Here is a 144,179-nt window from a genome sequence, read left to right on the forward strand (position 1 = left end):
ATGACAACAAACAAGAGAATATAAGAATGAATGCATAACAGATAGGAATATAGCTGATCCTGTCTGAGAGCTTGCGAGATGAAGCGCTGAGCGACAATGAGTTGTGACGAATAATGACTCTAATGCCGATGAACAGGGGAGCATCCGAGAAAACCACAACAGACCTCACAAGAGCCCAAATGCAGAATGATAGACCCGAGAAAACCAAAGCGGATCTATGATAGTACCTCGCAAAAATGAACTCCGGCGAGATGCCTCCGTGGATCGGCCAAGGCTCTGCAATCCAATGAATGATCTCCTCTCCCTGCACACAATGAGACCTACCAACAAAGCGTTAGTGACCTAAGACCGGGATGGGAATCCCTGGCTAGACCCTCCGATGCTCAAGTTAGTCTCCGACGAGAAGAAGAAGAAGTAGTGAGGAAAAGATGAAATTAGGGTTTGTTTCTGATGCAATTGCGTATGTTTGCGTACCTGGCCGGTGGAGAGGATTCCTCTTTTTATTCCACCTCATCTAACCTCCACAGTCATGAGGTGGACCCCGGTTTGTTAAAGTTTGTTAAGAGATGACGTAAGCTAGAAATGCAATAATAGTTTAAGGAATCTTTTTCTTATCCCAGATGTACCTTCTTTGTTGTTTAGCATACCTGTGGAGACTTCTAGAAGCTATTTATCGCCAAATTAATTAAGCTGTCATATGATCACATATTGTTATGGTTCACCTGTTACATACACTTGGTTAGTCACATAAGCTCATTCTGTATATATGAGGAATATTTTCTGTTTGTACTAGTCTCGACCGGTATTCTATACTCGATCAGTTATTTATACCCGACCAGGATTTTATTATTATAAATATGCCAGAAATCGTGGAAGGTTGAAGACCTTTATGCTCGATCTACTTTTCATACTCGACCGGTCTATTAAGCCCGACCGGTCATACCTTATCGACCGAGATTAACCAGTTGGGCGTATAAAAGCACTATTGCCCGGTAGCCCTTCCTTCGGTCGGTCATATGCTAAGGATCATGTGAGACTAAATGCCTCTATACTCGGTCGGTCTACGGAACCCGGTCAACCTTTGCTTGCCAAACTTATATGCGCGGTCGGTCTATTACGTTCGATCGATCTTTTTCTGTTGTGCGCAAGGTTAAGAACTTCTACGCTCGGCCGACTCTCTATGTTCGGTCGGTTATTTATGCTCGACCGAGCACTCGTATTCGATCGGTCTTTGCTTACCACACTCATATGCTCGAGTGACCTTACCATGCCTTGGACCGCCTAAGGTTAAACTTCTTTACACTAGGTCGATCCTTTATACCCGACCGACCATACATACTCGGTCGGTCTCCATCTGCCGGTCTTATATACTCCGCAGATCCACTGTGCTCGACCGATCTTTCCCAATCGAATGCAACATGTTCTTTATTGTATGTCTAGGTACTTTTATACTTGGCCAGCTGTTATGGCTCGACCTATTTCGGCCTACGGAACTCATACTTTCGACCATTCCAGTATTCTCAATCGGTATTTACCCACCGTTCCTATGACAACATTCTGACCTAGTCAGACCTCTTTCGAGCGGCCAACCCTGCCGGACCGGTACGTAGTTCCTGAGTGCACTACTGCACTTTCCTCCTACTCTTTCTGACCCTTCCTGCCTTATCATCCTGTCTCCTCTTTGCTACCCTGGGTCCAATTATCATAACCCATATCACTAGCATCCCCTTCAAGTCTAGTCGAAGGAGGTATGGACGACTGACTAGACCTAAGTCTACTTTTGTATTCTTTACTATTTCCGGTAGTGACCCCATGATCACCTTTATAGTGATCTCGTGACCCTTTTGATAGTGATCTCATGATCCCTTCTAGTGAGTTAAATAGAGGTGTGATCCTACCTCTTGCCATACCCATCCTCATTCCTCTTTGCTCCATTTTCCTCTACAGATTTGTTGAGACTCATGGCCTCAGATCCTTCCTTCTGGGATCAAGTGTTGTGAGAGAAGGAGAAATTTTTAAGCGAGGCCATGCAAGCCCTAGATTCACATCGTTCCCCTCAACAAGAACTAGAGGTGCAGCTGCTCTCAGCTCAATCATAGGTTTAGTCAGAAGTGCCTCTGAGGAATAAAGCTTACTCGGAGTTGCAGCAAAAGACTGAGGAGCTGGATAATCTAAGATTCCAACATACCTTAGAGGTAGCCGCTCTGAACAGAAAATCCCATGTGGATGGTTTACTAATATCCCAACAGCAACGAGCTCTAGATCGACAAAAAGCTAAGGTGGATCTTCTACAAGCCGAGTTGGCTCAGATTAGGTCGGAGAGGACCTTTCAGTCACTTATTTGTGAGGGGGAACCCCACAAATGCCAGAGGACAGGGCCAACTTCTCCTCTTTGCCCAGGCTGTCATTCTATTTCCCGCTCCCATTTAGGTGCGGAAGCACAATCTGGCGTCTATAAACAGAAGTGAGATTCCGTTGGACGATAGATCTCTCTCTCCCTACCACAGTACCGGGCAAAATATTCCCCTTCCCCCTTCTTGATCTGGAATAGTTCGAGTGGGGTTGATATACTTATGACAGCCCTGGAATTATGTTTGTAAAATTACTGGCAATAATGTTAGGGTTTGATGTTTTGAGAAGGATATGTAATGTAATGTGTCTGGTCATACCCAAAATGAAAAAATGGGTGATCCCTTGTATGCGATTAAATAAATCTTTGAGGTATGTCCTGTCTACAAGACCAGGCGGGATTATGAACTATTCAGATATCCTAAAGCTTTTCCACATTATAATTTAATATTGATCCTTTCTATTTTTACACCTAGAAAACCAAATATCTTTTCAACATCTTCTACTTGTTGATTGGTCCTTCAATGGTGAGAGAACATTAGTAGTGTGAGATACTGCGGCACCAATATGAGCATGATCTGCCCTGTTATGTCTATTATAAATGTTTGCTTACGTATTCCTGACACGTGTTTACTAATTTCTCTTTCCTGACGTAAAAAGCCGCATGCTCTTGTGATAACGTATTGTCGCGTCTTTTCTTTGCGAGATCTATGGTTCCCCTCATGGGTGCTCTTTACATCCAACAGTGCTTCTTATCACTTAATATTTTCAAAAAATCCTAAACCCTTTACCCCTTCGTCTTCTTCCTCACACTCTTTGCTAATATTACTGTTCGGGTTCTTCGTATTCCTCGCTGACCTCCTTTCCCTCCCTAATTCTCCGTGTTGTTCCTCCTTCTCCAAACCTCAGTAAGTTGCTTTGATAGTATTCTTGTATTATTCTATGACTGAAGAGTCCTTCTCTGCTTGGTATGCTCAAATTCCCTCTATCTTTCACAAATCTGATAGGTCTGCTCTTCGTTCTTTATACAATATCCCCAAGACTTATCGCATTACTATTCCTAACTCTGATGCTCGCCCTCATCTTCTCCCTAAGAATCATATTACCTTTTTCAAAAATCAATTAGTGGCGGGCTTGTGTTTTCCTATTCCCCCTTTTTTGGTAGAAATTAGCCAGTATTTCGACATTCCCCTACAACAATTCGCCCCAAATGCTTTTCTCTATCTTTGTGGTCTATACATGCTTTTTCGTATTCACGACATCCCTCCAACCCCTCAAAATTTTTTCATATTTTCCTACCCAAAGAAATTAGATCTCGGTGTCTTTCTATTCCAATTAAGACCTAAGATGACCTTTTTTAGGAGATGCCTTCTTCCATTAAAGGATGGAAATCCCGCTTCTTCTTTGTGGAACTTTTGGAGCATGCCCCTTGGTCTTCTTCCTGGAAATCTTCTTTACCCGCTCTTCCTGACGTAAAAGAATTGCATAGACACCCTTCCTTTGCTACCTACTCTAAAAAGCTATCAGGTTTTCGCTTATTCATTCACAAATGGATTCGTGATGACCTCCTCTATCTCTTCGGGTTGAGTCCTGTCAAGATAGAGCTTCATGGCTCTCTTGGTAAGTCTTTATTCATCTGTCCCAATCATTTTTTACTAACTAAGATATTTTTTATTTTGTGCAGTGGACGCACTGTATGAAGCCGTGATCGATGATCAGTTGTGCCTGGTGGAGGAATTAGTTACAGCTAAGGAGTAAGAGCTCCTAAATGCATTGCGCCAGCCTCTTCCGACAGAAATTCCTGCTGACACAGAGGGTGCTTCTGGCTCTCAAAATGTAGCTCTAGAAAGGGCCTCTACTAATCTTCCTCTCGTCGATGAGCCTACTTCTTTGTCGACTTTGGAGCAATCCCCCAAAGTAGCCCCTACCAAGAAAAAACGTAAGATGACCCTCGCTTCGTCCACGAAACAGAAATCCATTTCTCCTTCTGAAGACCTTCCCCCCTCGGATGCTGCTCCTCCTTCTCCTGATCTCCCTCTCTCAGCTCTTTATCCTTCTCTTGTTTCTTCTTCATCTGCCACCCTAGCTATTCTCAGTGGTAGTTCTTCACCTCTCTTTTTTATGAATTTTTCTGAACAAATGACCTTACCTCCCCACAACTCACCCTACATTATTTACTATCCCCCTTCAATTCAGACTTTTTTGTCTTCCACTTCTTCCCTTACTGCTACTCTACCCATACTCTTGGGAGGGTCTTTCACCACAGCTGGAGAGGAGGTACACCGATCATTTGAAGGGATCAACTACTCCGAAATGGCTGATAAATTTTCTCTTGAGGAGACGAAGGTACCCTTATTTTCCTTTACGGCCCTATTTTCTTGAGTATCCTCTTAATGCTTATTGTTCTACAGCGCTGGATATACAACATGAGTGTAGCACATTTGCTACATACCTTAATCCAAGAAAATGCAGCTCTAAAGAAACAGGTCTCCGAGCTATCTCCTGACCAGGTGGATAAGAAACGAAAGGGCTTGTCTGCTCAATTAGAAGAGACCATCCAATTACTCAAGATGGAGACTGAGCAATCCCAGCAATATAGAGCTAACGCAGAGAGTCTTCAATCTCAACTACAATCAGTCAATGCTCGTGGTGTTGAGCTATCCTCTAAGTTAGAAGAACAAATGTCTGAAATTGCTCGACTGCCCTCTCAATTGCAGTCATTGAAGGATGCACATGCTGCTGAATTAACTAATCAGTTATCTGCTCTGAACCTTAAAGAGACTGCTCTAAAGGCTGCCCAGGAGGAACTAGTAGATTATAAGGTTAATGAAGACACCTACTTCGAAGAGCGCAAAAAGGCCTACCTCAAATCTCCCGATTTCGTTGTTCCGGTCTTGAACTTTTTCATAAATTCCATCAAATTTGTAACAAAGGAAGGGGTAGAGCAACTAAAGGAGTTGAAGTTATTGGTTGCAGATCCTACCCCCAGCTTTCCCGATACGAGGAGGATGGTAAAGAATCACCCTCCCAACTTCTTCCCCCAATTATTGTAATTGGGGCAAGATTATAACTTCACCCTTCTTCTAAACTCTTTTTTGGAATGTTTTTGTATAGACTCCCCCCTGATATTACTTGTGCCTCCTAAGTATTTCTTTGCTGATGAGTTGCCTTTGCATATGCCAACTAATTGACTAATTATGTGTAGGTGTGTGTGGCTTAGGTTTCCAATCAGTCCCTACTGGTCGATCGATCTTGTTCTTAACTCCTCTTCTAGCTGGACCATTTAACTTATACATATATCTTTCCCTTCCGTTAAGCTATTTTACCAACCATATGTCATTTTTTATTTATAATTATTCGTTTAGTTCAATACATGCCACTGACCTTATTTATATGTGTTTTTTCCTCTTATACAAATTATCATTTTGACTTATGAAAACCTGGACCTGAACCTTTTACCCCTCGCTCGGATCCTAGTGATAAGGTGAGCTTATTAGCTCGACCTGTCCTGCCTACGATACTTACTCATTTTATCTTCTATGTGCTTGATTAATCTTAAAATATAAAACAAAGGAATATCAAAAGATTGATCGTCACACCCCTTGGGATCTTGCAACTTCTCCCATTCGAACTTGTACCCCAGGAATGTCGCCCTCGCGGTTATCCAGGTAAGTATTCCTCTTCTTGCATACCCAATATTTTACTTAGATGCCTAATGGCTTGCTATCTGTTTACTCTTTTCTTGTTCTATTGTTTACCCTTCTCGGTAATAGTATCGAGGGTTTTAGAGACGAACCAAAGGGGTTCATCCCGTCATCTTCTTCCTTTGCTGCATTTGTTCCTTCTTTATTCCATTTAAGGTTCTCCTTCCTCCCATGATCTTTTGTCCACAATGGCCTCTTCTTCTTCCTCCTTTGAGTGGTTCGTTCATTACTCTTCCAGTGCAAGTGAGTCGGAGGTTTATGCACCGTGTCTAGATTATGGCTTCCCCTCTTATTTGGTCCTCCCTACTCCAGAGGACCGCCCACATCTTCCTCCTCCAAGGAGTGTCGCTGCCTTTTGGGAACTTGGCACTATCCGACTTTCGGCTCCCTCTCCACCCTTTCTTCGTTGCCATAAGTCAATACTTTAGCGTGCCTCTGAATTAACTCATTCCTTAATATTTCTCTATATTATCTGTCTTCGTCGTTGTTTCCCAATTACTTGACTTTCCCCCTTCTCCCCATTTGTTCCACCAATTTTTTGTTCTCCGTCAAGTAGAAGATAGCCTTTTAAGTTTCAGAATCGTCCCAAGGCTATCTTATTCAACAAAATCTTAGCACAAGCAGAATGGAGACAAAAGTTCTTCTTTTTGTGCCTTTATTCTCCTCCTCCATACTCTATCATTTGGCAACGAACTCTTCCCGCTCTTCCAAATCCCCAGGATGATACTGTCGACTTGACCTTTCATGCGTCCATGTCGAAATTGAAAGGAGCTAAATTTTATTTACCTGCACTAATTGTTGAAGGTCTGTTTTATATCTTTGGAATAAGCTCTACAGACACAGAATTGGAGGCTCCCTTTGGTAAGTTATATGCTTTTCCTCAGTGATCTTTCATCTTTTTTAAGTTTCCTCTTCCTTAAATTTATACTTTTTACCTTTTCTAGTTGATGCCGTTCTTCCAACTCTCATGTACAAAAACCCTGGGCTGAATAAATCAGCTTTACCTAAATTAGGAGTCGACTTATTGAAGAATTGTCACCTCAATCCCACCACTTCATCTCTCAGCTTGCTTCCTCCTAGCAAAGTAGCCCCAGAGGTCACCCCAGAATCCCCTGAATCTTCTGAGGAAGATAGTCCTTTCATTGCTCGACGCAAAAGGACTCACATCCTAATGAACAGTTTGACTCTAATCGTTATCTTCGAGCTTGAACAACTCCCCATTGGTCCCTCCAAGATCTCTCACGAGAGAGGTAAGGAGCTAATGCCTTATAGTCGTCTTTGTCACAATGTTGCCCTTAACATGATGCAACATGTTTTACTAACTCATACAGTTCCTCCAGTTGTTCCTTGCTTCTGGACTGACTCCGGCCTTATTAGTGTCTCCCTCGCCTTCTCAAATTTCTTCTCCTTCTTTTCCCGTAGTGAGAGCTAGAAGGACCCCTTGCAAAAGATGCTCTAGTTCTGCCTTCCAAGATGTTGTTACTGAGTCGACTATTGAGTCTGCGCCCTCTGTTTCACTTCCTACTGTGCCTATTGCTGTACCAAGACCTCCCCTTACTTTTAGCATTGGCCCTTTTTTTCTCGTCCCAATGTATTACCTTATTCTTCTACATGGCCTCTGACCCTGTTCTATTCCTCCTCAAGTCCTTTTTAGGCAAGCCCAAGACTTGCCCTCTTTACTGGGACAAAATCAGGCTCCTTCTTCTTATGGGCTCCTTCAGTTGAAAGATTCCCTGGCTATTTCTTGGTGAATTTCATGCAGGGAAAGACTATCTTTGATCAGGCCGCCAATCACAACTGTCAAGCTATTGCGGTAAGTATTTTAAATGTGTTCTTTTATTTCGTACCTACAACTTATAACTGCGTTATTTTTCTATTTAGTTCTGTGCTTTGAGCCTGTACATGAGCAACTTGGCCGCAGATTTAGAGAGGGAGAATAAGGAGTTGAAGAATCAATTAAGGGCCCTGAAGGAAATTTCCCCTACTCCGAGCAATGAGGTCACCCAACTCCAAGAGAAGATAAGTTCTCAAGCCAATCAGATGACCCTTTTGGAGAAGGATTTGTAGGATCATCGCCAAATGTTAGGGGTTAAAGAAGAAGAGAGAAAAACTTTGGAGCTGCAAATACAGAGTCTATCCTCTCAATTGAGTGTTGAAGTAGCCAAGAAAAATAAGGCTATCTCAGATGCTACTCTCAGATCTTTTATCCTAAAACAGTTTCAAACTTCAATCCCTAGGTCCCCGGACTCAGCTCAAGAATTAGCTTCTCAGAATTTTGAGCTATTACAGCTACAGGAGAAGTTAAAAGCTCAAGACTCAGAAGTAGATTTTCTCACTAAAGAGTTAGAGCATCTCAAAACTGAAAAGGCCAATTTCTAGGAGAAAACAGAACACCTTGAGTCAGAATTACAAGCATAAAAGTCCGGTGAAGAGGAAAGATGGGAAAGCTGTCGTCGAGAGTACTTGACTTCTCCTGAGTTCACGCATGAGTTTGCTAGCGGCATTGTGGGGGCTCTAGTCCATTCGGCTGATGGGGTTCTTAAACAACTACGAGAATGGGGGTTTTTAGCTCAAGAGCCTCCTCCTCTATTTATAGATCGACGACGACTCAATAAAGAGTTGCCCAAGCATCTCATCAGTAGTTTTAAGTGAGAATGGTATGGCTGAACTGGTTGTAAGACAAACTATGGGTGCTTTCTCTCCATCACTCGGTGAGCCTTGTGCCACAAAAAACATTACTGACTCGTGACTTGGTGCATATATGTATATATCTCAGACTATGGTAAATACACTTGCTAATATCTAAAGTAGGTATGTGCTAATCCTAGCATGTTAGATATATTCACAGGCTTTTAAAGCAGACATATGACAATTATGGTATCAGAAATGAATATAGAGTAGTTATTTGTATGTATGATAGGTTAATATTCAAGAGGTGATACTTGTTCACCTACCGATCTTTAAGGTTGTTAGTCTAGAGATCCGCCCTTATTTTATGGTCCATTGTCTTCTGGCACTTCTCCCTTTTCAAATTTGTTCATGTTTTACTTATAACAGACAAGAGGTAAAGAGGAGGTGTTTTAACGAAGTGGTCTCGAAACAACGCAACCCCATAGGTGGGTATGTAACGGGTCCAGTAATTAAACATAAGCATTTTTCCTTATTGTTTTCACTTGAAAATATATTGGTAGGAATCAGCACTTGCTTCTTGCGAACTTTGTGCCTTTTTAGAGTGAACCATGTTGGTATAAAGGATTCTATCCACTTTTGTACTTTAGTCAAGCTTCATATGTAAAATCAAAGGGCTATGACATCTCGGTCGGGGATATACTCCTGAACGGATCTGAAATTAATATATTTTGACCGAAAAAATATTCCTGAACGAATCTGAAATAATACTTGAAATCCAGAAGATTGATATATTTCGGTCGGGTATGTCCTCCTGAGCAGATCTGAATTTAATATGAGAAGGTCAAAATATTGATATATCTCAGTCGAGGATATACTCCTGAGTGAATATAAATTAATATGAGAAGACCAGAATATTATCACATTTCAGTCGGGAATGCCCTCCCGAGTGAATCTGAATTAATACGAGGAGGCCAGAGTATTGATATATCTTGGTCGGGCATGTACTCCCGAGCGAATATAAATTAATATGAGAAGGCCAGAATATCATCACATTTCGGTCGGGAATGCCCTCTCGAGCGAGTTGGCCGGTAATAATGATATATTAAGGAAATTTAAATATGATATGTACCAATTACAGGTTTAAGGTTTTCGCCCATCCTCAGAGAGACCCGGCCAGATTTTCCTTAAGGTTTCCTGATTGACCGGTGCCGAGCAGAGGAAGCATGATCGAACTTTAAGGGTTTAAAGTCTTCAGTTCCCCTTAAGTAAGTCAGGTCGATCATTCCTTAAGGTCCTCAATCGACTGATGCTGAGTGGAGGAGGCACGCTCAAATCTTAAGGGTTTAAAGTCTCCGGTTCCCTTTAAGGAAGCCAGGTCGGTCACTCTTTAAGGTCCCCGATCGACTTATGCTGAGTGGAAGAGGCACGCTCAAATCTTAAGGGTTTAAAGTCTCCGGTTCCCCTTAAGGAAGCAAGGCCAGTCACTCCTTAAGGCCCCCGATTGACTAATGCTGAGCGGAGGAGACACGCTCAAATTTTAAGGGTTTAAAGTCTCCAGTTCCCCTTAAGGAAGACAGGCTGGTCACTTCTTAAGGTCTCCGATAGACTAATGCTAAGCGGAGGAGGCACGCTCGAACATCACTGAGCGGAGGAAGCACACTCAACTGTCAGGGGTTTAAAGTCTCCGATTTTCCTCAAGGAAGCTAGACCGATCACTCCTTAAGGTCTCCGACAGACTATTGTCGAGCGGAGGAAGCACGCTTGAAAGGAGAATCGTTTGGTTCATTCTAGCAAATGTATGTATTGATTAAAGAGTAGATGCCTGCATTCTTTCATTATATCCAAAAATTAAATGACATATATGGATAAATTACAGACGTAGTTGTTAGGCTCTGTATGGTTGTAAGTGATTTGCACTCCAAGGCCTCTCGAGATTTCTCCCTTCTGAGTCTTGGAGGTAATAAGAACCGAAAGAAAGCTTTTGTATAACTTTGTATGGTCCTCCTCATTGGGGTGTTAATTTAGTAACATCTCCCACAGGTTTAACACGCTTCCACACTAAATCTCCTACTTGAAAGAATTGGGCGATAACTCTTTTGTTGTAGTTCTGTCTCATTCGTTGTCGATAAGATATAAGACGAGTTGCTGCCTTGTCCCGAGCTTCTTCAATAAGAATGAGTTCCATCATACGTTGACCATTATTATCTTCATCATAAAACCATCTCCGATTAGATTCTACTCCAACCTCAATGGGGACTACTGCTTCTCGCTCGTATACTAGCTAGAATGGAGTTATCCCTGTGTCCTCTCGAGGGGTGGTACGGTAAGCCTACAACACACTGGGTAACTCATCTACCCAACTACCACCAACATGATCTAATTTAGTTTTAAGTCCTCTGATGATTTCTCTATTGATCACTTCTGCTTGCCCATTACTCTATGGATATGCCACAGAGGTGAATGCCTGTGTAATGCCATATCTTGCACACCATGCTCTAATTCTCTGTTCCTGGAACTGTCTTCCATTATCAGAGATTAACTTATGGGGAGTACCGAATCTGCAAATAATGTGTTGCCACAATAATTTGATGACCGCATTCTCAGTGATTCTTGCTAATGGTTCAGCTTCCACCCATTTTGAGATGTAATCTACTGCTACCAATAGAAACCTTCTCTGAGCCGTTGCCAGGGGGAATAACCCACTGATCAAAAGGGCAAGAAACGATGGAAGTCTTCAACAGTTGAGTAGGATGATGTGAGATATTTTGATGCTTTTGACAAGGCATACATGTCCTCACGAGTTGAGCCGCATCTTCTTGTAGAGTAGGCGAAAAATACCCGATCAATAATATCTTACGAGCTAAAGATCTTCCTCCAATATGACTACCACACAAACCTTGATGAACCTCTTGTAAAGTATATTGTATATCTTCTGGTCTAATGCATTTAAGCAAGGGACTGGAAAAAGCCCTTTTGTAAAGCTGATCCCCTATCAAAGTATACCGGATGACCTTCTTCTTAAAGACTCTAGCTTGTTCTGCATCTGCTGGTAGGACACCCTGTTGTAAAAATAACATGATTAGTGCTCTCTAGTCACCCTGTATTTCTATGTCAGCTTGTCTTTCAATACAAGATACCAATACTATCTGTTCTACTGGTCGGTCTAGGTTCCAAGGTATTATTGCTGATGCAAGCTTTGCTAGTTTATCCGCCACTTGATTATCTGATCGAGGGATCTTCTGTATATTTACTTCTTGGAATGTAGCTTTCAGTTTATCAAAAGCTTCTGTATATAACTTGAGTTGGTCACTGCTAATCTCATAATTGCCCGATAATTGTTGTGCTGCCAGCTGAGAATCAGAATAAATCCATACCCGAGCAGCTCCCACATGCCGAGTTGTTTGTAAACCAACTATCAATGCTTCATATTCTGTTTCATTGTTGGTGGCTCTGTAACTTAGCCGGACAGAAAGTTGAACCTGATCCTCTCTTGGGGATATAAGAAGAATACCAATACCGCTACCTTGTCTGGTAGAAGACCCATCTACATAAATTTTCCAAGTCCCTTCTTCTTCGGGACCTTGCACTTCTATTATAAAATCTGCCAGAGTTTGTGCTTTAATTGTCGAACGAGGCTGATATTGTATATCGTATTCACTAAGCTCGGTCATCCACTTGATCAGTCGCCCGGATGCTTCTGGATGAAGGAGCACTCGACTGACAGTGCTATTAGTTAGTACTATGATTGCGTGCGATAAGAAGTAAGGACGCAATCTTCTAGATGTCAAGACCAAGGCATAAACTAATTTCTCGAGTGTAGTATACCTACACTCGGGTCCTTTCAATAGATGACTTGAAAAATACACTGGTTGTTGTTCCTTACCCTCCTGCCTCACTAGTACTGAGCCTACCGCATGCTCATTTGCTGAAAGGTAAACCCATAAAGTTTCCCCTACTACAGGCTTAGCTAACACAGGTAGGGTTGATAAGTAATCTTTTAATTCTTGAAATGCGTTATCACATTTTTCATCCCACTGAAATTTATTGGTCTTCCGAAGTATCTTGAAGAAGTGAAAACTTCGGTCGACTGATCGAGAGATGAAGCGGGATAATGCAGTGATTCGCCCGGTCAATCTTTGAGCTTCTTTCATATTACGTGGGGGCTCCATATCCTGGATTGCTCGAACTTTATTGGGATTTGCTTCTATCCCTCGCTCTGTCACCATATAGCCCAGGAACTTGCCACTTCTGACTCTAAACAAGCATTTTCCATGATTGAGATTGAGTCCATACTGTCTTAAGGTTCGACATGTCTCCTCTATATCTTTGCACAAATCAATAACCTGAGGAGATTTAATCAAAATGTCATCCACATATACTTCAATATTTCTTCCTATCTGTTTCCGAAAGACTTTATTCATAAGCCTCTGATAGGTTGCTCTTGTATTTTTTAGTCCAAAAGGCATAACCCTATAACAATAGGTACCTTCAGCTATAATAAAACTAACCTTTTCCTGATCGTCTTTAGCAAGAGGTACTTGATGATAGCCCTGGTAGGCATCCAACATACAAATGTACTCGCACCCGACGGTGGAGTCCACCACTTGGTCAATGTGCGACAGAGGATAGTAATCTTTTGGGCAAGCCTTGTTGAGGTCCCAGAAGTCAATACACGCTCTCCACTTATTTCCTAGTTTAGGTACCAGGATGACATTGACCAACCAGCTAGAAAATTGTACCTCCCGAATATATCCCGCCTCCAGTAGCTTATCCACTTCTTGGTTCTGGTCGGCTCCAAATTCTCTTTTCTTTTGTTTGACAGGTCTAGCATTAGGATAAACATGTAATGAATGTTCCATTACTAGAGGAGAAATACCTGTGACCTCCTTGGGAGTCCATGCAAATACGCCACTATTTCAGCTCAAACACTGTATCAGCTCAGTCTTGAGTGGAAGGTCTAAGTCGACCGTCACATAAGTTACAGCTTTTGGTCACCCGACCTGTATTTATACTTTCTCCTTTTCTTCGTATATCAAACCGAGAGGTTTCTCTTGGGTAGCATTAACTTCCATCCTCTAAGCTTTGCGGACGACACTAGACTCCGCCCGGATGATCTCCACATCGTGCGAGTAATTGATCTCCACGGACTTCTCCCACTTGGTCATCAACGGGGAACTTCACCTTCTGGCAAAAAGTAGAAACGACCATCCAAAACTCGTTCAAGGCTGGTCGACCCAGTATAATGTTATATGCAGAAGGTGCATCCACCACCATGAAATAGGATCTCTTGGTTCTCATTAGGGGCTCCTCCCCTAAAGAAATGGCCAGTTTTATCTGGTCGAGCCGTTGCACTTCATTGCCCGTGAAATCATAAAGGGGGGTCACCATGGGTTGGAGCTCGCTCTGATCTATCTGCAACTGGTCAAAAGTTTTTTTGAAAATAATATTGACAGAGCTACCAGTATCAATGAAAGTACGGGAAATATTGTAGTTAGTTATGACAAATTTTATTATCAGAGCATCATCATGGGGTATTTCTACCCCCTCCAGATCTTTAGGACCAAAACTAATCTATGGTCCCGTTGCTTTTTCTGTGCTGCATCCTACTGCATGGATCTACAATCGTCGAGCGTGTGACTTCCTCGCCCGATTAGAATCGCCATCAGTAGGTCTGCCCATTATCATATTAATATTTCCTCGGGTGGCATTGCTCCGGTTTTCCTCCATCGAGCAATCACTATCTCGGGCTGTGCTGGTTCGGGCGCCCGAGATGGCTCGCCTGACAATTGCAATGCCCCTTGTTGTGGCTCAGTCGCCTGATATTCCCACTTGAGTGGACTATTCTGCCTTTGGTAGGGTTGTCGGTGTTGGAATCTGGCGTGCCAAAGACGCCGAAACGCAGCGGAAAAATTACTAGATCCTCTTATCCAGCGGATCCATGTGAAGGGAAGAAACATTTTCTATTCATAATCTATACTAAGCTACATGATATGATTATACCTTTGTTGCGTGCCCTTCGCAATCCCGACAGCAACCTTTCTTCGGTGCAGATCTTAGTACGTTCAAGTGTCTGTGCCTCTACAATATCTACATTAACAAGCCTTGTCTTTGCTTGTCTCACAAACAAAGCAAGATGGAGAAGAAATCACAAGGTTGTGCTAGTAACCACAATGGTGATTTCAGCCAAGAAGAGGAAGGAAGAAGAAGAAGAATGCCAAGGGTCTCAACACCTCAAAACTCTAGAAGAATATCATCCAAAATGATATTTATAACCATCTCATGGTATACCAAGAGTCTCCACCCTTTTATCTTCTAATCTAATGGCTCAAAATCAACCATTCAATCCAATGGTTCAATTTTAACCATTCAACTTCCTTGGTGAATTCAAATTCACCCAATGAGTCCAACCCATTGATCCTCAAGCAACTCGACTCAATCCAACAATTGAATCCCTTTAAGTCTAACTCAATGAGTCAAATTCGGATTACACTTAATCCATAGATTCATCACATGAACCTATCTCCATATCAACTTGTTCTTTGTGTGTGATCCTATAGGCTCTTGTAACGTTGGCAATGTATCCAAATCAACATTTGTGATACATAAACAATGAGTGGCATCTAGCAATGCATCACTGCTACCCAAGTGACGAGAAAGTCGAGATCCGACCTAACCTGTCCATGGCTATCATCATGTATGACTTGGTCCCTCTATCCTTGATATCTAGATTGATCAATGAGGCATAGACCGTGTAATCCTCTTATCAATCTTTGTGTTTCTTGATCTCCAAGTAGACACACTTATCAAATAAGCTCAATATCTCATATTGACTCATTTACGCATTACCATACTTTCTTGTGTCCTACTAATCAAGGGGCCCACAGATATCACTTTCGTCATATGGAAGGGATAGATCCCATCTACATCACTCACATCCCTCCACATAATTCATTGCATACCCAGTGATCGACTTTATAATCCACCCTGTTACGGGTGACGTTTGACGATACCAAAGTATACAACTCCTTATGTAGGGAACCGTAGTGACTTCAGGTCTAAGGACTATTCGTACCAATAGTCACATGAGAATGTTTATGACACTCATACGACGATCCATGAAACATTCTCATGGCGGGTCATTCAGTATATATTCTCTAATATATATCCATGTGTCAACCTGATATCTCATATCCATGACTTGTGAGATCAAGTCATCCGCTGACCTACATGCTAGTCTCAATGCATTAATATTGTTCTTGTATATTAATTCTCGACTATGAATAGTTAAGAGTAGTGTTCTCTACAATATCTCACTATCAATTCAACCAATTGATTATTGTAGATAAGAACCTACTACCCAAGGACATTATTATATTTATTCAATCGACACTGAACTGCAATAAATATAATAACCCTTTAACCTTTGACTTTATTTAATAGTGATATATGATACAAAATGATGTTGGGTTATTCGAGCCGCGAAAACCGCTTTTTCGCGTCGCGGAAACCCCGAAGGACCCAAAGCTGTAGATCCGTGCAAAGATTAGTATACAAAATTCGAAAAACTATTTCTTGTACGAGTTCAAAAACTGATCTACTACTTAGATCTACGAGAAAAAAATGTTTACCCTTGTAGCGATGCCCTTCGCGTTCCCGCTCGTCCAAATGATGCCGGATCTCAAGACCGTCAAGCGCCGGTCCTCTAGAAGTATCCACACGGACACACTAGATGGAGATGACCAAAAACCAAGGTGTGCTAGCACCTATGTGGTTCGGCCAAGGGAGGAGAGGGAGAGGGAGAGCTTGAGAGGGAGAAGGAGGAAGAGGCACACAAGTGAATGAAAAATGAATTTCTTTACCCAAAAACAAAGTGGCCGGCCACTTTTCAAAATTCACATTAATTGCAATTAATATGAAACCATAAAATCACATTAATTGTATTAATTGCAATTAATATGAAACCATTAAGAGAGTGGCTTTGTAACTTCCATGAGGTGGCACCCATGATGATGTGGAACATCATTATTGGTCCACCTAATGCCAACTCACCAATGAGGTGGCAAAAGGTCAAGTCAAAATTGACCTTTGGTCTTCCTTCTCAAGTCAAGTCAAACTTGACTCAATCTCTACCATGGTGGATCTAATCCAACCATTTGATTCGAGCCAACTTAATATAATGAATCTAATTCATTAAATTAAATTGATTCAATGAGTCAAAATCTAAATTAGACTCATTTAACACATGAATCAACTTGAGTCGAACTCAAGTTAGCCCAATTAGGATTACTCTTAATCCAATTTGATTCATCAAATGAATCTAATCCTCTTGGTTCATCATATGAACCTAATCTCCACCTAATTGTCCTAAGTGTGTGACCCTATAGGTTCTTGTAACGTTGGCAATGCCCTAAACCCATTTAGGAGCATAAGTAATGAGCGGTATCTAGCAACACATCATTACTACCCAAGTTACAAGAATGTCGAGATCCGACATCACCTTGTGACTACCAATTGTGACTACTCACAAAATAATGACAAGTGTCCTTCTATCCTAGACATCTAGATTGATCAATGTGAGGCATAGACCGTGTCATCCTCTAATCAATCTAAATCTTGAACTCCAAGTAGACTCACTCGATCAAATGAGCTCAACATCTAATGTTGACTCATTTGGGCATGGCCATGCACTTAGTGGTCTCACTCTATCAAGAATACCGATGTCGCTCGCGTCATATTGGAGGGATAGATCCCATCTACATCACTCACATCCCTCTACATAATTCGTTATATACCCAGTAATCGCCTTTATAGTCCACCCAGTTACGGGTGACGTTTGACGAAACTAAAGTACATAACTCCTTATGTAGGGATCCATGGTGACTTCAGGTCTAAGGACTAATAGTTATACTAATAGCCACATGAGAAAGTATATGACACTCATATAACGATCCATGATACTTTCTCATGGCGGGTCATTCAGTATACATTCTCTAATGCATACCCATGTGTCAGCTTAATATCTCTATATCCATGACTTGTGAGATCAAGTCATCGAGCTGACCTACATGCTAGTCTTATTGTATTAACATTGTCCCTGAATGCTAATACTCGACCAGGAATGATTTAGAGTAGTGTTCCCTATAGCATCTCACTATCGATTCAACTAATCGATTGATATAGGTATGAACCTTCTACTCAAGGACGCTATTATACTTAGTCTATTTGGCAATAATATAAATAAGTATAATAACCAAACAAAAGCCTTTATTAATATACAAGAATATGATATACATGAGTCCATACAATCATCAAATGATTGGCTCTAGGGCTCTAACTAACAATCTCCCACTAGCACTAGTGCCAATCAGTATAGGCTCTAAGGCCTAAAGACCTAGTGTGACCATCATGCTTCCTCTGTGCTAAAGCCTTGGTCAAGGGATCTGCGATGTTAGCCTCTGTCGGTACTCTGCAAATCTTCACATCTCCTCTATCGATAATCTCTCGAATGAGATGGAAGCGCCGTAGTATGTGCTTGGTCCGCTGGTGTGAGCGAGGTTCCTTCGCCTGTGCTATAGCTCCATTGTTGTCACAATAGAGCTCAACTGGGTCAGCGATGCTAGGAACCACCCCAAGTTCAGTGATGAACTTGCGGATCCAAACTGCCTCCTTTGCTGCCTCTGATGCAGCAATGTACTCGGCTTCTGTTGTAGAATCAGCTACTGTATCCTGCTTTGAACTCTTCCAGCTGACAGCGCCACCATTAATGCAAAATACGAACCCCGACTGCGATCTATAGTCATCCTGGTCGGTCTGGAAGCTAGCATCACTGTAACCCTTTACAGCTAGCTCATCATTGCCTCCATATATCAAAAAATATTCTTTAGTCCTTCTTAAGTACTTAAGAATATTCTTGACCGCTATCCAGTGACTTTCACCTGGATCTGACTGGTATCTGCTCGTCATGCTCAAAGCATACGAGACATCAGGTCGAGTACATAGCATGGCGTACATGATCGATCCTATGGCTGAGGCATAAGGGATCTGATCCATGCGGTCTCTCTCCTCTCTAGAAGAGGGACCTTGAGTCTTCGAAAGACTCACGCCATGTGACATCGGCAGAAATCCCTTCTTGGAGTTCTGCATGGCAAACCGAAGGAGTACCTTGTCAATGTATGTACTTTGACTTAGGCCAAGCAATCTCTTAGATCTATCTCTATAGATCTGTATCCCTAGAATGCGGGATGCCTCACCTAAGTCCTTCATTGAGAAGCAACTCCCTAGCCAGGTCTTGACAGACTGAAGCATAGGGATGTCCTTCCCAATGAGTAGTATGTCATCCACATATAATATGAGGAAGACAACTATGTCCCCTACAACCTTCTTGTAGACACAAGGCTCATCTTCGTTCTTGATGAAACCAAACTGTTTGATCGCATCATCGAATCGAAGATTCCAGCTCCGAGAAGCTTGCTTTAGTCCATAAATGGACCTATGCAGCTTGCATACTCTGCTAGTATGCTGTGGATCTACAAAACCCTCAGGTTGTGTCATATACACATCCTCGAGTAGGTTTCCATTCAGAAACGCGGTTTTGACATCCATCTGCCATATCTCATAGTCATGGTAGGCTGCAATAGCAAGCATAATCCGAATGGACTTAAACATCGCCACTGGAGAAAAGATTTCATCATAGTCAATACCATGAATCTGCTTGAAACCTTTAGCTACCAAGCGACCCTTATAGATAAGTCCATCCATGTCAGTCTTTCTCTTAAAGACCCATTTGCACCCAATGGGTTTTACCCCTTCAGGTGGATCAACCAAAGTCCATACTTGGTTGGTGTACATGGATTCTATCTCGGATCTCATGGCTTCTAGCCATTTCTCAGAATCTGGTCTTATCACAGCTTCTTGATAGGTGGTAGGCTCATCCTCTATGAGCACATTGTCATCATGGTCAGACAAGAGAAATGAGTATCTCTCAGGCTGACGACGTACCCTATCAGACCTGCGAAGAGGTATGTCTACTTGAACTGGTTGTTGTTCCTCAACTCTTTGTGGAACAACATCATCCACAACACTTTGTGGTTCCAGTTCAACTTCCATCGAGGCATCAGTGCTATTGTTCGCATCTTGAACTTCTTCAAGATCGAACGCGCTCCCACTAGTCTTTCTAGAAACAAAGTCCCTTTCTAGAAAGACCCCAGTCTTTGCCACAACTACCTTGTGCTGACTGGGAATGTAGAAGTAATATCCCTTAGTTTCCTTGGGATATCCGATGAAATAGCACTTGTCGGATTTAGGTCCTAATTTGTCTGAGACTTGACGTCGTACGTAAGCCTCACAACCCCAAATCCTCATAAAAGACACCTGGGCATCTCTCCCAGTCCATATCCTATATGGTGTCTTTATCACGGCCTTTGATGGAACTCGGTTGAGTATGAAAGCTGCCGTGTCTAGAGCATATCCCCATAGATATGTCGGAAGATCTGTGTGACTCATCATAGATCGTACCATATCTAATAAGGTACGATTCCTCCTTTCGGATACACCATTCCACTGTGGTGTTCCAGGAGGAGTGAGTTGAGATAAAATCCCACACTCAGCTAAGTAGTCACGAAACTCATGGCTTAAGTATTCACCACCTCGATCTGATCGAAGTACCTTAATACTCTTGCCAAGCTGGTTCTGTACTTCATTCTTGAATTCTTTGAACTTTTCAAAGGATTCAGATTTATGTGTCATCAGGTACACATAACCGTATCTACTGAAGTCATCAGTAAATGTGATGAAGTATCTATAACCGCCTCTAGCAGCGACATTGAAAGGGCCACATACATCACTATGTATGAGTCCTAACAAATCAGTCGCTCTCTCGCCGTGCCCACTAAAGGGAGTCTTGGTCATCTTGCCTCGTAGGCATGACTCGCATATCTCATATGATTCAAAATCAAATGAGTCCAGCAAACCATCCTTATGGAGCTGGGATAAGCGCTTGTCATTTATATGACCTAAGCGACAGTGCCAGAGGTAAGTTTGGTTCAAGTCATTCGACTTGATCCTCTTGGTATTTATGTTATAGACAGGGCTCTCTAGGTCTAGAATGTAGAGTCCATTTATCAGAGGTGCACTACAATAGAACATATCGTTTAAAAAGACGGAACAACATTTGTTCTTTATTATAAACGAGTATCCTCTCTTGTCCAAACAAGAAACTGATATTATGTTCTTTGTCAAGGCAGGCACATAACAACAATCGTCTAATTCTAGTACTAGCCCAGAGGGCAAAGATAGATGATAAGTTCCTACAACAATAGCAGCAACTCGTGCTCCATTGCCTACTCGTAGGTCTATCTCACCCTTCGTCAATGCTCTGCTATTCCTCAGCGCTTGTACATTAGTACAAATGTGCGAAGCACATCCGGTATCTAATACCCACGATGAAGAAATAGAGAGGTTGACTTCTATAACATTTATACCTGAAGTAGAAATCTTATTTCTCTTCTTCTTAAGATCTTCCAGTATTCTTTGGAGTTCCTCTTCCAGTGCCTTGCTTGTCCTTGATATAGGTGACAAAGATGTTCAACCATATCGTAAGCGCTCATAAACTCATGTTGCTTCAAGCTCAAAGTTCATGGTTGCGAGCATAAGACAAGACACATAATGCGTCATCTCGATGCTTCTTGTAAGCATCTCGGTCCGCTCGCGTGGCATGAAGGAGGGGCCTCCGGAATGGGCTGCTCCAGAACGTACAGTTTACGTTCTTGGGTGAGAACTATTCTCAGATTCCTGTACCAGTCCAGGAAATTTGCTCCGTTGAGCTTGTCCTTCTTAAGGACAGATCGCAGAGAGAAAATGTTCGTATTTGACGTCATGGTTATCTACAACAGAAAAATTTGCAGAAATAAATATCATATTCTTTTAAAAATCATTTAATTAGGCCTTTAATTAAACGATGCTCCCACTGAATTCTATAATTCTTGTGGGACAAGATCCACATCATACTAACCCTTGAGTTAGCTTTGGCTAATACGCCCAAGGCTTAGTATGATCGGTAGGTAACGATTACCAATTACATCTCTATGCAACTCTTGTTTATAGAATCAATATCCGCATTTATATTAAAACTCGAGTTAGCTTTGGCTAATACGCCCGAGAGTTAATATAGATGTGATTTTGACCTATCTTTTCCAACCGTTGGAATAATGCCTATAGTTGACTCGATCCAACCGAGTAACTAGGAATACTCAATCTAATTGAGTTTGTATTCACCCATGCGTTGATAGGCGGGACCAAGATTGTCCCTCCGTACCCTACCAAGATAATATGTATTGCTCTGCTTTGGCAGATTCAACAATACATGTGATCGAGGTAGTGATAGGTATCACGGCACGGTTAGGCATTTAGAGTTGGTTCGATCTAGATCTAATCTAATCGAGAAGGATGCATCTTGTGCACGACTTAGATCTAATCTAATCGCAAGGGTGCATCATGTGCACGACTTAGATCTAATCTAATCGTTAAGGCACTAATTAATTAATTAACTATTAAACATGCATCAGATACATAATAATTAATTAATTAATCTATTTGTGATTTAGTCATGGCCCTACTACGATCTTCTCAAGCCAATGAGAAGATCGAATGGTCAACCTAGGGTCAACAGCTTCTCCAAGCTCCTCCCTTTGACCACCTTGTGTTGCTCGTGCCCGCCTCGGAACTCCGTCTCGTGTGGACCCTCCACCGCTCCAATTTGTACATTACAATTTAAAACTCGAGTTACATTCGAGTCTAAATCTAATTTACAACAAGAATAAAAGACGAGGCACGACGCGCAGGTCGCGAATAATAAAATAAATACAACACGCGAAAACACATCACGGCACGCAGGCCGTATTATGAATTACAACACAACCAATCATATTGGATTTTGGGCCATGACTATCACAAAATTAATATATAATTCAAAATTATATATTTTCTTATTTTCTGTAATTTTAAAAAATAATTTTTTACAATTTTACAAGTAAAATTTCCCGGCGGTCCCGTTTAGCGGTTTCGGGCGCAATCGCGGAACGGATCCCCTTGCGGGGCCAGGGGCAGCGCCCCTACCCGCGATCTAACCATCGCGAGGGTTCCTTTGCGATCCAACAGTGCCTAAACCCGCTGTCCCAAAACGATTTGGGCCGAGACATTACCGTTTCGGAAAAATCTTCCCGACGGGTTCGTTTTTAGCGATTTCGGGTGCGATCGCGGAGCAAATCCCCTTGCGGGGTTAGGGGCAGCGCCCCTACCCACGATCTAACCATCGTGAGTTGCTCCGTTGCGATCTAAAGGCACCCGAGTCCGCTGTCCCAAAAGATTTTGGGTCGAAACGAAGCCGTTTGGGAAAATTCTTCCCGATAGCCGAAGCCTACAAGTGCCGAGACACTTGTGCTTCGCCTATAAGGAAAAATTACCCATAAAAACATAAAAATTGAATTTTTTTACAGAAAATCACAGAAGTTTTGTTTTCCAAAAACCAAAAACTAACTCGTACAAGTCTTTGCACGTGGCTCTGATACCACTGTTGGGTTCTTCGGGCCACGAAAACCGCTTTTTCGCGTCGCGGAAACCCCGAAGGACCCAAAGCCGTAGATCCGTGCAAAGATTCGTATACAAAATTCGAAAAACTATTTCTTGTACGAGTTCAAAAACTGATCTACTACTTAGATCTACGAGAAAAAAATGTTTACCCTTGTAGCGATGCCCTTCGCGTTCCCGCTCGTCCAAATGATGCCGGATCTCAAGACCGTCAAGCGCCGGTCCTCTAGAAGTATCCACACGGACACACTAGATGGAGATGACCAAAAACCAAGGTGTGCTAGCACCTATGTGGTTCGGCCAAGGGAGGAGAGGGAGAGGGAGAGCTTGAGAGGGAGAAGGAGGAAGAGGCACACAAGTGAATGAAAAATGAATTTCTTCACCCAAAAACAAAGTGGCCGGCCACTTTTCAAAATTCACATTAATGCAATTAATATGAAACCATAAAATCACATTAATTGTATTAATTGCAATTAATATGAAACCATTAAGAGAGTGGCTTTGTAACTTCCATGAGGTGGCACCCATGATGATGTGGAACATCATTATTGGTCCACCTAATGCCAACTCACCAATGAGGTGGCAAAAGGTCAAGTCAAAATTGACCTTTGGTCTTCCTTCTCAAGTCAAGTCAAACTTGACTCAATCTCTACCATGGTGGATCTAATCCAACCATTTGATTTGAGCCAACTTAATATAATGAATCTAATTCATTAAATTAAATTGATTCAATGAGTCAAAATCTAAATTAGACTCATTTAACACATGAATCAACTTGAGTCGAACTCAAGTTAGCCCAATTAGGATTACTCTTAATCCAATTTGATTCATCAAATGAATCTAATCCTCTTGGTTCATCATATGAACCTAATCTCCACCTAATTGTCCTAAGTGTGTGACCCTATAGGTTCTTGTAACGTTGGCAATGCCCTAAACCCATTTAGGAGCATAAGTAATGAGCGGTATCTAGCAACACATCATTACTACCCAAGTTACAAGAATGTCGAGATCCGACATCACCTTGTGACTACCAATTGTGACTACTCATAAAATAATGACAAGTGTCCTTCTATCCTAGACATCTAGATTGATCAATGTGAGGCATAGACCGTGTCATCCTCTAATCAATCTAAATCTTGAACTCCAAGTAGACTCACTTGATCAAATGAGCTCAACATCTAATGTTGACTCATTTGGGCATGGCCATGCACTTAGTGGTCTCACTCTATCAAGAATACCGATGTCGCTCCCGTCATATGGGAGGGATAGATCCCATCTACATCACTCACATCCCTCTACATAATTCGTTATATACCCAGTAATCGCTTTTATAGTCCACCCAGTTACGGGTGATGTTTGACGAAACTAAAGTACATAACTCCTTATGTAGGGATCCATGGTGACTTCAGGTCTAAGGACTAATAGTTATACTAATAGCCACATGAGAAAGTATATGACACTCATATAACGATCCATGATACTTTCTCATGGCGGGTCATTCAGTATACATTCTCTAATGCATACCCATGTGTCAGCTTGATATCTCTATATCCATGACTTGTGAGATCAAGTCATCGAGCTGACCTACATGCTAGTCTTATTGTATTAACATTGTCCCTGAATGCTAATACTCGACCAGGAATGATTTAGAGTAGTGTTCCCTATATCATCTCACTATCGATTCAACTAATCGATTGATATAGGTATGAACCTTCTACTCAAGGACGCTATTATACGTTGTCTATTTGGCACTAATATAAATAAGTATAATAACCAAACAAAAGCCTTTATTAATATACAAGAATATGATATACATGAGTCCATACAATCATCAAATGATTGGCTCTAGGGCTCTAACTAACAAATGAGCCCTTTACAATCATCTCATAATTGGTACTAGAGCTAATACTAATAGACGGTTGAGAGATCGTCGACGATAATGATTGTTATTTGTCCTCTGGTTCCTCAAGGCAAAGCAATCTTCAGTGTAATGAGTACCTAACATATGATAGGTACACCATCTTCGGGGGACTTCTTGTGGCATCTCCACATGCTGGACTGCTTGAGGTATTCGCTCAGGCTGACGGTGTGGAGGAGCTCTGCGAGACCCCTTTGGTGGATGAATAGGAGCTACGACTCCATTGTGAACTGTAGCTGAGACAAGCACTACATTTTCCCTCTTGCGAGCTACTTGGGCTTCTTCAATATTAATGAATTCAGTAGCTCGCTCAATCAATAAATCAAAATTGGTTGAGGGATTACGCACTAAGTCTTTGAAAATATCGTTATCGTTGAGTCCTTGAGAGAAGGCACTTACTAAGATTTCTGTAATAGCATTAGGGACATCGATAGCTACCTGATTAAACCTCTTAATATATGCCCAGATGCTTTCCTTGGGCCCTTGTTTGATAGAGAAAAGACTCCAAGGAGTTTTATGATACCTTTGGTTGCTAGAGAAATGATGCAGAAATACTTTGCAGAAATCCTTGAAATGGCGAATAGAGCCTTCTGGTAACCGCTTAAACCATCTTTGGGCCACTCCATCAAGGGTGGTAAGGAACATTCGACATTTAACCCCATCAGAAAATTACTGTAACAGAGCAGCGTTCTCAAATTTAGCGAGATGATCTTCTGGATTGGTGGTCCCAGAGTACTCTCCGATATTCAGATTCTGATAGTGCTTTGGTAATGGACCATCAAGAACCCTCTGAGAGAATGGAGTAACAATTCTCTCAGGAGAACTATCACTAGTCACCATTTTCCCCTTGCGTTTTTCTTTCACTGGTGCTTCATCGGAGGATTCTTGCAGCACCCGCTTTCACCCTCCTTGTTCCACAGGGGTGCAAAAGAATGTTCGAGGCTATCGAGTGGGAGAAATGGGAGCAGGAGTTATATAAGCCACATCCTCCTCCTCCATACCTCTGTTTTTACGGCGATCTATAGTCGAGATCGCCGGTTTTATCGCTACCGATAAGGTGCCTCCAACGTCTTCTTGGGTCAGAGTAATAGTGTTAGGATTTCCAGCATCCTCCATCATGTAGTCTCATATTCAGGTAAGAGTTCCCACAGACGACACCAAATTTGATCCTGTCTGAGAGCTTGCGAGATGAAGCGCTGGGCGACGATGAGCGATGACGAATAATGACTCTGACGCCGACGACCAGGGGAGGATCCGAGAAATCCACGGTGGACCTCACAAGAGCCTAAATGTAGAATGATAGATCCAAGAAAACCAAAGCGGATCTATGAATAATATCTCACAAAAAAGAATTCCGGCGAGGTGACTCCGTGGATCGGCCAAGGCTCGGCAATCCAATGGATGATCTCCTCTTCCTACACACAATGAGACCAACCGACAAAATGTTAGTGACCTAAGACCGGGGTGGGAATCCCTGGCTAGGCCCTCCGATGCTAAAGTTATTCTTCGGCGAGAAGAAGAAAGGGAAACAGTGCGGAAGAAGATGAAAATTAGGGTTTGATTCTGATGCAATGCGTATGTTTGCGTACCTGGCCGGTGGAGAGGATTCCCCTTTTTATTCCACCTCATCTAACCTCCACAGTCATGAGGTGGACCCCAATTTGTTAAAGTTTGTTAAGAGATGACGTAAGCTAGAAATGTAATAATAGTTTAAGGAATCTTTTTCTTATCCCAGATGTACCTTCTTTGTTATTTAGCATACCTGTGGAGACTTCTAGAAGCTATTTACCGCCAAATTAATTAAGCTGTCATATGATCACATATTGTTATGGTTCACCTGTTACATACACTTGGTTAGTCACATAAGCCCATTCTGTATATATGAGGAATATCTTCTGTTTGTACTAGTCTCGATCGGTATTCTATACTCGATCAGTTATTTATACCCGACCAGGATTTTATTATTATAAATATGCCAGAAATCATGGAAGGTTGAAGACCTTTATGCTCGATCTACTTTTCATACTCGACCGGTCTATTAAGCCCGACCGGTCATACCTTATCGACCGAGATTAACCAGTCGGGCGTATAAAAGCACTATTGCCCGGTAGCCCTTCCCTCGGTCGGTCGTATGCTAAGGATCGTGCGAGACTAAATACCTCTGTGCTCAGTCGGTCTATTACGTTCGACCGATCTTTGTCTGTTGTGCGCAAGGTTAAGAGCTTCTACGCTCGAACGACTCTCTATGCTCGGTCGGTTATTTATACTCGACCGAGCACTCGTGTTCGATCAGTATTTACTTAGCACACTCATATGCTTGAGTGACCTTACCATGCCATAGATTGCCTAAGGTTAAACCTCTTTACACTGGGTCGATCCTTTATACCCGACTGAGCATACATACTCGGTCGATCTTTTATATTTGGTCGGTCTCCGTTTGCCGGTCTTATATGCTCCGCAGATCCACTACGCTTGATCGGTCTTTCCCTGTCGAATGCAACATGTTCTTTATTGTATGTCTAAGTACTTTTATACTTGGCCAGCTGTTATCGGTCGACCTATTTCGGCCTGTGGAACTCATACTTTTGGCCGTTCTAGTATTCTCGATCGGTATTTACCCACCGTGCCTATGACAACATTTTGACCTAGTCAGACCTCTTTCGGGCGGCCTACTCTGCTCGACCGGTACGTAGTAGCTGAGTGCACTACTACACTTTCCTCCTACTCTTTCTGACCCTTCCTGCCTTATCATCCTGTCTCCTCTTTGCTACCCTGGGTCTAATTATCATAACCCATATCAATAGCTATAAGAACACAATCATTACTACTATCTTTAAACTACTATGCATATCAAAAATGACCATATCAAGGAGATAAGTCAGAGGTACCTGCCTCAAATATAGCGCGTGCTAAACAATCCCACATCGAAACGCTCGTCTCAAATCAATATCCTACAAATCATATAATATACAGTTTAGTTAATCATATCTATAACAATTAGCTAAACTCAAAACCTAATCCTAGTTCGAATAGATAACCACGTATAATTTTATCTCCAAATCTAGTTAAATAATAAGTCCATCCATAAACAATCACCACTATATTGGATTTGATATCTGTAAGCATTCACAATCAGATGAAACTAGTTAATCTTTATCCATCCTATACTCAAATCGGTTATGCTAAACATGATCCAAGTCCAATAACTCACCCATATCCGAACACTCCTCTGTTGTCTCACAGCTAATGAAGTTGCTTCTGGAAATGATAACCGAAGCTAGGTGGAATCGCTGACCTCCAAATCAAATATCCCAAAATTAGGAACAAGTATAGATCTCATACTTAAATCATCTACTAAGATAAGTTGATTACCTCTGAAGTGGCAGTAGGGCAAGGAACCACCTTGGGGATCAACGAAGGGATAACTCAAGGGTGCAGGAGTGTGTCATGGTTGTTGTTGGCGGAAATGCCTACTATAGCCAAGATTTGGATCTGATGGTTGTGATTCCACTCTAGAGAAGGAATCTGTATGGTGGTGGCAATAGGGACTGTGCGACGGTGAACCCGCAGGTGCTCGATTCCATCCCGGCATCACCATATTCTAGATCCGCCTTGTTTGGCAGCCACCAGGGATCTGACAAGCAACACAGGATGGCGATGACGAACGGGGCGGCAATAATGGAATCGTAGGACATCATCAGGTGGCGCTTGATTGCTGGCGATAGTGGATTGACAATCCAATGATCTAAGGCGCATGAGGAAGAGTATGATGACTGGCTGAGACGATTGGGGCTAGCAGTTGTTGGCATCGGGGCTCGGTGGTAGGCATCGGCGCAAGAGGAGAGGTGTGCAACGGTGGCTTCTTCGACTACCCGTGAGTAGGAGACAAGCTCTGGACCGGAACCCTCGGTGAGTAGAACACACGATAGTGGCATTGTCGGCACAAGGAGAGAACGACAGGAGATCGGGGAAGAGGAGAGGGCGACGGAGAGAAAGCACGAGGAAGAGGGGAAGAGAGATTCAGTAAAATCGGGGAAGAAGACGACGAATTTAGGAGAGGAGAAAAAGGATCGGAAGAGATAAGAAAGGTTTTAGATTTCATGTACTTAGGTTAATAAAATAAACTTTAGGTTTAATTAATCCAATCAACTCCTACTTTAGGGATATTACAAATGAGCTTTCACTTAGCCTAAAAATTCATCCCCTTAAACCATGTCATCCGTACTCCGTTTAATTCTTGAAAATTTTCTAAAAATTTCTGAAAATCCCATTAAGGTTATTCATCTATTAAACCTTATTAATTTATTATTATTTGAGTGCCGTATTTTACACTTTCATGGGGCTGGACCGATCACCTCAGTCTTACCCAGCCTAGTTGATCATTTTTTTTGCTCCATCATCTAACACTACCGCATCCTCTGATTGCATTGAGTCATCATACCATTAGGTCATCATCCACTTCTTACCCTAGGGATGAAGTAGACATAAACCCTACCCCAATTTGAAATCGATAGTGATGGTTTTTAGGGGTCGACTCTTAATCTTAACCATCTAAGATGGTTACGGTTCAGAACCGTCAGTTCACAGTTCGTGCACGGTTCATGGTTTGTATATAGTTCACCACAATTTGTCATAGTTTAAGATTATTATCAAGCCCCGAGGGTATACTCGTCCGCCAAACCAAATGGTACCCCTAGTGATAATATGGGAAATACTATATCGAACTCAAATTAAACAAATTAAACATCGATGCAAAATAAAGACATGCTAACTTTTTTAAATACCAATATGTGTATGTATGCATGAACGTGTGAACATGTTAATTTACACAAGATAACAATTATTCTATTATTATAAAACTAAATCGATTCGACGAAGGAAAGAAAATAATAAATAGCAACAGCAGAATAGTAAAATAAAAACAACTCGAACAAAAATCCAAACTCGGAGTGGGACTGATAGCCATGACCTCTGAGAGACACAACACATCCTTTACTTCAGGGACGGATCCAGGAATGAGAGGTGGGCTGGGCTGATCTCGAGTTGGCCGAGTTTGCCAAGAGGTCCGAGTTCTCTCCATACGAATATATTATCATCTCACTTTTTTCTATATTTCACTAAATTTTAAATTTTCATTTAATGATTTTTTTTATTATTTATGAAATTGTTAAATTAATTTATAGGTAATCATATCTAATTGGTAGACATTGGAAATTTGGCGAAAGGTCTGGTCGTTGAAGAAGTGTTAGAGAGCGTGATGCTGACAGTGAGGTAGAGCTAAGTAGTCGATCCACGAGCGTGGAGCAAGACTGTGCTCAAGTGTCTTGTATAGGGCATCAATCCACAACTGCTCGCCTTAACGTGGACGTTGTTGGACCGTGGCGGCCAGCCAGAAGGGGGGGGTTGGATAGCTTGCAAACACAAAAACAAGAACCAACCATTCTCGAACTCTTAAGCTAACACTTGCATAAATAAAGTAAACAATAAAACATAAAGGAAGTAAAAGGCAGACAGAGATTTACTTAGTTACAACCGGGGAGGTTGTTAATCCAAGGAAGATGAAGCACTAGTATCTCCTTCAGGCGGAGAAGCCTTTTACATCATTTAAGCACAGAAACAGAAGCTCAACTCTAAACTAAAGCACACAAGCGTTGGAATTATAATTCTTGAGTTCGTTGAAAAGCTTCTGGACCAAGGCCATATTTATAGCCTTGGTCGGGGTGCCCTAAGGGTTCCGGGCGCCCTAGGGGGGATAAACTTTATCCCCAATGTTCAGATCGAGTCAAAACTCGATCTGGTCAAAAGTCAACTCCGGGCACCCCGGTACGCTCCGGGCGCCCCGGGCGGGAAAGTCAACCCCGTTGAATTTTTTCAACCCAGGTCTTCTGCTCCGGTTCCGTTCACCTCAGACTGAGTTTTTCGCTCGCTTGGGTGATCTCTGCCATCCGGAATAGGGCTCAACCGAACCCAACGTCCGATCTTCTCAAGCAGGCTTCCGCTCCGGCTTCTCGTCCCTCGGAATCGCCGCGTGGTTCCTTCTTGTCCGCCAGCGTACTCATCCGCAGTCTTCGTCCCTCAATCGCACCCCGTGTCGACCTTCTCGCTAACTGCGTCTCTTGCTCCTCGAGCAGTCTTCCGCTCCGGATTCTCGTCCCTCGGAACCACCGCATGCTTCCTTCTCGTCCGTCGGTGTACTTTTCCGCAGTGCCTCGTCCCTCGGACGCACCGCGTGCCGTCCTTCTCGCTAGCCGCGTCTTCCGCTCGACTACCTATGCTCCTAAGTTCCTGCACACTTAGACACAAGGTTAGAAACACACAGGACCTAACTTAACTTGTTGATCACACCAAAACAACCTTGGGGTTCCAACAAACGTAACTCGAAAGGGTATGTCAGTGTGGAGGAGACGTCGATCCAATCATGGCAACCTCAACCGAGGGTGACCATATCGATGACTACACCTTCGGGGAATGGGCTTGGCCATGGAGGGAGTGGTTGTGACCATGAGTGGAGGCTTGCGTGTGAGACGATCATAACTAAGCCAAATGAAGTCAAAATTAATTTAGATTTGGACCAATATAGTCACTTCCAAGCACTACCTAATGAATTTTGTTCAATGTCAATCCAATTTTAATTTAGCACCTTCACTTCATGTCCAATTCGTATCTAATAAAATTATATAAATATAACAAAAAAAAATTTGGACTATTACTCTCAATAGCCCATACATGCATCCGTTCTTAAGAAGGAAGGATAAGATCAGAAGAAGAAGCTGGCGGGTGACGAGTTGCATGTGAGATAGTGGGAGCGAGGTTACGTACATGGAAGAGAATAAAAAAAAGAGATGAGAGTTTTAAATCTATTGAATCGATTTAATCCATTAAATTTGGTTCGACCATTACTTTGCTAAATCAAATTCAAATCAGACCAACATACTCCTTATCTTTGGACATATTCGATAAATATTGTTTGAACCCATTCTAATTTTAAATGAGTACTTTCACTTCGTGTTCGATAATTCATTTTTTTATTAAGAATAAAATAAATATGAAAATATTTAAAAATTAATTTTAATGAAGATTAGAATTTCATACCATATTCTTTAATTATTATTTATTAAATTATTTTGTTATAATTTATGCTCTACATAGATCGAGCCAGATAAGGGTGAGCTATAACCCAGGAGAGCCATTACATGGCTTCTTCTATGCTCTACTTGCTAACTTGGAAATAGAGGAAAAATAAGTGGTAGTGAGTACAATAACTCAATGGGTATAAGAAGATAGTGCATGATCCTACATATAAGGAGATCAAAAGGAAACAACTTCAAGTAATAATAATTACTACAATATTAAGAGTATCGACATAAAGTCATCCACCATGTATAACCAAAAAATCACCTATACAAAGCAAACACATAACAAATCTATATCAAGTCCTGACTGTGCGTAAACTCATGCTACCACTATCTGGTCTAGTGGGCAGTCAAGATCACTCTCTGCGGGCAAACTCATGCTACCACTATTTGGTCTAGTGGGCATACATGATAAGCTAGTTTTCTAGCTCCTCAGCTACTGATTGCGAGTGGAATCACTCTACCACTATCTAGCCTAGTGGGCAGTCAAAGCGTATAAATGTCACTATCTGCGGGCAAACTCACGCTACAACTATCTGGTCTAGTGGACAAATAGGACGTGTAGTTATCTAGCTACGAACTATGGAAACAATGTTCTACCATGAATGGTCTCGTGGATAGTAGTATGTATCATGCTCGCTGATGACTCTCTCAATCATGAATGGGAGATAATGGTTGGCAGGATATACTACATAACAATAAGCAGAAAATGAATAATCACATCTGATATAACAATCTATAGCCATATCTTAGTCTAACTTCACTAGAGTATTGTCATAAGCCTAAATAACTAATATGGGTCTAGCTAATAGGGTACTTGACATCCTACACTACAGTATGATCTGACTAACAATAAGCGCAAGCTCAAATAATCAATCAAGGGTCTAGCAGGATACTCAGCATCCTATACTACGATATGGTGATATCATACATATATAAAAATCAAGTATGAAAAATCATGAGCCTGTATAGATATAAAATGGATCATCTATAAGGTCAAGCAATACAAGGTCAAGCTCAAGAGACAATATGAATAGAGTAAAGATAAACAAATAAATGCTACATAATCAATATATAAACATATATAATCATGCACTAAGATCAAAGATCTAAAAAAAATAAGTAGGAGCTACCCATATCAAATATAGATCATTCTAATCATCTTCAAACCAGAGGGGTTTACTTCGAGCTCAAATCTACAGCTAAAATATACAAAGAAAAATATAAAGATCTATCACCAATTAATTAGTCAATCAACCTAATATCTAATCAATTATTAAATTGAATAATAAATCAGTTAATCTATCCATTAATTTAATCTAAATTAATCATGGATTCTTAATCAATTAAACTTAATTAATTGATACATTACTTTATCTTAATCTTAATTTAAATCATTTAAATCTTCCCATAAGATATTTTATGGTTAATCAATTAACTACTCAACTATAAATTAATTAATCCATACATAAATTAATAAATCTATTAATTAATTTGATTAATTCGCCATGACCGACAGAGGGGAGAGGCAAAACTGGAGGCAGCGACTAACGTAGGCAGCATCAGACTACTCAGATAGAGCGATGGCCAATGGTGGGCTGCAATGGCAGCGGTGCGCGACGCCGGCAGGTAGCAGATTGCTGCTTCTGCCTACCTCGTCGAGATCTCGATCAAGGTGGTTGCTGGCTGCCATGAGACGTGAAGTTGTGTCCAACGACGGCTATGGCAGGGGAACATCGTAGCGACGCTGCGGTGAGGTGTGTGATGCGTGCGAGGAAGGACCAGTGGCGGCGTCACAAGGGCGTGCGGGCATGAGAGAGAGGGAGTTGCGGCTAGGTTGCCGGGCTCGCTAGAGATGGCAGTAGAGGCAGCACACCAATGGTAGGGTCGGACTGCGGTGAAAAGCAACGTCGCAAGCGCGCGGTGTACGTGAGGAGAGAAGATGCCAACATCGACCGGGTGCGTGGACAGGGAAGCGACGCTGTCGGTCGGTGCGAAAGCGACGTCGCACGCGGAAGGAAGATACAGGGTCGTCTCAACTATTCTTGAGGCCCTAGGCAAAAAAAAAAAGTAAGTCTTAATTTTTTTTAAAAAATAAATACTAAAAATCTTATTAGTTGTAGCAAAAGGTGAAATTCGCCACCCTATCGATCCACATAGTCGGTCCCATGACCATCTACAAGAAGGTAAATCGGGAAACTACAGTTGGTCACTGCGGTGATGAAATTTTTCTTGACTTTATTGAGATTCGACCCCATGCCCACCTACAATAACCAAACTCAATCATGCCCCAGGGCGACATTTAATTTTATTAGTAAAATTTAAAAGGACAATTTCATAGATTGTTAATGATTATTTTTACAATTAGAAACAGTGACCGATTAAGTCATGTAGCAATAACTTTATCTTGTGCCAATGTCACTTTATGTTAACTAATTTTGCAACGAATAATATATTATAATAATACTATTAATATACATTTTAATTTAATTATTATTTTTAAAAAATTATCAATTAATTTTATCTTCGATAAAGGAAGGTCTTAACTCAATAAATTATTGTTATGTGACCTAAAAGTAATAGATTTGAGTATTAGATGTAGTCACTACGCATAAGATACCCTTCCTCTGGATTTCACATTGACGAGAGATTCGTGAACCAAACTATCTTTTTATCAATTTTAACTTCGATAAATTATCAATCAAATTTATTTAGTTAAAAATATTTAGCTATTAAACATCAGTGACGAATTATTAAAAATAAAAGAGTGTGCCTCATGGAAAAGTAAGGACACAATAATAATAGTATAAAAATTGATAGTGAAGGAGTAGAAAGAAAGGACAATAAAATTTAGAGAAAATGATAGTGCAATATTAAATATGTTTTGACTTCCAAAAATATTTTGATAAGATAATATCAATTAAGTATAACTAATAAATATTTTTAATTTATTAACCAAACTTAATTTTGATTAGTAAATTAAATTTATTAGTAAAAAATTTAAAATTGTGAATTAAATTTTAATAAAAAATAAAAATAAATTAACAACCAAATCTAACTTTAACAGTAAAAAATTAAAATTATCAATTAAATCTATCATGAGTTAAAAAAATAAAAATAATCAAATTTAACTTTAATCTATAAAAAATTAAAAATTATTGGTTAAATCTAAAATTTTAAAAATTATTGATTAAAGATAATTTGACTATAAAAAATAAAATTCATAATAAAAATAAATCTTTAATAAATTTTATTTTAGTTATAATTTTAAATATTGAATATTCAAATATATATATATATATATATATAATTTGGTGGGCCCCAATATAATTGGGGCCCTAGGCATAGGCCATAATGGCCTATGCCTTGAGCCGACCCTAAGAAGATGCTGCGACACGGGTAGGTGCAGCTGTCGCACGCATAGGGAGAGAGGATAGGATGGCAACGCTAGTAAAAATCAAAATAATCTCCATTATCATTTTCTGACTTAGGGGTTAATAAATATTTTTTTTCTAAGCCCTCCTTTTATCCCCATAAAAACATCCAAATAATCATATTAAATTCTAAAAAATTCCTAAAAACATCCCAGAAAATTCCAATAATTCCAAAAAAAATCTATAAATCTACTTCTCTATTATTTATTATGTTATTATTTTTCCTAAATAATTTAATTATATCTAATTTTAAACATTTTAATCCTTTTACATATTTTTGGTATTTTACAATTATTATATTGAAAACAAAATTAAAAATTAAAAATTCATTAAAAAGCTTGTACTTATTTAAGTTATTTACGTATTCTCTTAGGGTATAAGGGAATTAAAACACACAGTTCTTTAATCTTTTTACTCTTTTACGTTATGAAGTGACATTGTTACTCACTTCCAGTTTCTGTTCCCATAGTATTTGTTCATTTGATTTCAAATTCTTTGACTTTATCATCTGAAAGTTGCATTCATTGAATTTTATTTAATACTTTGGTCCAATCGTCGAGTAATGTTTGGGCTTCCAACGAGTCGAGAGATAAAGTCGATCGTCGTTCACCTAATATGTTACCACAGACACTGAATATCTGTTTCACAATAACTTTTGACACCGGATAAGATAAAATTTCTTTGGTGATCACGATGAGAATGAGAAAGCTCTAAGTCTTTTTTGATCACCACTTTAGGACATTGAAATCTACTTCACTATTTACTTTATTAAAATTAAAAGAAGTCATAAAATAATTCTCAAATTCCTATGCAGACTTGAGGATTCTCGTGGACATTTCGTCCATTCTTTTAATAACATTTATATTTTTATAAGTTTTAAATTATGACTACTTGTATTTTGTGTTTCATAAATATTAGGTTGTATTCCATATTTTATACTATATTTTTTTATAAATATTATATAAATAATTTTTAATATTATATACAATATTATTAGGATCAGGAAAAGAAAATCTTTAAATGGAATTAAAACATCATAATATAAACCTAACATTTTTTGTAAAGGTCTAAAATAAATGCAACTAAATAAATTTCAGAAATATGTTTTTTTTCCATTTCATTTTCATTGCTAATATACAAGAAGATAAAAAATTCATTGGTACTATTTTCATTTAAAACTAATACTATATTAAAAATTTCCTAAAACTAAATGAGAAGCAAGATAATAAAAATTAGAAATTTGTTTGATTGCATCATTAAATACTTTTAAATTTTCACAAATATATAAATATTCCATTGTTGTGAAAATAAATATATATTAGTATTATTAATATTTTATGTAAAAATAAACATAATAATTCTTTCTATGGAAATAAATCTTGTAACAATTGATATGTTGAATTCCCACATGTTGGTACATCATGTGAAAATTTTTTAGGTCTCATTCCATTATTTTTAAAATGCACCTCATTATTTTATTATAGATAGATGCAACCATAAATAGGAAATAATATTTTTAATTGATTCAATATGATTTGCTAAAATTCTTAGTCTAGATTGAATATGTAAATTTAAAACATAACAAACACAATGAATATAAAAAAATAAACCACCAACAATAGGTTGACATTTAAATTTTAGTTCATCAATAGTAGCAACAGTATTAGAACTAGTATTATCAAATGATATTGAAAATATTTTATGAGTTAATCTATATTCTTCTAAAATTAAACATAAAAATTATGAGATGTTGTGAGTACTATGTCATTCATCAAAAATTCTATAAACTAACAATCTTTTTTGGATATTTCAAGAGTTATCGATTCAATGGAAAGCCACACTAATATATGAATGTGTTTACCAATGATCACTTCAAATATCATAACATAAAGAAACATTATTATTTAATTTACTAAATTGTTCAATTAATTTTTCCCCTTTGTTTTACTAATCTTTTAATTGTTTTTATAAGTGTAGTTCTAGGAACACGTTGAGCAGATGGATTAAGAGATTCTTTAGAAAAATTTTCAAAAGTATATTTCGATTCAAAACTAAATGAAAGATGTTATACAGAAATAAATATAGCCAATGATTCTCTTAATTTATTATCAGAATATAAAAATAAACTAGAATCACTACTTCCACTAGTGAAAAATCTAGATAATTGTGCTTGAGCACGGTCAATTTCATATTCTGTCAACTGCTTCACTTCTACATGTCGTTTAAATGACCCATAGCCATTCCTGACTATTGTAGAAACCGCAAGTGCACAGTTAAGCCATCAAGTAATAAAATATCAATCCACAGGGACTGTTGATTGAACACTAGTCGAGTTTGTAAAGTAGTCATCTAGATGATCGAAGGTTGTGTGAAATCACAAGAACAAGAGAGTAAGAGAGTGAGAGAGTGAGAGGGAGAGAGTTGAGAGAGCAAGAAGGGAGGGTTTGAGAGAGAGCCTAGAGCAAAGAAGGTCAAAGGAAGGCAAGTGGTCAAAGGGAGAAGTTGGAATTGGGGGATGATTCTGTTGGTGCAGTTTGTACTAATGGTCTAACTCAGATTTTGATGAATGATAAGGTAAGTTAGATTTGTTGTGATCTAACGTCTTTGACTGAGTGTGCAAGAGAAATCCAGCTAGGTCGGCGGGCCGACCGGATAGCTGGTAAGAAGTCCAGATAGGTCAATGGGCTGACCGGATATCTGGCACGAAGCCCAACTTGGTTGACGGGCCGATTGGATAGCTGGCACAAAATTCAGCTAGGTCAACGGGCTGATTAGATAGCTGACATGTAGTCCAGATAGGTCGACGGGTTGACTGAATGTCTAGCAAGATGGTAAGTTAAGGTAAGTCATTAGAAGGGAGTGACTTCGTGAGGACGCATTCCTAGTTAAAGGAACTGTAGGCGTCGATCCAACTTATATCCATTTTGGAAATTTAAGTTAAGATCTTAACTAGATTCTGGTCTCGAGGAGATAGAATCTAATTACTACCCTATTTGCTTGATTGTGCTAACTCTTTGTTGCAAGGTAGATATAATTCTTATTTGTCTCAGACTAACTTTATTTTGCAGGAAAAATGAGCTGCTGGAAAAGTTTGGTCCGAGCGCCTGGAGGGGATCCAGGCGGTTGGAGTTGGTTCGGGTGCTTGGAATGCTAAACTTTATTCAGACGCGAATTTAGAGCAGGCTGATTGGATGAGCTGACGTCACGGTCCAAGCGCCCGGAAGGGATCCAAGCGCCCGGAACCACCTATATAAGCAACCTTCCACCTAGAGCAAAAACATAATTTTCTACTACGATTGCTCTCTTGCACGCCGCTTCAAAGACGCTCCTACGACGCTACGAAACCTCTCCGACAACCTACGACTCAGTTTTATTTTCTTTGTTGTCGGTAACTTTTTTAGTTCTTGTACTTATCGTGTAATACTTTTGCGAACTATTAGTGGATTGCCCATCGAAAGAACTCTTACATGTGGGTTTTGGAGTAGGAGTCGACGAAGGCTCTGAACCAAGTAAAACTTGGTGTGTTAGCATTGTTTTCGTTATTACTTTTTGCTGCGTACTTTGAATCGATGACGATTTTCAACGATCGCTATTCACCCCCCCTCTAGCACTCTTTTTGATTCAACAACTAGTATCAGAGCAGGTATCACTCTGAATTGGTGCAAGCACCAATCAGGCAAAGGGGGTCCTTTTTAAAAGAAAAATTATATATCGTTTGTGATTAAATACACCTTTCATTTTTCCCCTCCAATTTTTTTTTTTGAAAAGTTCATTTTAATTTTTTCACTACTTGTTAGAATTGATGAAATAACCCTTCTAATAAAATTTGTCACAATATTTTTATTATTTATTATTATTTTTTGAAATTGGTAAAACACCCTTATTTTCTTTCTCCTCCCACATTATTTACCCTAAGACAAAAAAGTCTTAGAAATTTCTTCTTGCCTATATCTATCTTGCAAAATCTTCTCACATCGATTGCTCAAGGTGAAGGATGAAGCGTTCACGAACCACCTCCATATGAGAAATGTTGAATCGAAAGTGCTAGAGGGGGGGGGGGGGGTGAATACCGCTCGTGGCTATTTCATTCGTTTCGGAAAACTCAGAATTATGCAGCAGAATAAAGAAAAGAAACCAACGCAATCGCTAACAAGTTTCTTTTACTTGGTTCGAAGTCTGTGTTGACTCCTACTCCAAGGTCGACGCTTGTTGAGCGTTTACTTTGGGCAATCACTATAAGCTCGGAAATTTATAGTTTGAAATACAAGTAAAGCAGTAATGAAATTATACCGACAATGAAAAATACTGAATTTTAAAGCTTCGGGTCGTCGGTGTTTTGTTACAGCTTTATCGGATCGTCCTTTGAACAGTACACGGAAGAATGGTTGTGAGTTCTTATTAGTCTCTTGCTGCTGCTCGAATTGGGCTTAAGTAGCCCATGGAGGGCGCCTCCAACACCATGGAGGGTGTCCTCATCCACACAGAATCTGCAGCGAAGATAAGCTCTGACTCCTTCATCGCTTATCTGTCTAAGGGCGCCTCCAACCACATGGAGGGTGCCCTCCACCAGCGTCCAGGGCGCCCTCAACTCCATAGAGGGTGCCCTCTACTAAGCGTCCAGGGTGCCTTCAGCTCCATGGAGGCGCCCTTGTGCCTTTGCTGCGGAGATGTTGACGAGGGTGCCCGAGGCGCCCCCAAGCTCCATGGAGGGCGCCTCGGGTATTGTTCATTCGAGGCAATCATGTCTGATTTGCTTCCTGCGAAATATGTTAGTCTAAAAAACTAACCATACCCTGCAAAATAAAGTTAGCATAATATAGACATGATAAATAAAATATTTGACAGTCTTCAGACTATCCAGTTCTTACTTCAAATTTTCAATCGGAAACCCTAGGTTGAACCGACACCTACTATTCCCTCACCAGGGAACGCACCCTCATCTACTCCACTCAGGAGAGTTTACTTATTGCCAGTTGATCCTCCAGACCAACTGGACTTTTGCTCAGCGTTCATAGCTTTCGGTCTTCATGCTGGGCGTCCGCTCCACGACCCATCCAGTCTTCCACCCGGTTCGCGACACCAGGATTTCAACCTAGGGTTACCACCCCCTAGGATTTTGCCCCAAGCTCTCGACCCACCAAGACTTTCGGCCTAGGGTTACCACCCCCTAGGACCTAGGATTACTGCCCCCTAAGGTTTTCCCTTTGCTTAACCACAGCTAGGAATTTTCCTCACGTAGGGTTACCACCCCCTAGGACCTAGGGTTACCACCCCTAGGCTTTTCCACCTGCCTAACCGCAGCTAGGACTTTTGCCTAAGTACACTTAGGACTTTCTTGCAATCTCATCAAACTTGTTAGATAACAAGACAACCTAACTTTTAACCCTTTGATATAATCAAAACACAGGTTCGATCGTCGGATGCTTCCCACACCAACAAGATATACATGAGATACGAATTCAATTTGTGGAGGATGTAGATGTAAAACTTCATATTTATGAACGACTTTGATGGTAGCATGGCATTGAGATGATCAACCCAGAACTCGGAAGCAAACCAAGGTAATAAAGTTAGTTTCAGATTTATTACCTAACAAAGTTACATGCAGGATAGGAAAGGTCAAGGATGCCCATGAGTTTTGGACCTGCCTGACCAAGCTGGACATTTCGAGGGATGAGAAGCTGGAGCAGAAGCCTGCTCGAAGAGAAGCCAGAAAATGGATTTAGGTGATCCCTATTCCGGTTGGTTGAAATCACCCAAGCAAACGGAGCAGCGGAAGAGCCAAAAGGGAGTTGCGGAGCTGTTGGAGGCGCCTTCATAGTAAAAGGATGAGCAAAATTCCATCTGCTAAGCGTGTTACCTCCGCAAGAAGTCAGCAGAATTGGCGCCTATGAGTCAGCAAAGGAACTTTGGGAGAAGTTTCTAGAGCTACACGAAGGTACATCCGAAGCCAAGCTCGCAAAACGGGATCTGCTCTAGAACCAACTAACTAACCTCCGGCTGGAAGGAGAGTCAGTAGCACATCTACACAGAAAAATCAAGGAGCTAATCACCAGATTAACAAACCTTGGAGAAACAGTAACTAATCAGGGCGCATAAAGGTATGCTTTAAATGTGTCCCAAGAACACCAGAATGGACATCTATAGTAGACTCCTGCTATATCCCCAAAGATCTCGAGGTAAGTACATTAGAAAATCTTTTATCCACTTTTGAATTACATGAATCTCGATGTACAGGACAACGAAAGGGAACAACTCAGAACCTTGCACTACAAGCCCACAAGGGCGGACCAAATTCAGACTCTGAGACATCCATCGATGCAAATGAAGCAGCACTATTGGTGAGAAAATTTAATAAATTTATTAAAACTAATAAATTTAAATCACAGATGAGAAAAGGAATGCTTGATGCTATAACTACAATGAAGAAGGACACATCAAGGATAACTGCCCTAAACAAAAAAAGAGGGAGAAAGACAAGGTCAATAGACCAAACCACAAGAGCTTGAAGGTCACATGGGATGAATCATCATCCTCTGAGTCTGAGATCGAGGCCTACGCTGGACTAGCCCTAATGGCAAACCACCAAGAAGAGGATGAAAGTAGCTCAGAGATGAGTATCGATGAAGGGGGAGGATCATCAGAGGAAAGCTGCGATAAAGGGGGAGCATCAGAATACGAGGTAAGTCAAGTAAGCGCCTTATCTCCTAAAAAGTTATTTCAATTTATTAAGATTCTTTCCAAGGATTTAGTAAAATTAGAAAAAAAAATATAGACTTGAAAAGATAATTAGTCAATACATGCCCCTTAGTTTTATTTGATAGTTTAAAATTAGAAAATGAAAAATTAAAATAAAAAGTAGAATTATTCAAATAAAATTCTGTATGTACAAAGACCTCAAAATACTCAAATGTTAGATCTATCAGTAGGTTAAACTGGTATTTATGATTTTATAGGGGTCAAATTAGAAATATTCTCAGAAGTTATGTACTTCCAAAATTTTTGATTAATCAAGTAATAAGGAACTTATCTTCGGTTCTAAGATCATACTTAGTTTAAATGCTTAAAATTAAATCTAGAAATGTCAGAAAGGAAATTAAATATTAATTTCTTTAAAAGGCTTTGTCTAAAAGTGGCTGTTGTTCCAATATCCAAGAAGGCCTAGTACCTCGCCATAACCTAGAAGCCAATTATTTAATTTAATATTTAATCAACTATATTTTTATGTCATTTTTCTCTATTTTTTTAAGGGGGAGACATAAGTATAAGTTCAGAAGGAATTAAGTGCGAGTTAGGATTTTTTTTATCCTTATTTTTGATTTTGCAACTAACTTGTTTTGATTTACTATCATTGTAAAATTACAGTTGTTTTTAACATTCATAATGTTATTTTTTCTCCCTAACTTGAACTTGGGTTGATGCACATCAAAAAGGGGGAGATTGTTGGTACCACGTGGTAGTTTTGATGTGGTCAACCAAGTTAAGTTAGGTCCCGCGTATTTGATCCTTGTGTCTAAGTGTGCAGGAGCTTAGGAACACAAGAAGTTGAGCAGAAGATGCAGCTAGCAAGAAGGATGACATGGGAAGGGAGGCGACGGGCTCTGTGCATCCAAGGGACGAGGTGCTGCGGAAGAGTACACCGGTGGATGAGAAGGACGTGCGCGATGATCCAAGGGACGAGAATCCAGAGCGGAAGTCTGCTCGAGGAGAAGGCCAGAAAATGGGTTCGGGTGAGCTCTATTCTGGTTGGCCAAAATCACCTAAGCAAATAGAGTGGTGGAAGAGCCAAAAGGGAGCTGCGGAGCTGCTGGAGGTGCCTTGGATTTAAAGGTGCCTCCACACCTTTCAGTGGGAAGGTTCCTTCAACAGGGTTGAAGGCGCATTCAACCCTTCATGGAAGGCACCTTCAAGCACTTGAAGGCACCTTCGACTAGGCAAAATTTTCCATTGCCAAAGGACAAATCCTTTGGTGCCTCGCTGGAAGTACCTTCTAGCCTGTTGGAGGCGCCTTCCAGCCCCGGATAAGATTTCCCAGGGGCTATAAAAAGACCCTAAACTTAGAAAATAGATAACACCTCCTGTATTCTTTTAATTTCCTAGCACATTTCTGAGTGTTTAATGATTGTAATAGGTTTCTCCACCTACACGAAGGAGATCTTTTCAGCACTTACTTCTGTATTGGATTAACAACCACCTAGGTTGTAACCAAATAGCTCCTTTATGTTTTTCACTTATTAGTTGCTTAATCTCCTGTCTATAAGTGTGCTACTAATTTGAGTTGAAAGATCAAGAAGGGTTTTTGTTTTATATTTTTACAGGAAATTCACTCACTCTTGTCGGCCCCGCTGCACCAACATAGCATTCTTCCTACTCCCCGTAATCTCTATCTATTCGCTTACCCCAAGACCTCAGAGCCTGGGGTCTTTCTCTTCCAATTTCATCCAAAGGTTGTCTTCTTTGAGGATATGTCATCTTCGAGCAAGGGTTGGAAATCTCATTTCTTTTTTTTTTTTATAGAAATGCCCGATCTTCCTACATGGTCTATCTCCTGACAATCTTCTTTTCCTCCTCTTCCAGATCCCACAAAGCTTAAACAGGATCCCATATTTTTTTCTTATCTTCCTAAATTAAGTAGCCAACGATTCAAGATTTATCAATGGCTAAAAGAGGGATTCTTGTATCTATTTGGTTTAAGCCCCATCCAAAAGAGACTATCCTTCTCCTTTGGTAAGTTTTAATATTTTGATATTTATGTTATCGCTAATTAAAACATTTCTTATTTTGTGCAATGGACATTATTTTAAAATCCTCGATCTCTAAAGAGATTGTCCTGACCAAGGAAAAACTCCACACCAATGAGCAAGAACTATTAGCTAAATGAGGCCTACCCTCAACCATTCCTACCAATGAGGCCTCCACAATCCATGAAGAAGCACCCCCTACTTCAGGAGAATTACCCCTCGTTTCCCCTTCAGTACCCAAAACTACTCCTTCGGAGTCAGAGATCATCCCTAAGAAAAAGCGCAAGGGGAGGAAACTTACCCTTGCTCCTCCCCCCAAGAAACAGGCCCTCTTGGCTCATGAAGAAATCACCTCGGAAGTTAACCCTGAGTACTCTCTCGAACAAACTTTGTCAGCTCTTTACCCTTCTCTTTCAACACTGGTGCCTACTCCAACCCATGACAACCTTCCCTTACTAGGTGGTTCATCATCCCCCGATCCATCGGCTTCACCTAGGGAAACTCTTAGTGCGTCCGCACAGGAGGATCCCGCCCTAATATCTATCCTTTTCTTCTTGCCTTCATCTCAAGCTGCAATCTCACCTACATCCCTTCTTCCCTCTACTTTGCCTATTTTATTAGGGGATGAAATTATAGATTCTTGGTCAGAGGCCAAGAATCGGCTCAGTGAACTTCCTTCCAAGAAATTGGCCGATGAATTTTGCTATGCACGGACTAAGGTACATTAGTTTTAATGGATTATTCTTCAGTCATTTTAACTGTTCTTGATCATGTTTATTTTTTTTTAGCAATGGACAATGAGTATGAGCATGACTCAACATTTATATGACTTGGCCCAAGAAAATAAATTGCTCAAGCAACAAAACTCTGAGACAACATTTGTGAAGACCTACGAGCAAATAAAAGAGTTATCTACTCAACTCCAAGAGGCTTGGGAGTTAGCTCGCATGGAGCTCGAAAATCCACTCAATGGAAAACCACCTTGGACTCTATTGAAACTCAACTTCAGTTAGAAACAAGTGTGTGAGTGAAGGTTTAAGCAGATTTGGATGACCAAATTATTAGAAATGTACAACTATCAACGAAATTGGATGAACAACTTGCAAAAAATGTGCAATTATCCACTCAACTGAAGACACTAAAGGTCGCCCATGATGCTGAACTAACTATCAAGGAAAACAAGTTGGCCACTCGAAAAGCTGAGCAAAATACCTTGATATCAGATTTACAAACTACCCAGATTGAGATAAAAAAGATTCAAACAAAATTACAAGCCTATCAAGTGGGAGAAGAAGAGCGCTTTAAATCTAAGAAACATGAGCTATTCCAAACAACGGAATTCAACACACCAATTGCCCATTCTATTGTTAATGCCTTGATACTTGGGGCCAAAGGTGCAATGGAGCAGCTAAAAGAAGGCGAGTATCTAGCTTCTGATCCTCCCGCCAATTTCTTAGATTATGAATGGATAACTCAAAATGCTCTTCCTGACTTGCTTCCCAAATTTATGTTATTTGTTTCCTTTTCTATTAGCTTGTAAGATTGGATATTTGATTTCCAATATATACTATTCTTCTTAACTTTTTGCCAATTTTATTAAGTATTTTTATTCCAACATTCTGATAGCTAATAATTGATATTCTTCCCTCCATGTGTATCCTAAATCCTAGTCGAGCAATAAACCAGACAAGATGAGGTAAAGACTACCTAGAGGTCGAGCGGACTATGAATTCCGTTTTTGAGGCCGAGCGGACTATGCGTCCCATCTTCTAGGTTGAGCGAATTGCTACTCAGTTAGTGTCGACTTATTCTAAAATTATTATTCGCTTAAATGGAGATATTTAAGACCAGTCAACATTGAGTTAGTGTCGACTTATTCTAAAATTATTATTCGCTTAAATGGAGATATTTAAGACCAGTCAACATTGAGTTTGTTTGGGGTGAAGAATTAACCTGAACATATTCATCTGTGTTTTATCCTACCATTTTTCTATTGGATTTATAAAAATTCCTTCAAGTTTGTGATATGAGTGTTACACAAAAAATCGAGTTTACCTTGGTAAAAGCATCTGCCCCTCAAGACACCTAGCTGTTTAATCAACTACTGTTGCAAGCTTTCTATTGGTAACATGTGTATGTTATCATAGTTGTACAATTTTCTCTTTTTCCACCACCTTACCTATATCATCCTACTCACAATCAATCCCACCTTTTTTACTGTTATGATCTGACGACCCTATGTAGAAGGCCCTTTCAATAAATCCCCTATAAATGTTTTACAAGAAAAACCCTAAAGCCTTCTTTTCATCTTCGTCTTCCTTTTCTCGTTTTCGACTCTCGCTTTCTCATCCGTTTTAGTTCTAGTGATATGTTCTTTTCAACAAATGACCAAACTTAATGAATGGCATGTGCAATGCTTCTCTAGTTCACCCTTAACGACTCTTATGACCTGAATATCAACTATAACATACCTTATTGTGTGGTCATACCACTCCAGAAGATCGTTCCCATCGCCCCCCCCCCCCCAATCGGGGAGCATCGCCCTCTTTTAGGGAACAAATAATATCGGGCTTCTATTTCCTATTATATCCTTTCTTTGTTAACGTTAGTTAGTATTTCAACCTTCCTCTACACCAACTCATTCCCCAGTCCCTTAGCCTCCTATGTGGTACTGTTATTGTTTTTCTCATGTTTAATGTCCCCTTATCTCCTCGTATATTCCATTATTAGTTTTACCCTCACCAGATAGTGAATGACTTGTTCAAATTTCAAGCTCGCGTTAAGATCATCTTATTTAATAGAGTTCCAACCCAAGCGGAATGGAGAGATAAATTCTTCTTCATACGTCTAGCACTTTCTCCATCTTATCCTGTGGCCTGACAACAAGATCTTCCCCCTCTTCTTGCTTTAGGTGACATCTTTGCGGACTCAATTCTTAGTGAAGCTATAGGAAGGTTAAAGGGTGCAAAATTTGATTTACCTGCCTTAACCATAGAGGGCTTGTTATATTTTTTCGGGATCACTCCGGTTAACTTAGAGTTAAGCGCCCCTCTGGTGAGCCACTTCTTTCCTTTTCCTTGTGACTAAGTAGTCACAATTCTGTGACCTTTTGTTGTATAAACTTCTAACACTTATTTATTGTGTAGCGGAAGCTCTCTTCCCAGCTTTCCTACATAAGAACAATCGGTCGACTAAAGCAGTCTTTACTAGGATAAGGGAGGATCTGTTAAAAGAATGTCAATTTGAATAGGCTTCCGCATCGGTTAGTCCACTTCCACCAGCTGAGTCTGCCCCTAAATCTTCCTCCAGCTCCTCAGATTCAGATACCTCTTTGATTACTCTACGCAAAAGGCCATGGATAGAGAGCTCACACCCTAATATACCAAAAGAACCCATCACCCAACAGCTTTCATTTGCTCCGACCGAAATTTCATTTGCCCGAGGTAAAGAACTGGGGTCTCAAAAATACAATCGTTCTCATTTTACAATTGCTATGATGAGGTCATGCCTTCTTATACCTATGTCTCATGCAATTTCTCCAACTACTGGGCCCCTCAAGACAACACCATCCTCCACATCTACCCAACCAACTTTATCACAAGCCTTAACTACTTCTTCGACTAATCCTCACTCAAAAAAACTCTTAGTAGGAGATCTACTAGCAAGGTATCTAAAGGGCAAGTATTGGAGCAGAGTTCCGGACTAATAAGATAAACTTTAGCAACCTTGCCCTCACAAGCAGTTTTCGTTCCTTTGCCATCACCAGAGATCCCTCTAGCTATCACTTCACAGCCTGGGACCTCAACTAATTCATCATGTCTCTTCAAGCAAGCCCGTGGATTACCCTCTCAACAAGAACCAAATACTTCATCCTCTTCACCATACGGAATACTCAAGCTGAAGGGACCTTAGCCGAGTCGTGGGTACAAGCGCAGAAGTAGGCTCAAAGGAGCACCATTTCAGAACGCATTGATGAACACCACTGTAACGCCACTACGGTAAGTTCATGCTTAAGTTTTCTTAGAATACTATTGTGAAATATAACTCTATTGATATTCTACATAGTTTTATGCATCGAGTCTGCATATGGGTCAATTGGTCATGGATCTGGAGAAGGCCAACAAAATTTTAAAAGATCATGTGGAAAAACTACAAGTTGCTCCTATTGTTCCTAGTGATGAAGCAATCCATTTGCAAGGAAAAATAGAGGAGCAACCCCAACTTATTTCGGGGATGGATAAAATGTTACAAGACTGCCATCAAATATTGACCACTCAACAATCAGAGAAACAGAATTTATAGCTTCTACTACAAAACAACGAATCTAAACTTAAGGTAGAGAGGGCCTTGAAAGACGAAGCCCTTTCGAACCTCGCTCTCAAGACTACTCAGCTAGAGGAGCTATGGCTTTCCCATGCCTCCAGATCCCTTGAACTACTCCAAGAGCTATCTTCTAAAAACTTCTTGCTACTAAAGAAACAAGAAGAAATGAACGACTGAGAAACCCAGCTAGAATTATTGCTGGTTGAGTTAAACACCGCAAAGGCGAAATCAAATGCTGCTCGGAGTGAATTGCCTACTTACAAGGTCGCGGAGAACGATTACCTTGAGGTGGGAGGGGGTTTACTTAAATTCCCTCAAATGTAAAAATAAATTGGCCAAACGGTTCTCCCAAACACTTAACCATGAAGCCGGAGGAGTAGTCAAACAATTGCGAGAAGGGGATATTTATCAAAGGAGCCTCCTCTACATTTTGTAGATCAACAACAACTCTTAGACGAACTTCCCGAAGATCTGTTAAAAACTTTGAATGATCTACTTGTACTTCCTAATATGTAACTCTATATATTTATGAAAGGAAAATTGCAATTAAACTCGGCATTATGCATTAAGTATTGTTAAATATCACCTATTTCTCCTGCGTATCTTCAGAACCACCAATATTACTTGTAGGGACAGAACATAGGTGTGTTGACCTTATATAATAAAAACCTGAACGAAAATGATAGGTTGTTCGAGCCGTGAAAGCTGAATAAAATAATCAAGCTGAATGATATATCTTGCATTTATATAATAAAACCTGGACTACAATGATAAACCGCTCGCGCTTTGAGAACCAAGTGAAATAACTAGACCGGATGATATACCTTCTGTTGTTATGATAAAAACACAGACGGAATAATAGGTCCCTTGAGTCATAAAAATCAAGCAAATTTACCAGGATGGATGATATACCTTCATGCTTGGTGAAATTCTTCTGAAGTGCTTATAATCCAACAAGATGCTGCGGATCTTATAATAAACCCAATTACTCAGGCACCATATATACATATTTGAGCTCAGAATTTGTAGTTAAACTGAATAAGAGTCTAAAATTGGACCTTGATTGAATAATATGTAGGATCGAGATGCACTAGAGGGGGGGGGGGGGTAAATAGCGCTCGTGGCTATTCCATTCCACACTTTTTGAAAAACACGATCGGAGATATACGCAGTGGAAAAGAAAAAGAGGAAGTAAAACAATTACTAACATGTTAGTTTTTACTTGGTTCAAAGTCTGTGACGACTTCTACTCCAAGGCCCACACTCATTGTGTGTTTACTTTGGGTAATTCACTATCAAATCTAGATAGTTATAAGTGCAACAATTTAATTGAAAGTATACCGACAATTTTAAGGATCTAGAAGGTTTTGCTTTCGATTGTCGGAGTCATGTACTTGGTTGCCGGAGTCACATCACGATGTAGCAGGATCGTCTTTTGAGCAGCACACAGTAGAATAATTGTAATAATGAGTTGTATTCAGCATCTGGTCGAGACTACCTTATATAGGTTGTTGAAGGCACCTTCAAGCTCCATAGAGGGCGCCTCCATCTAAGCACTTATCCCCACAGATTTAGTCGACGATAAAATCTACTTTCTACAAATTCTATCTCTTCGAAAGCGCCTTCAAGCTCCATGGAAGGCGCTTTTAGACACTGTTCATCCGAGGCTCTTTTGTGCTTTACACTTCCTGCAAGGCATATTAATCGAAATACAGAATATACCTTGCAAAACAAAGTTTAGCATAATAAAATAAGACAAATACAAGTATTTGATAGTCACAGGACTATCTGGTTTTGACTTCTGATTTCCTCTGAGAATCCTAGGTCGAACTGACGCCTCTTATCCCTCTCCGTGGAACACGCCCTCACCTACTCCTCTCAGGAGAAGTTATCTGTTGCCAAACTGGTCCTCCAGACCGACTGGACTTTTGGTTAGTACCCAAGACTTCAGGTCTTCATGCTGGACATCTGCTCCACGACCTATCCAGACTTTCACCTGGTCCGCAACTACCAGGATTTTTACCTAGAGTCCCCCACTCTAGGATTTCATCCAAAGTGCTTGATCCATCGAGAGTTCACCGCCTAACCACAGCTAGGACTTTTCACTGGCCTAAGACCACTTAGGACTTTTCTGCACGCTCAATCACGCTTGTTAGATCACAAGACAACTTAACTTTAGACCCTTTTCCATTATCAAAACACAGGTTTGATCGTCTAGTGCTTCCCGTACCAACAATCTTCCCCTTTTTGATTATGGCAACAAAATCCAAAGTTAAGTAAAACATATAACAATAATTATAAATGAATATGCAATAATAAAGAGATGCAACATATAGAACAAGTTAAGAGCTATTTAATTTGATAGCTCCCCTTTAATTTTCTCTTAGCTCCCCCTTAATTTTCTCTTTTTCTTAACTTTATCTTCTCTCCCCCTTTGACATATATCAAAAACACTATTAAGAGAGTTGAAAATAATTTTAAACAAACTAGTTTTTGAAAGTTTTGAAAAATGCCAAGTTTTGAAGAATAAAACACTTAGTCTATATAAAGATTTATAACACTTAGCTTTAAAAATATTTTTATAAAAGCTTAGTTAAGTACTTAGATTTAAAAAGATGGAGAAGCTTAGTTTGAACTTTTCAAAAAAAAAATATTTTTTTTAAAAAAAACTTTAACTTTTTAAAAAGGAGTTTAACTTTGAAAAATAAAAAAAAACTTTAACTTTTCAAAGAAAAGAGTTTAACTTTGAAAAAAGAAATTAACTTTTCAAAGAAAGAGTTTAACTTTAAAAAAACTTTAACTTTTCAAAGACAAAGAAAATTTTAAATTTTCACTCCCCCTAGATTAATGCCAAAAAAAAATAGTGTCCTAGAGTCCAAGAATGAGAGTTTAAAGAAAAAAAATTCAAAACCAACATCTTCCTTCCTTAATAAAATGTCTAACCTTTAGCTACTAGCTGTTTACCATGAGGTAGTAGCTTTCACTTGGTTAGTCAAGTTAAGTAAGTGTTCCAGTTAGTTTGACTAAGTATGGATATCTTAACTTGATTAATTTGATTTTGGTATTTATTACCTAGACTTATATTGATGCACTGACATAAGTATTCTGAAGTTCGAGCACTACCCTATGCATATCACATCATTCTAAGTGTTTTTCATACACAAGCAAGGTAATCCTAGTGTGCTTGTGAGATGCTCTGGGTGAAACCTATGGGTACATTTTTTTCTAGGGGGAAAGTCCTAGACTATTTTCAATATTTGAAAATACTAGTAAAACTGGGAGTTTTGAAAATAATTTTTCTAGAATTTTAAAACATGGTTTTAAAAAAAAAAATAAAAGTAGTGATTTTGAAAAACTTTAAAATCTACTCTACTATGCACATACCTAATTGTCTTCTAAGTGTGCTGAACTCAAGTTCAGGTAAGGGTTTTGTGAAAATGTCTATTAGATTTGATTTGGACTCAATATAGTCAAGTACAATATCACCCCTAGCAAGATGATCTCTTACAAAGTGATGCTTAACTTTTCTGTGTTTAGTCCTTGAGTGGTATATTGGATTTTTGGTTAAGTTTATTGAACTTATGTTATCTATTAATATTTTTATATTCTAGTTGATAAAATTTTAAGGTATGCATCATCCATAATAGTTGAGATGTGCATTCCCCCATGACTATGTATTCTGCTTCAGTAGTGGATAAGACAACAAAATGTACTTTCTGCTGGACCAACTTACTAGGCACTGACATAGAAGTCGATATTTACCACTTATATTTTTTTCTATCTAGTTTGTACCCAGCATAGTCTAAGTCAAAATACCCAACTAGGTTAAACGTGCTGATCCTAGGGTACCAAAGTCCTACATTTAGGGTTCCCTTAATATATCTGAGTATTCTTTTTATATTGATTAAGTGTGATTCTTTTGCACAAGATTGGTACCTAGCACATATACCTACTACAAATAAAATATCAAGTCAACTTGCAGTTATGTATAATAGACTTTCTATTGCACTCCTATAATATTTCAAGTTTACTGATTTTCTTTCAAAATCAGAGTCAATTTTAATATTAGTTGTCATTGGAGTATTTATATTTTTAGAATTTTCCATTCTAAACTTTTTAATTAATTCCTTACATATTTGATTTGAAAAATATGAATTCCTTCTTTTGTTTGTTTTATCTATAAACCTAAGGAAAAATTAAGTTCTCCTACTAGGCTCATTTCAAATTCATTTTCCATTACTTTAGTAAATTCTTTTAGGAATTTAGTATTTGTTGAGCTAAAGATGATGTTATCTACATAAATTTGAGCTATAAAGATATCTTTTTCTAAGGTTTTAACAAATAGGGTTTGGTCTATTTGGCCTTGGTTAAATCCCTTAGATATTAGGTATGTTGAAAGTTGCTCATACCATGTCCTAGGTGCTTGTTTTAGTCCATATAAAGCTTTCTTTAACCTAAGGACATGGTTTGTGTGGTCTAAATCTTTAAATCCTGGGGTTGATTTACATAAATATCTTCTTTGATGAACCCATTTAGGAATGCAGATTTTACATCTATTTGGTATAACTTAAATCTTTTATATGGTGCATAGGCTAGCAGCATCCTTATGGATTCAATTCTGGCTACGGGTGCATAGGTTTCATCATAATCTAACCCTTCTATTTGGCTGAACCCCTTTACTACCAGTATAGTCTTATTTCTTACTAGTTCACTTTTATCATCTAGTTTATTTCTGAATACCCACTTAGTATCAATTATAGATTTATTTGCAATTTTAGGTACAAGTTCCCAGACCTAGTTTCTTTCATATTGGGCTAACTACTCTTGCATTGCTACTATCCAGTCTAGGTCAGGTAAGGCTTCTTTTATAGTCTTGAGTTCAATTTTAGAAATAAGGGCTATCTGGCTTAGGTTTCTATAGGATGATCTAGTTTGTACTCCTAGGGTTAGGTCACCCAAAGTTTGGTCAGATGGATGGTTGGATCTTATCCTAGATTGTCTTGTGATTGGGTCAAGACTTGGTTCTTCTGATTGGCTAGGTTTAGGTCAAAGTTGATTATCTTCTTCATCATCCATTTTTCTTATATTATGATGATTATTTTCATTTGTTAAACTAGGTAAGTTATTTTCTTCATCAAAAATTACATTAGTTGGCTCTTTAATTTTTTGAGTATTTTTGTTAAAGACTCTATAGGCCCTACTAGTCATGGAGTACCCTAAAAATATGTCAGTTGTAGATTTTGATGTAAATTTACCTAAATAATCTTTAGTGTTTAATATGTGTACTTTACATCAAAAAACTTTTAGGTAATTTAGATTGAGTATTTTATTGTAATACATTTCATAAGGGGTTTTGTTGTAAAATTTATTTATTAATATTCTATTTTGAATATAACCTGCTGTATTTATTGCTTCAATCCAAAATTGGATACTAAGGTTATATTTGTTCAACATAGTTCTAGAAGCTTCTTGTAATGTTCTATTTTTTTGTTCTACTAGATCATTTTGTTGGGGAGTTCTAGGGCACAAAAATTCATGATTATATCCATTAATTTTACAAAATTTAGTAAATTTATAATTTTCAAATTCCCCTCCATGATCACTTCTAATTCTTTTAATTTTGGTATCTTTTTCATTTTCTATTAATTTATAAAAAATCTTTAAAATTTCAAAAGTTTCATCTTTGGTTTTTAAAAATTTTACCCAAGTAAATGTTGAGTAATCATCAATTATAACTAAGTAGTATTGATTTCTGCTTAGTGACTTGCCTCCATGTGAATCAAATAGGTCTAAATATAGGAGCTCAAGTATTGAGTTGGTTCGATTTTGCTTTGTTGGTTTGTGGGTAGACTTAGTTTGTTTACCTTGTTGACAAGCATTACAAATTGAATTTTTTAAATTTTTTAATTTAGGTAAACCTCTAACTAGACCATTTTTACTCATTTTTGAAATGAGTCTGATGTGAGTGTGACACAATCTTCTGTGTCATAACTTAGTTTCCTTTTGTTGTGTTAGTAGACACTTTAGTGAGGAGGTTGGTAGGTCAATAGTATAAATATTATTTTTCCTAATTCCCTTAAGTGTAATTTTAGGGTTTTCAACATTTCTAATTATACACTTAGAGTTGGAAAAGGTAACTAAATAACCAGAGTCACACAGTTAACTTATGCTAAGTAAGTTAAAGTTAAATTTATCAACTAATAGCACTTTTCAAATAATAAAATCGGAACTCAGTTCGATATTACATGTCCTGATTACCTTAAGTTTGTAACACCCACGAAATTATAAGATATGGGTATTATTTTTCGTTAGAGCATAAAGGTAAGAAGAATCAAAAGAAATAATAGAGATAAAAAGAAAGAGAGGGAAGGTTTGAACCTTGAACCTCCCACAAATAATAGAGTTGAATTGGTTTATGATAACCACTAGAATAATGAATAATAGATGGATAGAAAGGAATGAAAATTGTAATTAAAGGTGAGAAGAAAGAATTAAGTAAAAGAGCAAGAGAAAACCAAGTTGCTTACCTTCTCTTCCTCTTGGTTAAGAGAGGGAGCAAGAAAAAGGAAAATTGCCTTCCCACCCTCTTTCCTTCTAATTTTCGTGGGAATTAAAGAGGGAAGAAATAGAGGAGTTAAGGGGGAATGAATAAGGACATGATTCATTCCATGATGAATAAATAGGATTTAGAAGAGAAAAGAGAAAGAGAATTTCTAATTCTTCTTCTTCCTCCTTCTTCCTCCTCCCTTTTTCCTTCTCCACCGAAACTTAGAGCTTTTCTCCCTCATTCTCAAAAGTCAAGTTAAGGTTTCCTCTCTAAGAAAACCTTATTTCCAAGAAGGAGTCTCAAGGTTTACCTCTTACAAGAAGAAGAAAACAAAAAGGGAAAACGAAGAAGAGAAGTTCTTCTTCCTCCTCACAAGGGTATCATTTTCTTAAGGACAAACAAGCGAAAATATGTAAGTTTCTCCTCACCTGTGTTACAATAGTTCATGTGTTTTTCTATGAGGTTAGGTTGATTAAAAAAAAAACTAGGATTTCTTCATGGACTTTCGGCCAAGACAAAAAAAAAGAAGACCTAGGAAATTTTAAGACCCAACTAGATATGCTCAATATGTTTCTTGTAATATGTATCTTATGGTAGGGGATTAATCTAATGTTTCTATGTTGGAATGTTTGGTTAGAACTTAGATTCATGATCCTAGACTCTCGGCCAAGCATGAATAAAAGAACTAGGTAAGCTTAAGACTCAAACTAAACATGCTCCCTTTGTTTTTATGATATGTACCTTATGATAAGAGAGTTGTTAACATTTCTCATACTTGTATGTTGCTTGGAATTAGGATGTCTCCCTTTCAACTTTCGTCCATGATAAGATTAAGGGCCTAGGAGAAACTTAAACCTAATCTAAGCATGCCATGATTCTTCTTAAGATAAGATAGGAAGTTAATATGATATGCTCATGCTTGTATGTTGATTAAACTTTATTTCATGCTCATGAACATTCGGCCATGGTAGGATTAAGGGCCTAGGAGATCTTTAAACCTAAACTAAGCATGCCATGATTTTCCTTAAGACAAGATATGAAGTCAACATGACATACTCATGCTTGTGGGTTGGTTAGAACTTTATTTCATGCTCCATGAACTTTCGGCCACAACAAGTTTATAAGCCTAGGAAATCTAGAACTTGAACTAAACATGCTCATGATGTTCTTGGAAATAAATACTATGAAATTTGTTTAGGGTTTCCATGCTTTTATGCCACATGAAACCTAGCTACATGATTTACAAGCTTCGGCCATAGTAAGTTTATAAGCCTAGGAAACCTAGAACCTAAACTAAACTTGCTTATGATGTTCCTTATGATATATGATATGATATTGGTTTAGAGTTCACATGCTTGTATGTTGATTTTTAACCAAATGTGATGCTTGATGGTATTCGGCCATAGTAAGTTTATAAGCCTAGGAAACCTAGAACCTAAACTAAACTTGCTTACGATGTTCCTTATGATATATGATATGATATTGGTTTAGAGTTCACATGCTTGTATGTTGATTTTTAACCAAATGTGATGCTTGATGGTATTCGGCCATGACAAGTTTATAAGCTTAGGAAACCTAGAACCTAAACTAAACATGCTTATGATGTTCCTTATAATATATGATATGATATTGGTTTAGAGTTCACATGCTTGTATGTTGATTTTTAACCCAATGAAATGCTTGATAAGATTCGACCATGACAAGTTTATAAGCTTAGGAAACCTAGAACCTAAACTAAACATGCTTATGATGTTCCTCATGATATATGATATGATATTGGTTTAGGGTTCACATACTTGTATGTTGCTTTTAACCCAATGTAATGCTTGATAAGATTCGGCCAGGACAAGTTTATAAGCTTAGGAAACCTAGAACCTAAACTAAACATGCTCATGATGTTCCTTATGATATATGATATGATATTAGTTTAGGGTTCACATGCTTGTATGTTGATTGTTAACCTAATTTACAATCATATGTTTCGGCCACTATATGAAAAATTAGGGTTAGAGACCTAATTATGATCTCCATGTGTCTCACATGCAATGCTTCATGATATGATAAGGACTTGCTATGCTTCTATGTTTATTTACGTATGCTCATGATCTATGCATGTTGATAACCCTTATGATATGCTGTGTGCCAAATTATGTATGCTATTATGATGAGCTGTGTGCCCAAACTATGCATGTATTTATGATGTGCTGTGTGCCCAAACTATGCATGCTATTATGATGAACTGTGTGCCCAAATTATGCATGTGTTTATGATGTGCTGTGTGCCCAAATTTATGCATGCTATTATGATGAGCTGTGTGCCCAAATTATGCATGTTTTATGATATGTTAAGAAATATGATATGCATGAAATAATAAGAACCATGATATGTATGACATGCTACTTTACTTTATATGGCTTGTACCAAGGGTGGGCTCCATAAGCGCCCCGGGTCGATGGACTAAGAAACGGGCCTCGTTAGGGATGGGCTCCTAAGTGCCCCTAGGTCGATGGACTAAGAAACGAGCCTAGTATGTATGCCTTGTAGGGTTCAAGACTTGCTACCTTGGACCTACATAGGACGCGCACATTTATGTATGTAGTAAAAGCCGGGGCCCTAGTTATGTTGAGATTATGTTTAAGTATGTATATAATAAGTTTTCAAAAGACATGTTGCATATATATGTTCATGATACATGTTTCGAAAGTCATCTTACATATACCTTATGATTATGTCATGATATGCTATGATACCTTATGATTATGTCATGATATGCTATGATACCTGTCATGCCCCAGAGGAGACCCTGTCCGAAGAAATTTCGGCAGCACCTCCCCTGTACCGGTGACAATCTGAAGCATTACTACAGACATAATATACATCAGCCACAGGCGGCTGGAATATACACACAACTATGCAGTTATAAATATATCATCAGCCACACGGCTGGAACAAAACTAACACAACGAAAATGACAGAAACCCAATACTAACAAAATAAAACACTGCTAGCCGGCTAGGCTTACACAACCAACAACAAATACAAAATACCACATAACAACATCAACACTCCAAAAATAAAACCGGAGTACAGAGCTAAACAAACTGATACATAAAACAAACAAACATACGTGAAACCGATAAGTCTTCTGATGTGACGTGGGGACCAGCAGAGAGGATGCTCCAAGCGACACCATAAATAACCTGGTACCTGAAAAAGATAGTGTCAACGGGGGTGAGTTCAACAACTCAGCGAATACCAATGGACATGAGTAGTAAGATATATCTAACAGCAACAAACATGGAATACAGCTTCCTAATCATATATAGGGAATATGCAAAACTGAAAGGTAACTGAGGAAGCTGTACTCACCAGGAACTCCTATCCAGACAAAAGGGTCGTCAAACCGAAAGTGTCAATAATCCTGTATGCAGGTCAAAGGTATGCATCCAACCAAAATGCAGCAACCAAATGCAGCAAACACAATCACAATAATATAAATACATCAATGCATATGATGCTAATGATGCGTCCTGGTCACCCCTGACGCCAGTCAGTCCTCTCACACACAAATGGCGAGACCGAGTGGGTAGGGCTATGACAACCGTGCACTCTGTCGTCACTGCTCCTGATGAGTGACCGAGTGGACGGAATGCTGTCGGAGTACTCCTGTCCTGTGACCCCAAATCATAAATGGGAGAGCTCAATGCTCTCAACTCCCGGTACACGATGACGGGGAGGTAGCTACCACGCTGAGTCACCTGACCAACGGAGCCAAACAGAGTCCACCGTCTGCCGGCTACTACGCTGCTACACTAAATGCCAGCGGAGCCAAACAGAGCGGAACTAACTGCCGGCTACCACGCTGAGTCATATGACAACGGAGCCAAACAGCAGAACCGCCACACACCTACCTGATATACCACTAAACCATGAGTGGGGGTGTGTGCAGTACATGTAACTGGCGATGGACTCAACCATAGTGGAGCCGACAATCGCACAGCATGCAATCATGATGCATGTCACTATGCATAACAAAAACTGGTCAACATAACCATATCCATATATACATAATATGGGTACCACAGTATCAGTAGGTCAATCCACAGATCTAGGACATACAGGTCCTCTATGGTATAGCAACCTAGATCCTAAACATATCTCCTTCCATAACATATGTACCAACCATATGCACATATCAAGAATCAAGGTCTAGGTACACGAATCATATATGATATACAAATAGAGGTACACAAGCAAGTCATGGCATAAACACCTAAGTATCAGATAATCTCGATGCACATGACTAAAACCAAAAGTCCAGAACCTAGTCCTAACCTCAGTAAAACATAGTATGTCACTTATTCTAGAAACTAAGATACTCATGGTAATACAGTACTCATGGCAATAAATCACATGATATAAGCACGGATACGTCACAGGCGATAAACCTAACATGCTATGGATATCAAATAGTGACATACCAAAGACAAACATGTTCATTGCTTGTAGTTATAAAATACTATGCATATCCAAAGACAATATCATAAAAGACAAGTTAAGAGGTACCCGCCTCCGATAAGAGTATCGTATCTGGTCCAATCCGACATCGAGATGCTCGTCTCGCGTCAAAGTCCTGTGTCAATAATACACATACATTTTATTTAGCTAACAATTCATTAAATAGCTAAATAAAAATCCGTACGACTAATTTAGGGTAAAATCCTAATCACATCATCCAAATCAACCAACATAATTGATTTTATTCTTTAAACCTTACCTTAGGATCAAACCAAAAAGGAAGATCACAATGGTTAGTGCTCTCACCAACAATGTCTGCCAAGTAAAACACCATACAGGGCCTACACAGAAGTTAATGTAATTAACCCTATGCTTACCTAATAAAAAGCAATACCAATAACTCAAATTCTGATCTACCTAATGTCACATGGTTAGTTCTGTCAAATCTGCTGAAACTGAACAAAACCAGCACTGATCAAATACTTAAACATTTCATTGCTTAAACCATACAAATCATTTAATTCATCTTCCAAAACTCACCTAGATTTGGAGACTCCTCAGTTGAGCCACGGAAGAGATACTTGCAGACAGAAATTCATAGCCAAAGCTACCGTAAAGCTGCTACACAGGCAAAGCCGGAGCTACAACCATCACCCACCAACTTAGCACAAAACTCTTATACAAAAATTTGAATTCAGATCTCTATAAATCCAAAACCAAAATGCCTTACCCAATTTCTGTGCCGGCAGTTTCCTCTCTGCAAGCGATTCAACAAAAGCAGATAGATGAGATGAGTGAAGAAAGAACCGGCAATAGAAAAGCTAGGGCGCGGCGCAGATGGCGGATCAGCTCCGACCGACCAAACGAAGTATGCTCAGCTCTTGGCCGGAGAGGAGTTCGGCCATGGACTCGAGAGGAAGAGGAAGAACCTCTGCTTTGGCTGGTTGCGTGGATGAACGACAACCGCGGTGTCGGGATCACAGCTAGGGAAGAGATGACCGGCGGCATTAAGTGGCTAGGGCACGAACACTAGGCAAAGGAGGGATACTCAGCTGCCGGCGCTCAGAAGAGGAGAATGAGGGCCGGCGCTATGGCTGAGAGGCCGGCAGATCAAGGTCGGCGTCGCGACGGCCAGAGGAGAGGAAGAGGAGAGGGAACTGTTGCGTGGCGGTTTTGGCAATAGGGTCGGCGACTCGGTGTTCGGGAGAAGGGAATAAGAAAAACAAGGAAAAAGAAAAATAAAAATCAAACTTTTCCTCTTTAAATTAGGTAGCCTAAACAGGCTTTTCCCGAACCCCGTTTATCCCCGTTAACTTGTCCATACGAGCTCTGAAAAATTCCCGAAAAATTTCCAAAAATTCCAGAATATTCCCTTATCATTATTCGCCATTTTTCCGATATTTTACATTCTCCCCTACTAATAAAAATTTGGTCCCCAAATTTCGTTATCTGTCATCAGTAGGTACTAGCAAAAGCTAAAATGTATGAATGCTGAACGGAACCATAACTCACATACCTCAAGTGAAAAGATGGGGGTATTGAGCTCGGATAATATCCTCGAGCTTCCAAGTAACCTCCTCGTCCAAATGATACTGTCATCCGACTTTAACCAGTCGGATAGTCTTGTTCCGCAACTGACACTCTTTCCGGTCTAAAATCCGTACCGGAATCTCCTCATAAGTGACGCTAGACTGTACTGAAACTGAGACATCTGTCAGCACATGTGTCGGTTCGGGTACGTATCTCCTCAGCATGGATACGTGGAATACATCGTGCACTCCTGCCAAGGACGGTGGTAGTGTCAACCGGTAAACTACCGCTCCAATCCTTTCCGAGATCTAGGAAGGTCCAATGTATCGTGGAGCTAGCTTACCTCTGAAGCCAAATCTCTTCACCCCTTTCGCGGGTGAAACTCGCAGAAATACATGGTCGCAAATAGAGAACTCTAAGAGTCTCCGACTCCGGTCAGCATAACTCTTCTGGCAGTCTTATCCCTCTGACATCCTATGTCTGATAGTACGGACCAACTCTGCTTCATGCTGAGCTCTATGAGGTCCCAACAACTGGGCCTCCCCAACCTCATCCCAGAGGGTGGGTGTCCGACAAGGCCTACCATACAACGCTTCAAACGGTGTCATCTGGATAGCCGAATGCAAACCGTTGTTGTAGGCGAACTCTACCCATGGCAAATGGTCCTCCCAACTACCTCCAAAATCCAACACAAGACCTCAGCAAGTCCTCTAGAGTCTGAATGGTCCGCTCTAACCGTCCATCTGTCTGCGGATGGAAAGTTGTATTGAAACAGAGCTGCGTGCCCAAGGCCTGCTGCAGACTCTGTAAAAAACAAGACATGAACCGGGGTCTCTATCCGAAATAATAATCAAGGGACACCATAAAATCTGATGATCTCCCAGCAATACAGATCTGTCAATCGATCCAGGGAACCAGTCTTCCGGATCGCTAAGAAATGAGCGGATTTGTTTAATCGATCAACGATTACCCAAATCGCGTCATAGCCTTGTCGTGTCATAGGCAAACCCACCACAAAGTCCATGGTAATGTGTTCGCATTTCCACTCAGGAATAGAAATCTGCTGAAGTAAGCCGGCAGATCTCTAATGCTCGGCTTTCACTTGCTGACAGACGAGACATCTAGCTACAAAATCCGCGATGTCTTCCTTCATGTCGTTTCACCAATAGAAACACCTCAAATCTTGGTACACACGGGTACCGCCTGGGTGGACAGCAAATCATGAGCGATGAGCCTCCGGAAGTAACTCTTATAAGACCGGATGAGACTGAGGTACGCATAATCTACCTCGGAAGTATATAATACCCTCCTCGTCTCGTGTGAACTCGGTCTGCTACCCGAAAGCTATCTGGCTGCAAATAACCCGCAAATACAGCCTAGGGCTCTCGGATCCTCGTCCTGATCGACGATTGAGCAACCATGGTAACCAGTCTGTGACCACAACTCGGTGGCAAGCCAAAGTCACTCTAGACTTCCGGCTAAGTGCGTCGACAACCACATTAGCTTTTCCTAGGTAATAGCTAATGGTATAATCAAAATTCTTCAGGAACTCCATCCATCTCCTCTGTCGGAGATTAGGTTCCTTCTAAGTAAAACAGATATTTGAGACTCTTATGGTCAGTGAGAATCTCAAATGTAACGTCATATAAATAATGTCGCCAAATCTTCATGGCAAAAATAATGGCGACTAGCTCCAGATCATATACAGGGTAGTTCTTCTCATGCTTCTTCAACCGACGAGAAGCATAGGAGACTACTCTATCGTGCTGCATCAGAACAGCGCTCAAACCCTGAATAGATGCGTCGGTGTAGAGGACATATCCGTCCTCTTCAAAAGGTTAAACCAAAAATCGGAGCCGACACTAAACTCCGCTTCAGCTCCTAAAAGCTGGTCTTGCAAACCTCACTCCAAGTGAACTTCACGCCTTTCCTGATCAGGCGTGTAAGTAGCATAGCAATCCGTGAGAAACCCTCAACGTATCTCCGGAAATATCGAGCCAAACAAAGGAAGTTGCGAGCCTCTTATATCGACTCCGTCTGCTCCCAACGGTAACAACCTCGATCTCCTGTGGAACCACGGTATACTCCTACGGGTGACCGTGTGTCTCAAACATCTCACAGAAGACAACCAAATAAGCACTACTGATCCTCACATATTGATGTTCTCGTCGAAACATCTCTAGATCTAAGCAAAGGTGGTGTACGTGACTCACTTCGGATCCGTAATAGATCACAACATCGTCCACAAAGATAATGGACACCTATCCAAACATCCTCGACATACCAGGATCATCGAGTCCCTGAAAACATCTAAGGCACTGTAAGCCTATATGGCAAAAACTAATACACATAATGTACGTATCACAGACATTCCTATCCATAAGATCTCCAATAATAAATCGAAAAAATCCGATCATCAATAACATAAATCACCAAAGAATAAATCCTCCAGGGTGAGAGCAACGCTCCATCACAGGAAACACCACATATGTGGGAGCAACGCTCTACCACAAGAAATCCTCAATATGTGGGAGCAACACTCCACCACAAATAATCTGAAATATGTATCTGCAATAAATATAGGAGCAATGCTCCGCTACCAGCAATCCGTGATATGTGGGAGCAACGCTCCACCACAAAATAATACGTAAGTACCCCAAGGCACCTAACTATCCAGCTAGAGACTGTACAAGATCTCTCTACCACAATTTACTGTGGTTATCCTAGGATATAACAACCTAGTAAGCAAATCAAATCCATAGTCAACTTTATCATCCTCCTAGTGGGTCGGTCACCCACTAATGGGAGAATTAGTTGACAGGGTAAAACAACCAATATCATAATGTAGACATTTAATATTCTACATTTAACATAGGTAGAATCATCATGATGCTACCAACCATACATCTGACACACATGCACATACAACATATGTATGATCGACATAATCCTCCAATTGGTACACACCAAAAATACTCACATCATAGGTACAAATCACCGTGATACCTCCAACAATGTATACCGAACCCGTGTGCATATATCATCGTAGGTAAAATCAACAATACCCCTCAAACAACACTCACATGACAAATATACACATATGCCAAGAGTATAATCAACATATACTTCCAATAAGGCATACTAAAACTCAGGTGCATTCACAAATCACACATAATCAACAAGATACCTCAGATACCACACCAAACACATATGTACATATCACAACACTGATGTAGTCGACAAGATACTTCCAACATGACATTCACACCCATGTGCACATACCACTACACAGATTTAAATCAATAAGATACCTCCAATATGTCAATTAGACACGTACAGCTAACTAAGAAGCTATAATCCACAAGGAACATACAACAACCATATCTAGATGTGAATACTCACACTTCCTGCAAATGAACTAACCATCAGAGACCTCCTACAACTCATTACAATCATATGTACACGAAACAAAGCTAGGGATAATCAACATATTTGACCCAATCAACCTGACATTCTGAAACGGTAGGGTCACCTTCTAAGTTATCTCACTAGGTACATACAGTCAAAAATTAAAGTCCACATGGAATAGGATACATCGATCCTCTATAGACTGACCCAAATCGACAATGATATACTGTCAATTCAATCTTTTCCACGTCAGTACAAAACATGTACTCAAATGAGCTCTAAATATCCAACTAAGCACGAATAACCCAAGATTCAAACATCTAAAATAAAGTAGGTCAATCCCCTACTGATCGGATCAACAAAACTAATCGGTCATCAACTAACTAATCAAGAACAAATAAGCCTCTATAAGCGTCTAAGGTAAATCAACCCACGACTACCCCAAGTCAATATGTGTAAATCAGTTTTCTATTGACCGATCTAACCAGAGTACAATAATCATCTACCGACGAAAACTAACTAAAGTATATCGGTATTCTACTAACTAGTCAACATGAATATGAAGGTACTATTTACTACACACTAATAATAACAAAGACTGGTATGTGCCTCCATCTCCTAATCAATTAGTAGTAACAGAAGCTAATACTACTAATGGTATGATATGAAAAATCAGCAGAGACTATATTCCTTAATCTCTATTAAGGTCAATCAAGATCAGTGGCTATCCCATCACATATAATATATGCTACAACAACTAGACAAATACTAATAAAGAATGCTAATATAGGGCATATACTAACAGAAAGGTAGGATAACAGTATATACCAACATACCTCCTATAGCTTGGAGATGTCCTGCTGCTGCCAGGTCCCAAAACCCGAAAAGTCACATCGAGAAGATCAAAACACGAAATCTGAAATACAGGGAAAATAAGACTCGTAAGTCGATCTCTGATACCAAATAAATTGATATCAGATAAATCTCAAAAATCCAGAACACATAGCAAGTATCGTATACCTGCTCTGATACCACTAAATTGTCACGCCCCAGAGGAGACCCTGTCCGAAGAAATTTCGGCAGCACCTCCCCTGTACCGGTGACAATCTGAAGCATTACTACAGACATAATATACATCAGCCACAGGCGGCTGGAATATACACACAACTATGCAGTTATAAATATATCATCAGCCACACGGCTGGAACAAAACCAACACAACGAAAATGACAGAAACCCAATACTAACAAAATAAAACACTGCTAGCCGGCTAGGCTTACACAACCAACAACAAATACAAAATACCACATAACAACATCAACACTCCAAAAATAAAACCGGAGTACAGAGCTAAACAAACTGATACATAAAACAAACAAACATACGTGAAACCGATAAGTCTTCTGATGTGACGTGGGGACCAGAGAGAATGCTCCAAGCGACACCATAAATAACCTGGTACCAGATAGTGTCAGCGGGGTGAGTTCAACAACTCGTGAATACCAATGGACATGAGTAGTAAAATATATCTAACAGAACAAACATGGAATATGACTTCCTAATCATATATAGGCAAACGAAGGTGAGGAAGTACTCACCAGAACTCCTATCCGGACAAAAAGGGTCGTCAAACCGAAGTGTCAATAATCCTCAGTATGCGGTCAAAGGTATGCATCCAACCAAAATGCAGAAACAATGCAGCAAACACAATCACAATAATATAAATACATCAATGCATATGATGCTAATGATGCGTCCTGGTCACCCTTGATGCCAGTCAGTCCTCTCACACACAAATGGCGAGACCGAGTGGGTAGGGCTATGACAACCGTGCACTCTGTCGTCACTGCTCCTGATGAGTGACCGAGTGGACGGAATGCTGTCGGAGTACTCCTGTCCTGTGACCCCAAATCATAAATGGGAGAGCTCAATGCTCTCAACTCCCGGTACACGATGACGGGGAGGTATCTCTGCCGGCTACCACGCTGAGTCACCTGACCAACGGAGCCAAACAGAGTCCACCGTCTGCCGGCTACTACGCTGCTACACTAAATGCCAGCGGAGCCAAACAGAGCGGAACTAACTGCCGGCTACCACGCTGAGTCATATGACAACGGAGCCAAACAGCAGAACCGCCACACACCTACCTGATATACCACTAAACCATGAGTGGGGGTGTGTGCAGTACATGTAACTGGCGATGGACTCAACCATAGTGGAGCCGACAATCGCACAGCATGCAATCATGATGCATGTCACTATGCATAACAAAAACTGGTCAACATAACCATATCCATATATACATAATATGGGTACCACAGTATCAGTAGGTCAATCCACGGATCTAGGACATACAGGTCCTCTATGGTATAGCAACCTAGATCCTAAACATATCTCCTTCCATAACATATGTACCAACCATATGCACATATCAAGAATCAAGGTCTAGGTACACGAATCATATATGATATACAAATAGAGGTACACAAGCAAGTCATGGCATAAACACCTAAGTATCAGATAATCTCGATGCACATGACTAAAACCAAAAGTCCAGAACCTAGTCCTAACCTCAGTAAAACATGGTATGTCACTTATTCTAGAAACTAAGATACTCATGGTAATACAGTACTCATGGCAATAAATCACATGATATAAGCACGGATACGTCACAGGCGATAAACCTAACATGCTATGGATATCAAACAGTGACATACCAAAGACAAACATGTTCATTGCTTGTAGTTATAAAATACTATGCATATCCAAAGACAATATCATAAAAGACAAGTTAAGAGGTACCCGCCTCCGATAAGAGTATCGTATCTGGTCCAATCCGACATCGAGATGCTCGTCTCGCGTCAAAGTCCTGTGTCAATAATACATATACATTTTATTTAGCTAACAATTCATTAAATAGCTAAATAAAAATCCGTACGACTAATTTAGGGTAAAATCCTAATCACATCATCCAAATCAACCAACATAATTGATTGTATTCTTTAAACCTTACCTTAGGATCAAACCAAAAAGGAAGATCACAATGATTAGTGCTCTCACCAACAATGTCTGCCAAGTAAAACACCATACAGGGCCTACACAGAAGTTAATGTAATTAACCCTATGCTTACCTAATAAAAAGCAATACCAATAACTCAAATTCTGATCTACCTAATGTCACATGGTTAGTTCTGTCACATCTGCTGAAACTGAACAAAACCAGCACTGATCAAATACTTAGACATTTCATTGCTTAAACCATACAAATCATTTAATTCATCTTCCAAAACTCACCTAGATTTGGAGACTCCTCAGTTGAGCCACGGAAGAGATACTTGCAGACAGAAATTCATGGCCAAAGCTACCGTAAAGCTGCTACCAAGGCAAAGCCGGAGCTACAACCATCACCCACCAACTTAGCACAAAACTCTTATACAAAAATTTGAATTCAGATCTCTATAAATCCAAAACCAAAATGCCTTACCCAATTTCTGTGCCGGCAGTTTCCTCTCTGCAAGCGATTCAACAAAAGCAGATAGATGAGATGAGTGAAAAAAGAACCGGCAATAGAAAAGCTAGGGCGCGGCGCAGATGGCGGATCAGCTCCGACCGACCAAACGAAGTATGCTCAGCTCTTGGCCGGAGAGGAGTTCGGCCATGGACTCGAGAGGAAGAGGAAGAACCTCTGCTTTGGCTGGTTGCGTGGATGAACGACAACCGCGGTGTCGGGATCACAGCTAGGGAAGAGATGACCGGCGGCATTAAGTGGCTAGGGCACGAACACTAGGCAAAGGAGGGATACTCAGCTGCCGGCGCTCAGAAGAGGAGAATGAGGGCCGGCGCTATGGCTGAGAGGCCGGCAGATCGAGGTCGGCGTCGCGACGGCCAGAGGAGAGGAAGAGGAGAGGGAACTGTTGCATGGCGGTTTTGGCAATAGGGTCGGCGAGTCGGTGTTCGGGAGAAGGGAATAAGAAAAACAAGGAAAAAGAAAAATAAAAATCAAACTTTTCCTCTTTAAATTAGATAGCCTAAATAGGCTTTTCCCGGACCCCGTTTATCCCCGTTAACTTGTCCATACGGGTCTGAAAAATTCCCGAAAAATTTCCAAAAATTCCAGAATATTCCCTTATCATTATTCGCTATTTTTCCGATATTTTACAATACCTTATGATTATGTTACGATATGCTATGATGTGCTTTATGACATGATATGATTTGATGCTCTTAGGAATATGACATGATATGATAAGATGTTCTATATTTTATGTTTATAAGAGTTACGATATGATGCTTCTATACATGATATGATGAGTTTACCTCCATGCTTTATGCCTTGTGATTATGCTACGCTATACGATTTTTGTGAGTAGGAAGGATTTTACTGAGCCTTGTGTGCTCATATCTTACTTTCCTTGTACCACAGATAAAGGCAAGGAATGGATGAACTAAGGGAGCAGTAGGAGAGGCAAGAAGGATGTGTGTGGTAGTGGCTTGGCTAAAAGAGAAAGACCTGCTTTTGTTTAATAAGAATTATGTCTAGCTTATGTTATTGTTTCATGACTCCATGATATTTAATTATGCTTATTGGTATTATTACTTAAAATCATGTTAAGTATGCTATGTGACCCTACATGCCTAGGTAGTTAGTCATGGTGATTAAAAAGAAAAGAAAAGTTTTAAAAGAAAATTTTATAAACAAGACTTCCGCTGTTTTAAGTAGAAAAGAATATTAATATGCAAGTAAGTAAGTAAGTAAGTAAAGTAACCCCCGTCCCTTGAGCAGGAGGGGCGGGGTGTTACAAAGTTTTCCTTCGTTGTCGAATACAACTAACCCTAAGTTCTTGAGTTTGAGCTTAGTGAACTTCAATCTGTCTCCAGTCATGTGTCTGGAACATCCACTATCCAATATCCATTGTTCCAAATCATTATGTTCCTACACATAAAGTATTTGATTTGGATCTAATTTGACGGATTAAAAATAGTTTGATTGAATTTAGCTCCTTAATTTTCCATCTCACCCGGTCTAAATTGTCAATCATGTTATACCTATGGGTGATTGTGAGATGGTTAATTTTCATTAAGGTTAATTCGTGTAGATTTGATTTGAGTTTGGATTTTAAGTTTAATTTAGTTTTAAGTTTAAGTTAATTTCGTTAAGTTTTAGGTTATAGTTAAAGTCTAATTTAAAGTTAATTTAATTAAGTTTATTAAGTTTTGATCAATTTGGTTAAGTTAAATTTAGTTATTTTTTAAAGTTAAGTTAATGTTTAATTTAGTTAATTTTTAAGTTGAGTTAAAGTTTAATTTAGTTAATTTTTAGTTAAGTTAATGTTTAATTTAGTTAATTTTTTAGTTAAGTTAATGTTTAGTTAATTTTTGAGTTAAGTTAATGTTTAGTTTAGTTAATTGGACTAATTTAAACCTAAATCCATCTCACCCTTCTTCTAGATTGTCAATCAGAGAACCTTATCTATTTTGAGAGATGGTTAATTTTTATCTTCAATTTAGATTACCATCTAAGGGTTGATTCACATTTGAGTTAGACTAAGATTTAACAGTTAGTTAATTAAATATCCATTTCAATAATTGGCTTCTAAGCTGTGGAGAGACATTACTCCTTCTTGGGTATTGAATCATCAACCACTTTTAGACAAAGCCTATGTCTAACTAGTCAAATGTGAATCAAACATAAGTCCTTATCTACCTTAATCTAAGCATGCACTACAACAAAAACCCTCATAGAAATCGGTTTTCCACCGGTGCCTATTTCATTTTCGACCGATGTCTATGAAGCCGATGTAAAAAGTCTGCCAGTTTAGACATCGGGTTAAAATCGGTGTAGTATCACTTAACGACACCGGTCTTCGAATCGGTTATTAGCCGGTGTAGTATCACTTAACGACACCATTTCATCAACGGTGTAAAACCGATGTAATATTGTATGTTAATAACACCAGTTTTGGCAGCGGTAAATGACCGATGTAATATTAGTTAATAACACCAGTTTTACAGCGGTGGAAAACCGATGTAATATTAGTATTTTTTAACAGCACAAATTTGATTCCCGAAACAATGAAAAATCGACAGTAACCAAAAAAATACACAAATATTCACAAATTACACAAATATTCTTCATTCAACAGTATCCATAAAATACACAAATATTCACAAATTACATAAATAATCTTCTTACAACAGTATCCATAAATAATCTTCATGTGGTTTTTTTATGTATTTAAAATACATAAATAATCTACTCAAATGTAATCTCGCATGCATTCAATCCACTCGAATCGCACTTCATCAATTTCAACTCTGGAGTACTTGAGATTTGTAAACTGTAAAAACACATAAATAATATATTAGTAAACCAAGACTAAAAATCATAGTTGAAAAAGTAGTAAGAGCACCAAGTAACAAGATGACTAATTGGAATGCTTAAAAAGAAAAATATTCATCATTTATCTCAACCACATCATATAGTGTAGATCTATCATTCCTGGGAACTTAATATAATCCAAACCAAAAATTTTAATCTAACTACACAAACAACAATTTAATCTTTCAAATTCAATTCATTAGTAGTCGACCTAAATGGCATAACTGTTTACCACTAAGAGTACATGGAAAGTAAATAAATTCACTTTTAGTTTGCAAATAATAAATTCACTTTTAGTTTGCAAATAATAAATTCACTTTTATCACTAAGAGTACATGGAAAGTAAATAAATTCCTTAGCAGCAATAAAGATGAGTAACATCAATCCATTTATATGATTTTCAATGATATATATATATGCACCTTAGATGATAATTTATGTTTCAGAAGTGAAGCAACAGAGCATAAAGCAACAATAGTCAATAACCACACCTCATCGCCAATGTCAGTCATGTAAAGATTCTGCCATAGCAAGGACTTAGTTTTCTTAACAAACTCAGCGATGCTAAAGGCGCCTTTGGGACCAATCTCATTGTTGCCAATATCTAGAAGTGTTATTTTTCCTAAACAAGAAGAAATATAGTTTTACATAATTGCTGAGAAGTAGTACAATCAATAAATACTGGAAAGCCAATAGATCTGATGAAGAAATTAAATCTGCAAGAAAGAACTGAATGGATAGAAAATCTAAGTGTGTGTACATCTTATTAGCTTGAGATGTATAGATCGAATTGCCTTATTCTCAACTAGTGCTCCAGCAAGACTTACAAAACCCTATAAAATTTCACATGGAAATAAGGTGTAAGGAGTAAGGACACCAGAAACAAAGTGTAAAAGATCTAGGAATTTCATAAAAAACATGAAAAATTGCCCAAGAATAAGGTCATAAAGAATATTCAATCATATTATTGTTAAGTTCCAGTACACGTAAAGTTTGATTTTCTTTCAGCATATCTGCAATAACCCTTGCACCCTACATAACATATTTAGCATTGAGACTTTACCAGAATCAAGAATCATTTTCTTCCTCAAGAAACAAACAACCGGAACTTGCAACAAGTAAAATTAAACAACCTCATCTCCAATACCTGAACTGTTTCGCTGGAGTTTCTGAATACATCCATTCACCTTCAAAATATCTGAAAGACACTGCATAGGAAATTTCCACAATCTCAACATCTAATGAAAAGAAATAGGAATAATGTAAAGTAAACTAACATGTCCAAAAACTTCTTGGTCAATGAGAAAAATTATTAAGAAATAAACACATAAAGAAAACAAAATCAATACCCAAAAAATGTTAAATTACTCATTTTGACAAAAGTTATAAAAACAAAAAATATGCTGGTAATAGATGACAAAGAAGAAATAAATGTTACTTGAAAAGTATAATTCTCTTAATCTTAACAAAGTGACTAAAACTAAGTGATAATTCTGGGATAGTGAGATTCAACAATAAACAATGTAGTCATGCATTGAATTTCATGAGTATTAAAGAACTAGCAATTTGTATCCTATCCTGATTCAAATTCGCCAAAAGAAATAAGAAACTAAATATCGAAATTATGTGCCTCAGTCCAACACCTAAACTGGCAAACAAATCCAAAAAAATAAACAAGGTAACTTGATGCAAATTTCATAAGAAATGAAAACTAAATTACAATCATCTTTTCGTGCTAAATTACAATTTTACTTGCTGTGCGTTAATACCAAACAATTTTAAGGAATCACTGAGTGTAGATAATTGGCTGAAGAACCAGTTACCATAAATATATTTGATCCACTGCTAGTTCAAGCCCTTTCAAAAACCATGGATGCATTCCTGGAACATGAAAGTTACATTTGGATTGGGGGGGGGGGGGGGGAGAGAAGGTAAAATATACATCTAAACATTTAAACTATAGGACATTGTTTAAATTTGTTGGTACCAAGATCTTTGCGGCGGCTAGCACTCGGGCATATTGACAAGCAAGGTTCTGTGAGGGCTTTGTCACTGGCTGCCGGTGGAGGAAGAAGCCCAAAGTTGAACTGCAAAAAGAATGTGATCAGAATTAGTATTCTAATTTGCTTTCCTTTCCCCAAAAACAAAAGGGAAAACTGTGGGCATGTGAAAGAGTCTTGATTATCTCACAGAAGCTGCAGTTTTAAGCATGGTATTCGTCTAAAGAACACCATCAAGTGCCTTTAGGCCAACTGCTGTAATCCCATTGCCAGAAAAATCAACTTCCTCTGCTACCTGAGACTTGGAAAAAAACTAATGAGATGCTAAACGACACTAAAAAAAGTTATGCTTAAATGTCTTGCTTTAGTAATGTCATACCTTTAAGAGTCTGGTTCAGTAATAGTTTACAAGTAGGAACAAGAAAAAAAGTAAGGTTATGGAAAAGGAAGGAAAAGAACTAACCTGTTGTAACCAAGGCTTTCAGCAAGAAAAAACAGACCATCATCACCAAAGTTACGACCTAATAGAATCATGAATTTGTTAAATATCTACAAGTATTCCATTACCTTGGTAAAGTAAATGTAAGTTTAATCCCCTGAAAAAGTTCTCAGCATATTCATTACCAGATATTAGATTTAGAAATAATCAGTTATAGAGTGAACAACTGTAATCACTTGTTGTAGATACATTCTAACAAGTTTAGTGTGCTAACCTGACAAGTCAACACTTCTGAATGTTCTAAGTTCCTTGGAAAACTCATTTAGTTTTTGCCTAGACTCTTTTTCAAGTTTTGCAGCACCACCTGATAGCAGGTTAGTCCCAGGAGAAAAGGACCACTTAAGTCCAGATGACGGAGCTTTTTTAATCTCAGATGTTAAGCCCTTTGGTTTTGGCATGATTAGTTTTCCAGCCACCTTCCATAAAACTGTGTGCTGAAGGAGTAAATTAGCTATACCATCTGAATAACTAAAGCATGATGAAGCAAAATGGAGTTCAGCAAAGCTATATTCTTTTAGCATTATTACCAAGACAGTCAAATTTTGGCATCACAGAGTAAGCATTCATATACATCTGACTTGAAGATGAACCAAGAGGCTAGCATGAATACCAAAGGATGTCAAAAGACTAGCAATGACAACAAAGGCTTGTAGAGTAACCCAACAGATTTGTCTTTGTAAAGAGCATCTCTACCTGCATGGATGTTGTATGTCATGAATAACATGGCCATTTGCAAAACTCAAACTTTTGTCCAGATATGGAACTTCTTCAAGCTTGAAAAATACAACCCGGTATTCAGGAATGACAGCTGTATAAGGAGTAGATGCACCTGTCTCATTTTCATCCTGAAGTAACTTATCCAACTCCGGCCAAAGAAGCTCCCTCCTGAAAGTACAGTTGATATTTCATATTCCACAAAGGAGTAATGAGATAATGATGGGCAAAAGAGAAAAAAAATAGAAAACTAAAAAATAGCAGTAGCCGACATTGAAATTTGGATGGCATGCATAAAAGTTTGCTGATACTACATACCATGCAGAGAAGTCATCCTCAATACCCTGATCATCATCTCCCAACCCCACTTGGATAATGTGCTTGGCGCCTATGCAGAGGAAAAAAAATATAGAAGAATATCCAAGTACGAATGATGCTTAAATTCATTAAACACATCTACAAACTTGCACATGACTACTACATTACAGTTGTATGTATGAAACTCACAGATAACATGACTACTCAACTGTTTCTTAGTAACTCCTCATACCATGTTGACTTTACAAGTTTTTAGAGTAACAATTAGTCTGCAAAACAAGTTAAATTCTCTAGAAAAATGAAATGCATGAACTTTGAGCTTGCAACTGAAGATAGGATTTAAAATCAGCTTTAGGAGCATATGTGACTTAGTCAAATCACAAACTAAATAAATCAACTATATACCTTGCTCATGAAGCAGTTCATCGACCACCACAGCAACCTTTGCAAGGACACAATACACAAATATATCAGCCAAGCAATTCCCACAAAAAGAATACTGACAATTTCATCATGCCAAACCTTATTAAAATGTTCATATTGCTGATTGCCCAAACTAAACACACCAAATTGAAGATTTTCCAACCAGGTTCCTCTCTCTTTCCCCTATAAAAACTAATAATCAGCAATCGATCAAGGCAAAAGGATTATTGGTAGAATAGATTAACTAAATGTGCATGTTTCCAGAACCTCTGTAAACCATTTGTAGAACCGGGCAGCATTATCAGTAGGCTCGCCATCTCCATACCTAAAGAAAACAAAGGGATCAGCTCAAACTTTGAGGAAACTGATCGTTTATAAAAATAAAAAATTCCTGGCTTTCAACTTACGTAGCCAAGAAGAACAAAGCCAAGCTCTCCTTTTTCAGGTTCTCCTCGTACTCATCATCCTCAGTAGCATATTTGTCCTATAATTGAGGAAACTAACTACAGATCAGTCAATTAATCAGTAGTATTTCCAATTATTTGAAACAGAAGGAAGATAATCTTACGATATCCATGACTTTAAATATAGCATTAGGGTACCGTGCTTTTGCCTCCTCAGTCAGCGCCTAGAAGGGGGGGAAATCTAAGATCATGGGAGAAAAGTTCAAAAAATGAACTACTCGGATAAAACCCTAACCTTCGCGAACCCCTCAGCCGTCCTGGTCTGCGTCCTGAAGAAGACGGTGACCTTCTTCTTCCCTTGGTCCTCCTCTGTATCCATCTGGGTCTTCACCACTAGCGGCTTCGGCGGCTCGGCGGGCTTCCTTCCGCTCGATCACCAGACGAAGAAGATTGCCACGCAACCGACAAGCACGGCGATGACGATGCTCAGGACGACGATCAGCAGCCGGTTCTCCACGAACGCATCCCCGGTGCCGGAATCGAGCCCATATCCGTCGGAGAGGGAGGCGACGAGGACCGACAAGAGATCGAAGGACGACGCCTTCTCGGAACCTATCTGCATCTTGGCGGATCGAGCGGTGAATCGGAAGCACAGATCTCCGATCTCTGTTTCTGTCTGCTTCGAATTGGGAGAATGAAGGAGGTCGAGATTGGGTCGGCGATGGGAGGGGAGGAGAAGATAGAGGCGGAGAAGGTGAGTCGCCCGAAGACGGCTCTCTCTCTCTGCCTCCCGTGGACGGCGTCATATAGGTTTAGGTTAGAGGGAAGAGTTGAAAATTTTAGCTAATTGGTGGGAAAATTAAATTATTTTATTTTGGTTCATTAACATCACTTTTAAAAACAGTTTTTTACTATACGATTTCGTAGATAGAACAAGAAAATTATCATAGACACCGGTTTTAAAAACCGCTGTTAAAACTGGTGTCTATTAATGAAAAATGGGTGCTCATAGACATCGGCTAAACAAATCGATGTCTATGAGCAAAAATCTGCGCTCATAGACACCGGTTTTTGGAAAACCCGGTGTAAAATACTCAAAGACATCGATTTTTGCTTAAAACCGTTGTTGTTCCACTGATGTCTATGAGGGTTTTTGTTGTAGTGATGAATAATAGAAAGCAGTAAAGCATACATCAAACATATTTATCTAATGAATATGGTCCTTCTATTGGTTCCCCCTAGATCATAGCCTCGATAGGGTCTATTAAGGTAATGGATTTGATCCTTGGGGATCCAATATTGTCCAAGTCCAACTTGATTAATTAAGTTAGACTTGGGGATCCATGCTTGGACTATTCTTCTATTAGCTCGATTAACAAGTGATAAGTAAGATCTAAATTTTTTTCTTAGCCTTAAATCCAAGTCTAGATCAATTGTATACGACTCTTTGTTTTCCAAGAATTAAATCAAGATTCTTGGATCCCAAGGTGAACTGTTCCAACGTATCCTTCAGTTCCTTGACTTGACTTTTCAGGGTGAAATTTTCTTCCTCAAGCTTTTAGACTTGGGTTGAAGTTCCAGTCTGAACCGATTCTGTCAAGGAGTTTGGGATAGTCACTTTCTTGAGGGCTTTGAGCTCCTCTTAGAGTGACTTGACCCAGAGGTTGGACTTGGCTAGCTTTCTTGACAAGTAAGAAATCAAATTATGCAATCTAATTAAAGAAATACTTACATCGGTTTGGGAACCTTCTGAACTGAATACGGATCCATGGCTTCGCTCGGACTCAGTTTCCAATTCTGTCTCAGACTCGGATTCGATGACTTGCTCTCGAGCCGGAAGTGCGAGGAAACTCATTTGTTTGAGATCTTCATCGGAGTCTTTCGATGATAATTCATCCCATGTTGCTTGTATCACCTTCTTTCTTCATTGCTTCTTCACTTCCTTCTGATTTGGACAATTTGCCTTGATGTACCCCTTTTTGTTGTAGCCATAGAAAGTGACTTCAAACTTCATTTTGGAGCTTGGGCTTGGTTGTGTCATCTTTGACTGGATCACCTTTTTGATCTCCCGTTTTGTGAAACCCTTCTTTTTCTTGCATAGCTTTCGCACAAGGTTGATGAGCTTGGCAGTGATCTCATCGTCGTCTTCTGAGTCTGATTCATCTTTGGGCTCAGGTTTGGTTCGGCACTTGACTTTTGCTTCCTTTGTTCTGTTTGTACCTACGACAAAAGTAATACTTTACCAAGGGTGTATTAGTCTGTTCATGTAATTCAAATTATAAAAATAATTCATCTAGCTTAATTGAGGAGAGATCCTTGGAGACTTTGTAAGCATCTACCATGGATGCCCACAAAGTGTTCCTTGGAAATGCATTTAGTTTTTACCTGATGACGTCGCGATTCTCTACCTTTTGACCGATTGTGTGGAGACTATTAAGAAGGTCCTGGATCCGAGTGTAAAGTTGGCTTGCTTATTCTCCATCCTACATTTTTATGTTATACAATGTATTTAAAATTAGCTGGAAACAACCTCTTGAAAAAAGTAGGGTAAAGCTGCATACAATGGATCCTTCCCCGGGACCCCGCATAGTGGGAGCTTCGTGCACCGGGCTGCCCTTATTATTACAATGTATTTAAAATTATATTTATTTTACTTATCTTAGTATCAGAGGTCCCTTTGTGCAGCTCTATTAGCTTTTCCCACAAATCTTTGGAGCTTGAGAATGGGTCAACTCGGTTCGATTCTTATTTTGTTAAGCCGCATTGAAGAGTGCATGTCGCTTTTGCGTCAGCCTCGATCTTCTTCATCAGATTTGTGTCCCAGCTCTCGCATGATATTGGTTTTCCAACGTCGTCGAGTGGGAGTGCGAGGCTGATTTGAATGATCATCCACATCTCAACTAGCATCTTGAGGTGGTATTCCATTCGCCCATTCCAGTAGCCAAAATCCTCGCCGAAGAAAAGAGGCGGGCAGGCTGTGCTGTAGCCTTCTTGGTGGGCCATTAAAAAAAATCTCGCACACAAAAAAATGACAAATGTTCCAAAACTTGGTCTTGGATTAGTTGTGCGAGAGAAAATATAGTAAAACTCAACTCGATGGTATTGCACCAATTTTGAGAAAAAAATCGACAAATTTGTCAAGAGAGGTTATCAAACCAATCCTAACTTATGGAAAATATTTGACAAAGAAGATTTCAAAAATTTTGGAAAGAAAAAAAATGAAAGGAGCCTCCTTCTCGATTGGTAGTTTCACCAATTCAGAGCAGCCTCGCTCTGATACCAATTATAGGATCAAGATGCATTAAAGGGGTGTGAATAGTGTCATGGCTTTTTCATACTTTTTGAAAAACATGATCGGAGATAAACACAGCAGAAAAGAAAAAGTGAAAGTAAAACAATCACTAACACGTTTATTTTTACTTGGTTCGAAGTCTGTGACAACTTCTACTCCAAGGTCCACACTCATTGAGTGTTTACTTTGGGAAATTCACTATCAAATCCGGATAATTATAGATGCAACAATTTAATTACAATAATTGAAAGTATACTGACAATTTTAAGGATCTAGAAGCTTGTGCTTTCGATTGTCAGAGTCGCGTTGCTTGGTCGTCAGAGTTGCGTCGCTCAGTCGCCGGAGTCACGTCACAAAGTCACAGGATCATCTTTTGAGCAGCGCATAGTAGAATGGTCATATTAATGAGTTGTATTCAGTATCTGGTCGAGACTGCCTTATATAGGTTGTTGAAGGCGCCTTCAAGCTCCATGGAAGGTGCCTCCAGCTAAGCACTTATCCCCACAGATTCGGTCATCGATAAAATTTGCTTTCTGTGAATTTTATCTCTCCAAAGGCACCTTTAAGCTCCATGGAAGGTGCCTTGAACACTTTGTCGAAGGCGCCTTCAAACTCCATGGAAGGCGCCTTCAGATACTATTCATCCGAGCCTCTTTTGTGCTTTCCACTCCCTACAAGGCATATTAATCCAAATACAAAATATACCCTGAAAAATAAAGTTTAACATAATAAAATAAGACAAATACAAGTATTTGAAAATCACAGGATTGTCCGGTTCTGACTTTGGATTTCCTTCGGAAACCCTAGGTTGAACCGACACTTACTGTTCCCTTTGCGGGGAGCGCGTCCTCACCTACTCCTCTCAGGAGAAGTTACCTATTTTTAGACCATTCCTTCAGACCGACTGGACTTTTACTCAGCGCCCGAGACTTCAGGTCTTCATGCTAGACGTCTGCTTCACGATCCGTCCAGACTTTCACCTGATCTGCGACCACCAGGACTTTCACCTAGTGCCCCCGACTCTACGATTTCACCCAAAGTGTTTGACCCGTCGAGACTTCACAGCCTAACCACAACTAGGACTTTTCACTTGCCTAAGACCACTTAGGACTTTTTTGCACGCTCAATCATGCTTGTTAGATCACAAGACAACTTAACTTTGGACTCTTTACCATTATCAAAACACATGTTCAATCGTATGGTGTTTCCCGTAACAACATAATACAGGCTTGCTTGCATGGAAGCCCTATATATATGAGAGTTTAAAGTCACCTTTCGACTAAATGAAAGTTTAAAGTCATTGCTCGACTAAATAATATAGGCCCGCTCGTACGAAAGTCCTATGTATAAGGATTTAAAGTCATCTTTCAACTAAATAAAAGTTTAAAGTCACTGCTTGACTGAATAATATAGGTCCACTCACACAGAAATCCTATGTATAAGGATTTAAAGTCGTCATTCGACTGAATGAAATTTTAAAGTCGCTGCTCGACTGAAAAATATAGGTCTGCTCATGCGGAAGTCCTATGTATAAGGATTTAAGTCGCCTTTGAACTCAATGGAAGTTTAAAGTCGTTGTTCGACTGAATAATATAGGCTCACTCACGCGGAAGTCCTATGTATAAGGATTTAAAGCCGCCTTTCGACTAAATAGAAGTTTAAAGTCGTTGCTCGACTGAATAATATAGGTCCGCTTGCACGGTAGTCCTATATATAAGGATTTAAAGTCGCCTTTTGACTAAATGAAGTTTAAAGTCACTGCTCGACTGAATAATATAGGCTCACTCGCATAAAAGTCCTATGTATAAGGATTTAAAGTCATCTTTCGACTAAATGAAAGTTTAAAGTCACTGCTCGACTGAATAGAATCAACTCGATTGCTCAGGGGCTAAATAAATCTCCCAGATGAATTCGCTTGCGTTTTTATTAGGTATATATATAAAATATAAACTACTTACCGACACACCTTTTTTTAGAGTGACCGCCCAAATTATATGACATATTGTGCGAGCTATGAGAGCCGAGTGAAATAATCTTGCTAGATGATACATCTATTCTTGTAATGAGACACGGACGGAATAATAGATTGCACAGGCTATTAGGGCTGAGCGAAATAACCCGGCCGAGAAATTATACTTCTGTTTCTATAATGGAGTTTGGACGGAAAAGATAGGCCTCACGGGTTATAGAAGCCGAACGAAATAATCAGACTAGCTAACCATGTTTCCTCCATATCAAAGTTCATCTGAAATACATATGTGCCTACATTTACATTAAGTGTCTAAAAATTGAACAAAACACACAGAGGAATTACAGGTGTACTTGTCAAATTCTATAAGGTTGCAAATGGTTAGCACTCTAAGGTTGTTCTAAATTTCTTCCATATTTGGCAGTAATGAAGCTAACCTTCTCCTGATTATCCTTGGCTAGAGAAACTTGATGATGTTAGAATGTATACTAAAAGTCTAGCTTTTGTATAAATATTTATTTTGAAATAAGAATCACATTGGTCAAATGTTTACATTTATATGCTAAATGTAGTTATTCATTTAATTTATATTGAAGATAACATGGTGTGTGGTGTCACACAGAAGATCATGTTATCAGTTCCTTATAAATTATAAATAGTTGCTCATAACCAAGATGGAATGGGACAAACCATTGGAATGGTTGTAGTGTAATTTGATATTAGTTTATCTTGACTATAAAATTACACTAGTACACTCTGAGTGTATTGAGCAGGACCATTTGAGGTTGTTCTTTTTATACTGACTGTAAAAAAAATAGGACCTCTGTTATTATGGAAGTGCGTACTCTTAATTATGATATAATAACAAGCACGTATACTTAATATTTATTTCTTTAATTTATCAAAGGGTGAGATTTAGTTATTAAATCAATAGGCCCGATAAGTTGGGAAGTGATATTATTTATATGGTGTGTTGTTGATTATAGAATGAAACTGTGTCCTAGTGATCTAGGTTGATGATGTCCCCTTGAGGAGCTCATAAGGATTGTCATGTAAACCTTGCAGGTGGACTTAGTCCGACATGACAATAAGATTGAGTGGTACTACTCTTGGAGCTAGATATTAATTAAGTGAGTTGTCAGTAACTCATTTAATTAATGGACATTCAATATCTTAAACACAGAGAGATTAGCGCACTCATGATAAGGAGCCCATATTGTAATATGGGATTGGTGCAGTAGTATAATAATAACTCTTTAGTGGTATGAGTTATTATTAATGAACTTGAGTTAGGTGTTCGGGACGAACATGGGAAGCTCAAGCTCATCGGAAGACCAAAACCAATTCCTCCTCTCGGTCCCTGTTGTAGCCTCTTATTTATAAAGCCTTATATCTACCCAAAGCCCAGCTTCTTAACCAAGCTAAGGGGCCGACCACATCCTTGCTTGGAGCCCAAGCAAGGGGCTGGCCAATCCAAGCTTGGAGCTCAAGGTAAGGCCGACCAAGCCTTGCTTGGTGCCCAAGCAAGGGGCCGACCATATAAGAAGAGAAAAGGAAAATTTTATTTAAAATAAAATTTTGATGTTATCCACATGGTTTTAAAAGAGAGTTTTAAATTTTTAAAAATCTTTCCTTTTATAGCTTACTATAAAGGTTTAAAAGAGAGATTTGAAATCTTTCCTTATTTTTAGTTATCTATAATGTTTAAAAGAAAGATTTTAACTTTTGATAAAAATATCCTTTTTTGTAACCATGATTTAAAAGGAGTTTTATTTTAAAACTTTTCTTTTATAGATATCCACAAAAGGATTTAAAAGAGAAGATTTTATTTTTATAAAACATGCCTTTTATAGCTATCCACAAAAGGAATTTTAAAAGAGAGATTTTAATTTTTATTTAAAATCTTTCCTTGTTTGGACATGATGTGGCCGACCATGTAAAGAAATAAAAGGAAGTTTTAATTTTTTTGTTTTAAAACTTTCCTTTTTTACATTCACCAAGGATTATAAAAGAGAGGTAAAGGGTGCCTTCATGGAATAATAACATCTTTTGTTCCTCTTCTTTTTTCCTTGGTGGTCGATCCTCTTCCTTCTCTCTTCTCCTTTTGTTTTCTTTCTTAGAGGCCAGCGGCATCAAGCTTGGTTTTCTCTTGGTGGCTGGTTGCTTGAAGGAGAAGAAAAAGAGAATGAAGCTCTCTTGTCTAGCATCCCTTGGAGGTTCGTCTGTGGTCGAAGCTTGGAAGCAAAGGAAGAAGCTTGGGTGGATTTCATCTTGGTAGATCGTCGCCCACACGACGTCCAAGAGGAGGAGAGGAATACAACAGAAGATCAAGAGGTCTATAAGCTACTAAGAAAGGTATAACTAGTTATTTGTTTCTGCATCATAACTAGTTCATCTTTTTTGTATAGATCTTGAAAAACCAAACACAAGAGGCTATCGGTTGTAGGTTATCGTTTTGTTATCGATTTTATTTTTTGATTTCATGTTTCGATATTGTGCTTCTATTGAGGTCTCTGTAGTTAAACCTAGTTTACTGTAAGAAGTTAAATATCTGATTTCTTTGAAAGACTTTGTCTAGGAAGTGGTGGATGATCCCATACCCAAGAAGGCCTAGTGCCTCGCCATGTTTAACCTGGAAGTCGATCTTTGAAATAGATATTTAATTAACTTCTGTAATATGGTTTAACTTATGAAGAACATATCGGTTAAACTTGGAGTAAAAATGTTAAGTATCGTTTCCAATCCAAGTTTAACTTCTGAAGGACAATTTGGTTTAATAATGCTAAGTATCATTTGCAATCCAAATTTAACTTTAGTAGAGCACATGGGTAGCTAGGATAGTTCTATGCTTGTACAAATTTTTATACAGGAGAATTAGAACGGTATTCCGAGTAGCAACCAACAATTGGTATCAAAGCTAGGTTTTAACTCTGTTTGTTTGGTTTTTAGTTTAATTATGCACATGCCATACATATTTTAGGCATGAAAATAGTAGGATGTGCAAATAGATTAACTCTATGGTTGCAGGTTCCAACTATTATGGCCTATTGTGATTATGTGTGATTGGACCCCCGGACATGTCGAGGGCATTTTATATGTGTGCATGATTGTATTTATTAAATACAGTAGGAGCTGTATTAGTTTTAGGATTTTACATTTTGTTTGATCTAGACTCTATGTACATTCCTTTGTGGAATATAGGATTGATATATGTAAAATTTCATTTTTGTCATGGATCGTATCCTTGCGAGGCATGGTGCTATTTAAGGACTAGAGGCGCAACTGAAAAGGAAGCTCGATGGATGCGACGACATGAGCCCTAGGGCTGGCGGCACACGGAGGACAGTGATGGAAGAGACCATAATAGTTGAAAAATTATTTTTCCATATTTATTGCTTTTATTTGCTGTGATGTGTGTGTGTGTGTGTGCATGTTAAAATCCTCATCTTAAATAACTAAGTGGGAGAGGGATTTTTAAATAAATTTCATGGTCTCCATTACTGGTTTGCAAGTGATGCAAATAAACTTGCGCGTTGGCTTTGAGTGCCTTCCTCCACATTGGATGAGTTTGTTTACGGATCACTAGATCAAACTTCCTTTATGGATGATTATAGGAAGTTATTTAGGAACGTGTGATCTTCTCCATCTGAAGGGGCACGATCCTATTTAATGGACTAAGTATCAAGTAATGGTATACACTTAAGCGCATTTAATAGTATCCTCCCCATCGAAGCCACTTCTATTATTTGTGTGATCGAAGGAATACCAACTATTAATTTTATTTGTCATAAAGTTAGGTTGACAAGAATAAAATTAATGGGTAAAATCTCCTCTTACAAATGTTTGAATTTGTATACGTCCACACTATCGTTGCATACAAAATTCACGGTGTTTTGAGGTGTTGGTGAATTTAAATGATATTGTTTGAGGAATTAATATTATTCTAAATTCTTAAGTTTTGACCAAAAACTTATTTTGTGATTATTAGGATTTCAAATGGCCTTCAACTCACTTGCTGTTATTCTGAAAGAGAACAAACTTACTGGTCCCAATTACATAGATTGGAAAAGAAACCTGGACATTGTCCTAACTGCTGAAGGCTATAAGTTTGTACTATTAGAGGTCTGCCCTAATGTGCCTAATAGAGATTCTAGTGAAGAGAAGATTGAGTATCATAGGAAATGAGTCAAGGTAGATGAGATGGTGTGGTGTTACATTTTGGCTTCAATGTCAAATGTGTCGGAACATCAGCATCAGGCCATGCCCACTTCCTATGACATAATGCACAATCTAAAGGAACTCTTCGGACACCAGAATCGGGTTGCTAGGTAAGAGGCTATGAGAAACTTAATGACAACCACCATGTCAGAGGGGGCAACCGTAAGGGATCATATCCTCAAAATGATGGCTTACTTGAACGAGATACAAATCCTTGGAGCTAAAATCGATGGGGAAACCCAGGTCGATATTATTCTCCAAACGCTACCCAAAAGTTTTGAGCAGTTCCACCTGAACTACAATATGAATAAAAGGATTTATTCATTGGCGAAACTACTGATAGAACTTCAAGCAGCAGAAGGGCTATTTCGTCATAGTTCTCAAATCCACTTTGCTGAAAATGTTTCTACTTCTAAGTCGAAAGGCAAGAAGAAAAAGAAGAAACAAGCTGGCTCGGTAAAAAAAGTGAATCGATCTCTAGGTACTGGACTAAAAGTAGGAGTGAAGAAGCCGAAGGGCAAGTGCTTCATTTGCAAGCAGTCTGGACATTGGAAGGCGGACTGTCCTCGTAGGAAGGAGAACAATAAAGGTATATCTTATTCTCTAGTAGTTGAAACATGTTTAGCGGTGTTATCTACCAGTACCTGGTGTGTAGATACATGAGCCACTGATCATGTCTGCAATTCATTGCAGGGGTTCCAGGAAACCCGACTACTATATGAAGGAGAGATAACCGTCTACATGGGCAATGCTACAAAAGTAGCGGTTGTTGCAGTGGGAGATGTTTACTTATCATTTGATAGGAATAGAACTTTGATTTTAAGAAATTGTCTTTATGTGCCAAGTTTTAGAAAGAATTTAATTTCAGTTTCTAAACTATTTTTGGATGGATATTCTGTTTCTTTTGATGACAAAGTGGTTATCAAGAAAAATAGGGGAGTTATCTGTTCTGGCACATTAGTTGGCAATTTGTATACTCTAAATCTAATAAATCCCACAAAGTAACAAATGAAAATTAATAACACATCCTCTAATTCTAATAAGAGAAAGGAACCTTCGGAAATGAACCAAACGTATCTTTGGCATCTAAGGCTAGGTCATATTAACTTGAGTAAGATTCAAAGGTTAATAGCCGATGGACTTTTGGATTCATTAGTGGTGGAAAACTTTCCAACCTACGAGTCTTGCTTGGAAGGGAAAATGACCAAGAGATCTTTTAAGGTCAAGGGGTATAGAGTCAAATATATGTTGGAATTGGTTCATTCTGATTTGTGGGAACCTATGACTATCCAGGCAAGAGGTGGTTTCAAATATTTAGTCTCTTTTATAGATGACTATTCGATATACGGGTACATTTACTTGATGCGTCGTAAGTCTGAGTACTTTGATAAGTTCAAAGAGTACAAGGCTGATGTGGAGAAACGTCATGGTAAAAGTATCAAGACACTACAGTCTGATCGTGGTGGCGAGTACCTCTCAGGAGAGTTTAGGAATTACTTATCAGAGTTGGGATTCAATCCCAATTGTCTGCACCTGGTACACCCCAACAGAATGGTGTGGTAGAATGAAGGAATAGGACTCTTATGGAAATGGTTAGATCAATGATAAGTTATTCAGAATTATCAAGTTTGTTCTGGGGATATTCTCTAGAAAAGTAGTGTACATTCTGAACTTGGTACCTTCTAAATCAGTACCCTCTACTCCCACAGAATTGTGGAATGAACGTAAGCCTAGTCTGAGACATATTCGAATTTGGGGTAGTCCAGCACATGTGCTGAAGGGAGATGCTGATAAGTTGGAATCTCGTACAGAAGTTTGCTTGTTTGTAGGTTATCCTAAAGGAACGAAAGGTGGTTTGTTTTATAGTCCTAAAGATCAGAAGGTCATTGTTAGCACTAATGCCCGATTTTTAGAAGAGGACTATGTAATGAACTACAAGCCCATGAGAGAAATTATTCTAGAAGAAATGAAAGAGGAAACGTTTGCTTTAGTACCAACAGTGCAAGATGAAATATCACAAGAAACTGCAATACGTATCACAAATGATGCACAACTACAGGCAGTGACTCGTCATAGTGGGAGGGTTGTTAGGCAACCTAAAAGATTCATGTTTTTGGGAGAGTCTTCGGACTTGATCCCAGGTAAACATGAACCTGATCCCCGAACATATGACAAAGCACTCCAAGATAAAGATGCAGCATCTTGGCAAAGAGCAATGAATTCAGAAATATAATCTATGTATTCTAACAAAGTCTGGGAGCTAGTAGAACCATCAAATGATGTAAAAGCTATTGGATATAAATAGTCTACAAAAGAAAAAGAGGGAAAGATGGAAAGGTGGAAACCTTCAAAGCAAGGCTTGTTGCGAAGGGGTATACTTAGAAAGAGGGAGTCGATTATGAGGAAACCTTTTCGCCGTAGCTATGCTTAAGTCTATCCGGATACTTTTATCTATTGCTGCTCATATGGATTATGAGGTTTAGCAAATGAATGTCAAGACAGCTTTCCTTAATGTAAGTCTTGAAGAAAACATCCATATGAAGCAACCAGAGGGATTTATTGCAAAAGGCAAAGAGCATCTTGTATGTAAGCTCAATCGATCTATTTATGGACTGAAGCAAGCTTTAAGATCTTGGAACATCCGGTTTAATGAAGTAATCCAGTCTTATGGATTTATTCAGTGTCCGGATGAATCTTGTGTATACAAGAAGTGTGACGGAAACGTGGTGGTATTTCTTGTACTATACGTAGATGACATTTTGTTAATTGACAACAATGTCAAAGTGTTGCCAGAAGTAAGGGTATGGTTGCCCAAGCAATTTGATATGGAGGACTTGGGAGAATGTGGACATATTCTTGGGATCAAAGTAATAAGGGATCGTAAGAAAAGAATGTTGTGCTTATCCCAAGCTTCATATATCGATACTATCCTAGCTCATTTTAGCATGCAAAACTCCAAGAAAGGTTTTCTACCTTTTCGGCATGGAGTATCTTTATCTAAAAAGATGTCGCCTAAGACATCAAAAGAGAGAGAAAATGAAGGAAATTCCTTATGCTTCAGCTGTAGGAAGCCTAATGTATGCAATGTTATGCACGAGACCGGATATCTATTTTACTGTGGGCGTGGTTAGCAGATATCAAAGTAATCCAGGATAGGGACATTGGACTGCCGTAAAGCATATATTAAAGTACCTGAGGAGGACTAGAGATTATATGCTAGTTTACCAAGCAAATGATTTGCTCCCTATGGATTACACGGATTATGAATTCCAATCAGATAGGGACAATAGTAAGTCTACCTCAGGTTATGTGTTTACTTTAGGAGGTGGAGTCATAGCATGGAGGAGTGTTAAGCAGAAATACGTTTTAGACTCCACCATGGAAGCTGAGTATGTGGCAGTCTCTGAGGTAGCCAAAGAAGCTGTATGGCTCAGGAACTTCTTGATGGATTTAGATGTGATTCCTTGTTTGCCCCAAATCATCACAATTTATTGTGATAATAGTGGTGCAGTAGCAAACTCGAAGGAACCACGAGCCCATAAAGCGAGTAAACACATTGAGCGTAAGTACCACCTGATACGAGACATCATAAAGCGAGGAGAAGTTGTTGTCGCCAATATTGTATCAACAGATAACCTGGCAGATCCTTTCACTAAGGCCCTTCCGGCGAAAGTTTTTTATTAGCATGTTGAGGGGATGGGAATCAGATGTATGACAACATTTATGACATCATAGTCTTTTAGTATAAATGGGAGATTGTTAGAATGTATACTAAAAGTCTAGATTTTTGTATAAACATTTATTTTGAAATAAGAATCACATTGGTCAAATGTTTATATTTATATGCTAAATGTAGTTGTTCATTTAATTTATATTAAAGATAACATGGTGTGTGGTGTCACACAGAAAATCATGTTATCAGTTCCTTATAAATAATAAATAGTTGCTCACAACCAAGATGGAATGGGATAGACCATTGGAATGGTTGTAGTGTAATTTAGTATTAGTTTATCTTAACTATAAAATTACACTAGTACACTCTGAGTGTATTGAGCAAGACCATTTGAGGTTGTTCTTATTATACTGACTGTAAAAAAGAACATGACCTCTGCTATTATGGAAGTGGGTACTCTTAATCATGATATAATAACAAGCACGTATACTTAATATTTATTTCTTTAATTTATCAAAGGGTGAGATTTAGTTCATTAAATCAATAGGTCCGATAAGTTGAAAAATGATATTATTTATATGGTGTGTTGTTGATTATAGAATGAAACTGTGTCCTAGTGATCTAGGTTGATGATGTCCCCTTGAGGAGCTCATAAGAATTGTCATATAAACCCTGCAGGTGGACTTAGTCCTATTAGTGTGTGCACTTATGTGCCAAGACACTCCTTATATATTTTGTGGATAATTATTTAATAAAGACAAGTATTTATCATTAATTATTTACTTTTCTATACGTATATGATTGATGATAAAGTCCCACAAATTAATGGGTATATTAATATGAAAATAGTCCTTGATTGGATAGATATCTAGAGGGAGCATGGATATCTAGATCAACGCTGAGTATTACTAGGTCAAGATAGACTAAGGGATGGATATCCAAGTTGTACTTGGGGGTGCCTTGAGTTTAGAGGTACACTGGACATGACCCGCTCAAAAGGAGACCACATATTAAGCATCATTGGTTATTCCTCTTATGAACGAGTGTAACTGATCCTTTGACTTGAGACCTTCATTTATTTTATGCGAGGGGTTATATGCTTTGACGTCGTTAAAAGTAGTTTTTAATCGGATTGTGATTAATATGGTAGTTGGGTGTATGGCAAAGCGTAGAGAGAATAGTGTTGAGTCAATAGAGGATTCATTTCTCTCTTGGATTAGGAGTTAACATCCTGGTCACTTGATAGAGATATTAGTGACTCAAAATCCATGGCCATGGGAGGAATGATTTATCATTCAAGAGAAGTCTATTATATCTTAGAAATCAAGTAAAACAATTAATTTGGTAATGATGCATAATGTACCAAATTAATTGGGATGTAGGCTTAGATGAAGAGATTGAATTACACAGTAATCGGTTCATGGTGGTTTACAGTTTATGACTGATATTAATTTTATCGCGTTGGGTGGCTAAAAACTGTTGCTAAACGGTTACCTTAGTCTATGTATGGATTTACACTGCCTTCGTGTATAAAACCTAGAGGGTCGCACGCATAGCACATAGACATAAACAATGGTATCGGAAGCTAGTCGAGATCAAGATCAAATATGGATTTATTTGATACAAAGAAGAGAGAATTAGAATAGTCATAATCATGATGATTAATGGAGAATTCGAAGAGTCATCATAATAATAATTAATGAAGAATTTGAAGAGTTATCATAATGAAGGTTATAAATGAAGAATTTATGGAGCTTATAACTCTTCATCTTCCTAATTAATGAAGATCATAAATGATGAATTTATTGAGAACTTAACTCTTCGTATTCTTTGGAGGCTATAAGTAGCCATCCTCGGAAAGATGCAAGAGTAGAATTCATTCTCTCCGAGTTTCCCTGGTCAACTTCTTCTTCGTTCAGAAGAGATCGTAGTGCTTCCAAGGCCTTGTCGATCCAAGAGGCTAACACCTAACGGATTATGTCAAGTTCATGATCTAGTGCGTGTGGATACCGCTAGAGGAGTCACACGTGGGGCTCTTATCTGTCTGTGATATTATTCACACCTATTGAGGACTCGAGGTATATTTTATATTATTTTGTGTAAAACTATATGTACCACGAAAGATCCATGATTCAATATATGTCTTTCGCTACGCTCCGAACCCAACAGTGGTATCAGAGCAATTCGTGGTTGGATCATATAGTATGAAGCTGATTCTTCAAAATTTATTTGAGGAATCAGTGTTTTGAGAGATTTCAAAGAAATCTTAATTTCTTTATTTCAAGTTATATGTCATAACATTTCATAATAGAAATAAATTTTTGTCTAAAACCTGTAAAGTAGTACATGTTGTTATTTAGATATAAATTCCTTATGGCATAAGTAGACTAACATGTTAAAATCTCGGTGGCATATTTGTCTTAAAAGACTATAAGGATTAATGGAGATAAATCTCATAATAAGATTGTGTAAATACACAAGAAGTTAATTATGGTGAGACATTTTAACAAAATCCCTTAAATATATTAAAGTCAAGATCTGTTAAAAGCCCTCCACTAATAACTATGATGATAGTTAGAGTTTTTACATAAGTCGGTACATCTCAACTGTGGGCTTGTGTCAAAACATCTATAATTTATCATAATTATTAGTGGGTCGACTTAACTTAAATTTGTTGACTTGTTTAGCTCAGCTAAGGTTAACTAATTTGAGGGGCAAGTGTTGAGCATATAAGGCTCAACAAGACCATACCGAAAGTCACATAGATTTGTGATTGGCAAGTTAAGGCCTACTTGATGAATGTAGCATGTAGGTACAGCTCAGCGGTGCGCATTCTATATGATTCAAGGTTTTAGTCATATTAGGAATTGTTACCAACCAATTCCCGATTCTAACAGTGAGGGTTGTTGGACTTGAATAAAATAATAGGAGTTATAAAAGACCTTTATTAAATATATTCCACAAATACTAAAACTCTGCTTTAAATTTTAGATGGCAAACACAAGTACTTCTCACTACGAAGCATTCTTGAGAAAGAGAATATCCTCCTCGGTTCCAACTACCTGGATTGGTATAGGAAATTAAAAATCATCTTAAGACACGAGAGAAAAATTTACGTGCTCGAAGATGAACCGCTAAAAGAGCCTACACCCAATACTTCAGAGGAAGATCAATCATATTATTCACAGTATATGGAAGATGCACTGGATGTGCAATGTATCATGTTGTCTTCTATGTCTCCTGAGTTGCAGAGACATCATGAGAACATAAGTGCTAGGGAGATTGATCAGCACTTGCATGAGCTCTTCCAAGAGAGTGCGAGAGTAGAGAGGTATGAAACCTCTCGAGCACTATTTCGTACCATGCTGGAGGAAGGAAACCAAGTTGGGTCTCATGTACTCAAGATGATCAGGTACATAGAGAGGCTCGAGAGCTTAGGTTCCAAGTTAGACCAGGACTTGGCCGTTGACCTAATCCTATCGTCACTACCTCCATCATTTTCTCAGTTTGTATTGAACTTCAACATGAACAGCATGGACAAGAGTTTGACTGATCTAATGGTAATGCTAAAAACTGCTGAGAAGGATATGAAGGTAAATCCTTCACTGCATGCAATGATGGTCAGCAAGACCAACAAGCGCCCAAGCACCGAAAAGTTTAATCCCAAGGCTAATGCAGTGAAGAATCCTAAATATCAAGCTCAGAAGAAGCTTAAGAAAGGGATGCAAGTACCCCAATCTGATGAGAAGGAGGTCATGTGCTTCCATTGTGGCAAGAAAGGTCACTGGAAGAAAAACTGCTATATTTTCATGAAGAAAAATGCCAGTGGAGCAGATGCTTCAGGTATCTTTATGATAGAGTGCAATCTTTCTGTTTCTTCATCATGGGTCATAGATTCTGGAAGTAGTTCTCATATTTGTGCGAACATGCAGGGTCTAAGTGACTTCAGACGGTTGTCCAAGGGTGAAATGGACCTACGATTAGCTAATGGAGCGAGAGTTGTTGCGTTAGCTGTAGGTACCTATTCAATAAATTTGCCTAGTGGAGTTGTTTTGAATTTAGAAAACTATTTTTTGTTCCTAGTTTCTCAAAGAATATCATTTCGGTGTCAAGTTTAGACACCAAGGGATTTGTATTTCAATTCAAGGACAAGTTATGTTCCTTTTATTTGAATAATATATTCTATGGGAATGGTTCATTGAATAATGATCTTTATATTTTTAACTTAGATGAACCGATATATTGTATTGAAAGTAAGATACAGAAATTACATGACTCAAACTTAACATATCTCTAGCACTGTAGACTTGGTCACATAACCCAGAAATGCATCGCTAGATTACTCAATAATGGGTATTTGGACTATTTTGAATTAGAGCCCATAAATACATGTGAAGCATGTTTACAAGGCAAAATGACCAAGAAACCATTCACCAAGATAGGTGAACGGGCAAAGGAACCACTAGAACTCATACATAGTGATGTTTGCAGGGCATTGCAAGTTCAGGCTAGAGGAGCATATACCTACTTCGTGACTTTTACTGACGATTTAAGTAGATATGGATATGTCTACTTAACGAGACATAAGTCTGGAACTCTAGACAAGTTTAAGGAGTTCAAGAATGAGATAGAAAATCAATGAGGCAAGAAGATTAAGGCCCTTCGGAGTGATCCTCCGGGTCGATTGTTCCCGTATATTCCCAGATGTTCAAGTTTTGATAATGTTTTGGAAATGGATCCTCTAGTATCCATTGAGTGAATGGGGTGACAATTCGATTTGGGGAGCTATCACTTACCGAGGCTTTTCCTTTGCATCTGTTATGGACAGGCGCTTCTCCTGAAGATTCTTGGTGCAATTCCTCTGGTCCCAAGTCCTCCAACGGTGTACGAAAGAGTGCTCAGGGAGGACGAATAAGAGAGAGAGGTGCAAGAGGTATCCAAACAAAACCTTCATCTTGATCTTGCTTCTCTCTGTGATGCACTGTTGTTGATGCCACAGGTTGCGGTGGTGGTAGAGCACCACCAGTATTTGCTTGTTATTGTTGCAACGCCCTTTGGACTCGAGAGTTGATGAGTAGATCTAGATCTTCTTGCATCAAAGTAATGGCAGTGAGTTCTCCAGCCTCTTCCATCTCGAAGTTTTAGATTTAGGTGAAAGTTCCCATAGACGGCGCTAAATATGATCCTGTCTAAAAGCTTGCGAGATGGCATGCTGGCATCGGTGGATGGCTCCTTGACTACTAGAAGATCCCCCGATGAAATGATGAGACTTCTCCGAGATCTAGCGCACAATCAAACAAATCTGACAAAGTATTAATGACCAAAGCCCGGGGTGGGGATCCCTAGCAAGATCCTCCGACGCTCAAGTTAGTTTTCTCTTCGATAAGGTGGAAGAAGAGCAGTAGAGAAAGTGCTTGCGTGACTATTAGGGTTCAAATGCAAATGTTTGTTTACCTTGCCAATGGAGAGGATCTCCCCTTTTATACCACCTCACCTAACCTCCATGATCTTGAGGTGGCCCCCGGGGTCCAGAGTTTGTTAAGTGATGGAAAAAAATACAGCCAAAGTACAGCCTAGAGTGGACCATGTACAATAATTATACGAGGAATCTTTTACTTACCCATAGATGTACCTTTTTTGTCATTTCTACCCCTTTCCATTGCTGAGGTTTGTTGAAGTAATATGTTGTCATCATTGTCCAGCTTGCGATATCATCCAAAGAAAATTCCAAAGGAATATTCCCCGATAAGTTGGGATGAGTTGTGAGAATGTTGTCTACTAAGCGGCTGAGGTCGGCCACCTTCATGCTTGTCTTTGTATCATTCTTCTCTGTCAGGTGTTACATGCTGTATAAACCTGCTCAGAAACCTAGACTAATACATTAAGCAAAATAGCAATTGAGTATTAGTAATATTAAATCCAGTATCTCTCAGCCTGGTCAACTTTTACTATGCCACCCGAATGTTAGGGACCTTATGTAACTAAGTGCCTTTGAGTCCACCCGCATTTATCATGGCTGGGGATACATAGAAATATTATAGAAGGCTAATTGCCTTTGAGTCGCCTTTAGCCCGGCTGGGCATGCATAGAGATGCATAAAAGGCTAAATGCCTTTGAGCCCAGGCGACCTTTATTCACTCAGGCATTCATGTGAAGGGTTATAAGGCAAAAGTGCCTTTGAGCCCGGCCGACCTTTAGTCCAGTAGGCATAGATATGTATAAAAGTCTAAATGCCTTTGAGCCCGAGCGACCTTTATTCTCTCAGGCATTCATGTGAATGGTTATAAGGTAAAGTGCCTTTGAGCCCGGCCGACATTTGGCCCGATTAGGTATGCACAAAGATGCATAAAAGGCTAAATGCCTTTGAGCCCGGGCGACCTTTATTCGCTCAGGAATTCAAAGGAAAAAGTACCTTTGAGCCCGACCGGCCTTTAGCCCGGCCGGGCATGCATAGAGATGCATAAAAGGCCCTGAGCCCGATGCCTTTGAGCCCGAGCAACCTTTATTCGCTCAAGCATTCATAGAGAAGATTCCAAGACTAAGTGTCCCTGAGCCCGGTCGGTCGTTGGCCTAACCGAGCATACCAAGAGAGCCTTATGTTCAACTGGCCTTAGCTCGAACTAGCTCCGTAACACCCGCTCGACTATTTACTGACCGAATGTGCTACCTCTTCCCTTTTTGGGGATAATGTACTAGAGTGCTTATGTCTTACTAGGTTTGCAACCGATCATCCTCACCCCGAATGCCATACTTTAGGGTTATTCAAGCAGGACCTAAGAACTCTGCTACTAGGCGATCAACATAACCAAGTAAGGATTACTCCTCTATCCTAACTCCGACCGCCACAGTAACTTGATTTAGACTGTCTCATTATCCCCTAGGAGTTCCAATTAAAGGGATTTTTCTTCTCTCCTTTTCGCTGGTGTCGTCTGCCAACATCGAAGCTACAATAGCCATCAAAGAAGAGCTCTCCTTCCACCGTCACTCACCCATGCACCGTCGACGCTCAGCTGAGCATCACCGCAAGACGACCCTTTGAACCGTTGCCCAGCCGATTGTCGGTCATCTTCTAGTCTTCTGACGACTCCTAGATGTCCAACAACTACTGTAGCCATCGGGCAGCAAGGAGAACCTTCTCCTTGCTTGCTATCATGGTTTCTAGCCACCTGAAAAGGTTTCCAGCCACTACGAGCTTTCGGAAGAACAAGTTGTGGTTGTCAAAGGTCATTTCGCCAAATTGAGAAGATGTTGCTGCCTCTTTTTCCCTGGCAGAACAGCAAAGGTTGTTGTTCCAACCAAGGCTATTACCGTAGCCCACTTCCTATGCCCCTGGAGCACTATTCTTGTCAGCAACGGTTGCTGTCGGAATACTGTCGGTGTCGGACCTGCTATCCCTTGAGGGCAGTGAGGTTTCAGCCTCTGAACAATGACTACAAAGGTTCTACTCGTCGGTTGATTTGTGCCTCTTGGTTGCAATTGTTGTTGGGTACAAATCGGGTCATGATCCCTCTCTCGGATCGAATCGTCTCCCACCTTTGGCTAGTACCAAAGCGGAGATACGACTTGGGCTTATCGAAGTCGTCTTGAAGATAGCTCAGTGTGGATACAAGTAAAGGCGAGGCTCATGCATCGTTTGGTTGATATCCTTCCCACTCCAGATCATCTGATGGGATCTTCTACGTATTATCTGTCAGGTATACCTAGTGCAAATTTACTTTCCATAAATTTTTATTATACGATCATGTCTGGCATATTGTATCCTTGTATGCGTGTGGTGTGTGATGTAACAATTAGGAATTATTATTATTTTATTTTCCGCTACGCATGTTTATGAAACATGTTTTAGCATGCACCTGTGTTGGGTTACCCAACAGTGGTGGTCGCCGAAACTGGAGTTGTCCGCAGCGACTGTTCAACGGTCTGAAACCAATAGAAAACGGTGGTGGTATGCGCAAGGGCGTAGATAGTGGCTGATTGTCAGTCGGAGATTGCTTGCCAGCAAGAGGGAGGGTGGTGACGCTGGTGGAATGCGGAAGAGAGGCCGCAATGAGGTGTGCGACACGCACCAAGCAATGGAGCAGGCAGTAATGGTGTCCCGTCGGCCAGCAGCAGTAGGAGATCATCGTCGACAAAGGTGCGCAGCAATCTTCGTCATCGTACATCGCCACGGCATCGAATCGACGTTGGCGTCGCCACGGCATCAAACTCTCAAGGAAGAGTCGTGGATAGCCATGTGTCGTGCACGTAGGCACGAGCAGGCAGAGGTGGTTGGCTTCGACTGGGCGACGATCGCCACCCAGCGACAGAGAAATGCTGCACCGGTGGTGGCTCACGGGCAGCCGGTGCGGCGACAACCATGGGCATCCTGCATGTGCGGAGGTGGTAACTTGCGTTGTCGCATGAAGGGAGATGAATAGTAGCACCGTATTAAAACTTAGGGTTTGATAATATTTATATTCAATGACTCACTTAAATAGGTATTCCTAAACAGACTTTTTATTCTACCCATTTATCCCCGTAAAATCTAGAATGACTTATTTAAAATCTTAAAAAATTACTAAAAATTTTAGAAAATTCTCTAAATTTATTTCTTATTAATTATTTTTTTATTTATTTTCCTAAATAAATTCCTTTAGTTCCAATTTCAATCATTTTAACTCCTTTTATCCTGAATATTTCATATATATATATATATATACAATAATGCACAAGGAAATAAGATAAAGATGGATCTACCTTTTTCGGCTCAATACAATCCCGAGCAAAAATGACCCTTCTTGCCAAAGTTGAAGCAAGTCAACTTGCTCTTAGATTTTTGTCCATATTCCTTTCCTTTCTCCTTGATTTGGTTTTGCCCAACAATAGCACCAGCTTCTCTTGCTTTTCTCTTTCCTTTCTTAAACCATCTTTTCTTATTCTTGAAACCAGAACCTTCAGCTACAAAATCTTGACCACAAATCCTTGTGGATTCAATCCTCTCTGCCTCGAGTTCAACATGGCATGGGACATCAGTAAAAGTCTTGATACTCTTATTATGCGTAAGATTATGTTTCATCGTTTCCTAAGAATCAGGAAGGGAATGGATTACTTCTTGAACTTATTGTTCATCTGTCAACGCATGACCAACGGTGTTAAGCTCTCGAATCATATTGCTGATTTCCCTTAGATGTTGGGTCATGGTAACATTCGAATACTTTTTATAGCTTTCAAACTTAATTGTCAGTTGATGAAGCTTACTGAGACTCACTCCACTGTATTTCTCTCTAAGGGTTACTTAGACAGCATGAGCCGATGGTAATGGCTCATTCTCAAATACCAAGTCATCCACCATTGAACTAATCAATATTCCCTTAGCAGTGGAGTCCTTCCTTTTCCATATCGTATAGGCATTAAGGTCACATTTGTGTTGTGTTGTATAACCATCAGTCGGTTCTTCCCTGAACTAATTTACATCCTTTAGAACTTCTTGTTCCTCAAGAACATATTGTATCTTGAGGTGCCAGATTTTGTAGTTATCCCCATATAATTTCTCTCCCTTATTAAGTTCAGCTATGATGTTCTTAGTTGACATAATCTACAATAAATAAACACATTATTTATTATTTCAGTGTGATTCATATATATGCAATTAGTAATTGACTCAATGTAATTTGAGTTGGTTTACAAAATCAAGTGATAACTACATTTTCACTCATCATTTATATGATCCAATCTAATCAACATTGATCAATTTCATTACATACATACCATCAAATGAACTAATTATTCTATTAAGACTGTTAACACAACATTCGATTTCCAAGTTCGTTAACACATAACATAACTTTCCATTAGAATAGCATTGTTTGTACATAACAACAGTTTCTATTACATGATTTTATTAATATGAGTTTAATACTATCCACACATAGTGACAGTGAGAACAACTAAACTCTACTTTGCAGGATAAGCTAGCACCACTCTCACATGGAAAAATACTAGTGCAGTGGACAATGATATCCCGTTCATCCTAAACTCGATGATGGAAGGATCAGCCTCAGAATCATCCTTCATATCCATATTTAGATTCATTTCGAGATCTTCCACACACTCTTCCGGATCCTCCTTAGATTCCGCGGGATCTATTTCTTTAGGATCTAGATCCTCTTCTGATTCTTCAGGATCCCAGGCTAATTGAAGTAACTCCTAACACATCTTTGAATATGAGATGCGCCCTTCAGAGTGATCTAGTAGCTAGTATGCTATATCACGAAGATTTCTAGTAGTGACTTGATTAAAACCCATCTTCTGTATTCATCCAGGACTGGAAACTCTTCTCGTTCAAGCTTTCAAAATATCCGATCGAACCGACCAATAAGTCATCCGTCTCTGTGATCCAGGTCATAATCAAGCTCCTTGATCTCCTTCCAAAGTTCATGTTGTCGTTCATAGCAACTAGTCATCGTGTATATTATCCGTGGTATCTAAAATTGAAAATAATAATGTCAGTACAAAATCGACAAATCAATAATAAAATCGATCAAATTCAATTCTCATATTTGTATGGAGCAATATACATAATCCATAAGAAAATAAGAAAAACATATTTTCTTTATTTAAGGAGTTCCAGTTGACTGACATACTGGATTTGTCGATCAAAAAATGGGATCCTTTATACCTTATCCTCATTAAAACTAATCCAATTTGGAATGTTTAGTTGGTTTTACTTAAACTAAGCACATTTAATTAAATCATGATCAAGTTAAATCAACCAATGATCTGAATCAGGTTAAAATTTACTTAGATCAACTCAATCTAATATAGTCTAGTCCAAATGAATTAGACCGATTTGGATTGGTCCAATAGTTAGTCATGTAAATTCAAACAAAATAAGTATAATTAATAGAAAAATAATAAAAAACATAAAGTATTATTTTTAATTAATTTCACAAAAAAAATTCTCTGTCTGAAAAGAGAAAAAATTCATTTTTTTATAACATGAGTAACTTTAACGTTTCGACATTTTTTATTTGATTTAATAAAATCAAACATTTTCTCAAATTACTGTGTCGTCAACTTTAGTGTAGTACCTCTTCTCCACTACGAGAAACGCGCTGGCTGCCGTTCACCAGCCTTCCAACGCGGTAGCAGGGGCTCACCAGCCACGGATACCGGTCGCCAGCCCCTGGTCAGCACTTGCGTCAGTTCGGCAACAGAGAGAAAGCAACTCAGTCACTTTTTCCCAGCGTGACTATGCGGCAAAGGCCGCGATGTGATCGCCGAGCCTCTGAGATCGCTGCCGGACTCTTCCAGCCATTGTGTGAGTGGAATCGCAAGAGGCAAGCAAATTGCGACACAAAGGTAATTTGTTTCATGCAAGTGGATTAATGTTAATGGCTCAGATATTGTTGCATTTGTAAAGCATGAAAGAAATTCGGTAGCAAATATGTAAATACTTACAGTGGATGATGATGAGCAGATCTCAACAAGTTCTTCTTGTTTGTTATCGAAAGAGCAACCACAAGAGAATCGAACAGCCCTTCGTATTCCATGAGCCAAATCCCTCTACTGGATGTTCTCCTTGCATACTCTCAAGTTTCGTTCTCTTCACTCACCTCTCTTCTGGATCCTTGACTTGGATGTCTATTTATAAGAAGATTGAGGAAGACGAAAGGGAAGAAGCGCCCCTTCGTTTATTTCAGGGACGGATCTAGAATTTTAAGTTTGAGGGCGTCGTATAATGAAAATCCTCTAATCCTTTAAATCCAGAAATTGTCTAAAGATACCTATCAAGGACCTAAGCACAACCTTATGATTAAAAAAAAGAAGAGAATAAATTAGCATTTATAGCCCTTAGTACATAAATCTAACATAGCATAATATAATCACTACATAAAATTCCATACATGAGATTACAGATTTGTGCTATGCATCCCATAAAGCGTGGCACTTTCATGCTTTTCAAAATGAATAATGCAACAACATCTACATATTCTATTAACATTATATAAAATAAACACAAAGAAGAGCAAAGCATATTTACCTTCCCATCCATGCCACTTATTATAGTTGAAGCTTCTTCGCTAGATATAAAAATCACAAAACCAAAACCCTCTATACCTTCCACTTTCCCTGCCAATGATGCACTCTAGTTGCATAGGTAAATACCAGTGAGTATAATTGTAACGCCCGAAAATTTCCAAATAAATTATTAGAAATATTCTACTATTTTTTTTCTAGAATTTTAGGATATTTTTATAGAATTTTTAGAGTAACGAAAGTAGCAAAAATAAATAGAAACGTAAAATAGCCTAAGCGATAATTGAACCTGCAACCTATGGACCCAGTGTCTTATAAAGAACTCTAGTAACCAAGAGGCCCCAGTAGGGGTGTGCTGAAAGAAGAGGGAAATAATTATATTTATAGTTAAGTTAGCCGAATAAACCACTTAATATAAATAGGGAAATAATTAAGTGAGGATTTATTTTGGGATCGAGATTTCTTCCTCTCCTCACCCTCACGCCGCCTCTCTCTCTCTCTCTTCCGCACCCTCTCGGCCACCGAAACCCCAAGAGACCTAGGGTTCCATCCCTAGGGTCGTAGGATCACCTTCCGGCGACAACTCCGGCACGAGGACGCTCCTCTCCGCGAGAAGAGCACGTAGACGTAGGAGGATCATCGAGAAGATCGTCCTTCCGGAAAACCTAGCGAACAGATCATAAGGAAATCTAGCGTAGGAAGTAAGAAACCCCTTACCTGCAGTACAAGTAGCTATTCGCATGTTTTTATGCATTAGTTTAGTTGTATGCAGATTTTCAGTACGTAGGGTGTGATCTAGTGCACACCACGTGTTTGATAAAATGTTTAGCTCAGTAAAATGCTACAGTAGTCATTTTAATAGCTCAGTAAATGCAGTAGAAGCATTTGAATAGCACGTTTAGTCTTGCTTCAGCTATATGGGACTACGGTCCAATGGGTGGGCTCCCATAGTCGCCTCTAGGTTCAGATAATCTAGTTCTAGGTTCAGATAACCTAGTAAAGCAAGATAAGATAATTCAGATATGAAACAGTATTTTACTTTTATCAGTGTCATTGTACTGGACTAGATGTCCTTGGGTTAGGCTCCCACAGTCGTCCCTAGGTTTAGATAACCTAGTAAACCCTACTAAATTCGGGTCTTGCAACCCCGGGTCTAGTTAGGGATGCGCGCATAGCAAGTACAGTTGTCGGGCCCATCAGCAGCATGATTAGTATTTTCACCTATTTATGATAAATAGTTTTTAAAATTTCACGAATTAGTTATGTGAATACAGTGCAGCTTTAGCATTAGTTTGATATTAGTTCAGCTCAACTTTCATTTCAGTTTAGTTTTCTTATGGATTCACATGATAGTTCTATGCTTAGTTTTGAATGCCATGTATTGTATGTCATTATGCCATGTTTTAGCAACCATGTTTTAGAAATCTTAGCATAATTATCAGCATGTATTTCAATTAGCATGTTTTAAAAGCATAAATTGCATCGAATGCATGTTTTGTGAGGTAGATGGTTCTTACTAAGCTCCCAAGTTTACAGATACTTCTTTTTCCTTATACTGCAGATAAAGGTAAAGGAAAGTTGGATTAGCGGAGGTTGGAGGACAATGCTACCAGATGTGTGTGAAAGAGGAACTTGGAATGAAGATTTTTGGGAACTAGCCCACCTTAAAACTTAGCATTTCTGTTATGTTATTCCTTTTTGCACTTTAGTTATTTAAGTGTCTTGACTTATGAAAGTTATGCATAGATTGTTAGTTGACGTGATATTAGATAGCTAATCATGAGTAATAACATGCCTAATAGTAGTGTGGTGGTTGTAGTTGAGTTACTGAAGATTCTGTACGAGGTCGGGACTGATTTCTGCAGAAATCAGAGACCCAATCGATCAGCCGATCGATTGAGCAGTCCTCAATCGATCAGCCGATTGATTGGAAGAAGTCCCTGTGTACAGAAGGCTAGTGAGTCGATTAGCTAATCGATTGGGAAGCCCCGATCGATCAGCCGATCGATCAAAACGTGATCTGTCACGTACAGAGAGCTGATGAGTCGATCAGTTGATCGATCGACCATGGATCGATCAGCCGATCGATTGAGATTTTAATTCCTGCAAACAGTGAGCCTCTGAATCAATCATCGGGTCGATTGGCCTGACTGGATCGATCCGCCGATCGATCCAGACTTGACTCCGCGTACAGTAGCAAGTTGAGTCGATCAGTGGATCGATCAGCCAGCTCCAATCGATCAGCCGATCGATTGGAAAATCTGATTTCAGCCAGACATGCCAAAAATTCAGATTTTGACCAAATAGGAAGTTAAGTTCCCTTCTTTGGCATATGTATGACTTCAGCAATGTATCTTGAATGTACATCTCAGATGTTATGGTACGCAGCATAGAGTTTTAATTAGTTCAGTCTTTTTCTTTTCCGCATAAGAATAGTTAGCATAATGTAACCCCTGGCCTCGCAGCCTAGCCAGTAGAAGGCGGGTCGTTACAATAATCATGTACTGCAAAGATTAAAAAGAAATCAAAAAGACAATAACGACTTACCATCAACAACTTCACCATAATTCATAAATGCTTCTTTTAAACTCATCATTAGTGTCAAATGAAAGACCTATGAAGTAATAAGAGCATCATAAGCTATATAACAGCAAATCAGTAGCGATGTTCTGAAATGTATTTTGCCAAACCTCCAATAAAAACTTTTGAAGATGACATGTATCGTATTGAATGGAATAATGATGGTCGGGAAGCTAGAGATTTCTTCAAGAGATTTTCAACTCACAAACACCATGTTAACATGAGAATTATATGTACAATAAAATAGATAATTCTTTTTCAACTACAAAGATAAACACAAATAATCAATAAATGTAATGTTGAATCATTCTTACATCGCTACTTCAACCTCACGTCTGAAAAGCTTGCTAAATAACCTTGAAGTCAATAGCAGCGAGACTTAGAAGCTACGAGCTTGCTAAATTTAGAGAGCAACATATTTTTTTTTCAAATAGAAATACAGAATAGTATAACTAATTGTAAAATAGTCGCATAGTCAAAGAACAAACATGAAGTTAATATACATTCAATTAAGTATCAAATACAATTATCTAACTAAAAGAAATTCGACATTCTTTTAAATTTTCGAAGTCTTCTATGATAGCTTCTATGCTCACATTTCTAGCAATTTCTCGCTCAATATATATCATTAACGTGTCTGAGAGAAAATCATCCTCCATTTTGCTCCAAAAATGATCGTTCTGTAGTAGCAGTGGAAACCGGAAGAGTAAGTACAAGTGCAATCACTCTAAAAATGAGGTTGAATGTAACAGACTTATTAGTCTTCACCAACCATTGACATAATTCTGAAATAATTGCAAGATTGTTGTAGTTGGGCCCTTTGACTATATTATACTCGTAATGCTTCAATTGCATCTCTAGTTGCTCTTTTTCATCTCTTGTAAAGTCTTGGGCATAAAACTTTTCAACTAATTTACATATATCCGCAACTCTGAAAGACTCCACTACATTTTGAGGATTTAAGGCATTACTAAGAATAAGCAATTCCATAGCATCATCACTAAAGCGCTCATTAATCTCTTGCAACTATGAATCTATTGAAGCATAAAAGAGGTCTACCTAATAATGATGCTCCATGGTAAAATTGTCTTGACGAGCGCGGGTTCGACCTCGTCTATTAATATACGGAGCATTGAAATCAGGAATATCAATATTTCGAAGTTCACAAAAATATTTCACTTTTGCAAGCAAATCATTCTACTTGTTATCCTTCATTTGTTGAAGTAAATTCTTAGTAGATAATACATGCTCCATTGCATTTATAATATCCTGAGACTTACTTTGTAAAGTTTGACAAAGGATATCTGTGATCCCCATAATCTCTTTCATAAGATGCAAGATGAATACAAAATCAAAAGAAGTCATTTCATCATAAACAGATGTTGCATCTGCTCGTTGAGAAGGAAGTCCATCATCCATAACCTTAAGCAATACCATACACGATGCACTAAACATCTTAATTAAGCCTTTCAACGATCTCAAATGAGAACTCCAACGTGTATCAACAGCTCATTGTAAAGTACCTATCTGATTAAGCCCATGCCCTGTCTCGAGTTCATTAATAGCAATCAAATGTGCAATGTCATATGCATGAGCATTCTTCAATTCATCATTAAGCTTACACGAAGAACCAACAATATTAACTATAAAAGTTAACATATCAAAAAATTGATGAATAGGTGTCACATTTTTTGATGCTGCAACTAAAGCCATTTGTAATCGATGAGCAAAGCAATGAACATAATAAGCACTTCTACAATCTTTTATAATTAAAGCTTGCAATCCATTAAACTCGCCCCTCATATTACTAGCACCATCATAGCCTTGACCTCTAATATTTTGAACATCCAAATTGTAGTAAGCCAAAGAAGAATATAAAGCATCCTTTAAAGTCAAAGCTACAGTATCATATACATGAATAAATCCAAAAAAACATTTTTGAATGAATCCATTAGTATCCACGAACCTCAATACTATAGACACTTGCTCTCTTTTTGACTCATCTCGGGCTTCATCAACAATTATGCAATACTTGACAACTCCAATTTCTTCATGAATTGCATTTTTCACTCTCACTGAAAGCACATGAAGTATTTGTTTCTGAATATCGTGACTTGTATACTTGGCATTTTTTTGAGCTTTTGTAATTGCCTTTGAAAGTTCGTCATTATACATGCTTAGCACATCCAAAAATTCAAGAAAATTACCACGATTAGATGAACTAGATTTCTCATCATGGCCTCTAAATGGAATTCCTTGAAGTGCAAGCAACAACACCACATGTATGTGAGCCTTTAACCAAAGACGATTAGTTGTGATTTTCTCATCATTAAAATTGTCGAATCTCCTTGATATAAGTTGTGGTTGGTTCATCAAATCCTCACATGCCTTTTTAGCATTACAATGGGGTGAAGATACATTATCTTTCCCTATATGGCCTAGGAAAGCACAAGCTTTTCCATTTCGAACTTTCTTCCAACTATTAAATCCATTAATAGTAAATGCAGTTTGATTTGAGCATCCCGATGGCTTGTTGAAGATAAAACATAGAAAGCAATATGCTTTATCTTTAGTTGGTGAATAGTCCAACCAAGGAAATTGTTCATACCAAGTACACTGAAATCTTCGAGGGTGCTTAATATTTTTATTTAGTGGATATTATTGAAGAATAGGTTGGTATTCCTTCAGATTCAAATAAGCTTGATGAATTTCCTCTCGTTGGTTAGGATGATATTCCCAAATTTGTCGATGCAATCCTGGATCACGCTATAAAGAATCAAGACCAACCTCTTCAGTTTCTGCATTTTTGAATCTTTTAGGAGAAAATTTAGATGGAAGATCATTGTTATTTGATCTTATCGATGGGGTTATAAGAGTAGCCAGATTTGGTTCATTTGCTCTCTTCCTTTGAAAAAACTTATTAATCGTAATGGATTTTCCCATTTAAAATATATGAAGCCTTTAACAATGAAAAACTCAAATTATTTCAAATAAGTGAATAATAATTAATAACAACAATATTAAACCAAACATTAAGTCAATGAATAATAACAACATCATACTATAAAAAAAAACACTAAACTTTTTTCTTTTCATCAAATATTAAATCAACAATTCCAACTTCAACTATTTCATCATTTAGGCACTTTAATTTCTAAAATCACAAGATTTATTAAAATACTTAAAATTAATCATTTCATAGGAGAACATCAAACTAAAGAATCTAGCAAAAAGGAGAAAAGCAAACAAAATAAAAGAATCTAGTAAAATTATGGACTTTAAACAGTTCTGTTCTTAGTAAAAAGTTAAAAATCATAAGTCATAATAGAGATAAATCTATAGGTTACTTCAAAGTCACGGGCCCACGACAACTAAATGATAGGACCATTGATGGATGCCTTTTACAATATAGTATGTTTGCTTGTGTGTACATATATTATAGGCAAAAAAATAAATCTAAAGTAGCCTTCACTTTCAACAATCAGCAGCAAGAAACCAAGAAGGACAAAGAGGGCCATGTAATATTAATTATAATAATTTTTTCTAACAAAATTTATATATGGAATTGTTTTTGTTTGGTCCTCTGACTTGGCCTCGTGCGTTCTTCTCGCCTCATTCATAAATAAAGGTATAAGGTATATCATAAATGATAAATCTGTGATAAGCAGGCTAAGATTCATAGTGGGGTTGGCTTATGGGGTAGAAAGTAGAAACGAAGATGGAAAATACCAAAAAAAAAGTTTTTCTCTTGTTCCCTTCTCAGTTCTCAGTTTTAAGGGTTTCAAAAATCAAAACCCTAAGGACTAAGGAGCAAGGAGTAGAATGAAATTGTACCTTTCTCTCGAATCGGGCTCGAGAATATTTTTGTCGCACGAGACCTCCACATCCAACGTCTGATTGAAGATTTCTCATTTGAAGGCATCGGAGCAAGTGTCGAACGATGAGTAGGGTCTGCAGCGATGCCACCAACAGCTAGTGTATTTGTTTTTATCCCAAATCAATTTATATTTAGTAGTCACTAATAATATTGCTAATAATTAGTATTATTATTAATAAGGTTTACACGTGGGTTGGGGGGGTTGTCCCCCCAGTCCACACGTGTAAATCCGCCCCTGGTTTCCTTGACATTTGCATCAATGAGGGAGATAAAGGGGAAGAGGCACCCCCTTCATCTCCTCAACGTCCAATAGCCCTATCCTCTTTGGATCAACCCATTCTCACCTACTCCTTTATCTTCTGAACCAAATTCTTCTCCCCGAGCCAAGGAAAGAACTCTGGTGATCACCGGAAAAGTCAGTTGTCGAGAATCAACAAGAAGAGTGGCGACTAGCCGCTGCTCATATTGTTTCACACCTCTGCACCAACACTTTTGTGTGTCCGAAAATGGAAAATAGAAAGTTGAAAGAGAAGAAAACCAAGTCAAAAGAGGTCACAACTAATTAAACGAGAGGTAGGAGTTCAGCCGTTTGAAAGAAGAAGTGAAGAGGTCAGAGAAGCAACCAATCTTGCACCCTCCTTCCGCCAAGCTGCGTTCCTCCACTCCAAGTCCGGCCAACACCAGTGAATGCACCGCCATCGAAGGGTGCTCCACACAACTGCACCCAGCGTCCCTCATTGCCGATGAGGAAGAAAAGCTCTTGTCCGCCGCGCCACCCCTAACCAACCTCCAGCCACCTTATCTCAAGGAAACCTAAACAGAATGGAGACCTCGCCCTTCTCTCTCTAAGATGGAAGGGAGAAGTGACATGTTTAAGGGTCTTCTTTAATATAATATGCTGATAATAATATGTTAGTGTAATCAGATTTAGACAATATGAATGTTGGTGCTATCTTGTTTAGGCAATATGAAAGTTGGTACAATCATGTTTGGGTAATATGAATAGAATATGATTGAGAAGAGTTCGACAATTTAAATCTGTTAAAGTCAACCGAAGGAAAACAAGAATCTACAATGATAGTATTCGAATTTATATGAATACAAAATAGATTCATGCATATATTTAGATCTAGTTTCTCAAGAATACAACAATATCAACATAAAATGAACGACGACAAAGTAAATAGAACTTGATTGTAGCAGAAATGTCATCTTCATTGCGTCATCTATGAAATCCAAAGATCCTATGAAGAAGCAATGGACAGATCTTCCATAGGGTGTTTGGGTGACGACATCGTATTCTCCATGTCAATGGGATGCGAGGAGATCTATCAGAATCCCTAAGCCTATGGGGACTAGGCTCTTTTATATAGTGGCCCTAAATCTATTACTAGCCCATTATTAATAATAAATTTGGGTTCAAGAGTTCTTCATATTGAATCCACATCCAATAATTCGAACCCGCAAATACTTTAATTAGTTCACCTTATCGAGTTGGTTCCTTATGGGATTATCAGATATGTTATTAAATCAACATGTAAGTCTACAAATTAGGAAATCAAATCCAACAATCTCCCACTTAGACTATATGTGATTCTATATATAACACACAACTTGAATTCCTTAGTTGAGCCCAGAAATGTCATAAGCTATAAAAACAATCTAGTACGTCAATTTCATTGGTATAGGACTAAAACAATTATAGTTACTCTCATATAATTGGTAACAAGGCTTAACAATAATTACAATAATTACAATACTAATATCATTAATGACACAGATCAAATGTTGATGTATAACATGAGAATTGCATGAAATTTGACCAACACATGTCAATTCTCAACTTGTCCTCCTAATGACCCAAAAGAGTCCTAATCATATTTGTAAATACTTTATGCTTAGCTACAGTAGAAAATCATGATTGAAACCGTATGATTCCAAAAGTAATCCAATATCATATTTATAAATACCATATGTTAAATTGAAGTAGTAAATCATGATAATAATGTATGACTCTAAATAGAATCTAACATCATATTTACAAATATTATATACTAAATTGCATTAGTAAATCACTAGGCTATAAACAAGCCAAGTTGAGTTAAATTTTGAGGTGTTCAAGCTTGTTAGATAAGGTAACCTAGCCAAGCCGAACCAAGCCTAAAATAAACCAAACCTTTGAAATGATTGTTTAAGCTTGGCTTGGTTTATTTTTGATAAGCTTGAGCTTGGTTCAACCTTGGCTTAAGCTTGGTTCGTTTAAATATTATCGAGCTCTCAATTTAAGTTTGGCTTAAGTTTGGTTCATTTAGATATTATCGAGCTCTCAATTTAAGCTTAGCTTGAGCTTGATTCATTTAGATGTTATCGAGCTCTTAATTCAAATTTATTTGATTGTTTGAAATTTTTACTTGTTTGATTCGTTATTGAACTTGATAATTCAAACTTGTTTGTTCATTTTAAAAAAAAAAATTGTTTATTTAACATGTTGATAAGAATTTTATTAATGAACATAGTTTATGAATATTGTTCATGAATGTTGTTTATGAAAATTGTTCACAAATATTAACGAGCTAAACACATATGTGTTCAAGCTTGTTTGTTTAGTTTGACAAGTAGTTCAAGCTTATTTATTTAATTGATCTTGTGTGTATTGAATGAACATAGAAAAACTCTTATCAAGTTGAACACCAAGTTTGTTCATGAACGTTCGATTCATTTACAACCCTATAAATCATGATAACTGTATTTAGAGTGTCTAATGAAATCTATACATGTATCATAAAACTTAAGTTCGTATGATAAATAAAACTACATGAATCCATCAACATAGAGTATCAAACAATAGATATAGACCTCCACTAAATGAGTACTTTATCTATATAAAGGACCCTCATAGTCATCACATATTGATGAAAAACTTTAGATGGTAACACCTTGGTAAATAGATCTTCCAACATGGACTTTGTCCAAATATGCTCTATGAATACTTAACTATTTTGAGCTCTTTCTTTGACTGCTAGATACTTTATGTTGATGTGCTTTGACTTCGACAAACTGCTGTTGTTCTTAACATAAAATTCTATGGCTTTATTATCACAATTGATTCTTGATGGCCAATTAATGTCATCAACGATTTGTAACATTGTAATATTGTTCCGTAGTCAAATTCTATGATCGGATACTTCATAGAAAGCTATAAATTATGCCTCCAAAGTAGAATTGACAATTACCATTTGCTAGACTCTTTTCCATGATATAACCTTTTCATCAAACATAAAAATATAGTCTCAAGTGAACCTTTTACTATCCAAGCATTCAGTAAAATCAGAGTCTAATAATCCAATCACTTCTAGATGATCAAACCTCTAATACATGAGCATAAATCCTTAGTTCTTTACAATTATTGCATTACTCTCTTCATTCCTTTTCAATGCTTTGGTATAGGCTTACTTAAGTATCTGCCAACATCTCTACTAAATATGTTATATCCAGATGCGTATAGACTTGTGTATATATAAGGTTCACCGTAGCTTATATATAATGGAACTTCTGTATTTTCTTTATTTCAAGTTCAAACTATGGACTCTACTGTAAATTGAATTTGTCACCTTAGACACAGGTGTGTCACCAGGTGCACAGTTTTGAATGTCATACCGTATAAATACCATTTTAATATAGGCCTTTTGTGAAAGTCCAAGAATGTCTCTTGAACAATCATGACATATTCATATGTCTAAAACAAACGATGTTTCACTAAGAAATTTTAGTTCAAAATTACCATATAGAAATGATTTGGTTTCATACAATAGACTTTTTTATTGCTAATTAGTAATATGTCATTCACATACAAGACAAGTATAAAAATTTGCTCCCACTAAATTTGACTTATATGCATTGATCAATAGAATTTTTCTTAAAGTCAAATGAGATAACTACCTGATCAAATTTTTTATATCATTGATGGGATGCATATTTCAATCCATAAATGGACTTCTTTAATTTATGTATTAGGTGCTTTGAATTCTCAAATTTAAAGTTTAATTTATGTATTAGGTGCTTTGAATTCTCAAATTTAAAGTTCTCTGGTTGTACTATATATATATATATAGTTTCCTCAATATCACCATTGAGAAATGAAATTTTGGCATTCATTAGATGAAGTTCCGAATTAAAATGAGTTACAAGTGTTATAATTACCCTAAAGTAATTTTTTATTGACATAGATAAAAAAAGTCTTATCACTACATGAAAATTAGTATTTTAAAACACTTAAAAGACAACGCATTTTATAAAAAATGTTATTTTTTTTTACAATGCATTTAGTGAAAATCATTGTATTTGAACATTTTATTTTAACCAAAGACAATGGTTTATGAAAAATATTGTCTATGAGTAATTTTTTGAAGGCTACAACAACACTTTTTTGAAAATCGTTATCTTTGAATAGTTTTGTCACAAGAACATAGTTTGTTTCCCTTCGACAATTTATTTCCTCTTCGCCATATTTTTTTCCCATCAGCGCTTTTCTTTCCCCCGACCCTGAAATTTTTACGTCAACCCTAAAAAGCCTTCCCTTCCCGAACCCCTCTCTGTGAATCTCTCCTTCGAACTCCTCTCCATCCAACCCCTCTCTGACGATCCCCTCTCCGCGAATCTCTCCTCCGAACACCTTCAAACAATGAGCTTTTTTAGGACCAGTCGTGCCTTGCCTTGAAAGCCTTCATTGTCGCCCAAAGCGAGCAGTGGTACCACGTCGATCTTAACATCTAAGCAAAGATGGTCTCCACCCTATCCAGGTGCGGATCGCCGCATGAGATCGATACCCTAGTCGCCGATCTAATGGAGGAGGAGGGATGGCTCTCCGCGGAGACCACCAAGTGGGTTCCCCAGCTCGTTAGGGCTCTGATGGCATATTGGCGGTGAGGAGGAGAGCCGATCGACAGCGACGCAAAAGGTCAAGATTGGATTTTAGTTTGCCACGTGGTGGGCTCTGAACGTGGTGTTCAACATCTACAACAAGAAGTTTCTCAACGCCTTCCCCTACCCTTAGCTGACCTCCGTGCTCTCCCTCGCTACTGGCTAGCTCCCTCATATTAATGCTCATCTTTTGGGTTGCTAGGGTTACTGAGACACCCTAGACCGACTTGGGCTTTTGGAAATCCCTAACTTCGGTAAGCAAAACAAATTGAGTTTTTCGTCTTCGCTAATTCTTCCTTTGGTTCCTTTTCCCAATCGATTGCAAGTGGTCGTGGCTCACTTTTGCACTTTACCACTATGCCATTTGAGGTCTCATTTCTTTCTAAGTATTCTTCTAGATTTGGTTCTATATGTTTCTACTTTAGATTTATGCTTGAGCTTGCTTGTAAGTGAAATTGATATGCAACGCATAAGCATCTGATAGCTGCAAGCATTTGGGCTTAAGCACTTTCCTTTGCCTATAGAAAGACAAAAGATGATCCAGCAGGGCTTCAGTTATACCGGCTTCTAACTATCATGCATGACATTTTCGAACAAATCAAGGAGAAAATTCTCTCAACTGATAGAGCTAGAAGGGAAGTTTTTGAGCATGAGAAGAAACTTGCAGTTATTTCCTCTAGGACTCTCGACTTTGGCAAATTCCAATCTGATCTTTATTCCATCAAAAAGGAAAACGAGTCCCTAGAGCAGCAGATGCTTGATGCTTAGCCTGCAAAGTTTTCTAAACCATGTAATGTACAACTTGGGTGCTAATTGTTGGAGCAAGTTTTTCTGATTCAAGCCTTCCCTTCTTGATTCCTTTTTTATTGAAAATTTGTTCCATCTCATACTTGGTTGCTTGCTACTTCTCTTTGATGATCTTGTTGAACCAAAAATAAATTGTTATGTAATACTGTTTATATTCTCTAGAAATTTAAAACTCTTTCTATGTGCAATACAATCTGCTTTAGGATGGTTTTGACTTCTGATCAATTGTTGGAATTCATTTCAATGTCTCTTATTGGGGAAAATGTGCTATGGATTAAGTGGTCAATTTATTATTTTTGTAGACCAACCTTGTAAGCATATGAATATCAGTCAATATTTGATGACAAATGTTTTGAGTTTGAAGGAATTCACTAAACCAACACCTAAAGAAGGAATGCCCATTTTGAAGGCAATATCTTCAGCTATGGTATTACTGCAAAGGTAAACAATCATCAAGTGGTGTCGCATTGTTAACTGATTCTAATTATGGGTGTAACAGACTCGACCCCTTGGGCGGTCCAATTGGCGACTCCTTATGTCGTCGACCGACAACTCTCGGTCGTGTCGTTACTCACTAGGTCTTCCCACCCTTGGCCAATGGATTGTTGCCTTCCCTAGGATTCGAACTCTAGACCTTCATGCTAAGTACTAGAGTTTATGAATCCTAGTAGCCAAGTGAGCGTCAATAAAAAGGTGTCTTTTTATTGTAACGACCCGGCCCCTCGGCCCCTTGGGCAGCCCAACTAGCGGCCCATTTGGCGGTCCCTTGGGTGACCCAACTGACGACCCCTTATGTCGTTGACCGACGACCCTCGGCCGTGCCGTTACTCACTAGGTCTTCCCACCCCCGGCCAGTGGATTTTTGCCTTTCCCAGGATTCGAACTCTAGACCTCCAGGCTAAGTACTAGAGTTTATGAATCCTGGAAGCCAAGTGAGCGTCCAGGATTCATAAACTCTAGTACTTAGCCTGAAGGTCTAGAGTTCGAATCCTGGGGAAGACAAAAATCCATTGGCTAGGGGTGGGAAGACCTAGTGAGTAACGGCACGGCCGAGGTTCGTCGGTCGACGACATAAGAGGTCGCCAGTTGGGCCGCCCAAGGGACCGCCAGTTGGACAGTCCAAGGGACCAAAGGGTCGGGTCGTTACAATGGAACATGAATCTACACTCGAATTTAAGCCTCTCAAATTAAGAATCACACCTTTGTAATTATCCATTGGAAAAGCATAGCATAAAGAACCAATATTTCCCGTTTATAGGAATAAATGCTCAATGCTAGTGGATATTATGTTCCTTAATTTTTATACATGTAATTGCAATAAAGTCATTACACATTTTTTGATATATTGTGGTCATGTGATCACTGTTTCCTTTAGACATGATTTAGCTAATAGTCTTTACCTCAATTTTCTTAAGGAGTTGTTTATCCCTTTCTTTATGTTATATTTTTACACTATTATGTTTGAAACTAGCTCTCAAATGGTTTATATGGTCTGAAATGTCATTCACCTTTCCATATGTGAATTCAAGTTAAACCATGAGGGGTGGTTTAATATAGTAAACCCCATAATAGGAGTTCATAATTCCTCTCAGGTTCTTGCAGTTGTGAATTCTACACATAACACAATCTTTGTACAAATTGAGAGCAAAAATGTGAAGTGCATTGAACAGCCATTTGAGTGCTTCTCTAGGTTTTACCGTTCACATAATTTTTGAATAGCCTATAGTCTTTGCTTATGAATGCTCTTTAGATGTTGAGATTGTGAAATTTTCACATGTCGTTTGCTTATTCCTATTGCCTTTCATTAGATCTTGAGATTGGGGAAATTTCACGTGCAGTCCTTTTTAGATATTTTGAAGGTGAATGGAGGTATTCAGAAACTCCATCTAAATAGCTTAGGTATGGAGGATTACAAGAGCAGCAACTACATGCTATGTAACACTGCATCTGAACCCTAAGGGTGTAATTGGGAAGTACTTCGACAAAGAACTATCAAGAATGCTTTGGGATTTAAGTGAGAAGATGGTTAAAGCCAATGAGTAAAGAACATTCAAGTCAAGAGGATAAGTAGCATCTATCAAGATCCTTTAAGTTCATGCAATAAGATGTAGTCGAGAGTAATTTTGAGTGTCTCCTAATTAAAATTTCTTTGTATGTGAGTAATTATGTTTGTTATAGAAGTGTATGGATGATAATATGTATATTTATCTTGGTTGTTTATTTAATAATATGTTGTTGATTGAAGTAAATTCGTTTTCATTTATCTTTTATTTATCTTTGGTATTAACGGGCAACAGTTTAAAACATCTTGAATTTGCTAAAAAAAAATAACGCTTTTAAATTGTTGTCTTTGCTACAAACAACAACGCTTTTAAAACGTTGCAAAAACGTTGTCTTTGCTACAAACGACAATACTTTTAAAGCATTGTCTTTTAGCAGACTTTTAACCGCAGTGCTTTTAACAACGCTTTTTTAGCCACATAGACAATGCTTTTAAAGCATTGTCTATCATCTTTTTTTCTTGTAGCGTATTGTAATCAATGTTCTCCTTTTGAATGAATCCCTTGGAAACAAGGCGAGCTTTATACTTTTCGACATTGCCTCTTAAATTCTACTTGGTTGTAAATAATTATTTACAACCAATGGGTTTCATACATTCAGATAATTCAACAAGTTCTCAAAAGTTATTGTCTGTCATAGACTTCAACTTTTCCTGCATGACATTAATGCACCTTTCTACATTAGAGCATTGTTTGAGTTATAAGAAAGAGGTAGAATCACTTTCCAATCATATGTCCAACTCATGCTCTTGGAGATAAACATAATTACGAGAAATCGTAGATCTTCTATCCCTAGTGGATCATCTTAAAGACACTTGTGATTGAGGAGCTTAAGGTAATTGCTCATCTATACGAGGCAATATGTCACGCCCCAGAGGAGCCCTTACCGATAAAATTTTGGCAGCATCTCCCCTGTAACGGTGGCAATATGAAGCACATATACAAGAATATTCACACAAAATGATCATCATCACACACGGCTGAAATATATACACAACCACGCAGGTATATATATATACAGAAATATTAGCCTGCGGTGCTTATGCTGCGGCATTGGTGCGGTTTAGTCCACGTATATTCCTGATCGGTCTCTGGACCGATCAGGGAACCTCCTGATCGGTCTACAGACCGATCAGGGAAACTCCTGATCGGTCTGTAGACCGATCAAAAAATGATCTGATCGGTCTACAGACCGATCAGGAGGTTCCCTGATCGGTCACCAGACCGATCAGGAAGCCAACTGCACCAAAACCGTAAAAAATGCACCGCAGGAGAACATCTCTCTCTCTCTCTATATATATATATATAGAGAGAGAGAAATGATCTCCTGCGGTGCATTTCTTGCGATTTTGATGCGGTTACCTCCCTGATCGATCTGGTGACCGATCAGGGAACCTCCTGATCGATCCATAGACCGATCAGGCGATCAGGGAAACTCCTGATCAGGAGGTTTCCTGATCGGTCCAAGAGACCGATCAGGAATATACGTGGACTAAACCGCACCGATGCCGCAGCATAAGTACCGCAGGCTAATATTTATATATATATATATATATATATATATATATATATATATATATATATATATATATATATATATATATATATATATATATATATATATCACCCCCTGTACTATCAAACAGTGGGAAAATGACAAAGAAAGCTCATATGAACTAAAACAACACACTGCTAGTCGGCTAGGCCTTATACAACACCACAACAACATAAAATTCAAGTTCACATAATAAACACCAAAAGATAATCGAATTAATATAACACCAAATACAAATACAAGTAAAGAATAAACAAAACCCGATGCAGTCTTCGGATGTGACGTAGGACCGACAGCCCGGATTCTCCTAAGCATCCTTGATTCATCTACCTGCTACCTAGCGAAAGAAAAACCATTTTGTGGGGAGGTGAGTGCTGGGACTCAGCGGGTAAAGGAAAGATAGTGCATGAACATAATTAAGAACTAGAGATACAAAGGTATACAGTCTCATACGAAAAGTAATAGCAGATACTGTCATGTTATCATAATAAATGTCCATACCTGACACCATATTCTAGGCTAGTAAAATCAGGAGTAGAACAACTCTGCTACAGAGCTACTCATAACTACAAGGGTAATATGTGGGGTATATACATATTACCAATAAGTAAGTCAGTCTAAACACATACAACAGATATATATCTCAACATATGTAACCATATCAACATAAGTAAACAACAACAACATAAGTAAGCAGCAACATCAGCCGATATAATAATAACAGTGTATGCACGGATGCTCGCCTCACCCACCTCTCTGCACCATGACCCCTATATGGTCGAGAGGCTGGATCAAGGACAACTGTACCACTCAAAGGTCGCCACTACTCTCGAGTGACCGAGTGGACAGGTGCTGAGTAACTAACTAGCTACAAAGTGAAGGGGGTCCCTGCTGCTCGCAACTCCAGCTACCATTACCCATGAGTGATCGAGTGCGGCACGACAAGACAAGCGGCATCTGCTCCAGCTACCACTCTCTCGAGTGGTCGAGCGTGCGACCCTGGTTAACGACTCTCTCAACCGCAAGGGAGAATTTGTTGTTAACATGTATGCAATGATATGATACGCAAATTACAACAGTCATCATATACATGTAAACAGGAATCAGTCAGCATGCTAAATATGATACATAAATAAACAACAATTAATGCATACAAGATTGGTATCTAATATCTGCTAAATATCATAGATGACAACAAGAGATTGTATGAATATAGAAACGAATAACTCACAGGTTTGAGTCGAAGTATCAAGCACAAGAAAAATACGAGTGGAGTCAAGGTAAAACAGTCCATATCCAAAAATAATAGCTCATGCAACAAGTTCCAAAGAACTAAAGAGAGTCAAAGTAAGAAGTACCCGCCTTTATACGTAGATTATGCATCTAAAATTATCCACCCGTCAAGTGACTCGTCGTAAATCAAAGTCCAATAACAACATATATAATTAAGCTATTCCTCATGCATCCAATAATAAACTTGAACTGCTATTTAGGACCCAAATTCGGTCATTAACTCAGTTAACTATAAGCCTCGGAGCTAACCTAACCCTAGATTAAACCCAACATTTTATCTTAATCGTTTCGAACAAATACCTGGAATAATGATCCCTAATCATATCGGTAACAATTCGATTCTAGGCTACAACACATTACACAAGAAACAATCTAGCAAAGGAAAATCCAACGTCAGGGTCAGGACATGCACACCACAACCCACAACTAAATATATAAAACAGAATTCATCATAAAATCATTGCAACTCAACCATTTCATCATAAAAAAACAGAAAACCAACTTAGAACATCTTCTCCGAATTTGTCCCTAACCAAAGCCATCACAAAACAAGACCATGAAACCAATCTAGAAAATCACCACTGACCCTACCCTAATTCAAAACCACCACATCAAGCTTGAAAATGAGAATAGGAACTTATTGAGTCCGAATCACTTCGATTGAAATCAATCGACAACCAACAACCACCTTAGGGTAAGGCAAAAGAAAATAAAAATAATAATTCTGTTAGATAAACCTTTCCCAAATCCTTTCCAGAGAGAGTGCTCAAAAACCCACTACTAGACAACAATTAAACCAACAAAATCTAAATATGAACTCCCTAAGAAACTGATGTAGAAAACTGAGCAAAACCTTGCCAAGAAACTCGCACGACATCAAGTGATGTAGAGACGTCGTGTTGGCCACTGGCTCGTTGCAACCGACGGTGGTGTGGCGTCTCTGGTGTTGGCATGAGGAGGAGAGGTCGGCGGTGCTAGGGGTGCTCGTGCGAGGGAGAAAGGCTGGCAATCGTGGTGCTCGCGTGAGGGAGAGATCGTCGAATGAGGTGCGGGAATTCACGAGAGGAAAGGAATCGGCGATGGATTGGGGAGAAGAGGGGTGTCGACGTAGGTTTTAGGGCAAGGGGGAGGGAATAAAAAAAAGAAATAAAATTTTTAAACATTTCCTCATTTAAATAGGGTAGCTTAAACAGATTTTTTCGTAGCCCAATAATTGATCCCATTAACCTACATCATATGAATTCCATTTAAATCCAAGAAAATTTCTAAAAATTCCCGAAAAATCCAATAAGATTATTTTCCAAATAATCTTATTATTTAATTATTATTTAGGAGTCGTATTTTACATTCTCCCCCACTAATAAAAATTTGATCCCCAAATTTACTGCTCAACACAGGATCCTCATCTAAGAGTAACAACCAAACTACATACTCATATACCACTCCATCCAAGTATCATGAACAAATCTCCAACCTCAAGGGATGATTCTGTAGGCTATGAGCTCACCCTACTTCCGCTACTCACATATTGCTGTCTAACCAACTATCGGTAAATCAACATTTGAAGTTCATAATGCACCCTATCAGCAAATCCTCTATCAATCCTAGGTAATCCCATGACAAATTTCATCATAACAAGATTTCATTTCCATATCAGTTTGGGGGGGTACCTCTTAGGTTATCCTACTAAACACAAATAACCCAAAGGTCAGAATCTTCATGAAATAGAGTTTGTCGGCCCCCTATTGGTCAAACCAACAAAATAAATCGATTATCTACTATCTGATCCAACAAGAGTACATCAATTCGTCACTAACAAAACCAACTAAGGTAAGTCAATCCACAACTGCCTAAATCAACAAGGGTAAATCAATTCTCTATCAACCAAATCAACAAGAGTAAATTAATTCTCTACTGTTCAAATCAACAATAGAAAATCAGTCCTCTACAAACTGAGTCAATCTAAGTATACAGATACTATTCACTACCTAGCTAATAGTAACAAAGATTGGTATGTGACTCTAACTATCAACCAACTAGTAGTAACAGAAGCTAAAACTACTGGTAGTATGATATGGCGAATCCCCAGACACTGTAATCCCTAATCTCTAGCAGTGTTTGATGGATCCAACCAATGACTGACACAACACAAGTCATACATTGTATAAACAACTAGTCAAGTAACAACGAAAGTGTATGATAACAATATACAACTTACGTCCTATAGCTTGGAGATTCCTGCCGTTACTTGGTCCCAAAACTCGAAAGGTCACATCGAGAAATCAAATCATGAAAATTGAAACACAGAAAAAAGGCCTCCTAAGCCTGTGGCTCTGATACCAATAAATTGAAATCAGATTAACTCGAAAATCAAGAACATGAAAAATAAGTGTCGTAAATATGGCTCTAATACCAATAAATTGGTATCAGATTAACTCAAAAAATCATAAATCAAAACAAGATCGAAATCCCAAAAACACAAAACCCAACATTTGACTTGAACCATTCTCTGATACCACTAAATTATCATGCCCCATAGGAGCCCCTACTAGAAAATTTTCGACATCCCACTCAGTTGTACTATAAACCAACACAGCGGAAAAATGATAAAAAAATGCCCATACTAACTAAAACAACACACTGCTTGCCGGCTAGGCCTTATACAACAACACAACAACGCAAAATTCAACTCCACATAATAAACACCAAAAGATAATTGAATTAATATAACACTAAATATAAAATACGAGTAAAGAATAAACGAAACCCAATGCAGTCTTCGGATGTAACGTAGGATCGACACCCAGAACTCTCCCAAGCATCCTTGATTCATCTACCTACTACCTGGCGAAAGAAAAACCATTTTGTGGGGTGGTGAGTGTTGGGACTCAGCGGGTAAAGGAAAGATAGTGCATAAACATAATTAAGAACTAGAGATACAAAGGTATACAGTCTCATATGAAAAGTAATAGCAGATACTGCCATGTTATCATAATAAATGTTCATACCTGACATCATATTCTAGACTAGTAAAATCAGGAGTAGAACAACTCTGCTACAGAGTTACTCATAACTACAATGGTAACATGTGAGGTATATACATATTACCAATAGGTAAGTCAGTCTAAACACATACAACAGATATATATATATCTCAACATATGCAAGCATATCTGCATAAGTAAGCAACAGCAGCATAAGCTAGCAACAGCAGCATAAGCTAGCAACAGCAGCATAAGCTAGCAACAACAGCATAAGTAAGCAACAACATCAACCGATATAATAATAATAGCGTATGCACGGATGGTCACCCTGCCCACCTCTCTGCACCACGACCCCTGTATAGTTGAGAGGCTGGATCGATGATAACTGTACCACTCAAAGGCCGCCACTACTCTCGAGTGACCGAGTGGACAAGTGCTGAGTAGCTAACTAGCTACAAAGCGAAGGGGGTCCCTACTGCTCGCAACTCCGGCTACCACTACCCATGAGTGATCGAGTGCGGCACGACAGGACAAGCGGCATCTGCTCCAGCTACCACTCTCTCGAGTGGTCGAGCGTGCGACCCTGGTTAACGACTCTCTCAACCGCAAGGGAGAATTTGTTGCTAACATGTATGCAATGATATGATACGCAAATTACAACAATCATCATATACATGTAAACAGGAATCAGTCAGCATGCTAAATATGATACATAAATAAACAACAATTAATGCATACAAGATTGGTATCTAATATCTGCTAAATATCATAGATGACAACAAGAGATTGTATGAATATAGAAACGAATAACTCACAGGTTTGAGTCGAAGTATCAAGCACAAGAAAAATACGAGTGGAGTCAAGGTAAAACAGTCCATATCCAAAAATAATAGCTCATGCAACAAGTTCCAAAGAACTAAAGAGAGTCAAAGTAAGAAGTACCCGCCTTTATACGTAGATTATGCATCTAAAATTATCCACCCGTCAAGTGACTCGTCGTAAATCAAAGTCCAATAACAACATATATAATTAAGCTATTCCTCATGCATCCAATAATAAACTTGAACTGCTATTTAGGACCCAAATTCGGTCATTAACTCAGTTAACTATAAGCCTCGGAGCTAACCTAACCCTAGATTAAACCCAACATTTTATCTTAATCGTTTCGAACAAATACCTGGAATAATGATCCCTAATCATATCGGTAACAATTCGATTCTAGGCTACAACACATTACACAAGAAACAATCTAGCAAAGGAAAATCCAACGTCAGGGTCAGGACATGCACACCACAACCCACAACTAAATATATAAAACAGAATTCATCATAAAATCATTGCAACTCAACCATTTCATCATAAAAAAACAGAAAACCAACTTAGAACATCTTCTCCGAATTTGTCCCTAACCAAAGCCATCACAAAACAAGACCATGAAACCAATCTAGAAAATCACCACTGACCCTACCCTAATTCAAAACCACCACATCAAGCTTGAAAATGAGAATAGGAACTTATTGAGTCCGAATCACTTCGATTGAAATCAATCGACAACCAACAACCACCTTAGGGTAAGGCAAAAGAAAATAAAAATAATAATTCTGTTAGATAAACCTTTCCCAAATCCTTTCCAGAGAGAGTGCTCAAAAACCCACTACTAGACAACAATTAAACCAACAAAATCTAAATATGAACTCCCTAAGAAACTGATGCAGAAAACTGAGCAAAACCTTGCCAAGAAACTGGGTTCACATCCGGATTCCCCTTAGCTAACTCGGTGTTAGAGCACGACATCAAGTGATGTAGAGATGTCGTGTTGGCCGCTGGCTCGTTGCAATCGGCGGTGGTGCGGCGTCTCTGGTGTTGGCATGAGGAGGAGAGGTCGTGTCACGCCCCAGAGGAGTCCCTGTCCGAGAAAAATTCGGCAGCATCTCCCCTGTACGGTGGACAATCTGAAACTTTCTACAAGCACTAAATACCTCAGCCACATGCGGCTGAAATAATAACAACAAAATAAACCATCACCACGCAGTTTATATAAGTAAACAGAAAGATAATACCCTGACTCGAAATCCACCCTACGCCACTACACTCGTAAAGCTCAAATCCGGTGATAAAACCAACTTACCTCTTCTGCCATCTAGGCAGGCATGTAGTAAAAACAAATCCCAATAAAAGTCATCACAAGTAACAATCCATACAAGATCCAAAATATCCAAAACATAACAAGTTCAAAACATGGTCTAGTAAAGAAGAAAACCAAAAGATCCAAAAGGTCCTCGTGGTCTGCAGGAGACTAGCACTACGTGCAGTGGGGACTAGCGACTGGAACTCCCTCCGGACAGCATCAACCTGAAAATAACAACAATGGAGGCGGGGTGAGTCCAACACTCAGCAGGTACAATTGATATGCAAAGTAAAGAAATAACACCTAGCACTAATCATGCGTACAGTCTCCTGATAAAAATAAAGATAAATGCAAACCGAAGTAGACAGGAGAGAATCTGTACTAACCAGGACCCGGTATAAGGACAAACAGTCTGAAAGGTATCAAACATAGGTATCCAAACAATATGCAGCATATAAATGCAGCAAACACAATCACAAACAATAAATGCATCATGCATATGATGCCAATGTCATGGTCACCCCTGACGCCAACTCACAACAAAAGTGGGACCAAGTGGGTAGGACTGTGACAACCGTGCACTCAACAACACTACTCCTGATGAGTGATCGAGTGGACGGATCTGTCAGAGTACTTACTCATAAATGGGGGAGCGCAATGTTCTCATCTCCCGGTACACTATGACGGGGAGGAATCTCTAACGTGCTACACGCTGCGTCACACTACCCATGAGCGGATCAACGGAGCACCAGAAGAGTCAAACTGACGTGCTACCACGCTGTGTCACGCTATCCATGAGCGTCACAACGGAGCACCGAACAGTGATGAAAACTGGCAAAGTGCTCGACAATAATGGAGCAATCTATCGCACAGCATGCGATCATGCAAATGGTGCATGTCACTAAGCATGGTAATATACTAAACCAACCTCTGGACATATAACAATGGGCACCATAGTGAATAGATCAAATCAAGATATACTGATCAATAAGGTATCAAACCTAGGTCCTGAACATGTGAAACATAGTTATATCACTACCCATGAGCATGATAAAACAGGTACAAGATTAATAAGAGATGCAATCAAACAACCAATCAAACAGGTAACATGTATTGGGCAGTCATTAACCGAAACAAATATGAAACACAATTAATGCAACATATTATTTTCATTACTAAGCATATCAAAGACAATAAGTCAAAAGTACCCGCCTCCGAAAATAGAAAGGTCCAATCTGACTCCGAGATACTCGTCTCGCGTCAAAGTCCTGTGACATCAAACATAATGTCTAGTTTAGCTAATTTATCATACAACTATTAGCCAAACTAAATTCTAATCCATCGGCCAACTAGGGTTAGTTTCATTAACCCTAACTACACCTTCTAATTAGGATTTATTATATGCATATTAAATCACAGGTTCTAATCTAGATCTGGCTTACCAATCATTTAATTCATTTAGGTTAAGGAATCTCAACCTTAATCCATCTATATCTGGATTTAAATACATGAGAAAAACTCAATCAAAACTCACCTGAGTTGAATGCCTCAGCCAATAACTCACTGCCGGAGATGTTGCTACCAAAAGCTTCCCAAAAGAAATAGCTGCTGGAAAGTGGCTGCCGGACCCAAGAACAATCCACAGCACAAGATTACCCTCGTAATCAGCGATCCGCTAAACCCTACACCTGCAGATTAGGTCAGAAGGGGAAATCTAGAGTGCAACCAAGTGTTACAACCCACTCACCTTGTTGGCTCAGCAGAAAGGAACTAGGGCAGAGGGGGTTTAGGCACACAGACGGCGTCGGCACACAGTGGTGGTCGGCTTCAGTGCTAGGGCTCGGCTCTGCCCCTAGTCGAAGTTGTGCACCGGTGAGGAGAGAAATGAGGGGGTCGCAAGCCCGAGAGGAGAAGTCGGCCGGAGAACTAGGACTCGGCGGCGAAGAAGGAAGACCCGCCAGTGGAGTCTGAAGCACAGCAGATGGTTGCTGGACCTTGGCGTCAGTAATGGACGTTGGGCAGAAGGTAGAGGAAAATGAGGCTCGGCAGAACCCAGGGCAGAAGAATTCGGGGTGCTGTTCTACTGAGGTCAAGCGGCCGGCGGCAACTCGTCGGACCAGAGAAAGGAAGAAGAAATCGCCGGTCGGCCGGGGCTGGCTAGGGCACGAAGCGAGTCGCCGGCACTAGGAACTCCACGGCAAAGGCTAGAGCTCCGGGTGGTCGACGGTGGCGCCGGCAGTGCTCCGTGTGAGGAAGAACTAACTCGGCCGACGGCAGCGTCGGGTAGAGAAGAAGATGATCGGAGTGGCTCGGTGCGTCGTCGGCGGCTAAGTCACAGGGAAAGGAGGTCGGCGTCGGCAGAGGAGAAGAAGAGAAAAGGGGGAACCGACACAGCCGGCGGTTAGGGCTCGGAGGAGAAGAGAAGGCGCATGGGGGGGTCTCGGCGAGGATGAGTGCATCGGCGAGAATGAGAGGAAATAAAGGAAAAGAGAAAATAATAATAATAATAATAAAAAGGAATTTAATAAATAAACAATTCCTCACTTAAATGGGTAGCCTAAACAGGCTTTTCCGGGCCCCGTTTTTATCCCCGTCAACTCGTCCGTACGAGCTCCGAAAAATTCCCGAAAAATGTCCAAAAATTCCGGAAAATTCCCTTATTAATATTCGCCTATTTCCGGTATTTTACAGGTCGGCGGTGCTAGGGGTGCTCATGCGAGGGAGAAAGGTTGGCAATCGTGGTGCTCGCGTGAGGGAGAGATCGCCGGATGAGGTGCGGGAATTCACGAGAGGAAAGGAATCGGCGATGGATTGGGGAGAAGAGGAGTGTCGGTGTAGGTTTTAGGGCACGGGTGAGGGAATAAAAAAAAAGAAATAAAATTTTTAAACATTTCCTCGTTTAAATAGGGTAGCTTAAACAGATTTTTCCGTAGCCCAATAATTGATCTCATTAACCTACATCATACGAATTCCATTTAAATCCAAGAAAATTTTTAAAAATTTCCAAAAAATCTAATAAGATTATTTTCCAAATAATCTTATTATTTAATTATTATTTAGGAGTCGTATTTTACATTCTCCCCCACTAATAAAAATTTGATCCCCAAATTTACTTCTCAACATAGGATCATCATCTAAGAGTAACAACCAAACTACATACTCATATACCACTCCATCTAAGTATCATGAACAAATCTCCAACCTCAAGGGATGATTCTGTAGGCTATGAGCTCACCCTGCTTCTGCTACTCACATACTGCTGTCTAACCAACTATCGGTAAATCAACATCTGAAATTCATAATGCACCCTATCAGCAAATCCTCTATCAATCCTAGGTAATCCCATGACAAATTTCATCATAACAAGATCTCATTTCCATATCAGTTGGGGGGGGGGGGGGGGGTCATTTATCTAAATATACCTCCTAGGTTATCCTACTAAACACAAATAACCCAAAGGTCAGAATCATCATGAAATAGAGTTTGTCAGCCCCCTACTGGTCAAACCAACAAAATAAATTGGTCATCTACTATCTGATCCAACAAGAGTACATCAATTCGTCACTAACAAAACCAACTAAGGTAAGTCGACCCACAACTGCCTAAATCAACAAGGGTAAATCGATTCTCTATCAACCAAATCAACAAGAGTAAATTAATTCTCTACTGTTCAAATCAACAATAGTAAATCAGTCCTCTACAAACTGAGTTAACCTGAGTATACAGATATTATCCACTACCTAGCTAATAGTAACAAAGACTGGTATGTGACTCTAACTCTCAACCAACTAGTAGTAACAGAAGCTAAAACTACTGGTAGTATGATATGGCGAATCCCCAGACACTGTAATCCCTAATCTCTAGCAGTGTTTGATGGATCTAACCAATGACTGACACAACACAAGTCATACATTGTATAAACAACTAGTCAAGTAACAACGAAAGTGTATGATAACAATATACAACTTACGTCCTATAGCTTGGAGATTCCTGCCGCTGCTTGGTCCCAAAACTCGAAAGGTCACATCGAGAAACCAAATCATGAAAATTGAAAACACAGAAAATAGGCCTCGTAAGCCTGTGGCTCTGATACCAATCAATTGGTATCAGATTAACTCAAAAATCTAGAACATGAAAAATAGGTGTCGTAAACTTGGCTCTAATACCAATAAATTGGTATCAGATTAACTCAAAAAATCATAAATCAAAACAAGATCGAAATCCCAAAAACACAAAACCCAACATTTGACTCGAATCATGCTCTGATACCACTAAATTATCATGCCCCATAGAAGCCCCTACCAAAAACATAAACAAGTATCTACAACAACTAATCCAGTGGAAAATATACACTAAATATACCTATACATCTCCATATATATATATATATATATATATATATATATATATATATATATATATATATATATATATATATATATATATGTATAAGGGAGATATATATAACTGTGTGGTTGTGTATATATTCCAACCGTGTGGGCTAATGGTTATATTGTGTGAATATTCTTGTATATATGCTTCATATTAAACATCTCACTCGGCTGTACTATAAACCAACACAGCGGAAAAATGATAAAGAAAGCCCATACTAACTAAAACAACACGCTGCTTGCCGACTAGGCCTTATACAACAACACAACAACGCAAAATTCAACTTCACATAATAAACACCAACAGATAATTGAATTAATATAACACCAAATACAAAATACGAGTAAAGAATAAACGAAACCCAATGCAGTCTTCGGATGTAATGTAGGATTGACACCCAGGACTCTCCCAAGCATCCTTGATTCATCTACCTATTACCTGGCGAAAGAAAAACCATTTTGTGGGGTGGTGAGTGCTGGGACTCAGCGGGTAAAGGAAAGATAGTGCATAAACATAATTAAGAACTAGAGATACAAAGGTATACAGTCTCATATGAAAAGTAATAGCAGATACTTCCATGTTATCATAATAAATGTTCATACCTGACACCATATTCTAGACTAGTAAAATCAGGAGTAGAACAACTCTGCTACAGAGTTACTCATAACTACAATGGTAACATGTGAGTTATATGCATATTACCAATAGGTAAGTCAATCTAAACACATACAACAGATATATATATATATCTCAACATATGTAAGCATATCTGCATAAGTAAGCAACAGCAGCATAAGTAAGCAACAACACCAACCGGTATAATAATAATAGCGTATGCACGGATGGTCACCCCGCCCACCTCTCTGCACCACGACCCCTGTATGGTTGAGAGGCCGGATCGATGATAACTGTACCACTCAAAGGCCGCCACTACTCTCGAGTGACCGAGTGGACAAGTGTTGAGTAGCTAACTAGCTACAAAGCGAAGGGGGTCCCTACTGCTCGCAACTCCGGCTACCACTACCCATGAGTGATCGAGTGCGGCACGACAGGACAAGAGACATCTGCTCCAGCTACCACTCTCTAGAGTGGTCGAGCATACAGTCCTGGTTAATGACTCTCTCGACCGCAAGGGAGAATTTGTCGTTAACATGTATGCAATGATATGATGCACAAAATACAACAGACATCATATACATGTAAATAGGAATCAGGTATGCTACATGAAGTCAGCATGCTCAATATGGTACATAAATAAACAACAATTAAAGCCTACAAGGTTGGTATCTTATATCTGCTAAATATCATAGATGACAACAAGAGACTGTATGGATATAGAAATGAATAACTCAAAGGTTTGAGTGGAAGTATCAAGCAAAAGAAAAATACAAGTGTAGTCAAGGTAAAGAAGTCCTTATCCAAAAATAATAGCTCATGCACCAAGTTCCAAAGATCTAAAGAGAGTCAAAGTAAGAAGTACCTGCCTTCATACGTAGATCGTGCATCAAAAATTATCCACTCGTCAAGTGACTCATCGTAAATCAAAGTCCTGTAACAACACATATAATTAAGCTATTTCCCATGTATCCAATAATAAACTTGAACTCCTATTTAGGACCCAAATTCGGTCATTAACTCAGTTAACTATAAGCCTCGGAGCTAACCTAACCCTAGATTAAACCCAACATTTTATCTTAATCATTTCGAACAAATACTTGGAATAATTATCCCTAATCATACCAGCAACAATTCGGTTCTAGGCTACAACACATTATACAAGAAACAATCTTGCAAAGGAAAATCCAAAGTCAAGGCCAAGACTGTTGGTTAATCCTAGGAAGATCGTACCGGTTCCACTATACTAAAATTTGTACAAGTGTCGAACCTTTCCTAAATAACTTATTGTGTTCTTTAGAAGTTAAATTAGGAATTGCAAACGGAACTAAACATTATTGATTCCAAATTTAACTTATCTGTTCTTAATGGTTTAAACTTGGATCGCAAGCGGAACTTAACACTATTGATCCAAATCCACCTACGTTATAAATTCAATTAAATATTAATTTCCAAAATTGACTTCCAGGTTAAACATGGCGAGGCACTAGACCTTCTTGGATATGGGAGCAACCACCACTTCCTAGACAAAGCCTTTTAAGGAAAGCTAATATTTAATTTCCTTATATAACTCTAGATTTAACCAAAAAGAACAATCGAATCACAAATTCGAAAAACAAAAAAAAACACAAACTCGAATAACAAATTCGAAAAATTAGAATCTAATGCCTCTTGTATTTGGAATTCATACAAAGAAAATAACTAGCAAGATGCGGAAGAAAATTACTAGTTATACCTTCTCTTTGTATGCTAATGACCTCGAGATCTTCTGTCATATTCCTCGCCTCGCCTTGGATGTTGTGTGGGCGACGAACCTCCAAGATGAACACCACCCAAAGAGCTTCTCCTTCTTCTCTATGTTTCAGCCACCACCACCACCAAGGAGCAAAAGAGAGCAAAGGGAAAAGAGAGGGAGAGAGAGGGCCGGCCACAAGAGGATCACCAACAAGAGAATAAGAATTGTTATCTCATGAGGCCTCCTCTCCCCTTCTTTTATATTACTTGCCCAAGGCAAATAAGGAAAGACTTTTTACAAAAATTTAAATCTTCCTCTTATTTTTCCTTTTCCCTTTTTATTTTTCCTTTTCTTTCCTCTTGATTGAATCGATCATCAATCATGAATTGATTGGCTTGATTGAATCTTTTAAAGGATGATTGGTCGGCCCCTTGCTTGGGCACCAAGCAAGGGTGGTTGGCCACAATTAAAAGGAAAGAAATAATCCTTGTAAAAATTTTATAAGCAAAGAAAAAACTCTTATAAAATTTTACAAGCTCTCTTTTAATTTCCTAAAGTGAATGTTTAAAAAAGAAAGTTTTAAAAGTTAAAATCATGTTTTAAAATTTAAAACTTCTCTTCTAAAAATTTCCTTTCTTAACATGTTTACAAAAATAGAAAATTTTAATTTTAAAATTTCTCTTCCTTTTTTCTAAAACCATGAGGATGGTTAAAAAATGAAAGTTTTAAAACTTTTAAAACTCCCTATTAAACCATGTGGCCTAATTCAAATAAGGAAAGTTTTTTATTTTAAAATTTCTCTTTTAAAACTTATAGTTTTCTACAAAGAAAAGATTTTAAAAATTCAAAACACCCCTTCACTTTTGAATTAATATGGCCGACCCCTTCTTGCTTGGACACCAAGCAAGGGGTCGTCCCCTTAACAGAAGATGGTGGCCGGCCCTTGGCTTAGTCACCAAGCCTTGGGCCGGCCCTCTCTTGGACACCAAGAAGGGTTTTTTTTGGATGGACTTGAGGCTTTAATGAGGCTACGACAGGGACCTAGAGGAGAAATTAGTTTTGGCCTTCCGATGAGCTTGAGTATCCTGTGTTCGCCTCGAACACACAACTTAAGTTCATCAATAATAGCTCATTCCACTAAAGAGTTATTATTGCACTACTGCACCAATCCCAAATTACATTATGGGCTCCTTCTTATCATGAGTGTGTTAGTCTCCCTGTGTTTAAGATAACAAATGTCCACTAATTAAGTAAGTTACTGACAACTCACTTAATTAATATCTAAGTCCAAGAGTAGTACCACTCATCTTCATTGTCATGTCGGACTAAGTCCACCTGCAAGGTTTAACATGACAATCCTTATGAGCTCCTCTTGGGGGCATTCTCAACCTAGATTACTAGCACACAGTTTCCTTCTATAATCAACAACGCACACTATAAGTAATATCATTTCCCAACTTATCGGGCATATTGATTTATCAAGCTAAATCTCACCCTTTGATAAGTTAAAGAAATAAATACTAAATATATGTGCTTGTTATTATATTAGGATTAAGAGCACACACTTCCATAATAACTAAGGTCTAGTTCTTTTATTAAGTCAGTATAAAAAGAACTTACCTAAAATGGTCCTACTCAATACACTTAGAGTATACTAGTGTAATTTATTAGTCAAGATAAACTAACACCTAATTACACTACGACTATTCCAATGGTTTGTTCCTTTCCATCTTAGTCGTGAGCAACTGTTTATAATTTATAAAGAACTGATAACATGATCTTCTGTGTGTGACACCACACACCATGTTATGTACAATATAAATTAATTGAACAACTACACTTAACAAATAAATGTAGACATTTGACCAATGTGATTCTTTTATTTCAAAATAAATGTTTACAAAAGCTAGGCTTTTAGTATACACTCTAACAATCTCCCACCTATACTAAAAGACTAAGCTGATTCCCATCCCCTCCACATGCCGATCAAAAGCTTTCGCCGGAAGGGCCTTAGTGAAAGGATCTGCCAGGTTATCTGCTGATGCAATCTTGGCGACGACAACTTCTCCTCTCTTGACGATGTCTCGTATCAGGTGGTACTTGCGCTCTATATGTTTACTAGCCTTATGGGCTCGTGGTTCCTTCGAGTTTGCAACTGCACCACTATTATCACAATAAATTGTAATGATTTTGGGCAAACCAGGAATCACATCTAAGTCCATTAGGAAGTTCTTGAGCCATACAGCTTCTTTGACTGCTTCAGAGGCTGCCACATACTCAGCTTCCATGGTTGAGTCTGAAACGTATTTCTGCTTGACACTCCTCCATGCAATGGCTCCACCTCCTAAAGTAAACACATAGCCTGATGTAGACTTACTGTTGTCCCTATCTGATTGGAAATCTGAATCCGTGTAACTCACAGGGAGCAAATCGTCTGCTTGGTAAACTAGTATATAATCTCTAGTCCTTCTCAGGTACTTCAATATATGTTTTATAGCAGTCCAATGTCCTTATCCAGGGTTACTCTGATATCTGCTAACCATCCCTATGGCAAAACAAATATCAGGTCTCGTACACAGCATTACATACATTAGGCTTCCCACAGCCGAAGCATAAGGAACTTCATGTCCTCTATCTCCTTTGATGTCTTCGGAGACATCTCTTTAGATAAGGCTACTCCATGCCTAAAAGGTAAGAAACTCTTTTTGGAGTTCTGCATGCTAAAACGAGCAAGGATTGTATCTATATATGAAGCTTGAGATAGGCACAACATCCTTTTCTTGCGATCCCTTATGACTTTGATCCCAAGAATGTGTACATATTCTCCTAAGTCCTTCATATCAAATTGTTTGGATAACCATATCCTTACGTCCGATAACACTTTGACATTGTTGCCAATTAACAAAATATCATCTACGTATAGTACAAGAAATACCACCACGTTTCCGTTACACTTCTTGTATACACAAGACTCATCCAGACACTGAATAAATCTATATGACTGGATTACTTCGTTAAACCGGATGTTCCAAGATTTTGAATCTTGGTTCAGTCCATAAATAGACCGATTCAGCTTGCACACTAGATGCTCTTTGCCTTTTTCAATGAACCCCTCTGGTTGCTTCATATGGATGCTTTCTTCAAGACTTCCATTAAGGAAAGCTGTCTTGACATCCATTTACCAAATCTCATAATCCATATGAGCAACAATGGATAAGAGTATCCGGATAGACTTTAGCATAGCTACCGGTGAAAAAGTCTCCTCATAATTGGTTCCCTCTTTCTGAGTATACCCTTTCGCAACAAGCCTTACCTTGAAGGTTTCTACCTTCCCGTCTGTCCCTCTTTTCCTTTTGTAGATCCACTTGCATCCAACGGCTTTTACACCATCTGGTGGTTTTACAAGCTCCCAGACCTTATTAGAATACATAGACTCTATTTCAGAATTCATTGCCTTTTGTCAAGATACTGCATGTATATCTTGGAGTGCTTCGTCATATGTCCGGGGATCAGATTCATGTTTACCCGGGATCAAGTCCGAAGACTCTCCCAAAAACATAAATCTCTCAGCTTGCCTCACAACGTTACGACGAGGCACTGTCTGTGGTTGTATATCATGTGTGACACGTGTTGCAGTCTCTTGTGGTACTTCATCTTGTACTGTTGGTACTGAAGTAGACGGCTCTATATCCCTTCACCTTAAAAGGTCTCTTGGTCATTTTACCTTCCAAGCAAGATTCACAGGTTGAAAAGTTTTCCAACTCTAATGTACCCAAGAGTCCATCAGCTATAAGCCTTTGAATCCTACTTAAGTTAATATGACCAAGCCTTAGATGCCAAAGATATGTTTGTTTCATTTTCGAAGGTTCTTTTCTCTTATTAGAGTTAGAAGATGTATTATTAATTTCCATTTGTTGCTTTATGGGAGAAATTAGATTTAATGTATATAAATTGCCAACTAATGTACCAGAATAGATAATAACTCTATTTCTCTTTATAACTACATTGTTACTGAAAGAAACAGAATATCCATCCAAATACAGTTTAGAAACTGAAATTAAATTCTTTCTAAAACTGGGTACATAAAGATAATTTCTTAAAACCAAACTTCTATTCCTATCAAAAGATAAGTAGACATCTCCCACTGCAACAGCTGCCATCTTAGTAGCATTGCCCATGTAGACGGTTATCTCTCCTTCAAATAGTCATCGGGTTTCCTGAAACCCCTGCAAAGAGTTGCAGACATGATCAGTGGCTCCTGTATCTACACTAGATGTTGGTAGATAACACCGCTAAACATGTTTCAACTACAAGAGATTGAGATATACCTTTATTGTTCTGATTCCTATGAGGACAGTCCACCTTCCAATGTCCTGACTGCTTGCAGATGAAGCACTTGCCCTTCGGCTTCTTCATTCCAGCTTTTTGTCCTGTACCCTCAGGTTTATTCACCTTCTTTACTGAAAAGACCTGTTTCTTCTTCTTCTTGCTTTTCGACTTAGAAGTAGAACCATTTTCAGCATAGTGAATCTGAGAACTGTGACGAAATATACCTTCTGCTGCCTGTAGTTCTGTCAGAAGTTCTGCCAACGTATACTCCCTTTTATTCATGTTATAGTTCAGGCGGAACTGCTCAAAACTTCTGGGTAGTGTTTGGAGAATTATATCGACCTGGGTTTCCTCATCAATTTCTCCTCCAAGGACTTGTATTTCGTTCAGATAAGCCATCATTTTGAGGATATGATCCCTTATGGGTGTCCCCTCTGACATGGTGGTTGTCATTAACTTTCTCATTGCCTCTTGCCTAGCAGTCCGACTCTGGTGCCCAAAGAGTTCTTTAAGATTGTTTATTATATCATAAGCAGTTGGTAAATCTTGATGCTGATGTTGCAATACATTTGACATTGAAGCCAAAATGTAACACCGCGTCATCTCATCTGCTTTTACCCATTTCTTATGATACTCAATCTCCTCTGGGGTAGAATCACCATTAGGTGTATCTGGGCATACCTCTGACAGTACAAACTTATAGCTTTCAACAGTTAAGACAATATTCAGGTTTCTTTTCCAATCTATATAGTTGGGACCAGTAAGTCTATTCTCTTTCAGAATAATGGTCAGTGGGTTGAAAGTCATCCTAAGAATCACAAAAATAAACTTTGGTCAAGACTCTAAATTTAGAATAATATTGATTCCTCAAACAATACTATTTTAAATTAACCAACACCTCAAATCACCGTAAATTTTGCATGCCACGATAGTATGGACGTATACAAAATCAAACATTTGTAAGAGGAGGTTTTACCCATTAATTTTATTCTTGTCAACCTAACTTTATGACAAATAAAATTAATCGTTGGTTTTCCTTCGGTCACACAAAAAATAGCAGTGACTCCGATGGGGAGGATACTATTAGACGTGCCTAAGTGTATACCATTACTGTACACTTAGTCCATTAATAAGAGTGTGCCCCTTCCGATGGGGAAGATCAGACGCTCTTAATTAATTTCCTATAGTCATCCAAAATGGAAGTTTGATCTAGTGATCCACAAACAAACTCATCCGATATGGAGGAAGGCACTCAGAGCCAACGCGCAAGTTTGTTTGCATCACTTACAAACCAGTAATGGAAATCATGAAATTTATTAAAATTCCTCTCCCACTTAGTTATTTAAAATTGAGGATTTTTAACCTATGCTAGCATATCATGCACACATACATCACAGTAAATAAAAGTCACGATAGTGTGGACGTATACAAAATCAAACATTTGTAAGAGGAGGTTTTACCCATTAATTTTATTCTTCTCAACCTAACTTTATGACAAATAAAATTAATAGTTGGTTTTCCTTCGGTCACACAAAAAATAGCAGTGACTCCGATGGGGAGGATACTATTAGACGTGCCTAAGTGTATACCATTACTTGACACTTAGTCCATTAATAAGAGTGTGCCCCTTCCGATGGGGAAGATCAGACGCTCTTAATTAATTTCCTATAGTCATCCAAAATGGAAGTTTGATCTAGTGATCCACAAACAAACTCATCCGATATGGAGGAAGGCACTCAGAGCCAACGCACAAGTTTGTTTGCATCACTTACAAACCAGTAATGGAGATCGTGGAATTTATTAAAATTCCTCTCCCACTTAGTTATTTAAAATTGAGGATTTTTAACCTATGCTAGCATATCATGCACACATATATCACAGTAAATAAAAGCAATAAATTTAAAAATTAATTTTCCAACTATTATGGCCTTTTCCATCACTGTCTTCAGTATGCTCCAACCCTAGCTGCTACCATCTTTAGCCACCGCCATCGGGTCCAGTCATCGCATCTATCTTGCTTCTTATTCCGCTGCGCCTCTGGTCCTCCAATAGCACCACGCCTAGATAAACCTTTCCCAAATCCTTTCCAAAGAGAGTGCTCAAAAACCCACTACTAGACAACAATTAAACCACCAAAATCCAAATATGAACTCCCTAAGAAACTGATGCAGAAAACAGAGCAAAACCTTGCGAAGAAACTGGGTTCACATCCGGATTCCCCTTAGCTAACTCGGTGTTGCAACCAGCGGTGGTGTGGCATCTTTGGTGCTGGCGTGAGGAGGAGAGGCCGGCGGTGCCTGGGGTGCTCATGCGGGTTGAAAGGTCGGTGGTCGTGGTGCTCGCGTGAGGGAGAGATCGCTGGATGAGGTGCGGGAGTTCGCGAGAGGAAAGGAATTGGCGATGGATTGGGGAGAAGAGGGGTGTCGGCGTAGGATTTAGGGCACGGGGGAGGGAATAAAAAAAAAAGAAAAAGAAATAAAACTTTTATACATTTCCTCGTTTAAATATGATAACTTAAACAGACTTTCTTGTAGACCAATAATTGATCCCCTTATCCTACATCATACAAGCTCCATTTAAATTCCAGAAAATTTATAAAAATTCCCAAAATATCCAATAAGATTATTTTTCAAATAATCATTTTATTTAAGTATTATTTGAGCGTCGTATTTTACATTCTCCCCTACTAACAAAAATTTAGTCCCCAAATTTACAGCTTAACATAAGGATCTTCATCTAAGAGTAACAACCAAACTACATACTCATATACCACTCCATCCAAGCATCATGAACAAATTTCCAACCTCAAGGGATGACTCTGTGGGTTATGAGCCCACCCTGCTTCTGCTACTCACATATTGTTGTCTAACCAACTATCGATAAATCAACTACATCTGAAATCCATAATGCACCCTATCAGCAAATCCTCTATCAGTTCTAGGTAATCCCACGACAAAGTTCATCATAACAAACTCTCATTTCCATATCTGGGGGGGGGGGGGTCATTTATCTGAATATACCTCATACGTTATCCTACCAAACACAAATAATCCAAAGGCCAGAATCTTCATGAAATAGAGATTGTCGACCCCTACTAGTGAACCAGCAAAATAAATCAGTCATCTACTATCTGATCCAACAAGAGTACATCAATTCGTCACTGACAAAACCAACTAAGGTAAGTCGATCCACAACTTCCTAAATCAACAAGGGTAAATCGATTCTCTATCAACTGAATCAACAAGAGTAAATTAATTCTCTACTAATCAAATCAACAATAGTAAATCAGTCCTCTACAAACTGAGTCAACCTAAGTATACAGATACTATCCACTACCTAGCTAACAGTAACAAAAACTAGTATGTGACTCTAACTCTAAACCAACTAGTAGTAACAGAAGCTAAAACTACTGGTAGTATGATATGGCGAATCCCGTGACACTGTAATTCCTAATCTCTTGCAGTGTTTGATGGATCTAACCAATGACTAACACAACACAAGTAATACATTGTATAAACAACTAGTCAAGTAACAACGAAAGTGTATGATAACAATATACAACATACCTCCTATAGCTTGGAGATTCCTGCCACTGCTTGATCCGAAAAATCGAAAGGTCACATCGAGAAACCAAATCACAAAAATCCAAAACACAAAAAATAGGCCTCATAAACCTATGGCTCTGATACCAATAAATTGGTATCGGATTAACTCGAAAATCCAGAACACGAAAAACAGGCATCGTAAACTTGGCTCTGATACCAATAAATTGGTATCAGATTAACTCAAAAAATTGTAAATCAAAACAAGATCGAAATCCCAAACACAAAAAACCCAACATTTGACTCGAACCATGCTCTGATACCACTAAATTGTCATGCCCAAGAGGAGCCCCTGCCGGCAAAATTTCGACAGTATCTCCCCTGTAACAGTGACAATATGAAGTATATATACAAGAATATTCACACAATATAATCATCAGCCCACAGGGCTGGAATATATACACAACCACATATATATATATATATATTAAACATCCCACTCGACTATATTATAAATCAACATAGCGGAAAAGGATAAAGAAAGCCCATACGAACTAAAACAACACACTACTAGCCGGGTAGGCCTTATACAACACCACAACAATACAAAATTCAACTCCACATAATAAACACCAAAAGATAATCGAATTAATATAACACCAAATACAAAATACGAGTAAAGAATAAATGAAACTCGATGCAGTCTTCGGATGTGACGTAGGACGGGTAGCCCGGACTCTCCTAAGCATCCTTGATTCATCTACCTACTACCTGGCGAAAGAAAAACCATTTTGTAGGGTGGTGAGTGCTGGGACTCAGCGGGTAAAGGAAAGATAGTGCATGAACATAATTAAGAACTAGAGATACAAAGGTATACAGTCTCATACGAAAAGTAATAGCAGATACTGTCATGTTATCATAATAAATGTCCATACCTGACACCATATTCTAGGCTAGTAAAATCAGGAGTAGAACAACTCTGCTATAGAGCTACTCATAACTACAAGGGTAATATGTGGGGTATATACATATTACCAATAAGTAAGTCAGTCTAAACACATACAACAGATATATATCTCAACATATGTAACCATATCAACATAAGTAAACAACAACAACATAAGTAAGCAGCAACATCAGCCGATATAATAATAACAGTGTATGCACGGATGATCACCCCGCCCACCTCTCTGCACCAAGACCCCTGTATGGTCGAGAGGTCAGATCAATGACAACTGTACCACTAAAAGGCCGTCACTACTCTCGAGTGACCGAGTGGATAGATGATGTGTGGCTAACTAGCTACAAAGCGAAGGGGGTCTCTACTGCTTGCAACTCCAGCTACCACTACCCATGAGTGGCTGAGTGCGGCACGACAGGACAAGCGACATCTTCTCCAGCTACCACTCTCTCGAGTGGTCGAGCATGCGGCCCTGGTTAACGACTCGCTCGACCTCAAGAGAGAATTTGTCGTTAACATGTATGCAATGATATGATGCGCAAAATACAACAGTCATCATATATATGTAAACAGGAATCAGGTATGCTATATGAAGCCAGCATGCTCAATACGGTACATAAATAAACAACAATTAAAGCATACAAGGTTGGTATATAATATCTGCTAAATATCATAGATGACAACAAGAGACTGTATGGATATAGAAACGAATAACTCAAAGGTTTGAGTTGAAGTATCAAGCATAAGAAAAATATGAGTGGAGTCAAGGTAAAGCAGTCCTTATCCAAAAATAATAGCTCATGCACCAAGTTCCAAAGAACTAAAGAGAGTAAAAATAAGAAGTACCCACCTTTATACGTAGATCATGCATCCAAAATTATCCACCCATCAAGTGACTCGTCGTAAATCAAAGTCCTGTAACAACACATATAATTAAGTTATTCCCCATATATCCAATAATAAACTTGAACTCCTATTTAGGATCCAAATTCAGTCATTAACTCAGTTAACTATAAGCCTTAGAGCTAACCTAACCCTAGATTAAACCCAACATTTTATCTTAATCATTTTGAATAAATACCTGGAATAATTATCACTAATCATACCAGCAACAATTCGATTCTAGGCTACAACACATTACACAAGAAACAATCTAGCAAAGGAAAATCCAATGTCAAGGCTTGGACATGTACACCACAACCCACAACTAAATACATAAAACAGAATTCATCATAAAATCATTCAAACTCAACCATTTCATCATAAAAAATAGAAAACCAACCTAGAACATCTTCTCCGAATTCGTCCCTAACCAAAGCCATCACAAAACAAGACCATGAAAGCAATCTAGAAAATCACCACTGATCCTACCCTAATCCAAAACCACCACATCAAGCTTGAAAATGAGAACAGGAACTTATTGAGTCCGAATCTCTTCGATTGAAACCGATCAACAACCAACAACCACCTTAGGGTAAGGCGAAAGAAAATAAAAATAATAATTCTATTAGATAAACCTTTACCAAATCCTTTCCAGAGAGAGTGCTCAAAACCCCACTACTAGACAACAATTAAACCACCAAAATCCAAATATGAACTCCCTAAGAAATTGATGCAGAAAACAGAGCAAAACCTTGCGAAGAAACTGGGTTCACATCCAGATTCCCCTTAGCCAACTCCGTGTTAGGGCACGACATCAAGTGATGGAGAGACGTCGTGTTGGCCGCTGGCTCATTGCAACCGGCGGTGGTGCGACTCTCTGGTGCTGGCGTGAGGAGGAGAGGCCGGCGGCGCCTGGGGTGCTCACGCGGGTTGAAAGGTCGGCGGTCGTGGTGCTCGCGTGAGGGAGAGATCGTTGGATGAGGTGCATGAATTCGCGAGAGGAAAGGAATCGGTGATGGATTGGAGAGAAGCGGAGTGTCGGTGTAGGATTTAGGGCATGGGGGAGGGAATAAAAAAAGAAAAAGAAATAAAATTTTTAAATATTTCCTCGTTTAAATAGGGTAGCTTAAACAGGCTTTGTCGTAGCCCAATAATTGATCCCCTTAATCTACATCATACAAGCTCTGTTTAAATCCCATAAAATTTCTAAAAATTCTCAAAAAATCCAATAAGATTATTTTTCAAATAATCTTATTATTTAATTATTATTTGGACGTCGTATTTTACACAATACCTCAAATTCAGTGGAAAGATCCTCCAATTACATTAGCAATGATACGGGAATATCTTGGTTCACTACTCTTATTGGATGTGCAATATCCATAATATAGGGTATGACAATCATACCATTACTAATTTCACAAGTAGTGACCACAGGAGGAGCATTAACTCTTTCCTCAAAAGATATGTCCCTAATCTTAGTGCTCCCATTGTCCTCAATAAATTTGATATTTATTATCCCAGAAAAGAATCTATTTGAGGGATCATAAAATTTATATCCCTTAGACTTTTTAAAGTAATATACAAAAATTACATTTTACAGACCTTGAGTCCAAGTTTTTTTTTCATTAGGCCTATAAGGTCTAACCTTAGTTGGACAACCCTAGACATGTTAATGCAAAATGTTAGGCATCCTACCCATCTACATCTCATATGAGGTTTTAGTTATTGCCTTACTAGGTACTATGTCAAGTAAGTAAAATGTAATCTTGAGTGATTCACCCCACAAAAACCCCGGTAAAAAAGAAAAGACATCATACTTCCTACCATGTCTTTTAGGGTATGATTACATCACTCAATTATAACATTCTGACTGGAGCTATCGGGCATAGTAAACTAAGGTACGATCCCACATTTAACAAGGTATTCTCAAAAGGTCTGGGACATTATTCAACTAATCCATCATATCGACCATAGTATTCTCCTCCATAATCGGATCTAACGACCTTAATTTTCTTACCAATTTGATTTCAACTTTGCTTTTGAAAATTTTTAACACATCTAAGGATTACAACTTTTCATGAATAAGATACAAATAGTCAAATCATGAATAATCATATATAAAGCTAATAAAATATATGACTGGTTCCAAGATGTCTTAGGAAATGATCCACAATATTCATATATATTAGCTCTAAAACATCATATTATATGTGCTTGCATTCTTATTTCTTATGTTAGTGGTTTTATCGTTAACCCACTTCATGCATACATCAAAATCTGACATGTCAAGGGAATCAAGAATTTCATGTAACATTAACTTTTTTAGGCATTGTTTAGATATATGTCCAAAATACCTATGTCATAAATAAAATAATTCTCGACAGTTAAATTATATTTTGGACCTATATTATGCATTATTTCATTGTCAATAGTAAGCAAGGTGTTCAATTTTTACAACTTATTGTTGGTGCAAGAAGCACCAGACGATCGAACCTGAGTTCTGATTTTGGAAAAGGTTTAAAAGTCAAGATGTCTTGTGATCTAACAAGTGTGACTGAGCTTGCAGGAAAGTCCTAAGTGTTCTTAGACAAAAGTCCTAGTGGATTCTAAGTAGGCGGAAACCCCTAGGAGGAGGTAACCCTAGGTTATGGAAAATCCTAGCTACGGTTAGACACCGAAGTCCTTGTCCGAGAGACTGGATGAAGTCTTGGCGGGTTAAGAACTTTGGTGAAATCCTAGAGTCAAGGATTCTAGGTGACAATCCTGGGGGTCGCGGACACCAGGTGGAAGTCTAGATGGGTCATGGAGTGAACGTTCAGCATGAAGTCCTGAAGTCTCGAATGCTGAACAAAAGTCCAGACGGTCTGGAAGACCGGTCTGACAAAAGGTAATTTCTCCTGAGAGGAGTAGGTGAGGATGCATTCCCCGTTAAGGGAACAGTAAGCATCGATTCGACCTAGGATTTTTGAAAAATCTAAAAGTCAGAACTAGACAATCTAGAGACTATTAAAGTTACTTTTATATATTACTTGCCTATTTTCTAACTATGTTTTGCAAGAAACTAATAATTTTACAGGTTTGAATTTTGCCTTGTTCGATCGACCGAATGTCTAAATCGATCGACCGAACCACTAAGATAGAAGATCGCATTTCAGCTCACGATGAAATGTAGACTGAGGGATCGGTTAACTGGATAGGGAGGTTCAGTCGACCGAACGGTGAATAAACTTCAAACTGGGTTGATTGGACCAGATAAGCTAGCGAGGATAGCGGGATCAATGGACCAAATAAAGGCTTTATCCCAAGCGACAGCATCTGGATGCGAAGCTGGGCAGATGCAAAAGGTTTGGTCGACAGATCAGGGAGGATTGGTCGACCGATCAGTGTCGAGTCAAACTTAATCCTGAGATCAGTGGATCTAGATCAATCTAAACTCAGCTATAAAAGAAGGCATCGACCTAGCACTTCAAGACAATGAATTCTAACGATCTCTCTATTGTGTGTTGTTTAAAAGACAAGTCAAACAAAAGCTGTAATGCTGCTCCAATGACAGAAAGCTCGAAAGTCTAACTCTCTTAGTCGCCGATATAATTTTTATTTATAGCATTCAATTATAGTTGTACTTGTCTTTGTAAAGATTTTCTGAAACTATAGTGATTACCCAACGAAAGTACTCTCATGTGCAGACATTGGAGTAGGAGTTGTCAAAGGCTCCGAACCAAGTAAATCTTGGTGTTTGTGATTGCTTCTTTGTTTCTTACTTTCCGCTGCCTATTTTGTGTTTTGGAAAAAAATGAATGAAATAGCCACGAGTGTTATTCACCTCCCCTCCTAGTACGTCTTGATCCTAAAGTTGGAATCAGAGCGGGGTCGCTCTGAATTGGTGAAACCATCATTTGAATAATTTTTTTTATTTTTTGCTTTTTGCATCTTGAGATTTTCGGAGTCCATCAGAATCGGTGATATCACCCCTTCCGATAATTTTTTGATCGAGTTTATTGTTTCTTGAAGTTGGTGCAAACACCACTTGAGTTCTTAGCTTTTTTTATCATATACTACAAATCTAAGACCTAGTCTTGGAGCATTCACTGTTATTTTTCTATGTGCAAGGTTTTTTTTCAATGGTCTATCAAGAAGGCTACAGTATAGCTCACCCTCCACTCTTCTTTGGTGAAGATTTTGGCTACTCAAAGGGTCGGTGGAGTACTAGCTGAAGACTAAGGTAGAAATGTGGATCATCATCCAAATAGGCCTCTCCCTACCAGTCGACAGTACTAGAGCACTTGTGTCATGTGAAAACTAGGACACACACTTGATGAAAAATATTGAGACTGATGCCAAGGCGACTTGAGCCCCATAATGCGGACTAACAAAAGATGAGCTAAATCGAGTTGGACCATTCAGCAACGTAAAGGATCTTTAGCAAAAGTTGATCAAACTTCATGAAGGAACCTTCGACGCTAAGGTATGTAAGAAAGATTTGTTGTTAAATAAATTATATAACATTAAAATGCAAGAAGGTGAGTTGGTGATCCAGTTACACGCCTAGATCCAAGATCTGCTCAATGGACTCCACTCAATTGAACATAAAATGGTGAACCGTGATATTATAAGGTATACACTACAAGCCTTTTATAGGAATACATTGTGAGCATCAATGGTAGATGCCTACAAGGTTTACAAGGATCTTTCAATTATTAGATTAGATGAATTATTTTCTAATTTTGAGTTACACGAATAGACTAATGCACCCGTATTCGAATTAGAAATCAAAGCTCAAATTCCAACCT

The 144,179-nt window shown here is 38.8% G+C and overlaps 2 protein-coding genes, 1 long non-coding RNA gene and 1 pseudogene across 3 annotated transcripts; 1 reads left to right on the top strand and 3 right to left on the bottom strand.

Moving 5' to 3' along the window:
• The first annotated feature begins 33,901 nt into the window (after positions 1 to 33,901).
• Positions 33,902 to 46,073, top strand: LOC122026742. Its single transcript, XM_042585465.1, has 4 exons — positions 33,902 to 33,947; positions 41,990 to 42,093; positions 44,664 to 45,212; positions 45,282 to 46,073. Exons 1-4 carry the CDS (start codon positions 33,902 to 33,904, stop codon positions 45,504 to 45,506), a joined length of 924 nt encoding a protein of 307 aa, XP_042441399.1. The 3' UTR covers positions 45,507 to 46,073.
• Positions 46,074 to 67,646: 21,573 nt separating this feature from the next.
• Positions 67,647 to 68,337, bottom strand: LOC122026311. The gene is made up of 3 exons (XR_006124102.1): positions 68,304 to 68,337; positions 68,114 to 68,214; positions 67,647 to 67,688 (listed from the first exon to the last, which is right to left on the bottom strand). It is a non-coding gene; the product is annotated as an uncharacterized LOC122026311 (long non-coding RNA).
• Positions 68,338 to 73,663: 5,326 nt separating this feature from the next.
• On the bottom strand, positions 73,664 to 77,411 carry LOC122026743 (annotated as a pseudogene).
• A 26,543-nt stretch (positions 77,412 to 103,954) lies between these two features.
• Positions 103,955 to 105,679, bottom strand: LOC122026744 (zinc finger MYM-type protein 1-like). Its single transcript, XM_042585466.1, has 3 exons — positions 104,830 to 105,679; positions 104,587 to 104,772; positions 103,955 to 104,250 (listed from the first exon to the last, which is right to left on the bottom strand). The coding sequence occupies exons 1-3, from the start codon at positions 105,677 to 105,679 to the stop codon at positions 103,955 to 103,957; spliced, it is 1,332 nt and encodes a 443-aa protein (XP_042441400.1).
• Positions 105,680 to 144,179: the final 38,500 nt, after the last annotated feature.

Source organism: Zingiber officinale, chromosome 10A (assembly GCF_018446385.1).
Source record: "Zingiber officinale cultivar Zhangliang chromosome 10A, Zo_v1.1, whole genome shotgun sequence".
Classification (NCBI taxonomy): domain Eukaryota; kingdom Viridiplantae; phylum Streptophyta; class Magnoliopsida; order Zingiberales; family Zingiberaceae; genus Zingiber; species Zingiber officinale.

What these genes read in the sequence shown, in the direction of transcription:
- LOC122026742 (XM_042585465.1), top strand. Translation starts at nt 33,902, where the DNA reads ATGGCCAATGGTGGGCTGCAATGGCAGCGGTGCGCGACGCCGGCAG. An exon ending in GCGGTGCGCGACGCCGGCAG is followed by an intron (nt 33,948 to 41,989) that starts GTAGCAGATTGC and finishes CTCGATGTACAG; the next exon opens with GACAACGAAAGGGAACAACT. An exon ending in CAAATGAAGCAGCACTATTG is followed by an intron (nt 42,094 to 44,663) that starts GTGAGAAAATTT and finishes CCTACCAATGAG; the next exon opens with GCCTCCACAATCCATGAAGA.
- LOC122026744 (XM_042585466.1), bottom strand. Translation starts at nt 105,679, where the DNA reads ATGAACCAACCACAACTTATATCAAGGAGATTCGACAATTTTAATGAT. An exon ending in GCATGGGCTTAATCAGATAG is followed by an intron (nt 104,773 to 104,829) that starts GTACTTTACAAT and finishes GATCGTTGAAAG; the next exon opens with GCTTAATTAAGATGTTTAGT. An exon ending in CCTTTGTCAAACTTTACAAA is followed by an intron (nt 104,251 to 104,586) that starts GTAAGTCTCAGG and finishes CTCAAAATGTAG; the next exon opens with TGGAGTCTTTCAGAGTTGCG.